This window comes from Neolamprologus brichardi, chromosome 18 (assembly GCF_056152115.1).
Source record: "Neolamprologus brichardi isolate AB-2024 chromosome 18, ASM5615211v1, whole genome shotgun sequence".
NCBI classification, from domain to species: domain Eukaryota; kingdom Metazoa; phylum Chordata; class Actinopteri; order Cichliformes; family Cichlidae; genus Neolamprologus; species Neolamprologus brichardi.
Window position 1 is genome coordinate 29,912,681 of NC_142121.1, and position 119,558 is coordinate 30,032,238.

The 119,558-nt window shown below is 40.6% G+C and overlaps 6 protein-coding genes and 1 long non-coding RNA gene across 8 annotated transcripts; 3 read left to right on the plus strand and 4 right to left on the minus strand.

The window, feature by feature from the left end:
* Positions 1-2,786: 2,786 nt before the first annotated feature.
* LOC148097784 (E3 SUMO-protein ligase ZBED1-like) lies at positions 2,787-3,545 on the minus strand. Its single transcript, XM_087831343.1, has one exon. It carries the CDS (start codon positions 3,543-3,545, stop codon positions 2,787-2,789), a length of 759 nt encoding a protein of 252 aa, XP_087687469.1.
* A 13,133-nt stretch (positions 3,546-16,678) lies between these two features.
* On the plus strand, positions 16,679-20,127 carry LOC118453926 (caspase-8-like). The gene is made up of 7 exons (XM_087831260.1): positions 16,679-17,333; positions 17,420-17,508; positions 17,673-17,807; positions 17,901-18,076; positions 18,216-18,321; positions 19,177-19,307; positions 20,078-20,127. Exons 1-7 carry the CDS (start codon positions 16,997-16,999, stop codon positions 20,082-20,084), a joined length of 981 nt encoding a protein of 326 aa, XP_087687386.1. The 5' UTR covers positions 16,679-16,996; the 3' UTR covers positions 20,085-20,127.
* A 30,560-nt stretch (positions 20,128-50,687) lies between these two features.
* LOC102778693 (caspase-8-like) lies at positions 50,688-56,294 on the plus strand. Its single transcript, XM_087831258.1, has 8 exons — positions 50,688-50,937; positions 51,399-51,443; positions 54,269-54,327; positions 54,414-54,452; positions 54,547-54,658; positions 54,818-54,945; positions 55,314-55,693; positions 56,159-56,294. Exons 1-8 carry the CDS (start codon positions 50,688-50,690, stop codon positions 56,292-56,294), a joined length of 1,149 nt encoding a protein of 382 aa, XP_087687384.1.
* A 3,503-nt stretch (positions 56,295-59,797) lies between these two features.
* On the minus strand, positions 59,798-67,809 carry LOC118453923 (caspase-8-like). Its single transcript, XM_087831255.1, has 12 exons — positions 67,567-67,809; positions 67,243-67,383; positions 66,897-67,072; positions 66,641-66,746; positions 65,385-65,514; positions 65,256-65,290; positions 65,104-65,164; positions 64,922-64,980; positions 64,698-64,812; positions 64,407-64,534; positions 60,283-60,677; positions 59,798-59,992 (listed from the first exon to the last, which is right to left on the minus strand). Exons 1-12 carry the CDS (start codon positions 67,807-67,809, stop codon positions 59,848-59,850), a joined length of 1,734 nt encoding a protein of 577 aa, XP_087687381.1. The 3' UTR covers positions 59,798-59,847.
* Positions 60,520-86,410, plus strand: LOC102778964 (caspase-8-like). 2 transcript variants are annotated; one of them, XM_087831257.1, is made up of 6 exons: positions 60,520-60,567; positions 84,640-84,983; positions 85,069-85,100; positions 85,226-85,328; positions 85,411-85,954; positions 86,043-86,410. In XM_087831257.1, the coding sequence occupies exons 2-6, from the start codon at positions 84,647-84,649 to the stop codon at positions 86,179-86,181; spliced, it is 1,155 nt and encodes a 384-aa protein (XP_087687383.1). In that variant the 5' UTR covers positions 60,520-60,567; positions 84,640-84,646; the 3' UTR covers positions 86,182-86,410. The 2 variants fall into 2 exon arrangements, with proteins under 2 accessions (XP_087687383.1, XP_087687382.1); XM_087831256.1 differs by lacking the exon at positions 60,520-60,567 and adding an exon at positions 84,396-84,514.
* Positions 81,660-83,024, minus strand: LOC148097785 (uncharacterized). Its single transcript, XR_015716793.1, has 2 exons — positions 82,853-83,024; positions 81,660-82,230 (listed from the first exon to the last, which is right to left on the minus strand). It is a non-coding gene; the product is annotated as an uncharacterized LOC148097785 (long non-coding RNA).
* A 16,286-nt stretch (positions 86,411-102,696) lies between the features above and the next one.
* LOC148097786 (caspase-8-like) lies at positions 102,697-110,938 on the minus strand. Its single transcript, XM_087831254.1, has 12 exons — positions 110,696-110,938; positions 110,372-110,512; positions 110,048-110,223; positions 109,791-109,896; positions 108,537-108,666; positions 108,408-108,442; positions 108,256-108,316; positions 108,074-108,132; positions 107,850-107,964; positions 107,559-107,686; positions 103,414-103,799; positions 102,697-102,976 (listed from the first exon to the last, which is right to left on the minus strand). The coding sequence occupies exons 1-12, from the start codon at positions 110,936-110,938 to the stop codon at positions 102,841-102,843; spliced, it is 1,716 nt and encodes a 571-aa protein (XP_087687380.1). The 3' UTR covers positions 102,697-102,840.
* Positions 110,939-119,558: the final 8,620 nt, after the last annotated feature.

A 119,558-nucleotide genomic window follows, 5' to 3' on the forward strand; every position in this document is an offset into this window, starting at 1 on the left:
AATTATTGCTAAGAAAGCCCTGGATTTTTTTATACCATTATATTATTTATATTAATATTTACATATTATTTATACCATGGTATACCATACCAACTGGAGTGTGCAGCGTTTCCGTGAGTTCAGCTTCTTCTTTCAGATGTGCAGCAGTTTTTCTGCATCTTGACTCATGTGTGTAGGGTGTTCATAGCATCAGCATCATGTTTTTGTTATTTGTTTTGTTGGGTTGAAAATAATTAAATAAACTTGTGCTCATACTTATGGATCACCATGGCATATGCCATTGGCCAAATGATTTATTTACGCAGATGAAAAAAGTGAGTGTGAATGTGTCTGACGTCACAGTGTTTTTGTGCGCTGTGTAAAAGTAATTGCCTCTGATTGTGAGAGCGGTGATTTTGCAGGTCACCAGTTATTATAAAAAAAAAGAGTAAAAAAGAGACAAAATTTACATTGTAGATGAAAAATAATCATAGGAAAAAGGTTTTGTGTTGATCAGCCAGGAGCAACTACAATCTCATTTTCTGCTTTTAAGAAAGGACAGTTCACAAAAACAGAGAGAGAGAGAGTTGTGTGTGTTGATTAAGCAGTGATAATAATAATGAACATGTTTTAGTTTGTCACTTTCAGGTGAAAAGCAGATCTGAATCAATTTTCCACATGCAGCGGTCGGAAGAAAGTTATAGTTTAACACATCATTGGAAACGTTCAGGCCAAGTTTCTGGCTAACTTATTTACAGCACCATGTGTCTCTCAGACTCACAAGCGAGCTCTCACTCCTCCCTGAAGACAAGGAATGCAGCTCCAAAGAGCAATAACATGGCAGATAAAGAGACAGCAGCAAAGTCCTGAGCAAAGACTCCCAGCAAGCAGCAGCAGTGTGGACAAACAGCATCAGAGAAGAAGAGCAAACCCATCATCCTGCCTGATTGGATGAATGGCACTGTGTTTCCAACAAGCTGCAAATTCACTGTGCATGTGAAAAGAACGTTTGAGGAGAACTGAGGAGACTGTTGGAGTTTGACATTTGCCACCTGTGGAGTAAAATGGCAAGAAGAGACAGTGAAACACAGGACAAAGCTGAAAGAGAACTGCCTGCTATTGGACTGTTGAAGTGGGAGAGGACAACAGAGTGAGAGTAAGTAGAACACAGAGGAGTGCTGGTGTTTAATCTGGGAAATCAAAATTTGGGTTGGCAAACCAGGGGAAAAGAAAACTGACTGCTTAAGTTGGAAAATTGTGAAGGAGTCTGAAACACTGCAAAAAAGAAACATACAAAATCACACACACAAGCAGAACATGCATTAACCCTACTAACACAAACACAACAGAGGAGATTGTGGACAACAGACGGGCACCTGAAGGATGAGGGGAGCGTGCCAAGCTCCATCGACAGCGCAGAGGGAGTCTAAGGATGGCATCATGATTCTGTGAAAAGCACATGAACCAGAAGCTATGGTGGTGATGACAGCAGTTTCCTATGAACATCACCTAATGCTGTGCCACTGTACTGTGCATTCGATGACACTCTGTCTGAAGGCTTCTGGGATCATAACAGCAGTAAGATAACTGGACCCAGCACCCTTTCCACAGAGGGGTTTTCTGCAGAGGATGGACAGTAGAAGAGTCATAAGTATCCCCCTCGCAGGACGAAGGCCTGAAGTGAGGTGATGGGGGTTGATAGAGGCCATAAAACTTGAGTGCTGACAAGGCCTGCAGCTTTCAAGATAATTGAGACCCATGTTGACAAACAACAAAACCAACTGGTATGTTTGAATTTCTATTCTACATACATTTGGACTCTGGTCCTATGGACAATGATGGAAACAACTGGAAGAGACATTTGTGACGCCCTGCAGAACTTAAACCACTCTGCAGAGAGACATGTGATTTGCACGCCTGGAGGAAGCACCACCAGGCTGGGATGTTTTTGGACATGTTAATTTCTCTTTTGACCATTAACAATTCATTTGTTTGCTCGTAGGATGCAGTTTACCATTGAATGAGAAATATGATAACTGCTACTACATTTGTCAAACTGTGTGTGTTTACAGTAATTTGGGGTGATTTGACATATGCTGAGTATGAAAATGTTTGCATTGACACTGTCAGACATGAGGTATTCATAACTGGGGACTTTTCTAGCATAAAGGTCAAAAAGGGGGGAATGTTAGGTTTTGTAATGTTGATTGTCATTTATGCTTAAAAATATCTACTTATATATGCTTAGAGTTTTATAATTAGTCTTAGATTGGTAGAGGTGTATAATCGATTGTGTAGTGATAGGATGTGTGATCCTTAATAGTCTGCAAAGGCTTTGTGCGCGTTCCAGAGTGTTCTGGCATCCACACCCACACTCTGGGAACACGGGAGAGGTCGTACCTTCTCTTATTGTTTTATGGTAGGATAAACGTATCTATATCTGTTTTAGTCTAAGTGCCTTTTGTTTAGATGAACTGCTGGACTTCCAGACCAGCAGGTTTAGGGAGGTCACACTCTGACCCCACACACACACACACACACACACACACACACACACTTACACAACGCACAGGCAAGGTACTCTTTGTTTGTATGTAGACGTCGTATGTTAATGAACCTATGCATATTCATGTAACCTCAATAAAAGAGCAGTGTTACGGGGGAGCAGACGAGAGCAACTGGGGTCAAGCGAAGGAACGGCGTTTGTCCGGTTCTCTCCCGTGCACGAGAAACATGAAGAACTTTGCCTACTTCGTGTCTTGCTTTGCTTTGTAATTATATTGTCTTCAACGTTCCAGCGAATAGGTTCAAGCTACAAACCTATCAGGTGCTATGATGGAAAGGGTCGGGGACTTTTCTTCAGACATAACCAGTGTGGCTGCTTTCAGTGGCTTCAAAGCTTTCACTATATCTTCTCCATCAGTTATGTCAGCCTCTGTAAGACTACAGAGATTACTGTCACTTCTCCTCACTTCAGGTGAGAGTAGAGCTGCAGAGATCGCTAGTTGTTGCTCCAGGAAGCGTTCCAGCATCTCCAACGTGCTGTTCCATCTGGTCACCCCATCAGTCACCAGCTTATGGGCAGGTAGATTCAGTATATTTTGCTTCTCTTTAAGCTTGCGACTTGCAACAGTGCTGCGATGAAAAAAGGATGCTATGCGTCTCATTCGGCCAAGCAGCTGAGCAACAGCTGGAACTTTCAGTCCTGCTTGTGAAGCTAAATTGAGTGTGTGGGCAAAACAACCAATGTGCAACCAGCCCGTTATTTCCACAGCTCGCACCATATTTGCAGCATTGTCAGTTACGATGACTGGATTTTTGTTTGTAAGCTCCCATTCTTCGATTGCTTTGAACATAATTTCAGATAAATTGACTGCTGTGTGGCTTGCTTCAGTGGTTCTTGTCTGTAAGACATGAGACACGAGTCTCCACTCCTGGTCAATATGGTGTGAGGTGATAGTCAGGTAGTTATCTGTTGCTCTGGATGTCCAGCTGTCACAGGTTATAGCGACTCTCTCTGCTGACTTGAGTGAGGCTGTAACATCGTGTTTCACTTTTTCATACATGTTTGGGATTACCACTTCACTCAAATGTTTGCGTGTTGGTAAAATATAGCGTGGTTCTAGCGTATTAATGAGGTTTTGGAAGCCATCATTTTCAACAACGCTGTACGGACGTATGTCTTTACATATGAAAGTTGCGACAGACTGGGTTATTTTTTGGGCACGTGGAGAAGTGGATGCCAACTTCACTGCAAATGCCTTTTCGAGTGAGGGTTGCTTGGTGTCGGCCATTTTTGCTAGCGGGATATCTGGATGATGCCTCGTTAAATGACTTCTGAGATTTGTGGTATTTCCACAGTGCTTTACCTCCATTTTGCACATCTTACATACGGCTTTGCTTTTGTCTGGCTCTTCACTGTCTTCACAGTTCTTAAATCCAAAGTGTTGCCAGACATCTGCCTTTAGGCTCGGTGGCACATTCCCGGGAGTAGCCATGATGGTTCATGCGTCCAGGTCACTTTACTCTCGCGTGACTTCCTCATGTTAACCGCTTGCAAGTTTCATACGCGGCAAACTACTTATGTATTAAAAAAATCAATTTCAGGATTTAATGAATCGATATCGTTTTATTCTAGTTAGAATCGATTTTAATCAATGAATCAATTTTTTAAAACCCACCCCTAACTGAAAACTTGGGATCTGGTACTAAGGAGGGACAAGAGCTGCCTAGAGCTTCACCGATTGGCTGACATGCGAGGAGTGGAGTAAAACAATAGGCTCTCATCAGAGCTCATCAACCCTCTGAGAAAACTTAACCCTTGTTTGACCAGAGCATATTATATATAATCTGCGTTTATGTTTAAATAAATATTTTGATCTCGTTTCACTTTTATTAACAGGGACAGTAAGAACAGAACATTAAATGTTTTACTTTTTCTTCTCTTTTGTTTGAGATGATTTTAGGAACTGGGTTATAAACATCTAAAAGCAACCAGGGGTTAGGGTTAAAAGGAGTAGGAGCCACATTTAGGAGATTCACTGTGTTAATATGTAAACCTTTACTTAGAGACGAGTAAAGACGAAAACTGTTGCGACTTTTTAAGATTAACAAAGCATCATGTATATTAAGTAAACATGTAGTACAGTCTTCAGCTCCCTGGCAAAATGAAGTAAGCACATGACTTGAAAGAGTGAATTTAGTTTTTCTTTAGATAACTATTTTCAAGTAGAGAAGGACATTCTACATTTCATATCATATTAGTGATTATCATATCATAGTATATTAACAATTACTTACCACAGACAAAAACAACAGTGCCCCTGTAGTGTGGCCACCCTCCTCGCTGTTTCTTCCCATGGCGCAATTCAATAACGGCCGAGTAAGTGGAAATGGGATTCCCATGCTGGTCCATCTTGGAGTCATCATATTAACAGTTTTTACTTCACTAAGCTTTCCATAGTCCTCCCCTTCACTCCACTGCACCACTTCAAACTTCCTCTCCTTATGTTCTGTAGTAAATTAAGGGGGGAGGAAAAAAAGAATTGTTATTTTCTAGCTTTTCCTAGCTAAAACATTTAGGCGACTTACCTCTGATATTAGTTTTATTCGTCTCCGTAGTCTCCATCTTTGCAAGACACACTTTATTAGTAGTGATGTGTCGGTCGCGAATGAAATGGCTCTTAGAGCTGGGTCTTTGAGGTGAACGACGCCGACTCCTTATCGCGAGCCGTGGGGGGTTTTTTTTCTTTCTCTCTCGCACTTTTTTTCCACTTCACTCTGCACGCAAGCCTTGTGCTTTGCGCTGGGCAGAGGGGGGAGGGGCGGTAGTTACACTCAGTGTTGCCAACTTAGCGACTTTGTCGCTATATTTAGCGAGTTTTCAGACCCCCTTAGCGACTTTTTTTCTAAAAAGCGACTAGCGACAAATCTGGCGACTTTTTCTGGTATTATTGGAGACTTATTTATGACGACTTTGTGACGTGAAAACGCGTATCATTCTTACTCTCAACAAGCAGCGGTGCTGCCGTGGCCGCCTCACCGTGCCAAAGCGCTCACAAGCAGAGGATAGTCCTCCCCCAGCTGCTATCAGGGCAGGTGATGTTCACACCTGTGCGTCCAAACGCTGCTCCCGCACTGACTGTAATGCAGTCAGTTCTTCCTTTACTGTTATGCTGTTTTGTGGATCACAAGGTTTAAAACTATTTATAAACAAACACTCTCACACACAAAGTAACTCCACCAGAGTGCCTATTTCGGGTCACTTTTGCCGGTCCAGGTCCAGATAAAGGAGCAGGGTTAGAATTGTGACATTACAAAAAAACAATAATTGCTAAAAGAAATTTAATTTGTAGTTCTAAATAAATTCTAACTGCATTTAGGACGTTTTTTTACTCACTTTATGTCTCTTCCACGATGTTATTTCTCTCTCCAACAACGTAGGTTACAATTACATTAGCATGACAAATTATGCAAATTAGGTGATGACGTCATTTAGCGACTTCTAGCGACTTTTAGGACAGCCAATGGCGATTTTCCTTACTAAGGAGTTGGCAACACTGGTTACACTCACAGTAGCACAGGAACTAGTGATGTGCGATACCACTGATTTCCTTTCCGATCCAATACCAAGTACTATTCAGGGTGGTATCGACGATACTGATCTGATATCGATACTTTGTACAAAAATTTATTTTATTTATTGTATCTCAAATTATAGCGTCATAATGATTACAGGAAATCAGATTACTTGTTCTTATCACTTAATGCAGAGTTCATCACATAGAAATAAAAAAAACTGAAGTTGTGCGCTATTTGAACACTTTGCCTGCCAGCAGCACTAAAGGACTCCATGACAGATGTCTATCTGAGCCGATCAAAACATCGTTTTCAAACCCCCGCGGTCTTTCGCTACTCGGGTTAAACATGATATATAAGTCACTTTGATAACTTAAAAATGTTATTGTTTGGCTTTTTCAGTGTTTTATTTGTTCGTGAGTAAATCGGTTTGGCTGAGATTAAAGTTATTAGATCAGATTAAATTTAATTTAACTTTATTAATCCCTCGGGAGGGTTCCTCCGGGGTTTTCACACAGCTGAATAAACGTCAAACAGACAACAAACTCACGTTTTTGCCACATGTATCGCAAACCACGTCTCAGCATTTGTGGAGGCAAAATACGTTCGCACATGAGTCCAATTACGCTCAGCCATTGTTGTGAGTGCGCACGCCAAAGGGCTGCAAGACAGACAGCCGTATTTCGCACATGACTATGAAAGGCAGAAGAGGAAGTAGTTCCTTTGAATGTAGACAATCCGAATGTTATAGTTTGTTTCCACTGTGTTCCTGTTAATAATAAACTACAAATTTACCCTAAATTACTAAAATATCGATATTTTAATGTGAAAATCGATTGTAGAACATAAATGATTGGTATCGGAGGATTATTTCAGGATCAGTTCGCACATCACTAACAGGAACAGTGCGGGAGGGAAAGAGAGAGAAAGAGAGCCAGGGATTAGAAAGGTATAGTAATCATAAACAACTATTTTCAGTTGCGGATGATAAAGGATTCATAAAGTTTATTCATGCAGGCCCATATGACAGAGAATGTGCATCTTCTTTTTGTTTTCATATTTTAATTTATATTTAATTGTGTTGTGGTTTGCAGTGTTTTGTGTTGTTTCATTTTAAATTTGTTTAAAAGGAAAAAGCTGAAAATTTAAATAGTTAAAAGTTGAACTGTGACTAGTTGGTTTTTGTATTATATGATTTATTTATTACATTTTATGTGGAGTGAATAAATAAAAGTATATTTACGGTGGCCCCTTGAGACAAAGCACGTACAAACTTCAAAACACGTACGAACTCTGAAGCACATACAAACCCTGAAGCATGTACAAATTCCAAAACACGTACAAACTCCAAAACACGTACAAAACACAACAGAAGTGCTCCAGAATGCTAGGCGCAGTGTTGAGCTTTTGTTACCTAGTGGCTACACAAGCCAGCAAGTACCAATGACCTGATTTGGTGTGTGGTAGTAATAGGTAAATGAACTTTTTTTTTTAATAATTTGAATATATATATATATATGTATAAATACACAAACCATACACATATGCTTTCAATTGTGTAATTTAACTGATCAAGGTAGCTCTGTTTTGGAAGTTCAGTTAACTCTAGGAATGTGTTTTGGAGTTTGTACGTGCTTTGTCTCCAGGGTACACCACATATATTTATATATAAACATATATAAATATAACCACTTTTTTTACATTAGTAATTCCTTTTGTGCATAATTTTATATCATTGTTAATAATAAATTAATTAAAGCAACAAAACAACCTGAAGAGCCGGAAATCCCATCGCTATTTATTAGACCGATTTCCCGCTTGTTGTTAAATTATGTAATGAGGCCGTTACCCGCTGAGGACCGTGTGAGGTCTCGCGCGTGATAGCTGGCCAACTGTACGCTGCAGCATGGCCCGCCCTACTTTGCCTTTGATTGGTGTATCAGTCACAGCTGCCACAGCTGAAAACTAAATTTTGCGTTCATGCTTTACGTCAGTATTTTTGCTATTTGGTGGTAGAATCAGTTTTTCACAGATTATAGAGTATACTTACATTCCAACTGAGTCTTGTAACTTAAGAGACAGCGGTGCCGAAAAGAAAACATTTTACATCTGACACAAGTGAAATAGACTGGATGCGGAAAAACGTTCCCTCATGTACTTTAACCAGATGGAAAAAACGATATATGCACCTTTGCCAATAAGTTAATAAAGTTGTCAGTTTCTGTCATTGTTATAAAAGCTACCAGAATTTACCGGCCATTGTTTTTTTGTTTTTTTTTGAAAAATCGACAGAGCTTTGTCAGTTCTAATTTGACACCCATAACGTGGCTTATATTTTTGTGTTGTGTGTACTAAGCAGGTTAACAAATGAATAATTCCATACACTTACATAGATATTTATTTTAAATGACAAATTATGCAACATAATTTATTATGTTTCCCAAATGACTGATGAATTCTGTTTAGGTTAGTTATGATAAGAAAATGCGAAGTATTTGAGAATCTAGAGTAGTTCATAATGTTTCTGCAGTGAAAGTAATCTGAAATGCCACTTAAGTAATTGTGAGATGTTAAATATATTAAGAAAATGTCATTTTTACTTAGAAGCCAACCTCTTTCATTGTGTTTATTTAAACGTCAATAAAAATATTAAGAATAATAATGATGATGATAATAACAAAACATGGAAATGGAAAATTGCATCCCGACTTTTTTCAGGGGAGCTGTGCAAAATGTATCTCAAACAAGTTGTTCAGTTCATTTGTATCATTTCAAGGACAATGGTGAAGATGAGAGCCAGAGACAAGGAACTTTCACAGTTCCACTGGTAAATAAAAATACATTATTATAGTCTCTCTCTCTCTCCTTTTAAAAGCAACATATAGAAAAAAGGCCACAATAAAGCATTACTTTCATTCTTATGTTATCCTTTGCACACCAAGTGCATCACATTGTAAAAGTGAAAAGTACAGCTCACCATTAAGCTGTTTAAATATGTCAGCCACAGACTCAATACTTGTTTTGGAATATTTCATTCGGATATTCAATTCATTTATCTATTCAATACTTGGTTTGTATTCCTCACAGGAAGGTGAAGATGCTACCTAAAGAGATGAGCAGATAGCAGAACCACAAACGGTTTCACTGGTAAGAAACAAATGCAAGATGTGCTCCCCTTCCATGGCTCTCTTTTCTTTAAAGAGTAGTTAATTTGTATACTTCTCAGGGAAACAATGAAGATGCCACCCAAAGACAGGAGGAAAGAACAGAAATGGTCACAATGGTACAGGTAAGACTTGCGGTTAATTACATTTTTAACATTGATTTATTTATCATTGGACAAACTATCACAAACTGTTGCTGTTTATGTTGCAAATGCAGTTTTACAAAAAAAAAAAACAAGGCTACATATGAAACAAGTGAAATCTGCTCAAATATAACACAATTATTTTTCAACCATTCAGGGGAACACCCCTGAAGCAGGAGTTGATGTGAACTGCTCCAGTGGACTAACAGAAAATCAAAGCATCATCTCAATCCTCTCCTTTGCTTTGAGACACAACACAGGTGTATTAATGGAGAACTTGCTGAAACTGTTCAAGTTACATTCTGCTGGGACTACTGTAGTTCCATCAAGCAGGTATTTTCTGGAGAAACCCTTAGCTGATATTACAAACCAGTTTAAACGACATCATTACTAGTGATGGGATTTCCGGCTCTTTTTAGAGAAACGGCTCTTTCGGCTCGGCTCATTAAAAACAGCCGGCAGCTCTTTCGGCTCCGAACCGGCTCTTCAGGTTGTTTTGTTGCTTTAATTAATTTATTAATTTACATATATTTCTAGTTAGAGAAATTTAAGATGCTTATCCCTAAAAACTGTAAATACAAAAAAGTTGCACAAAATAGTGTCTTCATAGTTTTATTTTTGAAATACAACAATTTTTATATACTGCAGGAAAAATGAAAATAAATATTATAATGCAAATTTGCAGAAAAACAGCATATGAATCAAAATAAACAATTTCCAGCACTGCAATTTGACTTCTAAGCATCCTAGAAATGTATACTGAACTGATAAACCACGCACACGACGCATTAGTGTACTTTGTTGGAGGTGTACAATCTCCGTATGGAAAACAGCACATGACATTCAATGTTCATTCATTGTTACATTTGAGTAAAAGTGTTGTGCAATGGGGTCCTTTATGGGCTCACTCAGCCTTTGAAAGTTTGAAAGTTTCAATGGGTACCTCTTGAAACAAATAAAAAGTAGTCAAGCTGTACCCCAACAAATATGCAAACGAGTGGCAGTTTTCCATGTTTTTCCTCATTTAGCTAAGCAGTTCTTAACAAATGCAGCTGCAGAAGTTAAACAGTTCTGCAATGAAATGAGACAAGCAACCCAACATGTCAAGAAGCATGAAAAGTTTACTCAGGTGACTGCCCTTGGTTCACCAAATGTAAGACGAATATCTGAGTGATCAAGCTGCTCTCCACTGGGGATGGGTACTGGTAATGGTTCTGACATAAACGGTAGTAACCAGACCGAAAAGCAGCTCACATTTCGGTGCTTTATGTCGGTGCTCTATGTCGGTGCTCTAACGTTAACCAGGCATATTTTTGAGCAAGATTTCCCAGAAAATCCTTCCCCACATACCTCAGTGCAACTTGAAACAACGGCAGTCTCTTGTACTTCTTGTTTCTCCCCGCCGTGACTTGCTGGGGGCTGAAGAGCTTTGGGAAAGCGAGGAACATCTGAATGCAGAGGTGCTGGATGCTTATCACTGTTACATTCAGAGCATTTGATTTCTGCTTGACAGTCGCAAGCTACATGTTTGTTAGAGGCGCAGCACTTGAAACAGATGTTGTGTTGCTTTAATATTGCCTTTCGTTCCTGAATTGGCTTTTCTCTGAAACCTCTGCACTGTTGTAAGGCGTGAGGTTTGTTGTGCACAAGACAACATTTGTCCGGTCCTTCCTCAGATATGGCCGTGACATTGGTTTTATGCACTGAAACTGACCTGCGGTTGTTGCTGTAACCATCTCCAAGCTTGTCCCTTTTAACTCCAGAGTTGCAGGTTGACAGCAGATTGAAGCTTGGATCGTTGCGTGCCTTTGCTTGTGTCTGTATGAACTGTAAGAAGAACGTGAATGGAGGGATGGTCACCTTGTGCCACTGCTTGTAGTGTGAGCCTTCCATCATCCACTTGTCTTGTATTCCATACGGCAGCTTATCCACAATGGGAGCGACACCTCGCGCCGTATCGAGATAGGAGAGTCCATGCAAGTACCCTTCTTGTTTTGCTGCATTTATCTCCTGCAACAGATCACTCAGCTCTCTTAGTTTTTGATTGTCTCTGGGCCCTATTTTAGGAAATTGATCAAGTTTGGTGAAAAGAGCATTTTCATTGGCTTCTGGCGACCCATAGATTTCTTCTAGCCTCTCCCAGATTAGCTCTAATGCCACAGCTGGGTTTGTTATGTTTACAGCTTTGATGCAATGTGCATGCTTGGTAGATTCTGGGCCAAGTGATTTTACAAGGAGGTCGATTTGTTCAGACGCCCGAAGCTCTAGAGCATAGGTGTCAAACTCTGGCCCGTGGGCCAAATTTGGCCCGCAGCCTAATTACATTTGGCCCGCGAAGCCATAACAAATTACTATTAGAGCTGGCCTACTGGTATTATACAGCTAATATATATATTGTTTAGTATTAAGCTTTGCTTGTTCCATATTCAGTTTTCCAGCAAAACTTATTTGAGTCCATAAGAAAAGATTCATTCTTATATCTGGAGGAAGATTTTTTTTTCAATAAATATTAATGTTAGCCCGCGACTTTGTTCCAGTTTAGAATTTTGGCCCACTGTGTATTTGAGTTTGACACCCCTGCTCAAGAGTGTCAATGGCGTTGATGAAAGATGACTTCCAAGATAAATAGTTCTCCGGCTTGTCATCAAACTTGGTGAGTTCAGAGGTTAACAACTGACTTCTCATTAAATATTTGGCAAGCTCATTAGAGTCCCTAGAGGAATTTGGATCTGGAGGGTAGTTCTGAAAACGTCCAACAGAGGGCGGTGTAAACCCTGGTGAGACATGGCTGAGGTGCTGCTGATAGTTAACAGAGTGTAACTGTTGTCCTTGCCTTTCAGGTGAGTAATGTCTTTGATCAGGGGATCTGAGGGAGCCATCATAGTCCTTTGGTGCTGAGGGCAGTTCATCCGGTGACATGTCCGGTGGCTTAGGTCGATTTGCATACTCGCCTTTTTCTATTTTGACGTCCTTTGATTTGACTGAATCACTGCGTGCCTGATGCATATTGACATAGTCTGTAGTTCGCTCATGAGAACTCTGTGTCTCCTTTGGTAAGCTCAGGTGCTCATCACTCATGTCAAAACTTGCAACAGCAGACTCCAAGACAGCTGCTTCAGCGGCTGCAGCCTCAGCTTCACTTTCTTTTGCTAGAACATCAAGCTTTGCATCAAATTTGGCTCTATCTACTTTAAATTCAACTTCCTTCTTTGCAAACTTGGCTCTTTTTTGGGCAGCTTCAGCTTTAGCACGGGCAGTAGCGGCGGCTAACATTACACTTGCGGTGGAAGAGCGGCTAGATTTCTTTGACGTCGTGGGTCTTACTTCATATCCTTCTCCATCTTTAAGCTGATTGAATGTGCATTTATGCTGACTTGGTGTTACTGCGTCTGTCGTGCTGGTCTGGATACAGCATGTAACAATGCAGTCTTCATCGTTGTTGTAGGGTGTCCCTTTTCACTGTACTGGCCTCGTAGAACCACTTTCTACTATCCAGGAGTTAAACGCCTCCACACAAAAGTCACTGACGCCAGAGTGGGTTTAGACTTTTCTTTATATGGCAGGTGTGAAACTGTAACAACAAAATACAGTGTATATGAGTGACAAACTGAAATAATTACTTGAGGAGCTGCGTGACCAAGTGCTAATGCTAACACCAAACAACTGTCTACAAACCATAAATTAGCACGCGTAATACAGCATCTAATTAACTGCTCTTAATCAACATAAAGTGCCAAACAATAATGCATACTCACAGGGAATGCCTTTTTATCAGCCTTTCACAGCATAAATCACAGCATAGATCACATTCAGTCGATTGTCTGATTCTTTCTCACGCTTCCCCTGTCCGCACACGGACCATGCCTTTCTCTTAAAGGGCCAGTGCACTAACCAAACAAAACAAACACGTACAAATTTGACAATAGTCAGAACATACGTACATTCTTTTAGAGCAGAGCTACAGATTAAAAATGCCCAAGGCGAAGCAGTCAAAAGTCTGGCTGTACTTCACAGCAAAATATGCAAACTCAGCAGCCTGCAACAAGTGCTTCAAGCTGATACTGCGATACTGTGCAAAGGAGGTAACTCCTCGAATCTGATGAAACACCTATAGCATTTTGTTAAAAGCTGAGAAATGCGCCGTATTTGATAGCTTGCTCCGAGACCTCACATCAAGCACATCTACTGCGGGTTGTTATTGGACCCGGAGTTAGCAACATCTCTCAAGAACCCGAAGAGTAAAGTCCTGGCCCCTAGCCCTGCCAGTGTAGCAGAAATGATGATGGATGATGATGGCAGCAGCAGCCGTTCTTCTCTGCGTGAGTAGCTTAATGTTGTTCGTGTGTAATTTACGTTGAGTAGGCTAACCACGTTATTAAATTTACGCACGTAAGGTGAACTAGCAAACACTGTCGTAGTTACATGCGGCTGTCTTCTTGTTTGATGGCAGGTACTCCCTTCACCCTGGCCAAAAAATGACCAAAGGAAAATTGGAAAACAGTTAAACATGAGAGGTTTTTGGACAAAGTTGGTGTTTTTTTCCATTGTTTAAGCACTGCTTCCAGCCAAGAGTGATACCATAAATCCCCTATAGCTACAGAAAAGGCTAACATTGTTATCTTTTTACAAAAAAACAGCTGAACATGAGAAGTTTTTGGACAAAGTGTGCCTTCTCCATTCTTTCGAGCACCGTTTAAGCACTGGCACCGTTTCAAAAGTACCGGTTTGGTACTGGTATCGGATAAAACCTAAACGATACCCAACCCTACTCTCCACTCAGTTAGAGAGGTTCCCACAAATTCTGTGGTGCTTTTAAAAAATTGAAGTATTTTTGCTGTCTCACACTTTGTTGAAATGGATAATCATTGTTTTTATGCTATAGGAAAATATGGTAATTGCACAGTGCAGACGTTAGCCAGAGGTTCTCTTATGAGAACTCAGCTGAGCTATATGTCAACTGTTCACTTTCCCACAGGCTTTTACAAAGCCATAAATGCTACTCAGATAGTTAGGCCATGTATGTACATACAGTGTTCACACTCTACCTGAATTGTATGTCAGCTACTGAATACATACTATTGTAAATGATTTAATCTAAATGTGAAGGTGGAGCTACTCATTATGGGGTTGATTGTGGGAGACATTCGAAGGCTTTCAATTGTGTCAAATGTCATTCTAATTAAGAGCTATCACGCTGTCATTTCTGAACAGCGTCTTTATTTGAATATTTGTTTCTGAGCTGAGTGGAGTATATTTCTGTCAAAACATTTCCAATGCATGTTCACAACATTTATGTATTTCAATGTAATTCCATTAGGCTAGTGGTGTGGTGTTTAAATGGTCCTTAAAGCACTGTCATAATGAATTTGGGTCGTGTAAAAAGACAAAAATATATTTGTATTTTATCGACATCTTTGTGTAATCTGCTGATTCTGTGCAAAATTAAAAATATTTCTACAACATGAATATACTTTTCCATCTTTTCTGTCTATATAGAATACATTCAAGATAGATTTTGAATATTTACTGTGTTGATTTAATCATTTGCCAAACTTGTTGGAAAATTTTGTTCTTTAAATGTCACAATGCAATAATGGGAAAAAACATTATTTGAAAGTCAGGAATAGGATGCCTAGTTTTGCAAAAATGCTAAACAAGGAAATAAACTTCACACAAATGAATGAAAAGCATTTTTATCAATCCCAGAAGGAAATTCTAATGTTGTAGTAGGATTTTATTTAATCACATGTTCAAAGCAAACTCCTCGAAAATTTGCCCGCAGAATTCAGACTGATGTACATCTGTGGCTGCATGACATATTGTAGTTCTGATGGCATCAGACACTGCATTAATAATTAGCTGTTCTGCAATATGAAATGTTTATTTACAGTAATTTACAGTAAAATACCATAAAACAAGGAACCAGTCAAGGCCAGCACATAAATTATTGTAAAACAACAAGACTACAGCAATAAAGCAGCAGTGTGTAGGCCTGTAACAAAAGAGGGAAAACAGTCATACAAGGTCCATCCTATTATATGCTATCTTACTTACCACCCTTTAACGGTTATACAGAGTAAGCAATTGCAAGGGGGAAGGAATCTGGTAGTGATGGCCCGCTTGAAGCTGACACTCCGGTGCGTGTGTCAAAAAAAATCAACACACTGCTTCAGAAGCACTGTGTCGAAGCTTGATTCGTTTGGCCGGAATCACGTGATCAGTGACGTCCGAAGCTTCATTTAGAACCTAACTGCTTCAGTGTCTGATTCAATGGTCTATAAGGAAGTGAATCATTTGCGGGATTTGTGGAGTGTTTTGATGGTGACAGATAGCAAACCACTGATATTTTTACTGAGAGATTTGGAGCCAGCGAGGAATAGAGGAGGTTCTGTTGTGTGGGAGTATTTTGAGTTGATTTTGGTCAATCGGGTGGGTTTTCCAGCTTTGTGTTCTGGCTGTTTGCTTTTGTTTTGTGCGTGTTTATTTTATCTGACATCGGGAAAAACTTAAAATGTCAAAAATCTGCTTTTCCTAATATAAATATCATTAAATATCTTTAGAAAGACTTCTATTTGACTCTTTACATTTAATGTTATAAAAATATACATTTTATGTTGTAAATAATCTTAAACTGTACTCCATAATGTGTTGTACATTATTATATATATATTATATGTAACGTGGTATTTTTCAACCGTTTTTCAATACAAGCTTCAATGCTTCAGAAAGCGTCATTTGGCCATCACTAGAATCTGGTCTGCAACATTTAACAGCCTGTGATCTTTGCCACCTTGAACAGGAAAGAGTGCAAGTTGCCAGAACACAAGAGTGGACCAAAGCTGTTCCTTATAACTAACCTCTGATTAACAGCTAAGGGAGGGGTGAATGTTCATGCTGCATTCACAGACACCGTATATGACCCAACATCCACCAAATCTAACCCACTACACTTAGAAATAAATATATTTAATGAAATTTGCTGATCAGAGTACTGCCTGTGTTCCTCAGCAGCATGAGCCTTTCTCTCCTACAGATGGGGCGTGTTCCAATACTCCATTTTTGACTTGTAGACATTAGTATGCTCATGAGGCTCTTTGAAAGTGAAACAAAACAAAAATCATATTTGAGATCATATTTGCGTTACACACAAATCCCATTTGTACATTTGAGTTTAGGCTTGTGGGTCATATCAATCATACACCTCATCATACACTCAACTGTCTGACAGATTGCTCTCTCCAGGCTGTTACCTCGTTGCTCCTGATGGGGCAGCAAAGAGCGCAGTGACGGCTGCTGCCACCAGAGAAACCACCAGCACTCTTCTCCCGCGTCACTTGTTGAAGTCTAAACCGACACAAAACTTGCGTGTGGGATGACATCATGATAACACCTGAGCAGAAGCAGTCTATGGACACTACACAGTGGCACCCACGTCTTCATGGGACTTAGTTTCTCTCTGAGTTTTAAAAGCGAAAGCGTCCTAAGTTCCGGGAGCGTCCGAGATAACAGGAAGAGGGAGCGCCGGTGTTCTGGGAATCCCAAACGGCGTTTGTGTGTAATAAACAATAAAACTAAATTATATTGTGCTGCTATAGAGTTACGATGTGTAAACGTCTGTAATGTAGACTCAGCATGTCTGCCAAAGCCACCGTGAGGAGAAACAAAACAGCCCTTCAAACGATTCTGTCCGGAGACTACAGGCTGATCCTCAACAAAGTTTATGAGAAGGAGCTGATCAATCAACGGGAATACAACAATCTTAAAAGTATCAACAGGGAAGATGCGGAGGGACACGTTATTGAGCTCGTGGATAAAATCATGAATAAAGGAGACGATACGTGCGGAGCTTTCCTGAACCTCCTGCAAACTGATGAAGACATTAAAAGTACTTTCTCTCAGCTGAAGGACTTACAACTGAATGAGGCCCTCTTTGTATCCAGGCCCGTCGAAATTTCTCCACCTCACAATGGTAATTACAAACATGTAAATCCTGTGTCTGAGAGCAGATGGTTGCTAACTGTGATCTGTAACTCTGTTTCACTGTGATTCCTTCAGGCGTCGAGTCAAAAGGTATACAACATAACTCCAGCCAAAGGGAAACGATGTTCGACGACGGGAAAGGAAAAGGAGCGCAACATGTGACGGTGCTTATTTCAGAAGAATAATAATAATTTAGTATATAATAATAATTTAGATAATTTAGTCACAGAATATTGAAAGACAAGATAATCTCAAAGCCTTTTGTTATGCTCTTTTAAGCTTTTATACATTATCTGTTGTAATTATGTGTATTCATCATTCCTTCCAGCCCTGTTCCAATAGGAGCAGGTCCACGATAAATATTCAGACTTTGTTGGACATAAACAACGAACTGGAATCTTCTGAGGTGGCTGCGCTTTGCTTCTTGTGTAGTGATGTTGTCAGTAGGAAACATCTGGAGGAGGTGAGCACCACATGTGTTATGCTATTTACTCTAGTTTCTTTGGCCTTTGTGGGAACCTTTTTAAAAAGAATAATAAAATACTTTATCCTACAGATCAGGCAGGCCAAAGAGCTGTTCTCAAGGTTAAGTGAAAAAGGTCTACTGGAGAACAATACATTCCTCAAGGAGCTGCTCCGCACTATCCATCGAGAAGACCTCATCATACGCTTAGAGGCAGGCAGTGGAAATCTAGAGGAAACAGATGCTAGACGTGTCCTGTCAAACTTCAGGTAAGGACAGTTTAATAGTACAGTTTATTAATACAGCAGTACTGAAATACTCATTCAAAATTTGATGTCTGTTTTTTTTTTTTTCTTTGTTTCTCATTCTCATTTTTTCCCTCTTTGACTCTTTTGCTATGACTCTTAGAATAATGCTGTACAAAATATATGATGACATGACTGTAGATGGTCTTGCAAGCATGAAGCTTCTACTGAAGTCCAAGCTGGGCAATCGACACCTTGATCACTGTAAAGTGAGAACACACCCACACACCTTTAAGTGTTTAAAATTCAACTCAACACAACCACAAATGACAAAATCCTAGCTTCACATCTTGTTTTTGCTCGTATCTAAAAAGTAAAGCTAGCTCTCACGCCTGTGAAATCAGTCCAGCAAATAGAAGTCGGGTTGTAATGACGGTCCAACTCTCTTGTGTCATCTGTGACTGAAGTAAACACTTTCCTGATGAGTTTATGGTCTCAATCACTATTTTCGAGTCGTACTAATGACAACACGAGGTCACCTTTTTAAATTATGACGCTTAAGGGCGAATCTGCACTCTGACTGATGGGGTTTTGATCTGTCAGAGCCCACTGGTTTCTGCGTCAGATCCGCCCCTCACTCATCACGCCTGGTTTTAAAACACCAACATCATGATGGCATGAAACCCTCTCCATGAAGCTTAAACCCTTTCATGCATGAATTATGACAATCTCAATCAGGATTTTTTTCTTAAGTATTTTATTCATCTTTAGGCATGAAAAAAACATGTACTTTACTTTATGTTCTTCAAAGAGTTTTTTTACATGTCCACTTAGGTGGACCAGTGGGTAGCAGGGTATGGAGTGACACATCAGTGTCCAATGTTGTGGTTTATGTTCAAGTATACCATCAACACTGACACAAATACAAGAAAACAACCTTTGAATAGCTGTCCACTGTAGTGACCACTATCCATGAAAGGGTTAATGAACATAGAATGAGCAGTCACCAGTCTAATGTCCAGTCTTTATCACACACACTATTACAGATGACTTTCTATTACACTTGAGTGATTACTAGTTTCAGAGCCTCTGTGAACTGAAAACATCTTCTCTGTTGATTCCAGACAGCGCTGGATGTGTTTGCTGAAATGGAAAAGAAAGAGTTGATATCAGACACACATGTTGATGGGCTGTATGATGTGCTGCTAAAGCTGGACGCAAAACTGGCAAAGACTGTGAAACACTACACCACGAGGTACGAGGGCCGCTTCCATACACAAGTAGATTTGAATTTAAAATTCAGGGTTTGTACTCTTTACAAGGGTCCATAGATAACAACGACTGTGTGTGTCTGCAGTGTGTCAGTTTAATGATGATCCCATGAGTCACCAAATGTTTGTGTCTAAACTGGTTGAGGAATGCATGGCTCATGTAAACTCAAAAGTGAGGGTGCGAACACAATCAGACATGTATACTAAAGTGTATAGGTTTGCAGGGCATATAAAATGGTTATCGATGCTCCTCTCCTCCAACCCTAAAACAAAACTAACCAAAAGTAATTCAAGTAGCCGATGCACTCAAGCAAAGCAGTGGCACTCAAACCACAAGGTAAGTTAGCTATCAGCAATTATTGAAGCTCTAACACTAGCGATGGTTTTGGAGATTCTGGATATGCTCCCAGGTTCATGAACTGGCTCAAGTTAAATGACAAGGAGGGAGTCCACACAAGACATGTAACTTGAATAAAAGATCATTATTTAAGATAAATCAACAAAACAAAACCACTAAACAGAACTGGTGCTCGGTGGAGTTTAGGGAAGAGCCCAGAAGGCCCAAAGTGAGCTAGATTAGCTTATGATTCTCTTATGGCAACCAAAAATAAGTAAGAGAAGATCAAGATTTCCTTGGGTATAGTAGAAGAGACATTAGTATATGTGTTTGTAATTCTTTTCTGAAATGTCCAACTTTTATTTTTACCATGCTCATATTAGAGGTGTAAGTTCACAACGTTCTTTCTGTTTCCAGGCGGTGAAGACTGTGATGGACAGCCAGACACAGAGCCCGCCTTTCTTCAGGTAGACTCTCATTGCTTCATGTATTCTGTTGTCAGTAACATTTATGCTGATGTACAATGAATTACTTGGTTGTTCCTTTCAATTACACCGTAGTTCATTTACCAAAGTGAACTTTATAGTTTTAATAAATGATGTCTGAGTTTACAAATATCTATCTAAGGTCTATAATTCAGGGAATCTTAAGAGTAGTTTGTGATGCATACTTTATTCATAACTGTCATGTTGTTACTGACAAAATTATAATGTCACAGCAAATCAATAAACACCTTATTTCTCTCCAGAAAAAAAGTCCCCCTTATAGGGAAAATGATGATAACATTATATCTCTGTGCAAATTTGTATGTTTGTTTTTTTTAAATGTGGTGTTGATGGAAAACTTTGTACTAAGAGTTTCCTACAGTTCATGATGTTGCATATGTTTGTGATGTTTCCCTGCAGCCAGGAGATGGATGATAACGTGACTGGCACGTGTGAACAGGGAGATCAACAGAAGAGAGTATTTAGATGCCAGGGCCCTGATACACTGTCACCAAGAGGCTCATCCTTAAATATGTGAGACCAAGTACAACACTGCAAGGGTCCCAGATTCACACGATCATAGACATTATCAGTCTGGTTTGCAGTGTGTCTGTAATTTTATTTATGGAAGCATTTGTGCTTCTTTATTTTGTCATAATACATATGCAGTATCTCAAAAAAAGTGAGTACACCCCTCAAATCTTTGTCAATATTTTGTTATATCTTTTCATGTGACAACATTAAAGATGTGACACAAAGTAGTCAGTGTACAGCTTGTATAACAGTGGAAATTTGCTGTCCCCTCTAAATAACTCAACAAACAGCCATTATTGCCTAAACAAATGGCAACAAAAGTGAGTACACCTCTATGTGAAAATGTCTAAATTGTGCCCAATTAGCCATTTCCCTTCCTGGTGTCATGTGACTCGTTAGTTTTGCAAGGTTTCAGATGCAAATAGGGAACAGGTGTGTTTAATTTGGTCTTACTGCTCTCACACTCTCTCATACTGGTCACTGAAAGTTTAATGTGGCACATCATGGCAAAGAATTCTCTGAGGATATGAAAAAAAGAATTTTTACTCTACATAAAGATGGCCTAGGCTATAAAAATATTGCCCATACCATGAAACTGAGCTGCAGCACGGTGGCCAAGACAATACAGTAGTTTAACAGAACAGGTTCCACTCAAAACAAGCCTCGCCATGGTCGACCAAAGAAGTTAAACGCACATGCTCAGCGTCATATCCAGAGGTTGTCTTTTGAAAATCGCTGAGTGCTGCCAGCATTGCTGCAGAGGCTGAAGGCGTGGAGGGTCAGTGCTTAGACCACACACTGCATCAAATATCGTCCCAGAAGTACGCCTCTTCTAAAGATAATGCACAAGAAAACACGCAAACAGTTTGCTGAACACGAGCAGACTAAGGATTACCTGTGGTCTGATGAGACCAAGATAAACATATTTCTTTCAGATGGTGTCAAGGGTGTGTCATTTCTTCAGTGTTGTCACATGAAAAGATAAAACAAAATATTTGAGGCATGGCTTAGTAATTATCTAATGGTTTAAAACAAAGTGAATTATAATCAAATTATATAATTTTGTCCGTTCAAGACCAATGAACTGTTGCCACTGGAAAAGTGGAACTAAACTCTGGATTTCTTTATAATTTGATTGTAGATTTTTGTTTTGTGTTCGAATACTTAAAATTCAGCTGTGTTTTTCAGAGCGACTGCCTTTTGTTGATGTCATTTTCCTCTGTCCTGAAACTTTAGGTTCTGTAAGTGTAAGTGTTAAATTATCTATTTGCTGAAAAGGATTTTATTTTCATTTTGCCTGCATTATTGTCTGTATTACAAGATTAAAAAACCCACTTTATACACTATCTTTAGGACTTGTTTTTTTTGGGGGGGAAAGGGGGGGGGGCTGCATATGGCATGGGAATGGGGTGCTGTGATGTCTGCCTGCTGCAACGAAGGGTGCCTACACCAAAGGCTGTAAACACGTTATTCCCGTTGTAGAGATGTAGAAGGCTAAGGAGAGGCTGGGTCAGCTCACCAAAGACAGGAGGCTGAGACGGCTGAACGGAATGAACCAACTTCAAAATGTCAGGGGGTCAGAGGTGGCTAAGGCCCCAGGCTCAGTCTGGGTAGGCCCCAGGGAGGGTTTTAGTCCCTAGGGGGCCCATCTTGGCCGCATAAAAAACAGTCTTAAAGAGAGTTTGCTTGAAGTCAGTTTGGTGGCTTAACTAGTTCATGACACATGCAGAATTTACATAGGTGACCTTTTTGCAGGCAACATTCCCATGGCTACCACATTTTGCCCCCCGTTAAGGCCTGCATGCAGTGGGAGCTTCTCGAACCCAAGAAATTTACGGCCCTGTTTCATCTACCAGAGTCAGGCTTAAAGTTCTGTATCATCTGGTGCCATCACCAGTCCAGGGAGACCATCACCCTCAAATTTCTCAAAGAAGGGAGTGTAGGAGCCATATATGAGCTTTTCCTTTTTTGGATTAAGAGGGCTGGTTAAAATGCATGCACTGTATTGCTGCACGTTGTGGGGCGTGACTCATGGGTGTGTATTAGATGAGGGGTGTCAAACTCCAGGCCTTGAGGGCAGGTGTCCTACAGGTTTTAGATGTGTCCTTGATCCAACACAGCTGATTCAAATGGCTAAATTGCTTCCTCAACATGTCTTGTACCACTCCAGAAGCCGGGTAATGAACTAATCTTTTGATTCAGTTGTGTTGACCCAGGGTGATATCTAAAATCTGCAGGACACCGGCCCTTGAGGCCTGGAGTTTGACACCCCTGTATTAGATGATAAATGCACTGTGATGCACCTGCTGTTTGATGAGCAGAAAGGTAGGGTGAGCATGAGGGGAAACTTTCCTTTGACCACAGCTTGATGTATAGTTTAATGCACTAGTTGATGCCGTAGTCTGATGTTGCAGTTTGGCATAACAATTGGTGTAGTATTTTGTGAGTTGCAGTCATGTTTGTTTGTGCAGTCTGTGCATTTATATTACTGGTTTGTGGGTCTTCAACAGTACAATGTGGAATAAAAGGAACAAACAGCTCAGACGTGCATTTCATGCGTTGATCGTTGTTCATCGTCAGTGTCCTCAGTTTAGCCTGCCGTGGTTGGAGGAGCTGCAACAATTTGTGAACAGAAAAGTTTGTTCGTTTTATTGGATTATTTATATATAGATCAAGTTTTATTGGTGATCATGGTTTTCTGTTGCCATTGTCCATGCAGCCTGTAGATTAAGCCTGTGGCTTCACACAACAGATTTCTTTCGGGAGTTATTTATTCCCCTGTTAGGTTTCAGCAGTATAGCTGCATTCGGTGGTTGTACTGATTTGCTTTCTAGTTTAGCATCAGGTGGCTGAAGCCATTGGCTTGGGAGTACCGCTGCAGTTCATGTTTAAGACATTATGGTCTTCCTCATGGCTGACGGTATGGAGGTACATAAATACCCACTGCTAGTATGCACAGAAGACTAGGTTGAGTTAGCTAGTTTAGTTATAATAGGCAGATTAGTGGGGTATACATTTCTTCTGTTAATAGTGTGTGTGAGTGTGTGTGGCCAAGGTTTATTGAAAGTCATTAAGTTGATGTTAGAATGAAGCTGTGTGGCATATTAGGTGCAGTTCAATGTTTGAATTTTTGTAATGTTTAAAAAAAATGGAGGCACACCAATTAATGCAATGTGTTGATGTTAATGGAAAGAAAGAAGGAGAAACTGACTGCTAAGGTGTTGGAAAATAAGATTGAAAGGCTTCAAACAACTGCACGTCACCTACCTCTGTAGCATTAAATGAAATGGACCTTGCAATGCAATTACCCTCCTTTGGCGTAAAGACAGGTGTGTGTGGTCATGTTGGATGCCATTGAAAACGAAGAACTCAGTTAGCATAAATAATCATACACACATTTTAATTCTGTAAACACCAGGTTTTCTCTTAGTAAGACTGCAATAGTAATTTCTGGTGATGTCCAGCATTAGTTTGGCAGTATCAGTTAGAAAGTCATGTAACTTTAGTGTGCAAAACCAGAGTTATGAATGATTGAGGTAAAAACAAATATGACAAAATCAAACTTAATAAATGGGCTTCTCTTTTCACTGTACCAAGGGTCATCTGTAATAAAATGCACAAATTAAAATCAGTATTCAGGAATTAAAATCCACTTCTTTTAAAATAAAATCAAAGATCTTTGGTTTCAAAAAGGAAAAGAAAAAAACAAATGAAAGAAAACAATTGAAAGTAGGATTTCAGTATTTCCTACCCTAATACGCACCACTTTAAGCGTAATCATTGTTTAATAAGGAGGATATAGCTTGAATTAGCGTCCTGGAATTTGACTCTCCGACATTTATTAATAATAATAATAATAATAATACATTTTATTTAAAAGCGCCTTTCAAAACAGGTAAAAAAAGGCATAAAAACGGGAATTAATAAAATAAAGTTTAAGACCATGGAGAAGTTATATAGAGTGGGCCATCTTGGACAGATGGGTTTTGAGGGTAGCATTTTATGTCCCCATTAAAGTGTTTTTGTTTTGTCTTGGGGGTTTTTTTCCACAGGGCCCCAAATCCCCAGGGAATCCCCTGCTTCTTAATGTGTAATGGTACTCTTTTTAAGGCCAGCGTAACAGATCTATTGATTTATATAATTCATATTTGTTTAAAGTGCAGTAAACTCTACCTCTCTTGGTTTATATATTCAGTTCCAAACCCATCTGCCCTTTAAATCTGACATCAATAGCTGTTTCTGGATCCAAACTCCTCTTCAGTTCTCAATGTCAAACTACCCTTGCGTCATCACTGAGAGTTACAAACTGTCTAAAATCTTTCATAAAATGATCGATGTAGCTGCTCTACCAGGTGTAACAATTAAGTTTAACACTGAAGTTCCTATGAAAACAGGAATTATGAAGTTTAACAGGGTTAGAAGTTAGAACAGAGTTAGTTTCCATTTAAATATAATATACCATGTTCTGACTGAGGGGATTTGAAAAATGAAAACATACAGCTCTGCTATCACTTCACACGTAAATGAAGACAGAAAACTAAACAGCAGTAACGTTTTTAGGGTTACTGAATGTCCTCTGGCCATTAATTAGAAAAATAACTATGTTCAATTAAAAGTAACCAGACACTAAACCTGAAAATGAAGTTAATCAAACATGAATCCAAAGGTTACAAAAATGAAAATGACTCAATGCAAGATGCACCTTCCACACCATACCAGCTTTTTATTTATAAAGTACTTTAACTTAAAACCAGGGTTTACAAATTGCTGTACATATTCAAATAGCATAAGCAAAGTAAAATAAGATAAAATAAGATTGAATAAAACACATAACCAAATAAATAAAATAGTACATGTTAAAACAAATTAGACCTTCAGGTCTTCTTCTCCTAGTGCGTACATTAACAAGATTTTACATTTAGTTTTATAGTAGTTTAATAAGAATAAAGCATGTAAATATAAATGAGTCAGCTTAAACCTTTTTGACTTAGAAATGACTCCATGTAAGATTAAAATTTAGGAAAATAAAATAAAAGATTAAGAATAATAAAGTGTGTGTGTGTGTGTGTGTGTGTACGTGCATACATATACTAGTTCTGCCTCTGTGTTGATCAGGAGCTTTGATCCCCAAACTGCACTTTTTCCCAGTAAAAGTTTTAATGGTGAGTACAGGAACAGGGTCTCTGTGCAGCCTTCCTTTTCTTAGCAGTGGCCCCTGCATACCATGCAAATCATGTCTACTGTGGGAGTAAACATCACAGTGATCAGCAAAGTGACACACAGAGTTACAAAAAAAACACACAGAGACCAATAAAGTTGTCAATACTGACATGAGGAGGTAACATCTGCTGCTGCTGGGGGACTCCTGTAACGAGTACAATCATTTGATGATGTTCACAGAAACAGACTGTTTACATCTAAATGTTTTTGTGTGGTAAAGTGAAAAATGTGTCCCATACCTTGAATGTAGTTCTCTACAATCAATGCCAGCTCTTGATCAAACTCTTGGAGTATTTCATGCAACACACTGACATTTGTGTCTGATATTAAATCTTTCTTTTCCATCTCAGCAAACACATCCAGCACTGTCTGGAATTAACAGCAAAGATGGTTTTAGTCCTGTTTTGACTTCTTTACTCAAGTAAAAGTGAAAAAGTACAGACTCATAAATGTACCCAAAGTAAAAAAGTAGCTCCTTGAAGAACATTTCTACCATCTATTTTTGTGCAACGCTAACTGAACCCTGTGCTATATTATTGTAATAATAAAATAATTTTAGTAGGTGGGAACAAATTGTATTTCAGTCTAAATTTAAATTCTAATAAAGGTACTCAGCTTGAATAATTTTAAGTAGGGCACAAGCAAGAAAAAAGGAAAATTGATCTCTATTTTCTATTGCTAATTGTAGGGGGTCAGGGGTTAAAGAGGGATTGAGCAGGTGGGAAACCGCAAAATCAGTTGTAGCAGCTCACCTTGGGGGGGGGGAATCCAACTAACTCCAAATAATTTTTGTGTTAAGAGCTCCAGTAGATTTTCTTAGTGTACAGGCTGTAATCAGCTGACCTGCTGCTCTTATTGGATGTTCGTAACAGTATACAACCAGATGTATTCACAGCTGTCTTGGCTGATTTTCATCCTCTACACAGACACTACACTGTTTATGCTGTCTTATAACACACTTACTTCAACCAAATAAATCTTTGCAAAATTACCAATATGCATACTCTCACAATTGGTATCAATTTCTCAACGTAATATAATTGTTTTATCAAAACAATTCTTTATAATAATACCAAAAAATACACATGACCCCATAGGTTGTAGTTTTACAGTGTATGTTAACTAGGGCTCCCACGATTGGTCCACTAGTCACGATTATGTTGACTATCAAAATCGTCGACAACAAATTTAATAGTCGATGCGTTGTTTGAAGCTTTGTAAAATCCCGAAAGACGCAGGAATAAGCAGTAGGATTTAAGAGTGCAATAACGGACTGAAACAGAAGATGGCAGCATTGCATGTACAAGTACGCCAGCTGCCATCCATCCATCCATCCATCTTCATCCGCTTTATCCGGGGCCGGGTCGCGGGGGCAGCAGCCTAAGCAAAGAGGCCCAGACCTCCCTCTCCCCAGCCACCTCCTCCAGCTCATCCGGGGGAACACCAAGGCGTTCCCAGGCCAGCCGAGAGATATAATCTCTCCAGCGTGTCCTGGGTCTGCCCCGGGGCCTCCTCCCGGTGGGACATGCCTGGAACACCTCACCCAGGAGGCGCCCAGGGGGCATCCTTACCAGATGCCCAAACCACCTCAGCTGGCTCCTTTCGATGTGGAGAAGCAGCGGCTCTACTCTGAGCCCCTCCCGGATGGCCGAACTTCTCACCCTATCTCTAAGGGAGATGCCAGCCACCCTTCGGAGGAAGCTCATTTCCGCCGCTTGTATCCGCGATCTCGTCCTTTCGGTCACTACCCACAGCTCGTGGCCATAGGTGAGGGTAGGGACGTAGATCGACCGGTAAATTGAGAGCTTCGCTTTTACACTCAGCTCCCTCTTCACCACGACGGACCGGTGCAGCGTCTGCATTACTGCAGCTGCAGCCCCAATCCGTCTGTCGATCTCCGGCTCCCTTCTCCCATCACTCGCGAACAAGACCCCGAGATACTTGAACTCCTCCACTTGGGGCAGGACCTCATCCCCGACCCGGAGTGGGCACTCCACCCTTTTCCGGCTGAGAACCATGGCCTCAGATTTGGAGGTGCTGATCCTCATTCCCGCTGCTTCACACTCGGCTGCGAACCGCTCCAGTGCGAGCTGGAGGCCCTCACCCGATGAAGCCAACAGAACCACATCATCCGCAAAAATCAGAGATGAGATCCTGAGGCCACCAAAGCGAAAGCCCTCCGCCACTTGGCTGCGCCTAGAAATCCTGTCCATAAAAATTATGAACAGAACCGGTGACAAAGGGCAGCCCTGGCGGAGCCCATCACCCACCGGGAACGAGTCCGACTTATTGCCGGCAATGCGAACCAAGCTCTTGCAACGGTTGTATAGGGATCGAATGGCCCGTAGCAATGGGCCAGATACCCCATACTCCCGCAACACCTCCCACAGGACACCCCGAGGGACACGGTCGAATGCCTTCTCCAAGTCCACAAAACACATGTAGACTGGTTGGGCAAACTCCCATGCACCCTCAAGTATCCTCGAGAGGATGAAGAGCTGGTCCAGTGTTCCGCGACCAGGACGAAAACCGCATTGTTCCTCCTGCATCAGAGGTTCGACTAGCGGACGAACTCTCCTTTCCAGCACCCTGGCATAGACTTTCCCGGGGAGGCTGAGGAGTGTGATCCCCCTGTAGTTGGAACACACCCTCCAGTCCCCCTTCTTAAAGATGGGGACCACCACCCCGGTCTGCCAATCCACGGGTACTGCCCCTGATCTCCACGCAACATTGCAGAGGCGTGTCAGCCAGGACAGCCCTACAACGTCCAGAGCCTTCAGGAACTCGGGGTGGACCTCATCAACACCAGGGGCTCTGCCACCAAGGAGTTGTTTAACTGCCTCAGTGACCTCGCCCCCAGAAATTGGCGGGTCATTCCCCTCATCCCCAGACTCTGCTTCCTCCTTGGAAGACGCGTCAGTGGGATTAAGGAGGTCCTCGAAGTATTCCTTCCACCGCCTGACAATTTTCTCAGTCGACGTCAGCAGCGCTCCGCCAGCACTATACACAGTGCAGGTAGAGCACCGCTTTCCCCTCCTGAGACGCCTGACGGTTTGCCAGAACCTCTTCGAGGCAGTCCGAAAGTCTTTTTCCATGGCCTCTCCGAACTCCTCCCACACCCGAGTTTTTGCTTCAGCCACTGCCCGAGCCGCATTCCGCTTGGCCTGTCGATACCTGTCGGCTGCCTCCGGAGTCCCACAGGCTAACCAAGCCCGATAGGACTCCTTCTTCAGCCTGGTGGCTCCCTTCACCTCTGGTGTCCACCATTTGGTTCGGGGATTACCACCACGGCAGGCACCAACCACCTTGCGGCCGCAGCTCAATGCAGCAGCTTCGGCAATGGAGGCGCTGAACATGGTCCATTCGGACTCAATGTCCCCCGCCTCCCTCGGAATGCTGTTGAAGCTCTGCCGGAGGTGTGCGTTGAAGATCTCGCGGACTGGGGCCTCTGCTAGTCGTTCCCAGCACACCCTCACTACGCGTTTAGGTGCACCAGGTCTGTCCAGCGTCCTCCCCCGCCACCTGATCCAACTCACCACCAGGTGGTGATCAGTTGACAGCTCAGCCCCTCTCTTTACCCGAGTGTCCAGAACATATGGTCGCAGGTCTGGTGATACGATTACAAAATCGATCATCGACCTACGGCCTAGAGCGTCCTGGTGCCACGTGCACTTATGGACACTCTTATGTTCGAACAAGGTGTTCGTTATGGCCAAACTGTGATTAGCACAGAAGTCCAATAACAAAGCACCGCTCGGGTTCAGATCAGGAAGGCCGTTCCTCCCAATCACGCCCCTCCAGGTCTCGCTGTCGTTACCCACGTGAGCATTGAAGTCTCCCAGCAGGACAACAGAGTCTCCAGGTGGAGCACCTTCCAGCACCCCCCCCCCCCAGGGACTCTAAGAAGGCTGGGTACTCCAAACTGCCACTCGGCGCATAAGTGCAGATGACAGTCAGGACCCGTTCCCCGACCCTAAGGCGCAGGGAACAAACCCTCTCGTCCACCGGGAAAAACCCCAACGTACCGGCAGCAAGCCGAGGGGATATTAGAATACCCACCCCAGCCCGCCGCCTCTCACCAGGGGCAACTCCAGACTGAGACAGAGTCCAGCCCCTCTCCAGGAGACTGGTTCCAGAGCCCAAGCCGTGCGTAGAGGTGAGCCCGACTATATCTAGCCGGTACCTCTCAACCTCACGCACTAACTCAGGCTCCTTCCCCACCAGAGAGGTGACATTCCATGTCCCTATTGCCAGTCTTGGCAGCCGGGGGTCAGTCCGCCAGGGCCTCCGCTCCTGGCCGCCACCCGGCACACAATGCACCCGACCCCTATGGCGCCTCCTGCGGGTGGTGGGCCTGCGGGAGGATGGGCCCATGTCTCCTCTTCGGGCTGTGCCCGGCCGGGCCCCATGGACTAAGGCCCGGCCACCAGACGCTCGCCCTCGGGCACCCTCCCCGGGCCTGGCTCCAGGGCGGGGCCCCGGTAACCCTATCCCGGCCAGGGTAAACTGTTCCCTCTGTGTTTTTTTCATAGGGGTCTTCTGAATCGCTCTTTGTCTGGTCCCTCACCCAGGACCAATTTGCCATGGGAGACCCTACCAGGGGGCAAAAGCCCCCAGACAACATAGCCCCTGGGATCCCTGGGACACACAAACCCCTCCACCACGATAAGGTTGCGATTCCATTAAACCCCAAATAAGAAGAAACAGTCTCCGGTATCGTAGCCGTGTCCAAATTCAGGGGCCAAATCCTTCGGAGGCATACTTGCCAACCTTGAGACCTCAGAATTAGGGAGACATTCAAAAGAGCTGTTGGGAGGGGGGGGGGACTGGTATATATCGGATAAAATAAGTTAAATGGCACCGTTATTATTGTCCCGCCGGAAATTCTTGACCATCTGACACGTCTGTTTAATCAGTTTTCTGTGTGACGTTTATTCAGCTGTGTGAAAACCCCGGAGGAACCCGCCCGATGGATTAAATAAAACTTGATTAATCTAAGCTAATAACTTTAATCTCAGCCAAACCGATTTACTCACAAACAAATAAAACACTGAAAAAGGCCAAACAATAACATGTTTAAGTTATTTAAGTATTTATGTTAAGTATTTATATTAAGTACTTGTATTTCATGTTTAACCTGAGTAGCGAAAGACCGTGGGGGTTTGAAAACGATGTGCCAGGAGTTTGCCGTTCTCTTCGGCTCAGATATTTGAAGTTTACACAGCTACATTCTCGCCTGAAAATATGTTAAGTTTATTTTGTGACCCAGAAAGAGAAATAAGAGTAATACTAAAACTAAGTAGCTGCAGTAGTAGTAATATATAGCACTTTTCAAGGCAATTCCTCTATTCATTCACTCTCGCATTCACACACTGGTGGAGGCAAGCTACAGTTGTAGCCACAGCTGCCCTGGGGCAGACTGACAGAAGCGAGGCTGCAGGTGTGGCAAGGCATACAGACCATTACCAACTACAAAGGATGTTCTGTGACACTTGGGGGCTCAGGCGCGGGGCTAGTGGAAGAGCTGAACAGCTTTTTTGCCCGTTTTGAGTCTCAAATACAGCACTCAGCCACACCACTCCAACGACCACAATAACCCACACCAGCCTCTAGCAATCCCCGACTCACGCTTGAGACACAGGATGTGAGACGTGTACTCTGTGCAGGGAACCCTAGGCAGGCCCCGATGGAGTACCCGGGAAGGTCCTCAAAGCATGTGCTGAGCAGCTAGCACAGGTCTTCACTGACATCTTCAACCTTGTCTCTGGAACAAGCAGTCATTCCACCCTGCCTGAAATCTGCCATAATCATCCCTATCTTCAAAAAGTCACCCATAACCAGTCTCAATGACTTCCGTCCAATTGCACTAACCCCTGTCATCACCAAGTGCTTTGAGAAACTGGTTTTGGGGCACATCAGAACCTGCCTCACCCCCACTCTGGACCCACACCAATTCGCATACCGGACTAACAGATCCACCTGAGGATGCCATAGCCATCGCACTCCACACAGCACTGAGCCACCTGGAACAACAGGGGAGCTATGTCAGAATGCTCTTCATTGACTTCAGCTCTGCCTTTAACACAATAATACCAGACATTTTGCTCACCAAGTTAGCCAACCTCCCGCCATCCACCTGCTCTTGGATAAAGGACTTCCTGGTCAACAGACCCCAGCGGGTGAAACTGGGTCCTCACCTCTCTTCCCCTCGCACTCTCAGCACCGGCTCTCCCCAGGGCTAAGCCCACTTATCTACACTGCGGTCAAGTGAGCCCTCACTTACGAAGTCACAGTCAAGCTAGCCGCACCACCAGCCGCACCGAAAATGTGGTTGCACTACTATTACGCATATTACGGTATAGGTGAAGCCCAGTTTAGAAACGCAGTCTTTTGTGTCCTGGCACTATTTTACTTCACAATCCACTCCCAGTTTTATTGTATCTCCACTTTCCCCCCTGTGATTCACAGCCCAAATTACTGTATGCTTCAGAGAAAATTAACAATAAAATTTACACAATTTACTCTACTGTACTTTTAATGTCCTCATTTTGAGCTCAGATTACAGGAAAACTGTAAGAGGTGACGCAGATATTTCACTGGATTCTGACTCTGGGTGACCCCCACTCTGCACCCTGTCATCCACAGCCAAAATTACTGTATGGTTTTCCTGAAAATTGATAGTAAACTTTGCACAATTTACTGTACTGTACTCTATATATTCTCATCTTTGACCTCAGATTACAGGAAAACTGTAAGAGGTGACGCAGATATCTCACTGGATTATGACTCTGGCTGACCCCCACTCTGCACCCTGTGATCCACAGCAAAAATTACTGTACGGTTTTCCAGAAAATTGATCGTAAACTTCACACAATTTACTCTGCTGTAATTTTAATATCCTCATCTTTGACCTCAGATTACAGGAAAACTGTAAGAGGTGACGCAGATATTTCACTGGATTCTGACTCTGGGTGACCCCCACTCTGCACCCTGTGATCCACAGCAAAAATTATTGTACGGTTTTCCTGAAAATTGATAGTAAACTTTGCACAATTTACTCTACTGTACTCTACATATTCTCATCTTTGACCTCAGATTACAGGAAAACTGTAAGAGGTGACGCAGATATTTCACTGGATTATGACTCTGGCTGACCCCCACTCTGCACCCTGTGATCCACAGCAAAAATTACTGTACGGTTTTCCAGAAAATTGATCGTAAACTTCACACAATTTACTCTGCTGTAATTTTAATATCCTCATCTTTGACCTCAGATTACAGGAAAACTGTAAGAGGTGACGCAGATATTTCACTGGATTCTGACTCTGGGTGACCCCCACTCTGCACCCTGTGATCCACAGCAAAAATTATTGTACGGTTTTCCTGAAAATTGATAGTAAACTTTGCACAATTTACTCTACTGTACTCTACATATTCTCATCTTTGACCTCAGATTACAGGAAAACTGTAAGAGGTGACGCAGATATCTCACTGGATTATGACTCTGGCTGACCCCCACTCTGCACCCTGTGATCCACAGCAAAAATTACTGTACGGTTTTCCAGAAAATTGATCGTAAACTTCACACAATTTACTCTGCTGTAATTTTAATATCCTCATCTTTGACCTCAGATTACAGGAAAACTGTAAGAGGTGACGCAGATATTTCACTGGATTCTGACTCTGGGTGACCCCCACTCTGCACCCTGTGATCCACAGCAAAAATTATTGTACGGTTTTCCTGAAAATTGATAGTAAACTTTGCACAATTTACTCTACTGTACTCTACATATTCTCATCTTTGACCTCAGATTACAGGAAAACTGTAAGAGGTGACGCAGATATCTCACTGGATTATGACTCTGGCTGACCCCCACTCTGCACCCTGTGATCCACAGCAAAAATTACTGTACGGTTTTCCAGAAAATTGATCGTAAACTTCACGCAATTCACTCTACTGTAATTTTAATATCCTCATCTTTGACCTCAGATTACAGGAAAACTGTAAGAGGTGACGCAGATATTTCACTGGATTCTGACTCTGGGTGACCCCCACTCTGCACCCTGTGATCCACAGCAAAAATTATTGTACGGTTTTCCTGAAAATTGATCGTAAACTTTGCACAATTTACTCTGCTGTAATTTTAATATCCTCATCTTTGACCTCAGATTACAGGAAAACTGTAAGAGGATATTTTCACTGGATTCTGAATCTAGGCCATCTCCACTGGCCTAGAGACCTGTGATACTTCTTGCAAGCCTTTCAGACTGATCTGGTAAGAGCATTTGGTAATCGGGCCTACAACATGCCTGTCATGTTCATGTGTGATGGATCCCTGGTACTCCTCCGATCCATTTCTATGACATTCTGCAGAACAAGTCTAGAGGATCTGCTGCAGAAGTACTATGTCTTACTGAGTGGCCAGCAATTCAACATTCCCATTCTTCATTGATGTTTGAGCCATGTCATGAAAAATGCCAAGGACCTTTGTAAAAAAACATTTATATCAATAATTAAAAAAGAATACAAGATTTGTAATGTAAAGGTCCTACTAACAGTGATTTCATTCATTCATTTTCCCAGCATCCCAGAGAACTACAGGCTTGGAATGCATGTGTTTGGGCTCCTTGCATGCTGTGATAACTTAAAAGACATGGATGATGTTGTCCATAGTGCAGCAATAGTGTTTTGCAGTCCTTGTAGTGGAAGGAACGTAACAAAACACTACAACAACTTGAAAATCCTTATGCAAAAACGGGGGACCCTGGATTTGGATGAAAAGACTGTGATTGCTGAAGATTACAAGGTTAGCTAAGATTTATTTTTTAAGTAACCATATTAATAACTTTTTTACTTGTGTCTGTTGCAAATGAATTAATGAATTCACATTATTTTAAAAATATATATTTTAAACCACAATAACATTTTACATAATTAATTTTTCTTTGGTTTGATAACTTGCTGAATATATATATATATATATATATATATATATATATATATATATATAAAATATGGCGCACTGACAGAGGCGAGGCTGCCGCCACCGGGCCTTCTGACCATATGGTGTGCCTCCACATGGGATGTGACAATAAAAGTGATTTGATTTGATTCATTCTCATAGACAGTAGTGTTTGGGATCAGCTTTCTTTCCTTTAGCGCAGATTCAGCATGTCGGCCCAAAATGCAATGAGGAGCAATCAAACAGCCATTCATGAGATTCTGTCCGGAGACTACGGGCTTATTCTAAACCAAGTTTATGAGAATAACCTGATCACTCAATGGGACTACGAGAATCATAAACGCATCAACAACGCAAATGTGGAGACACACGTCAGTGAGCTCGTGGATAAGATCATGAATAAAGGAGAAGATAAATGTAAAGACTTCCTGAACCTCCTGCAAACCGATGGTGCCATTAAAGAAACTTTCCCTCAGCTGACAAGTTTACAACTGAGTTGTACCCCCCTTTTATCCGAGCCAGTCCAAGTGTCTTCATGTCAGCACGGTAACACACACGTAACACTGTATAGAAACGCTGTGTCTCCTGTTGTGTTTGGTTGTTTACCCCAGTTTTATTGTTCTTCCCTCAGATGTTCTGCCACAATTTGGGAATATGTCAAAGGTGAGATGCTGATGCAGAAACAGCCTCCTACGTGACATCGCTTGAGACAGATATGTAGATGAAATTCTGTGGTTACGCAGCCTGTAGTAACACATGTAAAGTGTTGGTGTCCACTCTTTAGGACAGGGATGGGCAATTCCAGGCCTCGAGGGCCAGTATCCTGCAGATTTAAGATGTGTTTTTCATCCAACACAGCTGATTCAAATGGCTGAATGACCTCCACAACGTGTCTTGTAATTCTCTAGAGGCCTCGTAATGAACTAATAATTTCATTCAGGTGTGTTAACCCGGAGTGATATCTAAAACCTGCAGGAAACCGGCCCTCGAGGCCTGGAGTTGCCCACTCCTGCTTTTGGATGTTTATCAAACTTCTTGGATGGTAAAGCAAGAAGAGGAACAGATAAAGATGCCTGTACATTTTAGGGGCTGATTTTTTATTTATTTTTTTTTGTTAATATCTGGTGCTTAAATATTTTTCTCTAATTACATTTTCTGCAGAAAGCTTGGCAGAGGTGTTCAGCTGTCTGGGCTTCAGAGTGCTGATGTGTAAAGACCTGACCAAGGATCAGGTGGATCAGGCACTGACGTGTGTCGCTTTACTAGCAGACAAGTCTCAGCTGCAGAAGTTCAACTTTAAAGAGTGGGATGGCAGCAGCTTTGTTGATTCTCAGCAGGTTCTTGAGCACGGTGATGCTTTCATCTGCTCTATTCTGAGTCACGGGGGAAAAGGTGTCGTTTTGGGAACTGACAGGAACCCCCTCCCCATTATAGAAATTACCAGAAAGTTCAGGGGGTGTGACCAGTCAGTCCTCACCGACAAGCCCAAAGTGCCCAAGGTGTTCCTCTTGATTCCTTTATAATTTGATTGTACATTGTGGTTTTTTTTGCATGCGTTTGTGCATGAACCTCCAAATAACTGGCCCACAGTTACAGATCTCCATCCTGATAATAATCAGACTGAGTTAAAGAAATCCTACTTTTGTGGTATTGTCAATACCAGACACACCCTGCTTCAGAACCTATCAAGAGCTATTGGATTTCACGGCTCGTTCATTCCCCAATCAAAAATCAATTCCTTCTGCAGCTGATTATCTAACAGCAGAACAAGAAATCCTTCGTCAAGCACAAGTGGACAGTTTCCGTGAAGATTTAACCCGTTTACAGTCAGACAAACCCCTCTCATCCGACAGCCGTCTATTGTGTTTGTCACCAGTGTTGTGCAGGAATTCTGGACTTATCCATGTAGGAGGCCGACTACAGCAAAGCCCAGACTTGGAGTTGAATGTCATTCACCCAATAGTACTCAATCCTGCTCATCAGTGACCAAATTAATCATACAACATTATGATGACAAACTGCATCATGCTGGTTCAGAAAGACTTTTTGCTTAACTACGTCGGAAATTTTGGATTCTCAGAGGAAGGGAAGCAGTATGCAGTCATCAGTATAGCTGCGCTGCATGTAGAAATGCAGAAATGGAGATCATCGTTCCAAAAATGTCAGACTTGCCTGCTGCTCGTCTTAGGTTATTCAAACCACCTTTCTACTCCACAGGAATAGACTGCTTTGGACCATACATGGTCAAGACCGGCTGTCTATTGGAGAAAAGGTGGGGGATAATATTCAAATGTCTCACGACTTAGTGTATACATCTTGACCTCCTAAAGAAGCATGGATACCGACTCCTTCCTCATGGCCCTCCAACGATTCATTTCTCGACGGGGAACACCCTTGGAAATTATATGTGATCAAGGAACTAACTTCAAAGGAGGAGATAAGGAACTACGGGCCGCTTTTAACAACCTTGCTCCGACTCTACAGCAGGTCCTGATGACTAAGAGAATCCATTTCAAATTCAATCCCCCGCATGCACCCCATTTCGGTGGAGCCTGGGAGAGGGAAATACATTCTGTGAAGAATGCTCTGAAGAGAACCACTGGTGTACAAATGGTCTCTGAAGAGGTCTTAAGAACTTAACTCAAAATCCCCAGGCTATGTATCTTCAGACATTGCGGATATTGATCCCATAACCCCGAACCTTCTCATTATGGGCCGACATGATTCGTCACTTCCCTTGTTATCCTATTCTGATTCTGATCTCCTAGGTCGAAGACGATGGCGACATGCACAAATATTGGCAGATCCCTTCTGGCGGAACTTCATAAAAGACTATCTACCATCCCTCCAAAGAAGACACAAATGGCAGAAGGAAAACCCAGATCTCACACTGAACTCTGTCGCAGTGATCATGGATTCACGCCTTCTACGTGCCCTCTGGCCCGTAGGAAGAGTGACACGCCTCCTGAAAAGCCCAGATGACCGCGTCAGAACCATAGAAGTCTTAGCACAGGATAAAACCTATATCCGACCTGTCTCCTGTCTGATCTCCCTGCCCCCGCTTCCTGATGAAGACTGATTCTGATCATATCAACATAATGCTAATAGAAATATGGGGGCGGCTGTTGTAAAGACCCACCTTTTAGCACATCCCAGCACACCCACTCACTTCTGGTGAAGTGAGTGGGTGTGCTGGGATGTGCTAAAAGGTGGGTGAACTTGTTTAGTTCTCTCACCTTTGATTGGGTGTGGTGCTTGTCCTTAACTGCACTCACTCTTTTAAGGACTGCATTCACTTTTAGCTCACTCTTTCTTCACTCCCACACAGGGCGGCAGTGGAAGTTAGATTCTGTTTGGGTTTTTGATTTCATGTATTGTTTAAGGTAATGAGTAACTTAAATCTCTGTGTTCTTTCAGCATTGGCAGTCCATGTGTATCTTTCCTTTATTGATTCTGAGAATAAAAGGAGAACCCTGTGAATGATTGGTGACTGCTTATTCTCATTCTAATCGGATGAACCAATGATGATGACGACTTAAACTCTGAGCCTTCCTTCCTTCATAACGATCACCTTAAAGCACTTGTTGCAGGCTGCTGAGTTTGCATCATTTGTTGTGAAGTACAGCCAGACTTTTGACCGCTTCGCCTTGGGCATTTTTAATCTGTAGCTCTGCTCTAAAAGAACGTACGTACCTGGGCCCGCCTACTATCCTTGGAAAGGTAAAATGATTGGCTAGAGTCCAAAGTGTATGACATCTCAAGAAAAAAAAAAGCACCGAAATAAAGCACCGAAATGTGCGCTGCTTTTCGGTCTGGTTACTACCGTTTATGTCAGAACCGGTACCGGTACTCATCCCTACCCAGGAGTGATCAGCTGACCAAAATTACTCCAAGAATGCATCAATGACTCATCCAGACAGTCAAAGAAGAAGCCAAAACATTTTCTAAAGAACCGCAGGCCTCACCTGGCTCAGTTAAGGTCAGAGCTCATGATTCAACAAAAAGAAAGAGAATGAGCAAAAATGGCCTTCACAGGAGAGTTCAAGGAGAAAATCACTGCTGACTGAAGGCTCGTCTAACATTTACCAAAATCATCTGAATGATCCCCAAGACCTTTGTGAAAAACGTCTGTGGGCTAACGAGACAAAAGTTAAAATGCATGAACGTTTTAAAACCTGTTGCATGTGGCATGAACTTTAATAGAACTTAAATCAGACTGAGATACTTTAAACCTGCTGTTCATGCTGGAAAACCCTCAGAGGTGGCTGAATTAAAACAATTCTGCAAAGAAGAGTGGGACAAAATTCCTATGCAGACATGTGAAAAACTCATTCTCAGTCTTGCTGCCAAGGGTGGCACAGCCAGTTATTAGAGTTAGGGGACAATAACATTTTCAATTTTTCAATTTGTTTTTCTTTCCTAAGTCAACCAGCATTTATACTTTGTGGTCTGTGTTAAAATGCAGCCCTACAGTAAAAAAGTGTTAAAGTTTTGTTTCATTTTGTTTCATTTGTGTTTTTCAGTCACAGAAGCCGGTGGAGGAAATTAGATTCTCGTCTGGACAGAGTTGATCTTCCTGTCGTTTGTTCATATAAAGAACTATACGCTATGATTTATTTTATGTTTTGCAGGTGAAAGACTTCACGACAGCTGGAAATCTCAATGTGAAAGTTTTTCTGTAAACTGAGAGATCTAGTACTCACACACAAGCTCCAACTACAGATTTATTTCAAAACAAATAACTGTTGTCTCGTTAAAGTTTTAAACCCAAGGAATTTCATAAAATAAGACTCCACTGTTATGTAATTTTTGTTAGTGCCATTTTTGTTTCATTAGATGCATTTTGTCCTTTCAGATCTCATAGACTAAAAAGATTTCATTGACAAAAATGCCATTTCAAGTAAAACCAGTTCTCCTTTTCCTGTAAAGTTAGTCATGGCTCAGTGTTTTCAGTTTTTATTGTTGCCAAACTGGATCATCCATCTGTTCAGAACTAACCTGTTATAAAATTTTACACTCAAGCAAGCATGCAGACTGGAAGCTTTCCTTACCCTGCTTTGGATGAGTATATGCTACGTCCGATGTTTTAAGCTAAAGGTTTAACCATTTCTCTCACTCCCCTGAGCTAAACATTGTGGAAAATCTGTTCCAAAAAAAGCCACACCCAAGATGGACCAAGAATCAGAAACAGATGAACGTGGAAGGAAGAAATTTGCAAAACAAGAATTAAAAGAGATTCAACTGCTATAAAAACAGTTTACATGCTGTGGGGAACTGTGGGGTCCCTAAACATTTACTTTGGGCCCTTTTTATTATTTTAAAACTGTAAAAGATGGAAATAAACTAATCCTGCTCAGAACAGTCAAATGTGTCAAGTTTTATGCCTTTTAAAAACCACATTGTCTTTTACTCTCCTAGCTGTTCGCAGTAACTGAAACATGGAGCTCAAAGGGGTTTCAAACGTTAAAACATCAGTGTTTATAAGCTATTATGCTATTTAAATGTAGAATATTATTAATATTTGATGAAACTTTGTGTTCTTAATGAAGAACATGTTCTGTAATATTAAATTTACAGTCTAAGTTAAATAAATATAATAAATTTTAATTATATTGTATAAATTAATAAACTAATCTGCAAAGCTAGAAGCATCAGAATTTTGAGGCGTTTGAGTCAGTGAGGGTCAAAGGTCACTGAACAAACAAACAAACTGCTCTCCATCATGGACAAGCTTCACTCCCGCTCCACTCCACACTCTCCTTCTCCCACTGATGCCATAAAGAACGCTTCAGGAAATCATTCCATTCTTTAAATATATCTGTATAATAATCCTTCACTCTGTGAACACACCTGTCAGGCACAAGATCCCAAACATATTTTCTATTATAGTTTCATCCAGCTGTTTTTCTTACATTTATAGTGCACATATCATTTATTAATACAATTTGCACAGCTGTCTTACACAATCTCAAGGTTATTTTTACTGTTTTAACTAACTTTGATTTTACTTTCTTTGTTTTTCATCACTGTTGTAAATAGAAATTCCTGCAGTCTCTCATAGTATAAGGCCCTTACTGGGGACCTGTGGCACTTTTATTTTCACTGTGTTGTTATTGTTGTGTATTGTAAACTGCACTATTTTTTCATCCACTAAATTAAAACACGTCCATGAATTAAATGGATTCTTCATTTTGTTGCTTGGGAAGTAAGCAGAAAAACATTTCACTGTACCCTGTTCTCTGGAACACTGACATTATTTTTTCATGACATGGTTCTACTTTGTTGTTATGCAGTTTACATTTTCCTTGTGGATATAAGCTTTCACTTTCAATTTACAGTCATTACACAATCCACTGATTTTTCTGAAATGTTTTATATGCTGGGAAATACATTACTTATACATCTGGACCTTGCTCCCTCTCATTTGTACAAGAGTACGCAGTTCCTAGTTAGCTGGTGCAGCAGCAGTTTAAATTATTATGTTTAGCAAGAAAAGCAAACAAATGGTGCTCAAAAAAGGAAGGAGAACAGAGAGCATGGTGAGTTTATCGCCTTTGGATTTAAGCGGTGGTGTCACTGACTTGTGAGCCCCGAAATATGAAAGTTGTTTGTGTTTCTCTAAAAGACTGAAATGTTGTTGTTAGCACTCATATCTTGAAAATATGCTGTTATACTGTAATAAACGGATGTGATGTATGAGGTGGTTGTGTGGTGGATCATAAATTTGATTAGTTTTGAAGTTGTACATCTCTGTTCCTTACATTTCATGTGGTGCCTTTATTAATGTTTTATTTGTTGCTTTGACTGTTTTTGAATAGAATATGCAGTGGGAATATAGAGGGAGATATGTAGTGAAAGTTTTGCCTGGGTTGATTGTGCGTCGATCCATTGGTAATGCCTCAGGGCTCCAGTAGGTGGGTTCGCGCGCTTCCTCCTTCACTCAATACAGACCAGTGAGAGTGAGAGCTGCGTGTCTGTGCCGTTCTTTCACCTCTCCTCACTATTTCCCCTGTTTAAGGTAACTGTCATGGACAAATCTGTATAAATGTGTGTTACTGTTGATTATTACGTTGTTATCATTGTTCATTGTAGCGAAAGATGTGAATTGCGGACTGTTTTTGGCTGAGAAGTTTCAGTTAATCTCTGTTACTGTGTATGCTAGTTTTCGCTATTATTCCGCCATATTGTGTGAAGAGTTTTTTTTGTTACTATCTGTTTAGCTTCTGAAACTCAATACAGACGAGTGAGAGTGAGAGCTGCGTGTCTGTGCCGTTCTTTCACCTCTCCTCACTATTTCCCCTGTTTAAGGGCACAACATTTGGAGGCACCGCTGGGATGATTGATTCGAGGACCATCCCTGACCTGTAAGAGAAATCCTCTTGTTGATCATCCCCCCCCCAGACGACCCAGGTATCAGAAGGGAGCATAGTAAGGCAGCAGAGACATTGCTAGACCTAAGTTGGTGTCTGTATCCTGAAGTGAAAAGGTGGCCACTAGGGGGCAGTAAAAGCCAACTAAGTCTGATCATTTCTCAACTGACTGCTTGTGCTAACTCCTCTGACAACATGGAGTCTGAATTAGAAAAGCTACAGCTGGAGATTAAAGGAACACTGTATCAACTGACTTTAGAGCAGCTGACTAAATTATGTGATGTACTTCAAATCTCAGGACCAGGAAAAGAGTTTGTGATTAATAGAACGCGCAGTCAGCTAGTCTCGCATTTAGTTAAGCACCTTGAACGCACAGAGCTGGCTACCCGAGAGGACGAAGGTATGTCAGAACTTCTTAATGTCCAGGACATTATAAGTGACATACAAATGGATAAAAAACAAGGTGTGAATGAAACAGTGGATCCAGCTGTTCAGGACCAGGAAAGTAGCCAGGAGGAGATAGAGACATTAAGACTGCTCTTACAACAAAAAGAGGGTGAAATGCAGGACTTGATGAGGAATAGCACGAATCCTGCCTTAAGTCCTCGCACCCCAGTGAGAAACATTGTTCCAACAGCACCAAACAGTTCCATGTGGCGCAAAGAATTTAAGATATCAGGCCAAATAGGAGAGCCGGGGCAAAAAGACAGGCTGACATTCTCCAGTCTGGCCAGACAAATTGAAAGCGGGATCAATAGGGGCTACCCAGAATCAGAAATCACTGATGCTGTAATTCGTGCTATCACGCCAGGCTTGCAGCTAAGGAGTTATCTTGAAGGAAAAGAAAACCTCACATTACCTGCTCTTAGGAGAATCCTCAGGTCTCATTACCAGGAGAAAGGTGCCACAGAGTTATACAAACAACTTACCTCTGAGGTTCAGAGTAGTAAAGAGACACCCCAAAATTTCTTGATCAGGACAATGGACTTGAGACAGAAAATCCTGTTTGCTTCTCAGGAAGTTGAGTCCAGTCTAAAGTATGATCCAGCACTAGTCCAGAGCCTTTTCATGCATACTGTCCTGACTGGTCTTCAGAATGACAATATTAAAAGTGACCTGCAACCTTACCTCCTGCAAACAAATACTTCAGATGAGTTGTTGCTCGAGAAGGTAAATATTGCAGTCGCAAATGAAAAGGAAAGACAGGACAAAAAGAAACATGCCGCTCCATCACGAGTAACAGCTGTAAATATTGTCCAGTCTAATGATTCCCCAGTGGGAAAGAGAAGCACGGCTCAAGAGAAACCAGCCTCTCTACCCCCTGATCTTCTAACAGAAATAAAGGAAATGCGTGCTGACATGGTGCTGCTGAAAGACTTGAGGGCTGAAGTTTCCCAAATCAGAAAAACCATTCAAAAGACAACCCCAGCACCTTAGCAGCCTTTCCCCATTAAGGCTGAACAAAACTGCATGCCATTTTACCACCAGCACCCTCCTGCAGCAGCACAGGAATACCACCCAGCACATGGACCTGGGCAAGTGCATGGGACAGCACAGTTTCAACAAAGATTCGCACCACAGCGATATTATCCCTCACCGCGTTACCGTCCCAGATGTTTTGCATGTGTGCAGGCAGGTGAGGCATATTGCCAGCATTGTTTTAGGTGTGGGAGTAGTGAGCATTTCCGTGCAGGTTGTAAAGCACCTAGACTGACAAAATCAGATAGAGGGAGCCCTTTAAACTAAGGGAGGTTGCTCCCACGGGACATGGGGCAACCGACAGCATTGAAAAGTCCCAATATTGTGCTAACTGTGAGGGAAAGGAAGAGAGTATGAAGTTAAAATGTTGTTCTGTTTGTAAAATAACATTGTATTGCTCAAAAGACTGTCAAGAGACACACTGGTCTGTGCACAAAAGGTACTGTAAGCCATATACATGTTCATCTATTAAGAAACAGGAAATACAGTCAAGTTGCAAACCAAAGTGTAGGAAAAGAAGTAATCCAGTGAAGACGCCTACTGTAAAAGAGCTTGTAGGAGAGAAATGTCTCATTCAGTGCTTTCTGCACAACCAAAGAATCCAGGCACTTTGGGACACAGGTTCACAAATTTGTGCTGTAGATGCAACCTGGAAACAGACCCATTTGCCTGATGTCCAACTAAGAGATATAGCAGAACTAGTAGACCCACTTGAACCACTGCAACTTGAAGCAGCCAATGGGACGGAAATACCATATATTGGTTGGCTCGAGGTAAGCTTCAGACTTACTGCTAATGATGAAGATCTGCTAATACCCATGTTAGTGTTAAAAGGCAACCAACAGTCATGCCCCATAATTGGCTTCAATGTGATCTCACACCTAGTTGCAAACAGAGTACAGGATAAGACAAACAATAAGAATAAAGACAAACTCATGCAGACAGTAAAAGTAGCTTTTCCTCACCTCAGAAAGAGTAGGGCAAGAGCTTTTGTTAATGCAGTGACAGTGGGACAGCCATGTGAGCACAGTGTAAGAACAACAGATGAGAGAGTTGAAGTGCCTAAACAGAGCTCCATCCAAATCGAGTGTCGAGTGCAAGCCCCACCTTTCAAAGAAGATAGAACCCTGATCTTCGAGCCTCATGAGAACCCACAGTGGCCCGAAGGACTCGAGTTCTGTGATACCCTTGTTTTAGTAAAGACTGGTATGACACCAAAAATTGTCATTAGTGTACAAAATCCCACTAGCCATGACATCATACTGCCAAGTAGGACTGTTATTGGAACTGTGCAGTCTGTTGCATCAATATATCCTGCTAATGTATTCAAAACTGACTGCCTCCCTACTGCATCAGTCCGTCCCATCCAGACTAAGAGCTCAGGTGAGAACACACCTAAAAGTGAACAATGGGACCCACCTATCGACTTGACTCACCTGAATGACCACCAGAGACAAGCTGTTAGTCAGATGCTAAGAGAAGAATCAGAGTCATTCTCTAAATCTGATGATGACATAGGCTGTGTTGAAAACTTGCAAATGAACATTTCATTGAAAGATAATGAGCCAGTCACACGGACTTATCTCTCTGTACCAAAACCCTTGTATCAGGAAATGAAAAACTACCTACAGGACCTAATAGCTCAGGGGTGGGTGGAAAAATCAAACTCATCTTACTCCTCTCCGGTAGTCTGTGTGAGAAAAAAAGACGGTACACTGCGCTTGTGTATTGACTACCGAGAGCTGAATAGGAAGACTCACCCAGACCGCCACCCCATTCCCAGAGTACAAGACATCATGGACAACTTAGGTGGCAACACTCTCTTTTCTCTACTGGACCAGGGTAAAGCATACCACCAGGGGTTCATGGGCAAAGACAGTAAACACCTAACAGCTTTTGTGACCCCCTGGGGCCTGTATGAGTGGGTCAGAATCCCATTTGGACTGATGAATGCTCCAGCAGCATTTCAACGCTGCATGGAGGAGTGCTTAGAAGGGTTAAGAGATGAAATATGTGTGCCTTACCTCGATGATGTCCTTGTCTTTAGCAGAACGTTTGAGGATCATGTTGAGGATGTCAGGAAAGTGCTGCGCCGACTCAGGGAGTACAGAATCAAACTCAAACCAAGGAAGTGTGACCTGTTTAGGACAGAAGTGAGGTACCTTGGCAGGATTGTGTCAGCAGAGGGAAGCAGGATAGACCCCGCAGACACTGCTGCTGTAACAGCTTTGAAAAACAAACGGCCAGGTACTGTTGGTGAACTAAGAGCAATGTTGGGCCTACTAAGTTATTACAGACAATACATCAAGGATTTTGCCAGAATTGCAAATCCTCTGTATGACTTGCTCAAGGGACCTGCAGATGCTGAGACCCAGCGAAACGCAAGATTAAAGTGGCAAACAAAGCGAAACAGGTCTAGTGTTCCTTCGAGTACACCTATTGAGTGGACCGACATGCACCAGTTAGCACTAGAGCAGCTGATAGACTGTCTAACTCAGCCCCCTGTTCTAGGCTTTCCAGAATTTTCACAGCCATTCACCCTTCACACTGATGCGTCAAACCAGGGATTAGGTGCCGTGTTGTACCAAAAGCAGAATGGTAAGCTTCGTGTGATTGCTTATGGTTCCCGCACTTTAACTGCAGCTGAGAAGAATTACCATCTGCATTCAGGCAAGTTAGAGTTTCTTGCTCTCAAGTGGGCTATCACAGAAAAATTCCGTGATTACCTATATTATGCACCATTCTTCACCGTGTACACCGACAATAATCCACTTACCTATGTACTGTCCACTGCCAAACTGAATGCAACAGGGTGTCGATGGGTAGCAGAACTGGCAGATTTTCACTTCACAATTAAATATCGCCCTGGTAAAGAAAATGTGGACGCAGACATCCTCTCCAGGATGCCGGTAGACATGGAAACGTTTATGAATGAATGCACAGAGGAAATGGCATACGATGTAATTCAATTCAATTCAATTCAATTTTATTTATATAGCGCCAAATCACAACAAATGTCGCCTCAAGGCGCTTCATAGATACAGAGAAAAGCCCAACAATCATATGACCCCCTATGAGCAAGCACTTTGGCGACAGTGGGAAGGAAAAACTCCCTTTTAACAGGAAGAAACCTCCGGCAGAACCAGGCTCAGGGAGGGGCGGCCATCTGCTGCGACCGGTTGGGGTGAGAGAAGGAAGACAGGATAAAAGACATGCTGTGGAAGAGAGACAGAGATTAATAACAGATACGATTCAATACAGAGAGGTCTGTTAACACATAGTGAGTGAGAAAGGTGACTGGAAAGGAAAAACTCAATGCATCATGGGAATCCCCCGGCAGCCTACATCTATTGCAGCATAACTAAGGGAGGATTCAGGGTCACCTGGTCCAGCCCTAACTATATGCTTTAGCAAAAAGGAAAGTTTTAAGCCTAATCTTAAAAGTAGAGATAGTGTCTGTCTCCCGAATCCAAACTGGAAGCTGGTTCCACAGAAGAGGGGCCTGAAAACTGAAGGCTCTCCCTCCCATTCTACTTTTAAATACTCTAGGAACAACAAGTAGGCCTGCAGAGCGGGAGCGAAGTGCTCTAATAGGGTGATATGGTACTACAAGGTCATTAAGATAAGATGGGGCCTGATTATTTAAGACCTTGTATGTGAGGAGCAGGATTTTGAATTCAATTCTGGATTTAACAGGAAGCCAATGAAGGGAAGCCAAAACAGGAGAAATATGCTCTCTCTTTCTAGTCCCTGTCATGGCCTGTCAATTGGAGCAACCACACAGGCAGTGGAAAGGCAGGATGACTCCAATGTGTCATGGTCCATGGGTGTCTCAGTCAGGTGTTCAGCCATGGCCACAGATGTTTCCATCATCCCTCTGACAAAAGGCCAGATCAAACAGGACCAGAGAAGTGATCCTACTATTGGACCTGTAATTCAGTGTAAACTAACACAGGAAAAACCATCACGTTCCGAACTAAGACAACTCAGCCCACAGGTCATATGTCTCCTGAGGGAGTGGGACAAATTGGAGATGGATGAGAATGGGATCTTGCACAGAAAAACAGCAAACAGAAAACAGTTGGTCCTACCAGAAATACACAAAAGTACTGTACTAAAGGAGCTACATGATGAAATGGGCCATCAAGGTGTAGAGAGAACATTGTCACTGATACGGGACCGGTTTTACTGGCCCTATATGCAACGGGAAGTAGAGGATTATGTGACCAGAAGGTGTGTTTGCATAAAACAGAAGAAGCCGTGTCATGAGAGCAGAGCACCACTGACTAATATTGTCACCACTCAACCATTTGAACTTGTCTCAATTGATTTCCTGCACCTTGACAAGTGCAAAGGGGGTTATGAATACATCCTTGTAGTCATTGACCATTTCACACGCTTCGCCCAAGTGTATGCCACAACTTCCAAATCAGGTAAAACGGCTGCAGACAAAATCTTTAATGACTATGCTTTAAGATTTGGCTTTCCAGCACGAATACATCATGATCAAGGTGCTGAATTTGAAAATCATCTGTTTGCACAACTGAAAAACTACTGTGGAGTTGCTGGGTCCAGGACTACTCCCTACCATCCCCAAGGGAATGGACAAGTGGAGCGGTTTAATAGGACACTACTCCAGATGCTGAAAACACTCTCAGAGAGTCAGAAAACTAACTGGAAAGACTCGCTTAACAAACTGATTTATGCCTATAATTGTACCCGCAGCGAGGTAACTGGATTTTCCCCTTTTTACTTGTTATACGGACGCTCCCCACGATTGCCAATCGACATGCTGTTCAGCTTGACCTCAGAACAAGGAGATGGCAATCACCATGACTACATGGTAAAATGGAAACAAGGCATGGAAGAAGCATATGAGATCACGAGAGAAAACGCTCATAGCAAGGTGAAGAGATCAGTATTACAGCCAGGTGATCGTATTTTAATAAGGAACATGACACCTCGAGGAGGTCCAGGCAAGCTGAGGAACCACTGGGAGGATGTGGTTCACACAGTCGTTCGTCAGGCCAGCAGAGATATCCCAGTTTATGAACTCAGACCTGAGAAAGCAAAAGGGAGATCAAGGATATTGCATCGCAATCTTCTCCTGCCATGTGACCATCTGCCTGTTGAAACTAAAGTGCGACCACGAACAAGAAAAAGAGCTGTGGAGACAAGTGAGGAAGTGGAACAAGCTGAGGAAGAGGATGACGATGATGAGTACTATCCAGTGTCATCTCAGCAGCCATTTGAGGCACTTTACCCTCAGACATTGAATCCTATGAGCACTGATGAACCAGCCAAACACCTTCAAACAGTGGAAAACATGTCATCTGAGCCAGAGAATGAACATGAAGAACTGAACCAATGTGAACAACTACCTGACCAAGAGGAAAATTATGTCGAAGAGCCATCAGTGGAGGAACCTGTTCCTGCACCTGTTCAGGAACAGGTTCCTCCACTCCATACAGTTATCAGTGGCATACTGCCACTGATAACTGTATGGACTTGAGTGAAAAGAAACATTGTGATCACACACGAAACACATTACTGAACAGAGACAATGTACTTACACTCCACACCAACCACAAGTAAATGGACTGTTTAACACAGAATTCATATTCAAAGTGACTTTTGGACATTGAACTGATTCATATTGTGCTTGCAGCTTAACACACACATCCAAAGCACACCACATGGCTACGGCCACTTGTATCACTCTCATGGACATTGGTCAAAGGAGAGAGTGACTGCTTTGACAAGCTGCACTAAAAGGACTTTGTTCACAAGCCAGCAGCAGACTGTGTTAATGTAACTGCATGGACACTGTAATTCATACAGACTGTATGAGAACACTGAAAGACTTTGGGTAATAACCCACACTAAAGAATGTATGAAAAGAGTTCCAGCTTGTGAAACTATTCTTGTAGAGTACATATAAGGTACAAGAAACAGTTATAGTATGCAATGGTTTATTGTATGTGGTTTTGGTGATGTTAATGGTCATAACTCCACGCTTGTGCTAAATGTTAAACATTTGGATGTTGAGGACAACATCTATTCAGAGGGGGAGTATGTGGTGGATCATAAATTTGATTAGTTTTGAAGTTGTACATCTCTGTTCCTTACATTTCATGTGGTGCATTTATTAATGTTTTATTTGTTGCTTTGACTGTTTTTGAATAGAATATGCAGTGGGAATATAGAGGGAGATATGTAGTGAAAGTTTTGCCTGGGTTGATTGTGCGTCGATCCATTGGTAATGCCTCAGGGCTCCAGTAGGTGGGTTCGCGCTCTTCCTCCTTCACTCAATACAGACGAGTGAGAGTGAGAGCTGCGTGTCTGTGCCATTCTTTCACCTCTCCTCACTATTTCCCCTGTTTAAGGGCACAACAGTTGGCTGGAAATGAGTGATGAACGAGGAATTGTGTAACTGTAACTGTGCTTGTTACTTACTGCTTGTGACTCATCCAGTGAGCTTTTGAGGACCTGCAATTAATGGGCTTCTCTCATTTGTTCCATGCTGACAAACATCGCAGTGTCCTTATGTTACTTTAGAAAGGCTGAAATGTTTTGGGCTTGTGGTGGCACGGTTAAAGAAGACTGTGTAAGTTTAGAATAAAACTTTGATAAAGGTGTCCGAGAGAGAATTGGAGATGCTGTGTTTGCTCCGATGCAACATGACAATAACAAAATACATAAATAAATAAATAAATAAATAAATAAATAAATAAATGGGCTTGTGAAACCACTACACTGAAATAATCTGTAAAACTCGTGAAACAGACTGAGCTATTTTAATAAGTACTCGTGTCCATTTGCTTTCATTAGAGGTCTTCTGTTTCCGAAAGCATTTGAATGTATCTTTTTTTTCTCTTGACTATAGTTTCGAATTGCTCAGACAGGAATTAGTTAACTTCTCTGGCAACACACCAGAAAGCAACAGCAGAGGCTCAGTCTTGGATCTCGGTGAAGAATGGCCAAAACTATTACATCCACTTTGGCAGACACTCTGGAGAACCTGTCAAAGGGGGAGTTTGAGAGGTTCTGCCACAAGCTTCTGGACCGCAGAGAAGAGCCGCGGGTGAAACGCAGCCACGTGGAGGACAAAAGCCGTCTGCAGATCACAGACGTGCTGGTGTCTACTTTTACCGAGGAGGGGGCTCTGACGGTGGTTCTCGAGATCCTGGAAGCGATCGGCTGCAATCAGCCAGCGAAAGAACTCGGCAAATCAACTGCGATTCTGCATCGATAAAGTAAAACCCACACAGACAGAGGTCGGGATTTAATGAGGGCTGAGTGTTGGGCTACTGCATGCTACAGAGCGAAAACTTAACGACCGATCGACTAATAACGAGTTTTGACGGGGCTGATGGCAGATTCGCACATTTATACAATAAATTAAATTAACTCCAGTCCCACAATACAATCTGGACTTAGACTTTTTTTTGGTAATAATAATCTTATAAAATGTCCTGATCGCTCTGATGGAGTTGCTGGCTGCTTCATTCCTCTGTATAAATGTACAACTAAAGCAATAATACGTGATGGCTGTAAGGTCAGGTACTTTAATGAATGTAATATTACACCCATGTGTGATGTTTTAATATTGCTGTTTTTCTCTGTGTGATCGACTGAAACACCGTCACAGGGATCGGACTCTAACACTGTGTCTTCATTTTTGCAGAGGATGCTATAGATGGAAACTTCTCAAAACCTGGTCCCAGTGACAGTGAGTTTCTGCTCTCTTTTACCTTTCCTGCTATGAGACGTGGCTGATTTACTGTTTTCCTTTACTCTTTACCAACATTTCACAGTATAGACCAGCGCTACTTTTGACAGCAACATTTGAGTTAGTTTTAATCTAAAGTCTAAATTCTTTTAGCTTTAGTCTGCAAACACGTTTTTATGGGAGCACGGAAGCTTTCCTTGCCCTTCCCACCCTTATTACCTGCAGCAGATCAAATTGCGCATAAAAGGGGAGTGACTTATTGGATCGCTCCACCCATCTCTATACACAATTAATGAATTCTGGATGAGTTCTTGTCTCTCCAAAACATTCTGTTCTCAATTTTATTAGTTTAGTGTCAGTACATTTAATCATAGTTGTTGTCCTCGTGCATTAATTTTCATTTAGTTATTGTTTTGGATTTTTTTCCATTTTGTTTTTTTATGCAGAAAGAAACAACTAACCAGGTCTGCTGGTTGTTGCACCAGCTCAGTGTTGCTAGCTTTAATTGACGAATATTGGCGATTTGTGTTGAACTACGTAGTTATAATTGCTACTATTTAGTTATTAATGGTTACTGATCATCTGAACATTTAACCACAGTTCAGCTGGTGCACCCTGCTCCAAGTCAGGTTTAAAAGTCAGACACAAATCCACAAATAACTTCAGAAAAGTCTCAAAACAGAATCGTAAAAAAAAAAGAATTCAAGTCTGTTGCTAATTTACATCATATGAATTTTATTAGCAATACATATATCAGCTTTCCAATTAGCTGCTTCTTGGTGCCACATTAAATTACTGGTTTCGACCGCTGAACGTTCAGACACTCACAGGTCCAAACATCTTTGCCTCCATTTCTTCTTGTTATTTTTCAACAGACACAACATGGAGTTTTGTTCCAGCTGAGGAGCTAGTTATGCAACCTAACCTAACCATCACTGGTTACAGGTCAAAACCCATTGTTGTGCTTCACCAGTAGGGCTCCTGAAGTAAACTGATTAAACTTTATATTATCTCTCTGACACAAATGTTGTAACTTATTGAACTGCTCTGCCTTTCTAGAAGTAGGACCTCACCTCCATTTGACTGGAGCTGTCTTGTGATAGAAGGGAATCAGAGAGAAACAGAGTTGCACATCCAACCTGAACATGATCTCAGACACAACATTTCTGTGTGTGTAATCACTATGCTGAAGTAACGAAGCTTAATCAGGCTTAGGTAGAAACAGGGTGTCAATGATATGTAAGTTCTTCAGTTCAGGGAAAGTACTTTAAATGTCTTCATCAGTTTGCAGGAGGTTGAGGAAAGTTCTGCAGGTATCTTCTGCTTTTCTCATGATCTTATCCACAAGCTCAACGTGTCCCTCCACATCTTCGCAGTTGATACTTTCAGTATCTGGAGAAGTCTTTGTGTGCAAAGACACAAATCAGTGTTGTGGGCCTGTGACATTGATTCACAGGCCCACAATGAGCTTATTCACTGTTACAGAGTGAGACGTTATATGCTGGCCATGTTTATAGTCTTATTTCCCAAAGGCCCAGGTCACCAAGATGTCGGGAAAGGACACCAGCTACTCCAGGAAGAGGTACAAGCAGGTGAATAGGAGAAGCGAGTGAGCAGGGCCGTAGGACTCAGGCAGCAGGGAGTGTGGACAAGGTGGGAGAGTACCTTGCAGCGCCAAGTCATCATGCAGGCAGATTTCCACAAAGTCCAATTCCTTGTGCAGGCAGTATACAGCACCCTGCCAAGCCCAGTTAACCTCCATGTGTGGGGGAAGAGTAAGACATCAGACTGTCTGCTGTGCTCTAGAAGAGGCACCCTAGAACACCTCCTCAGGAGCTACCGAAAGGCCCTGGCTGACGGTCGGTATCTGTGGCGTCACAACCAGGTGCTCAGAGTAGTTCCTGAGCAAGCACCATCACACTCCAGAGAAGGCAATTTCTTTCATTAAGGCTGGAGAGAAACCCCAGGTGTGCCCACAGTTAACAGCTGGCCTCCTCAGCACAGTCTCGGATTGGCAGCTACAGGCTGACCGGGGTAAACAGCTAAAGTTCCCCCAGCACATCTTAAAAACATCCCTCTAGCCACACATGATCATCACTTCGGAGGCCTCAAAACAACTGAATATGCTGGAACTTACAGTGCCCTGGGAAGAGCGGATCAAGAAGGCCAACGAGAGGAAATGCGCTGAGGACGAGGAACTAGTGCAGGGAACGGGGCTGGAAGACATTCTATGAGCCCATCGAAGTGGGATGAAGGGGCTTTGCAGGTCAATCACTCTGCAAAGTCCTCGGCCGGCTAGGTGTGGGTGGGTCAGCCAAGAAGAGGGCCATCCAGACTGTGAGTGAAACTGCAGAGAGAGCCACAAGGTGGCTGTGGATAAAGAGAGCGGATCTGTGGATAGCTATTGGTACGCAAGTTGTGGCCTGATCACCCCTGACTTGGTCGCCAGGGTGAGGATGTATGATTTTGCGAGACCCGAAACACCTGATTACTCCAGGATACATCGCCGAAGATGCATACCAGTGCATCCAGGAGATGTTTCTTGCATAGTTAATGTTAAAAATATTAAAAAGTTCATATGAAGTTTTTCTAAAGTTTGGGTCACTGAGGGCACTTTTGTGCAGCCTCTTAGCATTATTTGAGGATCTGAGAGTCAGAGATAGATGTTACTTTGCTGCATGAAGCAGTGCAGAAACCGGATCAACAACTGGCAATTATTTTAGAGAACTACACACAAAGTACAGGATCCACTTCCATATACCAGAACATGTACGCATGAAATTGTATATGTTGGTAACACCATCGAATGATTGTGATCATTACAGGCGCCCGGCATCCACAGCAGCAGTTCAAGTTACCTCCTGATGTCAGTATGGATATTGAGGTATATGTGTGTCTGTAAATGTGTGTTTCTGAGCAGTTAATGTTGCAGTTTGTCAGTTTCCTGACCGCTGTGTTTTATTCCCACAGAATACCCATGAGCCACTGCCCACTCCTCCTCCTAATGAGGTAATCCATTCACAGGTTCTCATGCTTTCATTCATTCTTTTGTCACATCAGTAACATTTATCATCAGTCTGTTTTCTGTGTTTGTGTCCTGTAGTCAGACAACTACAAACTGACTCATAACCCACGTGGTTGGTGCGTGGTCTTCAACAATGAGATCTTCACAGGAACACATCTGAAGGATCGAAGAGGAACTCAGGAGGATGCAGGTACAGTTCTTGACTTCAAACAGTCACATGACCTGATTTATGTATGACTGTTTTATCTGGAAGCTCCTGAGCCCTGTAACAATTAATGCATATATACGTATGCCATGACCATGTAATGTACTTATAATCCTTCTTTTGCTTCTTTTCTGTCTGATACAGATGCTCTGAATGCAGTGTTCACTCGCTTAGGTTTTCAAGTGAAGATACACAACAACTGTACTGCAGAGCAGATGAAGAAGAAAATAAATGATCTTGGCAGGATTAATTTTACAAGTGATGATGCCTTGGTGCGTAGACACATCTTCGGAGTTGTAGTACTTCATACATATGCACTTATTTTGAAATTTAGTTTGAAAAAAGAGTTATCTGAGAAGATAATACAAGCAGCAGGCTCTGAGGCTCTTACCATAAACGTAACCTACAGACACTTTACCATAAAACCATAACTTATCAGTATTACATTTACATTTTTTCAGCTATTGTTTATCATTTACTGTGCAGATATGCAGTATCAGGCTTCTCAAAAAGGTCTTAGATCAGCACATTTCTAAAAAATGTTACCATGTAGTGCATGTCTCTGTGATTGTAACAGCAGCAACATGTCAGCAGTAGTGTTAGTATAATTAATAAAACATATATCTACCTCTGATTTAAGGTGGTGTTCGTGCTTTCACATGGAGAAAAGGAGTGTGTCTTTGGCACTGATGGGGAAAGGGTGCTCCTGAAAGAGCTGACGGACCCCTTTACAAGTAAAAGAGCCTCAACCTTGACAGGGAAGCCCAAACTCTTCTTCATTCAAGCCTGTCAAGGTGATGGATACCAGAAAGGATACCGTCCCTGCAGCAGAGAGGACGAGAACCGAAAAAAAGAAGCATGGCAAGCTGACGACTCAAGCCCTGATGAGACAGTGCCTGAGCTAGCAGACTTTCTGATCGGCATGGCCACAGTAGAGGAGTGCAAGTCCTTTCGAAACACACTCACAGGATCTATCTACATCCAGGAGCTGTGCAAACAGCTGAAAATAGCAGCGGAAAGGTGAGTTAAAATGATTAGTTTCTTTATAGCAGACCACACCACTGTCATATGGGAAGGTTGTAGTGCAGTAGTTTCCTACAGAGTAGATTTTTTAAAATGTCACATACAGTTCGGTCCATAGAATTTTGGACAAAAACAAAAATGTAGTAGTTTTCCCTTTTTAGAACACCTCAATAAATTTTCACACAATCATGATGTGACTGAAGTGAAGACTTTGAGCTTTGCGTTTTACAAAAAGCACAGGTTTAACAGTTCCAAAAGTACTCATCTTCACACAAACTCCACCATTTTCTGAGACTCAAAAGTAATGAGGGAAGGCAAATCAAATACATCAAATCTCTGTACATTTCTGTCTGCCTGCTTTTGGTGTTTTCAAACATGGTGTTGGCATGAGTTGGGTCTTTTGTTAAAATTTTGAAACTATCCTAAATGTGTCTTTTTTTTATTCTCATGTTGTCCTTGCAGACAGGAGATGGACGATATCCTCACTGTCCTGACACGTGTGAACAGGGAGATCAGCAAAGGAGAGTATTCAACCCACAAACCAATGCCGGAGCCCAAATACACTCTCACCAAGAAGCTTGTCCTCAAATATATATGACCTGACTGTGACCAAATACAACATTGCAAGTCTACACAATTCCTGCATAGAAAAATGTTTTTCACCTCAGAATCATGCATTCTTTCTTTGGCCTATAGTTCTATTTACCTAAATTACATTTTTAATAGGGAAGACATGTTTGTTTGGTTTTTTGTCATGAAATAAAAAAAAAACATTTAAGTGGTTTGTATTATTTAATACGAACCACTGAACATTATTTAATGTTCACAGAGAACGATTGACTCTTACACCACCTCTTACCTTTGAGCAGCTGCCAAAAAGAAACATTACAGGTAAAGGAGGTGCAGAGGTGCACCTCTGCACCTCTGCCATGTCCACACTAATTCGTTTTCGTTTGAAAACACATCTTTTTCTCTCTGTTTTGGCCTTCCGTCCACACTCAGATGATGTTGTTGGTGAAGGTAAACAGAGCTTTTTGAAAACGCTCTCCAAAGCAGATACATTTGAAAACGTTTTTGTGTCGCAGTGTGGACAGCAAACCCGGAGCCTTTACAAAAACAATGACACATTTTAGTCACATGATGCAGTCATGTGACCAATTAAATTAAGATAGCGGAGGGCCTTATACAGCAGTTGTTTAGTTTGCTCTCAATTTTGACAGCCCTATTAAAGTTTAATATCAGTCTGTACATGCTCCAGATGGCTTTTCTTTCATTCTCACTCGCTTTTGCAACTTTGTACTTCTGTGTTAATCGCAGCAACAACGCCACCTCATTGTCAGTCCATTAAAAAAACTCTTTTTCCTCAACATTTTGCCGTGATGTTTCAAAGAGCCTAAACGGCAGACCGATATGATGCAGGTCGAATCGTCTTATGTTTCACAGATGCGCAATACAGGAACGTAAGCAGTTTTAGCAAATAATAGCAGCTCATATTATATCAGGTGAAAGGAGTCAAAACTCTGCAAAGTGTATAAGACTCGTGCGACAGCAGCAGAGGGCACTTTAGGAGAGCGCGTGCATTCAGTAACGTGACACGCGAATGATGAAAATGAGTCCGCGCCTTTCAGACCTCGCTGTGTGGGTGTGCCTTCAGAGAGATTCGTCCAGAGCCCAGCCTGCTTCCACAGTTCCAGTAAGAAAAACTTTTCACATCTGCCCACTTCTGCCGGTGCTTCTCTGAATAACAACATCGCAACATAACCCCCTTGAAAATATTCTGCAGTAGAACAAAAACTGAAGAAAACCATGAATTAACATATGAACATTACCTGATGCTGAACTGAAGTGAGCAAAGTTACACAGGTTTTATTAGATACATAGCTAAGGGTTTTGCAATTTTTTTATGTTTATTCATAAGACTTTAAGGGCAAGATTACATAAAATCACACCAGACAAAAAACTATAACATCCAAGCACAGCAAGAAAGACAAAAATGAAAAAAAAACAAAAAAGCAAAAAAAAAAACAGGGAAACAAGGGGGAAAAACACCAGTTAGCCAGTTCAAATCAAATGTTCAAGAAAGATGCTAGTGTCCAAAGAAAATGAACTCCTGTGTGAAGTTAAACAGGGCAACAGAGAATTCACCGAGTCCAAAAGAGGTGGGGAACAAGTCCAGGAAGGAATCAGGGTCCGGTAGAAGTGTGGTTTCACATAAACACAAAGTACAGTCAAATGAGTTAAAGATTTTGTTGAATCCCTGACCCTCCCTCCACCCTTTTCCGGCTGCGGACCATGGCCTCAGATTTGGAGGTGCTTATTCTCATTCCCATCACTTCACACTCGGCTGCGAACCGTTCCAAGGCGAGCTGGAGGCCATGAACTGACGAAGCCAACAGGACCACATCATCTGCGAAAAGCAGAGGTGAGATCCTGAGACCACCAAAATGAAAGCCTTCCGCCACTTGGCTACACCTAGAAATTCTGTCCATTCTAATGGAGCGATTCTGTTCATCATAAAAATTAAGAACAGAATCGTTGACAAAGTGCAGACCTGGCGGAGCCCATCACATACCAGGAACGAGTCCGACTTATTGCCGGCTATGCGGACCAAGCTCTTGCAACAATCGTATAAGGACTGAATGGCCCGTAGCAATGGGCCAGACACCCCACACTCCCGGAGCACCCCCCACAGGACCCCCGAGGGACACGGTCAAATGCCTTCTCCAAGTCCACAAAACACATGTAGACTTGTTGGGCAAATTCCCATGCGCCATTGAGTATCCTCGAGAGGGTAAGGAGCTGGTCCAGTGTTCCACGGCCAGGACGAAAACCACATTGTTCCTCCTGTATCCGAGGTTCGACTAACAGACGAACTCTCCTCTCCGGCACCCTGGCATAGACTTTCCCAGGGAGGCTGAGGAGTGTGATCCCCCTGTAGTTGGAACACACCCTCCGGTCCCTCTTCTTAAAGATGGGGACCACCACCCCGGTCTGCCAGTCCAGGGGTACTGCCCCTGATCCCCACGCAACATTGCAGAGACGTGTCAACCAAGACAGCCCTACAACATTCAGACTGCTACATCCAACTGTCCATAGAATTCAATTCTATTCTATTCTATTCTATTCTATTCTATTCTATTCTATTCTATGCTATTCTATTCTATAAGAATAAACATGTTTACAGCTTTAGGGATTTATAGCCAGTTTAATTTCCCATTACAAGGCCAGTTGTGAGACAGTCACTGTATACTTGAATAAAAAAGGGCTGAGGAATTTGGAATAATTAAACACCAAAACCAAAATTTAGAATTAAACTATAAAGAAAAACAACAGCACTCATTCCTTTAAAAAAAATCATTTATAATTGTCTATAATTATATTTCTTTTTGTTTTGAGTCATTAAGTATAGAAGTTCATTTGTTGTGTATCATACACAGGACCTAACAAAATATCCCATGTTTCTACAAATAAAGGGTTGAAAACGATACATATGACAGTGAAACTTTCCTTTTTATTTATTTATTGAACTCATGTCCCAAAAGAAAGTCATTTGTTTATAATAATTGTCACCATATTTTTACTACTCTTATGTAATTTCCTTTGAAATTGTACTTAACATATATCTGTAATTAGTCATAACAAGTTATGGGTTGGATGCGTGAAAGTCTGAAACCAGAGCATATAGAAGGTGAAGAAGTCTGAAAAGTTATTGCTGATTTTATTAGACCAGCAGCACATAAAGTATGATGTCTCGCCAACTTTAAATATAGGACACAGGCACTTCTGCCTATATGTAAACACCAATAAAAACACAATAATATACATTTTAGTAATCACCTCAGTGCCCAATTCAATGACATGTACACATTAAATGGCATTATTAATCCGTTTTTAAATGTGGAGGAACGGTTTGTAAAACAAATGACCACCACTTAATCATAATTCAGTAGCGTATAATTATGTGGCAGAAGAAAAGAGAAATAGCGTGTTAACAATTTCAGAAGCTAAATTTCATAACCACATTTTATATACTATGATGTTTTCTTTGATTCTTGAGATTCTTGAGATGAGATTAAAATAGAAATTCATTCATACATACACGCTGTAAATCAGGCTCATCAAGTCTATGTGAATCTGGGACTTATTTTTGGTCACAGGCGGGTGACAGGTTTGAGGACGAGCTTCTTGGTGAGAGTGAATCTGGGCTCTGGCATTTGTTTGTGGTTGAAAAACTCTCCTTTGCTGACCTCCCTGTTCACACGTGTCAGGACAGTGAGGATATCATCCATCTCATGACTCCAAGGAAAACGTCAGAAATACACTAAAAATAACAACTTGAATTTTTTGAATATTTGAAACACTCTGCTTTCTGATGTTTCGCATAAGCACATCTTACATCACCAAAAGCAGACCTACAGATATTTGTCTCAAGAATCAAAGAAAACATCATAGTATATAAAATGTTTAAATAAAATTAGGCTTACTTAAAATATTTTCTGTATATCAACAAATAAATTGTGAAATATGTCATATATTACTGTTTTCTTCCAAAGTAGCATTGTATCCTATTAAACTATTTCTCTCACCTTTCTCCTGATCTTGTCAGCTGCTTGCACAGCTCCTGGGTGTAGATACATCCTGTGACTCTGTTTCGAAACGTCACGAAATCCTCCACGGTGGCCATGCCTATCAGAAAGTCTGCTTCTGAAGGCACTGTCTCAAACTGTCTCCCCGGGTCTGCATTTCCTTCCAAGAAGAATTGTGTCTCCCTCCCATCCTCTTCAGGCCCCAAGCTGCAGGGATAGTATCCTTTCTGTAATCCTTCACCCTGACTTGCTTCAATGAAGAAGAGTTTGGGCTTCCCTGACAAGGTAGGGACTCTTCCACTTGTAAAGGGGAGCATCAGATCTTTCAGGAACACCTTTTCCCCGTCTGTGCCAAAGACACACCCCTTTTCTCCATGCGAAAGCACGCATACCACCTTAAATCAGAGGCATATTGAATAGATGTGGTGTTAAGAACAAAAAATGCAAAAGGACACATGGTAGTGGATTTTGTGAAAAGGATAAAAATAGCTGTGGTGACCACATACTTTAAGAAGAAGGTAGAAGTGAATTATAAGAGTGGAGAAAGGTTCACAAAGGTGAACTACATCAAACTACATCTTATGCAGAATCGTAAAGAGAGAGGATACTGCAAGGTGGTGTCAGGGGGGGAATGTAGCTAGGTAGATTTAAATGGTACTCTGAAGGTTGACTTTAGAAATGAAGAAGGGGAAGTGAACGAAGCCAAAAGCAAGGATTAAGTGAAGAAGAAGGACATTGTGCAGTATATAGGCAGATGTTACATGAACTATCAGGGCTGCTTATCAACCTCTCATATGAATGTTGGTAAATGATACTAAATTAACTAATTCACAACTGACAGTTGCCCTGGACCCAACCCTAGCCTGACGTATGCAATGAGTTAGGGATGCAGCTATCAATTATTTTTGTAATCAACTAATCTATCGATTATTTCATTGATTACTCGAGTAATCTGTTAACCAAATAAATCATGAAAAATTAGGTTTAAATTTTTTGGTGAAAAATTTGTTCATGACAGTCAGTGTTGGGGAGTACTGCATACATGTACCGGCATTACGTATTTAAAATACAAAAGAAGTGTAACTGTTTTCCGTTAAAGTTACCATTTAAAAAGGTAATAATCAGAATACAGTTACTTTGTAAAAACAGATGGATAACACGGTGGTCTTCTCCTTTTTCATATTGTAAGCTATCCCCTCTTTATTTTTTTTCCATGCCGGTGGAAACCCAATGTGCAATAAGAGGCTCTAATGCCTGGGTCTCAATCTTGCGGCCCGCATAATGACATGAAGAAATATTTTTTAAAGATTAATATGCAAAAAAAATTTTAATATGAAGGCAATATGACCAGAGTGTTACAGGCATAGCCCTAAAGAATTTAGCCTAATGGGCAGTGTAGTTTGTGTTGCAGGGAGAATGTGTGGGACTGCCCCTGGTGTTATGTGTGTTTGTGAGCACGAGGAAGAGAGAAAAAGGAAAGTCAAAAAGTATGAGTTGCTATCGACTAGAAACGGGAGATGTAAGCATGTAAATATAATAATAACCACTGCAGCCAGTGCAGAGTGCCTGACGAGTCCAGTTGTAAGGGGTCATGACTCGACTGCACACTGTGTTTGCCGCCTCCAAAACAATCATTTCCATTGGATCAGCCTTTCAATGCCTCTCTCTGTCTCTCGCTAGCAAATTTGACCCAGACAGTAAAGCTAGTTCCCAGCTATGAGCCCGACACGGAACCCAACATATTAGCCAGAGGTCCCTTTACTATGGTTCGGAGCCGCGGACCTGGCCGAGGTATAAGAGAGTACAAAATAAATAAATAAAACAATTTTCACTAGCAGCCAAAAACTAATGTGTACACTTGTGTCTGCATTTTTATTTTGTTAAATACGAGCAAAATGACAGCAGAAGTGCTGCCACATGTTTGGCCAAAAGAGAGTACCAATTTGTTTATTTGGTAGTTCAATAAAAAGCTTCAGTTAAGACTGTGAAAAAATTGGGTTCACGTTTGCAGTTTTGTCTTATTATGCAATATTTGAAATAAAAACAAACAAACAAACAAAACACTACATTTTCAGAAGTATTTTGGGTTTTTTTGTTTATTTGTGTATTTTTTACTACTTGAACACTGAAGTGGCCCTCCAATGAGATGACAGTGCCAGCAGTGGCCCACAGCTCATTTAAGTTTGAGACCTCTGGTCTAATGTAAGCGTCCTGTTAATGCTGATGGTGTCATTTACACAGTGGAGCCAGAGCCAGCAGTGCACGGACAGGAATGCATTTCTTACTTGGAAATTCGGACACCACTTCACATTTAAAGAACAAAGGGATGAGCAAAATCTGACCATGCAATGCAAACTGTTTGCCAGCAAACAAGCTGCTCTCAGCTGGAAGTAAATCTTTTTTTCAAAACTAACATTAGCCTACTGCAACTGCCTTGTTTAAGTTGTGGTAGCTACCTGGGTTATATCCAATTCAGTATCTTTGATGTACTACTGATGTGTGATTTATTACTATTAATGAAGGCTGCATTAACAACCTGCTAGCTGCAAATAATCATGTGCAGTTCAGAAAGGAGACAAAAAGAAAATGTATTACTGATACAGGAGTAGCTTTCTATATGAGATCACTGCAAAAGGTGCAACATTACCTAATGTCCACCCTACTGTTACTCATTTTATATTAAGATTTAAAAAATCTAGTTGGTATTGGTATGGTGAGTAACCTTCAGTAATAGTAATAAATCACACAGCAATAGTACATTCATGAAGTTGTAAAAAGCATGACAGTATATTAAGTAATCCAAAGTGTTCAGAATACATTACTCTCACTGAGTATTAAAATACATTGCAAAATAGATTTTGGGGCATGTATTCTGTAATCTGTAGTGGAACACATTTTAAAAGTAACCTTCCCAACACTGATGACAGTGCAGATTTCTGAAATTTTGTGTAAATTTAAACATGTAAAAATGTGATTATTTAAAATGAAAAAACTGTGTGAAACTTTCTAACCATATATAAAATGCATATTACCAGTGATGGGAATAACTGCGTTACTAACAGCGTTACTTTTTTCAGTAATAAGTAATCTGACTAATTACTATTTCTATCGTTACAACGCCGTTACCATTACTAACAAAAAAATGCGGTGCGGTTGCGTTACTATTTTTCAGCAAACAGACGGTTGAAGCTGTCTTCAGCTTACCGCATCTTATATCAGTTGCACCGAAGTAGCTGTAAGTAATCTGGGCGCTACAGCCCAGATTACTTACCTATAGTGTCTTAACATCTGGTTCAGGTGTTACCACCACAAAAGGCCCTAACCACCTTTAAGCTACAGCTCAGTGCAGCAGCTTCAGCAATGGAGGTGGTCCATTCGGACTTAATGTCCCCAGTCTCCCTTGGGATGGGTCGAAGCTCAGCCAGACCGTGGCCTCTGCCAGGTGTTCCCAGTGCACCCTCACTATATGTTTAGGCTTGCCAGGTCTATCCAGCCTCCTCTCCCACCACCTGGTCAGAATCACCACCAGGTGGTGATCGGTTTACACCAACACCAGACTGAGACAGAGTGCAGCAACTCTCCAGGAGACTGGTTCCAGAGCCTGATCTAGCCGGTACATCTCGACTTCACGCAATATATTCCATATCCTATTCGCTAGTCTCGGTAGCCAAGGGTCTGTCCACCAGGGTTTCCGCCCCTGGCTGCCAACCAGCACACAATGCACCTGACCCCTATGGCACCTCCTGTGGGTGTTGGGCCTACAGGAGGGTGGGCCCATGTCCCTTTTTCGGGCTGTCCCAGCCAGCCCACATAGACTAAGGCCTGCCCACCAGACACTCACTGTTGGGCACCCTCCCCAGGCCTGGCTCCTGGGTAGATCCCGGTAACCCTATGCTGGGAAACTGTGCCCTGGATATTCTGCTTATAGGGGTTTTTGAATTGCTCTGTCTGGTCCCTCACCCAGGGCCAATTTGCCATGCAAAACCTTACCAGGTTACAAAAAGTCCTTGGCAACATAGCCTCTGGGATCACTGGGACATGCAAATCCAGGGATTTATAAAATAAATTAAGAATATAGAATGGTGGTTGAGGATACAATTCCAAAGATGTATGAATCTACTTACCAAGGCATTATCATTCACAAAATTCTTCTTGCTGTACATTCTTAATTCATTTCGTATTTGTGCTGCAGTCAGGTTGTTGTGTATCAGCACTTTAAAGCATAAGCTTGTGAACACTGTGTTCAGAGCATCTGTGCCACATAGAAAAGAAACAAATGAAGGTATAGCAGTAGATTACAAAACCAAAGAATATCTGATCTGTATGTGCAGTAACTGGTGCAGGTCTCAGTGCTTCTAGTTAAAACAGTCATACATAAATCGGATCATGATATGGTTTGAAGGTAAGAACTCTACCTGCATCCTTCTGAGTTCCCCTTCGATGACATAGATATGTTTCAGTAGTGAAGATCTCATTATTGATGATCACACATACACCATGAGACTTATGAGTCAAAGTGTAGTATTCTGACTACAGGACACAAACAAAGCAAATGTGAATTATTATGTTTTTACATTAATATAAATTTTAGTGTTCCGACAAAAGAATGAATGAAAGCATAAAAGTCTGAACGAACTACCTGATCAGGAAGAGAGGTGGGCTGTGATCGTGCATCAGTGTAAATAATCTCTCCTCTGCCTTAGAGACAAAAGAACAACATATTTACATGCCCAGTATTATTATGACAAAATAATAAAAACCAGAGTGACTGTAGGAATTCCTAAAAAATTATTACAAATTTTTCTGAACAGAGATACTTACAACTGCACTGAGTTTCAGTTACAGACAGAGGAAGATGGGATTCATTTGTGTCAAAAAACCTCTGTGGGAATAAACATCACAGTGATCAGCAAACTGATGCACAGAATTAAATGTTCAGAAACACACAGACAGATACACTTGTCAATACTGACATGAGGAGGTAACATCTGCTGCTGCTGGGGGACTCCTGTAACGAGTACAATCATTTGATGATGTTCACAGAAACACACTGTTTACATCTAAATGTTTTTCTGTGGTAAAGTGAAAAATGTCTCTCATACCTTGAACGTAGTTCTCTACAATCATTGCCAGCTCAGGATCAATCTCTTGGAGTATTTCATGCAACACACTGACATTTGTGTCTGATATTAAATCTTTCTTTTCCATCTCAGCAATCACATCCAGCGCTGTCTGGAATTAACAGCAAAGATGGTTTTAGTTCACAGAGGCTCTGCAGCTACACTATAAATCTATCAACTGCTTCACAGCAAAATGCTGCTCAAATGCCAGTTTAAAGACACAAATCTTCAGCTCTGTAATGAACAAGTCAGCTGGGTGCACAGATCATAGACTGAAATTCTCTGTGACCTTCAGTTTTTAGTTTAGATTTAGGGATGGATGCACTTAGAATAATATGTTTAAAGCACTTCTTAAATGCTTTCACATTTCAGATCCAGAAGTTAGCTTTATATATGTTTTGTTTATTTTTTTACATCCAGTCTATGATCAAGAGAAACATAGAAATGAACCACTGTTCATTATGTTAACACATGTCTTTGAAAAATGTGGAGAGGCTTTGTCTTCATTGGCATTTCTGTTTGGCGCCAGCTATACAAAAAAGAGGCTGGTAAGATGGAAGCTGTTAAATTTTGTGGTGGGTCAAGCAAAACTTTCTATATATAAAAGAAGAAAAATTAAGATTAATAATATTGCAGGGAAAAGGGTTGATACAACTTTCATTTAGCTGGTTAAATATAGATGTCGACAAGTTCTACGAGGGCCTGATATCCACACGAGGACATTATACTGCCACTGTTCTTTTAAATTTAAAATGTCCCAATATGTGGATCTCACTTTTCTCAGAAACAAAAATCAGGAAAAAAAGAAAAATAAAAATCTGTAAATTCTTTGTTTTTACATTCATCCGCTCCCAATCAGCTCAAATAGCAAAGAGAAATTAAAAATTCATGCCATGAAAGATTTCGGGTCTTAGGAGGTTAAAACTGAATTTCCATTGTATCCATTGACAAATAATTTAACTGATTTTTCTTCTCAGTGGTGCTTTAAGAAAAGAGTGTGTTTTGTTATATATGGTCAAATATATTTCAGCCCTGTGTTTCTGTGACAATTTTTTTTCTTCTTGTGATGTACTGATGTTCATTTATTGAGAAATAAATGTTTTGTTAAAAAGAAAATCACCACAGGATTTAAAATCTGAAGCCCAGATGCAGTTGTTTCTTAATGACTACATCCTGTAGATGTAGATATGGTGAGTTGATTTTTAAATAGCTGGAAAGGTGTGCAAATGTTATCTCACTTTGCATTGATCCAGTGTGCTTTTCAGCAGCTTTGATCTCAGTAGAAACTTCATGATTGCGATATTGTCGTTATTCATAGCATCACATATTTTGTACAGCATCACCCTAACAGTGGAGAAAAAAGAAGAAAAAATAAAAATGTGGAGAGAAAGCCAAACAGGCAAAAGATTTTGTAATTCAAACTGATAGCATTTAAGTACTAATTATTACTATATGCATGCTGTCATATTAAAGTCAATGTGGGACTGCGTTCACCTGTACTGTGACAGAACAGGACTCCCATCTGTGTCCTTTGATCGTTTGCTATCTATGCCCAGGGACCTGACGAGGTCTACTCGATCAATAGTTGAGAGAAGCTGAGAAAGGAAACAATTGTTCTGCAGGAGACCTTTTTCCTCTAAGCTTGAGAACAGGTCTTTGATATTAGTGATCTGTGGGGTGGGGTGGGGGTGGGGGGGGGGGGGGGGTCATTAGAAAGTCTATCAGTGAATATGAACATATCTAAGCAATCTATCATACTGTCAGTCCTACAAGTGACGCATCCATAAACATGTCAGTAAAACAAGTGGAAGGATAACAGTATAGAACATGCAGCACTGACCCCTTTCAGATGACTTCTACTAACAACATCACGACACAGGAAGCAAAGTGCTGCCACCTCAGTAGAGTCCAGCTCGTCTTCTAGAGTTGAGTACAAGCTTTGTATCACAGACCTGCTCCCACCAGCACAGGCCTGGATGGACTGATAGATACAAACACTAAGTACCATAGGCTATATGAATGTAGCAACAGTCTTTGAGATGACCCTATGTCATACAGCTTGCAATATTATGTGAAGGAAATTGATTAAACAGCACATTATCTCTCTGACACAAATGTTGTAACTTATTTGAGCTGCTCTGCCTTTCCAGAAGTAGGACCTCACCTCCATTTGACTGGAGCAGTCTTGTGACAGAACATAGAGAGAAACAGAGTTACACATCCAACTAGAATATGATCTCAGACACAACATTTCTCTGTGTGTGTAATTACCTTGCTGAAGTAAAGAAGCTTGGTCAGGCTTAGGTACAAACAGGGTGTCATTCAGTTGAGGGAAAGTACTTTTAATGTTTTCATCAGTTTGCAGGAGGTTCAGAAAAGCTCCGCAGGTATCGTCTCCTTTACTCATGATCTTATCCACGAGCTCAACAACATGTCCCTCTACATCTTTTCCGCCGATACTTTTAAGGTTGTTGTACTCCTGTTCAGCGATCAGCTCCTTCTCATAAACTTTGTTGAGGATCAGCCTGTAGTCTCCAGACAGAATCGTTTGGATGGCTGTTTTATTTCTCCTCATAATGTCTTTGGCAGACATGCTGAGTCTGCATTACAGACATTTACACAGTTTAAATATCACAACTGTAACTAACAGCAGCACACAGGTTTTATTAACTTACAAAGTCTTCATTTTAAAGGTAATAGTTATTGCATGTTACCTCTTTTGGTGTCCTTGAGAGTGTGCGCACAGATGATTCAGCGGCCCTGCTTCATTGCATTATGTTCTGCAAAAGAATATGCAACTCCTCAAAGCAAATACTTTCATTCTTCTGTAAGCTACTGTACTTGCTGCAGTAATTAATAATGGCTGGAAACAAAGCAATCATTTTGCAAGAAATGTGATTGTGCCTGAATGATAATTTCATGTGTGCCCTGTGGAAGACTACTTAGCCTAAAATGTGTATTACAACAACTTGTTGGGAAAAATTTGTTTAGACATAAATGTTGATGCCGTAATAATGAAAACTCAGACATGGTTGTAATTTCCATTCAAAATGTAGCTGTATGAAATGTATAACAGTCCGTTAACCAAATAATTCAGATCTTCTCTGTCTAAAATGTTAAGTGACAGACAAAATAATAATACTACTGATAACAAATATATTTTGCTTATATAGCTGTTTTGTGCACCATCAGTACCTATCAAAGAGGAAGCAGGCTGGACCTGTAGTGTATAACTACTCTGTCCTACAATCAAGTTTATGAGGATTTTTTTGTTTGTTTTTGTTGTTTTTTTCCTTTTTCAAAGATAATATTTGAGAGAATAACTAATAACCTCTCAGAAGTCACCCTGGTTTTCTCCATCCTACCCAAATGTAAAAGGGGATATATTTCCTCAGGCTGCATGTCCCCATCTGCACGTTTGTCCCCATTCTATAAAGCACACATCCAGACCTACCACGAAGTAGATCATTTCCCTAGCAGGCACCTGCATGAGTCAAGCTGTAACTATCACCAGTTAATACAGGCTTGTTTCCTAAATGATCTTAACAGGCTGGAACAAAAGGCACTTATTCAAGTGGATGAGCAGAAGGTGACTCTGTGTGACAGCAGAAAAGTGTGATCAGAGGATTTCATTGAAGATATTTGTTTATTTTTGTTTTTGAACAAAACATTGTTTTGCCATTTTGGCTGGTAATTGCAAATGTAACTCAGTCCTCACAGACAGAATGTTAAAATGTCAAACACTATAGTAGGAATAAACGTGTTTACAGCCTTGGTATTTATAACCAGTTTCATTTCCCATAACTAGGCCAGTTGTGAATGGGTTAGAGCAGGGGTCTCAAACTTAAATGTTCTGGCCACACACATGGCGGCTCATTAAATAATTTAATTATTTTTTGCTTTTTAAAGAACTTGTTTTAACATTGCACACAACAACAAACAAATCCTCTCTAACAAAAAAAACTTCAAGGGCCAAACTCCATCATATTTTTTTTCACGTCAATATACGGGTGGCTAGTTTGAGACCCCTGGGTTAGAGGAAAATATCATCAACTAAATAACTCACGTCACTTTTGGCACAACACGTATACATGAAATTACACGTAATCACAGGGTACTTGGGATCTAACAGTGTAATTATTTTATAGAATCCTGCAAAAAACTGACTTATTACGGAAATTACACATAATTACAGGCTACTTGTGCCTTAGCTGCGGGTGCTACCGTGTAATTGCCTGCAAAATGCACATAAGGGGTACTTGCACCTTAGTCCTAGGGCTGGGTATCGTCACTGATTTCTAGAATCGATTCGATTTGAATCGGGGAAATTTTGCCTCAGAAAGTCATAAATATTATAATTCTGATCATTTATCAGTACATATCCATATTTTCATATCTATAAAAAGAAAGCTGACAGTTGTGAGACTTCATCAGAGGTTTAAGCATCACAGCAGATGCCTTTGTGTGAAAGTAACTGAGGATAAAACACAGAAAAACATGAAGGAGATTTTCCTGGCCTGTGATTTTATAGCAGATAACAAACTTAAAAATATTCTGCAGTAGAACGAAAACTAAAGAAAACCATGAATCAACATATAAACAACACCTGACGCTGCTGAAGTGAAGCAGAGCAAAGTTACACAGGTTTAGAGACACAGCTAAGCTTTTTGCAATTTCACATTAAAACAGTTTAAATTTCTTCTGTCTTGAACAGCTGAAATGAGACTTTCTTGTCGGAAGTCAGTTAAATTAAAAACAAAAATCAACAACGGCCTGTACATGACGGTGTGTAATAAGCAAACGAATAATGCAGAAAACAGAGATTTTTAGATGGGAAAGTGTTCTTAAAGTACAGAGGGAGAGTGAGAGAGAGAGATGTACTTGAAGTGTAATTTTATCGTGGTGGTAGCAAAACAGCAAAAGTAAGAGAGGACGATGTTTATGTGAAGCAAAATGTGGATCTTCTTTTGCTGCTGGTTCAGTCAGTTTTGGTTGGAGAGAGACAAAACCCGCTTCTTTAAAATCTAGAGCCAAAAGGGCGTAAACACAAAGCGCGGAAGCGCCGACGCGTCAGAATCTGTGAGCTCTCGGTCTTCATCCCCGACGGCGTCGCCGACATGCTGTCGAGTGAGAAAGCCGACATCTCACTGATCTCACGTTTTTGTGCAGAATTCGTGTGCCTGCTCTCATTTACTGTTTTAGCTGTTTGGTGTTTATTGAAATTTTGTGAGGTTTAACCTGAAATTCTGGCGTTTTGGGCAAAATAAAGTTATATTTAAAAATCAGGATTCAGGATTTGAATGAATCGATATTGTGTTACTCAATCTAGAATCGATTTTAATTGGAAAATCAATAATCAAAACCTACCCCTACTTAGTCCCTCCATAACACGTACCCTAGAAAGTAAACGGTACTTGTTTCATTTGAAAACTGGTCTCTCCTTCTTCTCAGCTGGGCCTTTAGCTAGCAACACTGAAAAGAAACTGCACACAGACAGTTTGTGTGTTTGCTGATGTTTGTTGAGCTGATAGAAATGTTGCATTTGAAATTACCTGACACTCCAAAAAAAAAACCTCACTCCCTTTATGCTCGCTGGTCGTCAGTGGGGTTAGCTAGATGATGAAGTACCGCAAACATAACTTATGGACACCCGAAGTCGTTCCAGCCACAAGTAATACTAATAATTGTTGCCTCCTGTAATGTTATATATCAAACTGCACCAGTAGAGGGTGGTGTCATTAAAAAGTAGAAGTATAATCCTGTCCATAAAGTTTATGAGCTGCGTTCATTAAAAGTCACTTGTTCCTTGCTAATGATAAATAAATAAAAAGGCCCATTTAAACCCCTAACTATGGCACATGTGTTTGCCTCTTTAATCTCTTTTTATATCACATCTGGTGATTAATACACGAGCAGGACTGCCTTTCATGTGTTTCTCGCAGCGACGAAGTAATGACTCCATTCAAAAACGTCAAACCGAAAGTAACGAGCCTGTTTTGAAAATGAAAAGGAAAAAAACTACTCAAGTGAAGTAGATGTAAATTTAAAACTGTACTTAGCACAGTAACAAATTATCTGTCTTTACTGCCCACCTCTGCTGTTGTCCACGTCCAGGTTAATGCATGCACTGTTGATACTTCCGCTGAAGTGTAATCACAAGTGAAACACAGGCGCTGTGTCCCAATTCAGGGTCTGGATGCTTGAAGTACGTGCACTACCCGTACTACGTACGGCGTGTACTATGAGTACCAGAAGTGCGGAAGTGAGAGGCTTGTGAAATGGGACGGTCTAGCCCTTCGTTGCGCTGTTCAGGTTGCCTAGCAACCATGATACTAACCGCGAGAAACGTTACATACAGCATTGTTTGACAGAAATGAAGGAGAAAAATGTTTTGTCATGACATCACTTTGATTAGTTGAGTATCTGAGGCTGAGGCCACGGGACTGTAAAACATGATTGTTGGGCTTCATCTCTGTACTGAACAGTCATTTGAAGAGTAGTTAGTAAATAACAATTAGCTAATGTTGTTCATGAGACTAAAATCATCTCACTGTGGTAATGTAAATATAATATGGCCAATATTATATTATTGTCAGATTATTATGATATATATATATATGTATATGTATGTATATATATATATATATATATGTATATGTATGTATATGTATGTATATATATATATATATATATATATATATATATATATATATAGTACACTTCGAATTGGGACAGCCGTCGTCGCGTGGCGGTGACATAATCGCACTTGAAATGCGTACTTCAAGCGTGAAGACCCTGAATTGGGACACAGCAAAGGCCGAGGATTATTACAGCCGGCGAGAACAGCGGACTCCCGGCACATCGTTTTCACCCCCCCCCCCCCCCCCCCGCGGTCTTTTCGCTACTCAGGTTAAATGTCTGTGAAGGTTCTCAGTCATTCAGGTCATCGTGGTCAAAGGAGCTTGCAAAGAAAAGCGTCTGGACTTCTTTAAGTTACTTGAAGACGTTTCACCTCTCATCCGAGAAGCTTCTTCAGGGAAGGGATCTCAAAACTGGATTATAGATGGCAGAGAGTTGGTGTCGTAAACCACCGCCTCTGTTCAAAGATGGTCGCTCACAGTGGACATAGATGGCTTCTTTCACTCCTCTTTCAAACCATCTGTCCTCTCTGTCCAAAATGTGAACATTGGCATCCTCAAAAGAGTGTCCTTTATCCTTAAGATGCAGATGGACAGCTGAGTCTTGTCCTGTGGAGGTGGCTCTTCTGTGTTGTGCCATGCGCTTGGGAAGTGCCTTCCCAGACGCCTTAACACCCACTCACATCCTGGGCCATCTGACCTCAGGAATTCGCATGATAAGGTGGGGCCAGGTTTCACAATGAACTCACCCGAAACTCTGGCTGATTGGGACCCACACCCAGTTCCACACCTTGGCTCAGGCGATTAGAGGATCATCAGGGGGTCCTTTTGTCCCTGTGTGGGGGGATACTCCCACTAGGTTTATATCTGGGACTCTCCACCATTTGACCTTAGAACTGAAGAAGCTTCTCGGATGAGAGGTGAAACGTCTTCAAGTAACTTAAAGAAGTCCAGACGCTTTTCTTTGCAAGCTCCTTTGACTACTCAGGTTAAACAAACCCCAGTAGCTGTCTATTGTATTGAGTTTCCACTAAAATAAAAATAAAAGCGTTCTAACATCTCACCTGCTTGTTTTTATTAAGGTATGTACACGTATGTACATGTACACTATTTTTATTAATAGAGATTTCACTACTGAGGTTAAACATGATATATAAGTCACTTAGATCACTTCTAAATGTTAATGTTTGGTTTATTTCAGTGTTTTATTTGTTCCTGAGTAAACCGGTTTGGCTGTGATTAAAGTTAAGCTTCATAACATATTACTCACAGTTAAATTATGAGGGGACGGCAGTAAAAACTCCGGACCTGTGACGTCATCAAGTACGCTGGTGTTCCAATTGTACAAATCGCGAGTCCGTACTCCCGTGCGTTCTCGGCGGCGTACTTGAGAATTGAGAAAGGGCCTCACATTTCTTCTAGAGCCAAACCACACCTACATATATACATTGCAACACGTTCTCACTCCTCATCAAATATGCGACGCAGGGTCAGAGTCTGCTTCGCTTATCAACGACTATGGAAAGTCAGCGAGTGTCAGTAATGTTAATATAGCATCCAGTCGAACTGAGAAGGCCAGAACTGATGGTTGTTGAATGACCTTTATTATACCTTGCCGTGTATCAGACAACGAACCAACGTAAGAGCTAGACAAACAAATAAAACAATTACCATGTTATTTATGTAACACCATTTTAACCGCTCATTATGCTGGTCTAACCGTTAACCGTTAACCATTAAACTATATAACAGACATTTGAAACACCCGGGGCTTAGCCCTAAAGGGTAGTATGCATGTGGTTTTTTTTTTTTTTTTTTGGGGGGGGGGCAGAAATGACTGAAAGATTAATAGGCTCTGTTTTGAGTTTCCCATATGGAAAAGAAATAGTAAAAACATATATGATTTACTCATGAAAGTGGCCACTTTCTCATTACTTTCATATATTTTTTTAGTATGTATCCAAAACATACAAGTTTCATTATATAATTTTTCAAGGGATCTTATATGTGTTTTCACTCTTGTATGCTTTTCATACAAGTTTCATACAAGACACATACAAACTTTATAAGATTTATATATATCTTTTCCATATGGGTTTGTTCAAAAAAGAATGACTTCATATAGGAAAAAAATATATCACATATGCAGGACACCTTAAACTAGTTTTTTAATTAAGCAGCGAGGCAGAACAAAATCAGGGCTGTATCAAGACACAGGGACTAAACCCCAATTCAACCAGACCCAGAACTGATCCGGAATTAAAACTGGACTACAAGAGTTCAAAATCAGGACTACTGAGGACTTAACCAAGACAGAACAAGAATCAGAACTAGATGACAGTAGCACTAAAAATCATCATAGACCTGCACTACACTAATTTTTTAATTCTACCAAAGTCCACTATTTAGATTGAGAAAAGTTTCTATAATTATTTAGCCTTGTTGTGCAAACAAGCCTGCAGAACTTAATAAATATAGAATTTGAAAAATAACAAACCTAAAAAGAAACACTAGGTACGACCCATATGGAAAAGATATATATAAATCTTATAAAGTTTGTATCTGTTTTGTGTGAAACTTGTATGAAAAGCATACAAGAGTGAAAACAGATATAAGATCCCTTGAAGAATTATATAATGAAACTTGTATGTTTTGGATTCTTACTAAAACAATATATGAAAGTAATGAGAAAGTGGCCACTTTCATGAGTAAATCATATAAGTTTTTACTATTTCTTTTCCATATGGGGAGATACATGAGTACCTATGATACGGTGATACTTTTGGTAAACAACCATTTGACTAACATGTGTGTCTCACCTGCTCTTGTTCCATCTCTGTTCTGTCCTCATTCTCCTCTCTCTCCCTCTCTGTTCCTCTCTCTCTCCCTCTTTGTGCTGACAATCATCAAATATACAGTTGAAACCAGATATTTACAAACTCTTCAGATAAAAACACTTTTTTAATTGTAACATCAAATCAGACTAAATGTTTATTTTTTTTAGATTGATAAATATAAAAAACATATTTGTTACTTTAAGAGTAAAGAGAGAAACTGTCTGTATTTCTTAATTGCAAATGGCACCAAATTGTATTCAAAACTGAGCCACACTTATGGAGCTCCACAATTCTTTTCCAGGTGTTTTGGTTGACATCTCTTGATTTTCCCATTTTAAAGAAACAGGCTCTGTGTTTTGCCTTATATGCATCCACAGGTGTGTCACCAATTTACTCACATGGACTCTGCTAACCTATCAGAAGCTTCTTCAGCTCAGAATGGAATCGTCTGCAGTTTTCTTATCAATTAACAATAAACTTAGTGTACATGTACTCCTAAATTTGATGAAAGTGATAAAAAAAAAGACAGCTCTGTCTCTCTTTATTCTGACATTTAACTCATTCAAAAGATATTTCAATATTTATTTATCCAAAACAAAACAAGTTTACTCTAACTTGATGTTGTACAGTGAAAAAAATGTTCTTGTGTTTTCCGTAAAGTGTATATAAATATCTGGTTTAAACTGTGAATATACTGCTGTGTATTGAAGTTCCTCTTGTTTTGCATAGAAATATACTGAACAACATACAAAGCACAATATATAAAATACTACCAGAGTTTTTTCTTTGAAAGAAGCCCCTTATGTCCATTCTTGTATATCAGTGCATTACTGAAACCGATTTATTTAGCCGTGGAGGGAAACAACTGAAAATATGAAATAAACACACGTAAGCTAAGACTCTCTAAAGAAACAGCATTGTTGTTGTTCGGCTTTTCATTTCGCCATTTGTTGATTCACTTGAAGAGCAAGTAACGTAATATGGGTCAAGTGATCAGTTTGTTATCAATCTTTCGTGATACACCGTCATATTTACATTATTTGTACAGTACGAATGATTTGCTTTGGTACCTGGTCGAACTTCAGTTCTTCTCTGTCTGCCTCGCTCAGTGTTGCCAACTCCTCAGTAAGGAAAATCGCTATTGGTTGTCCTAAAAGTCGCTAGAAGTCGCTAAATGACGTCATCACCTAATTTGCATAATTGGTCATGCTAATGTAATTGTAATCTATGTTGTTTGAGAGAGAAATAACATCGTGGAAGAGACATAAAGTGAGTAAAAAACATCCTAAATGCATTTAGAATTTATTTAGAACTACAAATTAAATTTATTTTAGAAATTATTGTTTTTTTAATGTCACAATTCCAACCCTGCTCCTTTACCCGGCTTGGACCGGCAAAAGTGACCCGAAATAGGCGCTCTGGTGGAGTTACTTTGTGTGTGTGTGTTTATAAGTAGTTTTAAACCTGATCCACAAAACAGCATAAGAGTAAAAGAAGAACTGACTGCGTTACAGCACCCGCTGCTTGTTGAGAGTAAAAGCGATATGCGCTTTCACGTCTTTTTTTAGGGGGTCTGAAAACTCGCTAAATATAGCGACAAAGTCGCTAAGTTGGCAACACTGGCCTCGCTCCGTTTCTCCAACAGGCAGCAGCTGTCCCCGCCCCGCTTAGTGCCTGAGCTCGGATCATACCAATATTAGGGGGGATTTATGCACAGTCGTAAATTCCCACAGTGTGCACTATGTGCTTCGAGTATTGTGTGTAGTTTTTGTTTTATACAGTTGTCAGCAAGGCATCTAACTATGAAAAAATTACACTCCAAAAGACCCCGGGCTTCAGAAAAAACAACCCGGGCTTAAGCCCAGTAAGCCACCCCCCCGCTCCGCCACTGACAACGAGTGCTAATATAACAGCTTTAAGATGCATTTGTAGATATTATTACGTGTTTTACTGTCTTTATGGTGCTAGTTTAACGTTACGTGTAAAGGTTAGCTTATATTACAATAAGGCTGTTACTATTTAAACGATTTTAGGACAGAAATATTAGCCTCTGTGATGAAGTAATGAGTTACTACTTAAAAAAGTTTCCAGTAAAGTGATTAATCGCAGCCACAGATTGACAGTAAATATCCCGATTAGCTTCAATGCATCTATAAAAATATGTGCAAGTTTCAGTGCTTCGTTTACATTGTATGATACTTATACTGATCTAGGTCAGTGTAAAATACAATCCTAGCTGTCTGAACAAGCAGGGGAAGGCGGGGCTTGTTCTTTCTTAACCAATTGGGTTTCGAATTTATTCTTTGGGGTTTCTTATATGTATAATATTTATATTTTATTACCGATTTAAATGAGGTCAACTCAAGTGATTGACAGCTAATTGATGAATCACACTTAACAATAACAACGTTGCACTGCATTACTGAGTCCTAAAACTCACTGCGCTACATACCAAACTGCACCACTGTGGAATACTGTCGAAGAATAATGCTGTCCAGGAATATAGTTAAGATGGCTAACTGATAAACACACATGTAAGCTGTACTACATTCAACGATCTTTATGTGCTACGTTCGTTAAAAGTCACTTGTTCTTTGCTGACGACTTCATTATCAGCCACCATTGCAATAATAAATAAATAAAAAACACGGGCGCACTTTAACCCCTGGCTATGGCACACGATTTTGCCTTTCATGTCTGTAATATCTCCTGGTGATGAATACACGAGCAGGACTGCCTTTCACGTGTTTCTGTTTAGGCTCAAGTTTTTATGTTTGGAGGCTCCCAGTGACGAAATACAACAAATAATGCCAGTTTCTCGATTCTCTCGCCAGTCCGAACTTTGTCGATTCACACGGGAGTCCTCCCGAGGACGGCAGTGTACGTGATGACATCTCCGTTCCGGAGTTTTTACTGCGTTGCCTTCTTAATGTAACTGTGATTAATATTTGCAATGGAAATTACACATGAAATGAAAAAAAATGCACATGATGTAGTAGATTTTTTTTAAGAAAAAAATAATTAAAAAGTATCTTAAGCACTTTGGCAAAATTCGCTTTTACATATCATCTGTTTCATAATGTCTAATAAGCTTCATACGGTTAAGCAAAACCACTACATGACAGAAACACAAGCTTAATCTCTCTATTAATAAACATAGTACACATGTATGCCTGAATAAAGACAAACAGGTGAGATGTTAGAATGCTTTTATTTTCATTTTAATAGACACTCAAAACTTACAGCACACAGCTGCTGGGGTTTGGAAGAGAACTGAACAATATTTAAAATACAATCTTCAGGATGTCCACTTATTAACATAATATTTTTGCTCCCGGTGAAAATGTTTCCTCTTGTATTAAAATATTTTTAATGTTAAATTCAATTCATAGTCAGCCGTTTAAATAAGAACAGAAGATTTTACATCGGGGGGATATGACGGGTGAAATTCAAAATTGACAGCTCTCAGAGTAAGGCTTCAATATTAAATTAAACGGTCCAATTATGAAGCCAAACCGATTTAGTCAGGAACCAATGAAACACCGAAATAAACCAAACATTAACATTTAGAAGTGACTTATAGATCATTTTTAACCTATGACGTTATTTTTGTGCCTCTATTCTAAGCGCACGTAAATAATTTTTGCAAGTACAAATGTTGCATTTTGAGGAGAAGATTATTCTCAAGAGAGTACAAACAAAAAGAAAACCCTTTTCACTAGCATTCAAAAACTAATGTGTACACTTATGTCTGCATTTTTATTTTAAATGTGAACAAAATGATAGCAGAAGAGCTGTCACGTGTCTGGCCAAAAGAGAGTGCCAATTTGTTTATTTGATTTTTCGATTAAAGGCTTCAGTTGAGAAAAAAGAATTGCGTTCACGTTTGCAGCTTCGTCTTGTTGTACAATATTTTAAATTTAAAAAAAAAAAAAAACCACTACATTTTAGAAAATATTTGCAGGTGTTTTCTTGTTTTCTTTAGTTTAGTGAAACTAAACCTTTATGGAGTTAGTTCAGTTACAACGGCATTTGTTTTATTTTTATTTTGTTACTATATACTATATACTATATATACTGATTTTGTTTTTGGTGTGTGTGTGTGTGTGTGTGTGTGCGTGTGTGTGTCTGTGTGTGTGTGTGTGTCTGTGTGTGTGTGTCTGTGTGTGTGTGTGTGTGTGTGTGTGTATATGTGTGTGTGTGTGTGTTTTGTTTTTGTTTTTTCCTGCGCTCAATTTCTGTTATTTTTAGGTTTTTCTTTGACCCTTAGTCTGTTGTAATTATGCAATTTTTATTTTTATAGTATGGCTGGTTTCATTATGTCTACATCATCAGGCCTTTTTACCTGTAGTCTGTGTTCTGTTCATAATTCTAGTTTGATTGTATTCTGTTCCTTGGTTAAGTTTATTTTACGTTCCCCGTGTTTCATCCATATCTTATTTAGTCGCCATAATGTTTTATTTTTCTAGTCTGTCTCTTGTGCGTTTTTGCTTCCCCTGTTTAGTTATCTGATTATTTTCACCTGTTTCTTATTTTTCCCCAGATGTGACTCATTCTCTATTAATGCTCCGTCTGTCTGTATATAAAGTCTGGGTTTGTCCTAACTTTCTGTTGTGTTGTACTTTTTGTCTGCCCATGTGTTTCCTTCCATTTTGGCTCAATGGACTTTGTGTTTCTGCTGGCTAAATGAAGCTTTCTGAAGCATTTAAGCTTGTACTGAAAAACGGTTCATTACTGAAAGCTTTTCAACACAGTCTTCTTTGGTGGCATCAAAACAAAATGAAGAGCAACCTAAATCTAAAACTTGAAACAAACTTCTTCAATTGTCCACTCAAGAGAGCTGTGTTCATAGCTTCTGTTTAATGACAGCTCTGTCTGAAATCGGGCTGCTGTTTGTTCTATTCAATTCAATTTTATTCATATAGCACCAAATCACAACATTAGTCGCCTCAAGGCGCTTTCTATTGTAAAGTTGACCCTACAATGATACATTCAGAGAAAAACCCAACAATCTATGACCCCCTATGAGCAAGCACTTTGGCCACAGTTTGAAGCGAAAAACTCCCTTTTAACAGGAAGAAACCTCTGGCAGAACCAGGCTCAGGGAGGGGCGGCCATCTGCTGCGACCAGTTGGGGTGAGGGAAGGAAGACAGGATAAAAGACATGCTGTGGAAGAGAGACAGAGGTTAATAACAAGTAGGATTCAATGCAGAGGTCTATTAACACACAGTGAGTGAGAAATGTAACTGAGGAAGAAATACTCAATGCATCATGGGAATCCTATATGCCTTAGCAAAAAGGAAAGTTTTTTTTTTCCTTACACAATTCCACTTGTTTTGTGACATAAAATAACTAACCTCCATCCTCAGATATCAGTGTGTGGGAATGGGGCAATGGGAGTGGAACACCTGAGCCTGAGACAGGAGGTTGGCAGATATGTGGTTTATTTTACACATATACAAAAGGTCTGCCTTCACCAAATAAATTATCATGGTAAATACAATGCGCTCCTTAAATTTCTTTCTTAAAATGCAGCTTTTATGTCTTTTAATCATGATTTACAATGTACAATTGTACATGGGTGTGCACACACACGCACACACGCACGCACACACACACACACGGATAAATTCAGTGTGAAATTCACAGTGAGATCTTTACAAAATATGTTATGTTTGTATAATAATACTGTGCGTTTTTGCAGCAGGGTGGGGGATTTGTGGGGAATACTCTCTGCTGCGACCGGGGGTGCTGGAGCACAGCTTCTTCTCAGTGCGACACCAAAGGCTGTAAACCTGTTATTCCTGCTGTCCAGAAGTAGAGGGCGCTATTGTATAGCGTGTAGTCGCTTTGGAGCGTGATGTCACGGGGGTGGGCGTGGAAAGGATTTTGGCTCGATCCGCCATTTTCGGGGTCTAGCGCAAGTGAAAAGGGAGCGAAGGCACACACAACAGCCACGGTTCATATTTGCTGTGTGGTCGGCTGCAATGTTCGATCGCACGACCGGCAAGAGAATAAGCTTGAAAATGGTTTATCTTTTCATTCTTTCCCAACCTGGAAGCAACACGAGGCAGCTCATGTATCAATGTTAGCAAACGAAGGCGTGTAGCCTGGATAGCAGCTGTGAGATGAGCTGATATCCAGTTCTCTTCCATCTCCAAATATCTGTTGGTGCTCCAGACAGTTTCATTCCGGTAAGTTCTAAATATGTTCATATCACTCTTTATAGCCTATTAGTTTTATTTTCGATGCACTCTGAGCTCATAGCAAATTAGAACAAACATCCTACTGAGTGATTTTGTAGAACCACCTTCTATTTATAGAGTTGCTAATTATTTGGCATTATTGCAGCAAACCAGCCTATGAAATGGATGAAACACATCGTGACTGGGTTCCAGCGCTACACAAGGGACCTGCTTCAAACATACCACCCTGCCAATCAGATTACTTCTTCCATGTGAGGGTGAAGAGGTGACCCTTCTGGATAAGATGGTGAAGGTTTGCTGCATTTTGGTGAACAGTGTGATAATAAAACCAGGGAAATATGAAACCTGCTCCTGTTAAATATTCTTAAGTATTGTGCTGTTAAAATTGCTGTATTTTTTCCAAAAGATACAGTAAATAAAGTAATGTTAGTAGTGGTTGATATCACGTAAACACTGTCATGATTTTGTGTAAACATTTTGTCATTTGTAAACTATAAATGACTGGATTCTACATTGTAACGGATGTGATGTTCTATAAAGTGGTTTTCATAATAATAAAAAAAAAGATGCAGAAATTAGTTTGTTTCTTTATTCAATTTTTGAACAGTGGTACTCAGTGAGTACATATTCAGTAAATGCAAATTATTTACATGGCAGTGCACTACAGGCATAAATCTAGACCCCTAGATAAAACATTATGGGTCATTCCCACAACCCACAGCTTTACTGTGCTCCAGCAAAGTATCCAAGTATCCTCCAGCAGTGACAACTCCTCCACAGTAGCAGGTGGGATTTTTCTTTTTTGAGGACGGCTCCTTTTCCCTGTCACTACGGATGGTCTGTTTATGTTTTGATCAAGAGCCTTTTTTTGGGCAGCTGAAGAGGAGAAGTCTATCTTACGGCCAACCTCTGACTGTATCTTGGTCACATTACCCAGCAAAACCCAGCATGCAGGTTCATCTGTAACAGTCCTGTGCCACAGATCAACACTGTTGCTTCTACATTAAACAGAAGAGCAGTGACGTGGGTGCAGGTCTCCACGACTCCGGCCTTACAGGTGCAGTGGGCGGCTTCAACCTTCCCTGTGATGCTCACAGTGACCCATGGCTGTAATGCTCGTTCATTCAGTCTTTGAGAGTGCAGGACCTGAAACACACACAAAGTTCATTTAAAGACAAGAACTATGAGCCAAGGCTGACATAAATGTGTTTAATCTACTTTATCATAAATGTAACAAAGTTTTTAGAAAGTTAGCACATACATGTTTCATTTCTTTATGTGTCCATCTATAGAAGGCTGCATGTTATAGTGTTAATCTGCCTGTTCTCTGTCAGAAACCTGCCTGCAGAAAATGAACCTAAAGTATGTAATGCAAGGATGTCATCACTTTAGAGATGGAGAAAGCATAAAGTGACAATTATGAATCCCTTAATATGATAAGGAGATTCTGCAGGTCAATAATCAATGTATAAAACTAAAATAAAATGTATTTTTAGTGACACAAGATACAAATATGGAAGCAAGATGTATAATTAGAATTATTTATAATAAATATGAATAAATTAGTGCAATTTCTTTAACCATAAAGAATAACTAAATCCTTCAGGACAATGTCACATCAGTGCACTGAACTCACTATGTTATCCCTCTAACAGCCTCCACATGTTCTCACTGTAATTTCCCCTCATGAATGAATTTATGCTGCACTAATCTGAATGTTTGCAGGGAAATCAAACGCATTTCACACGCAGTACTCGAGCTGACTTACCTTTGTTTGAATGACGACTTGTACGCGCTGACTCCACAGACAAGGTACGAAAATATGTCAGGCTACGTCAATAGCGGTTGGTCTTCAGGGTTTCTACTCCACAGCCGTGTTTCATACGGGTCCACATTTCCAATGCACACTATTTTCTGCAAGTACCGCCGCTTCGCCTCTGGACGCAATCGGTCTCTATACAGTCCATTCTCTTTTGAGCTGCTTTTAAGCATCTTTCTTGTAGTCGTCGTTCCAACAGTGTACGCCCCCCAACCTGGGGGGCGACTTTGGCTCAGGGGGTTGGGAAGCGTATCTGTAACCGGAAGGTCGCCGGTTCGATCCCCGGGCTCTCTGTCCTGGTCGTTGTGTCCTTGGGCAAGACACTTTACCCTACCGCCTACTGGTGTTGGCCAGAGGGGCCGATGGCGCGATATGGCAGCCTCGCTTCTGTCAGTCTGCCCCAGGGCAGCTGTGGCTACAACCGTAGCTTGCCTCCACCAGTGTGTGAATGTGAGAGTGAATGAATAGTGGCATTGTAAAGCGCTTTGGGTGCCTTGAAAAGCGCTATAGAAATCCAATCCATTATAACAGTGTGTTTGTTTTAATTCGTAGACCCCGAAAATGGCGCTGCGCTCCCATAATGCATTGCGGCGTGACGTCAACTCCAAAGCCCTATTGGAGGATCTGAGAGTCACTTCCGAGTTTGTTCTCAGAACGCGGTGTCACTACCCGATCCGTACCGGAAACCCGATCGGTACCCCGCATGCGCAAATCTTACGTCACTTCCTCTCTTTGCCAACATTGCGACATTCAATATATTTGAATGATACGGTTAGCGCCCAGTTAGCTCCTAGCATTTCTCAACAGCTCTGCCTCCTTTTCGACTCCCCGGGACATTTAAACAATGGATAATCCGTATACAAACAAATTCATGCTTTTCTCCTCAACAGAGAGCGTCCCCGATTGAACAACAGCGCCGTAAAATAAGAAGAATGGCGCCTAATTACAGAGTTAATAATACAGACTTAGCAATGTGTCACGTGAAGATTCATCAGCCAGATGAAGTGTTTACTGACAATTGACAGTGATAGCGGACATCATCATCACTATTCCAGTCAATCCTCTCCACACAGACAAGCATAAACACACTCGACTATCACTGAATCAAATTTAACACACGTTTGTAATGACGCCAATTCAGTTTACAATAGGGTTCATCCGCTCGGTCAGAAGGTGGCAGTATCCTCGTACACTGGGGAGTACACTGCCATTAAACGAACAGAAGAAGAAGAAAACATCTGCACATGCGCGGTACGGATCGGGTAGACCCGATTTGTACGGTCCGACTTTGCACATGCGCAGTAAGGATCGGGGAGTCCCGATCCGTAACTATCTTTTTATTTTTCGTTTTTGTCTACATTGTACTGAAATGCTTCATTATTGCAAACATTTTAAGATATACTTATTATTCTTAACATCTTAACCGATACTCTGACCCGTAACTATCGTAAAACGCTACGACCGGAAGTAGACACCTTTCGCGCATGCGCGGTACCGATCGGGTTTCCGGTACGGATCGGGTAGCGACACGCGGGATAGTTTCGTGCTGGATGTTATTTGAGAGAAGGAACGAGGTTTCGTTTTCAAGGACAGCAGAAGTTCCAACTGACCGTAAGAGAATTACGTTTTATGTAATATAATGTGCAGCTATTGTTACGATAGTAAGCTGTAGTAAACTACTTCCTTCTCATAGACAGTAGTGTTTAGGATCACCTCTGACTCTTTCCTTTGCGCAGATTCAGCATGTCGGCCCAAAATGCAATGAGGAGCAATAAAAAAGCCATTCATGGGATTCTGTCCGGAGACCGCGGGCTAATTCTCAACAAAGTTTATGAGAATAAGCTGATCACTCAGCGGGAGTACAACAATCTTAAAAGCATCAACAACGCAAACGTGGAGACACACGTCAGTGAGCTCGTGGATACGATCATGAATAAAGGAGAAGATAAATGCAAAGACTTCCTGAACCTCCTGCAAACCGATGGCGCCATTAAAGAAACTTTCCCTCAGCTGGCGAGTTTACAACTGACTTACACCCCCCTTTTATCCAAGCCTGTCCAAGTGTCTTCATGTCAGCACGGTAACACACACGTAACACTGTATAGAAACGCTGTGTCTCCTGTTGTGTTTGGTTGTTTAACTCAGTTTTATTGTTCTTCCCTCAGATGTTCTGCCACAAGATGGGAATATGTCAAAGGTGAGATGCTGATGCAGAAACAGCCTCCTACACTTGTGACATCGCTTGAGACAGATATGTAGATGAAATTCTGTGGTTACGCAGCCTGTAGTAACACATATAAAATCTTGGTGTCCACTCTTTAGGATGTTTATCAAATCATTAGCCGGCCCGTCGGCCTCTGCGTGATCATAAACAATAAGAACTTCTTGGATGGTTCACCAAGAAGAGGATCAGATAAAGACGCCCGTAAGTTTCAGGGGCAGATTTTTTATTCTTTCTTGTTAGTATCTGGTGCTTAAATATTTTTCTCTAATTACATTTTTTGCAGAAAGCTTGGCAGAGGTGTTCAGCTGGCTGGGCTTCAGAGTGCTGATGTGTAAAGACCTGACCAAGGATCAGATGGATCAGGCACTGACGTTTGTTGCTTCCCTGGCAGACATGTCTCAGCTGCAGAAGTTCAACTTTAAAGAGTGGGATGGCAGCAGCTTTGTTGATCCTCAGCAGGTTCTTGAGCACGGTGATGCTTTCATCTGCTCTATTCTGAGTCACAGAAAAAAGGGTGTTGTTTTGGGAACTGACAGGGACCCCTTCCCCATTAAAGAAATTACCCGAAAGTTCAGGGGGTGTGACCAGTCTGTCCTCACTGGTAAGCCCAAAGTGTTCCTGATCCAGGCCTGCCAAGGAAGTAACAAACAGCGTGGAGTGCAGTTGATGGAGACTGATGATGATACTTCACCATTGACCATCCCTGAGGAAGCTGATGTTCTGGTTGCCATGGCCACTGTTGAAGATCATGTTTCATTTAGACATATAGTCAATGGAAGCTGGTTCGTTCAGTCTCTTTGTGAGCAGCTGAAGGAGCGCTGTCCCAGGTAATTGTTTTAAAATCACCAAACACATGTGTACACTGACCCTGACAGTGATATCAACATGTTTTTGTATCTCTATAAATGCTCTTAGGGGCGAGGACATCGTCTCCATCCTCCACTACGTGAACGATGATGTAGCACATAGCGAGACCTCCTCGTTGGACAAGCAGATGCCTGAAGTGAGATTCACCCTGAGAAAGAAACTTGTGCTGCCACCTCAGCGCACCTGAAGTCATCATGGAAATACAGCACATCTTACTGTGCAACTAGGGATGCATGATTAACTCAGAGTTACTTATTATGTTTCTTAAAATGTTTCCTTTATATTTTCCATCTTTCTCTCATCATTTTAAATCTTTTATTTTTCTAAATCTGAATCTCGCATTGAGGTGTTGCATTTTATTCATGTAGCAGTTTAATATCAAAGAATAAATCTCAGACTGGGAACACAACTGGTGTTATTTGTGTTGGGAGGTTTTTACATGTGCTGCAGTGAAGCTTCACGGGTGCTTTTCCTAAACTGAGCCTTTACATTCTTAAACCTAGTAACATTACCTAATCAATCAAAAAGGTTACTTTTTTTCTTCAAACAACAAATCTCACAACACTCTCCTGATAGTAACAATAAAAATGTTACATTTAACTTGTTATAATGTCTTTTAATTCTCTCAGAATACATCAGTTTGCTTCAGAACTGTTTGACTTGATTTCTCCCTCCACAAATCCTGAAAGATTACCATGGCTACTATATGTGGTTGAAAGAAACATGTTCCAGCAAAACCTTTTTTCAAAAATGTTGTTTATTTTCTTCTGTCCCTCATTTTGTTTTGTTTTTTTTTTCATGTGGATCTCTGAACTGTTAGATGAAGATAAATACTTGATTTAAAAAAGGAAGGTGAAGTTCAGAGAAGGACATCCCAGTGTTTGAGTGGTCTGTGCTGGAGCAAAGAGACCACAGCTGAAGCCTATTATGGTTAATAGGTATTGCGTAAGTGCTGTAGGAAACATCTGCACTGGCCTTCTATCGTCTGATCACACATTGAAGTCATCTGGGCAGTGCTGGAAAGTAACAGTCTTAAACAATCTGTCTATACGCATTGAAATCGCTATAAATAGTACTGAATATATCCAGATTCAAGTCATGTCATAGATATTAATGTATGATATGCAGCTTATAAATGTTTGGGCTGCCTGCAGAGATGAGCATCTCCCTGTGGTTTGTGTGCTTTGACACTTTCAAGAACCTGGCTTTCTGATCACTGATTACATCAGTGATCTGATTACATCAGTGATTACATCACTGATTACATCAGTTGATCAATGTTTATTGTTAGTCTTTCAACCCAGTGTTAATAGGGTTGAAATTGAATCCATAAAGAAACAACGGGTAGAGCCAAAAAACACCTTTGGTTACACGCTTGTCCATAAGTGACAGTGGCTTCCTTCTCAGGCTCCTCAGAAGCTGGTGTGCCCTCTGACTCTCACCTCCCTGCACTCCTCCATCTCATCCTATATGCAAGTCTGACTGAGTGAAATCCAGAATTTAAAAAACTCTACATCACTCAGCCCTCTGCTTCCTGAAGTGTGGACACAGGTTGAAAATGTGGGAGTCTTGCTGTCCACTACAAAGGACACTGAATCAAACATTTGTTTAAGGTTTAGTGGGATAGGTTTACTGTACATTTCTGAAATCCTACTAAGTTTAAAATAAGAATTGCCAAGAATATTGAATGAAAAAAAATTGACTTTTAGCAACAGAAACATAATATCTACAAATGTATCTATTTAGATTGTAAGGCCAACAAGGGACAATTGTTGAAAATTAGCAGTAGCTATAAACCTATGTGCGGTACATCAGTTTCATGTCTTGCACTTGAACTATGTTAAACTGCACTGTCCCTTTTAAATAAATAAATTCAAATGATCAAATTAAAAAAAAAATCACTTAAGCTCCCTTGTTGCTATAACATGTGAAATGGCCATCATTTTGAAAAGCAAGCATGTTGCCTGTGTTACGGATTCAAATATTGGGAATGGATACAAGAGGAAAACCAAAAATAACCACACTGGTCCGGCCGGGTCAAGTCAAACGATGATTTAATGAACACACGCGTGGGAGATGGACACCATACAGCAGACAGCATCAGATCTCAAAATGGTGGAGCCTTGATCAAACTCTTATAGCCTCTAATGGCCCCCACCTAATCATAAAAGCCTAAACATTCACATTCTTTCTCACACAGCGCCTAAGCTACGACCTTGGCTCCCTGTTTATCTGCTCCTGGTGAGGTGGGGCAGTATGCTCTGTTCTCTTCTAATCAGACAAATAAGGCGATGACTTTCTGTGAACAATATTTCTTATAACTCAGCAGTATAATGCATCATAAAACAATATCATTCATTCACAATAAATCAACAGTCTAATGTAATGCAAATCAGTTTACCAAATGTAATAATTATCACCTTCTTCTAGTTCAGGAGCATAATGCAAACTGAAACTACATAATAATTCACAATCTTTAATTAGGGGTCTAACATGGCATAAAATAATATCATAATCCCACAATTCCCCCTGATGAGCTCTTTAGACTTAAAGAGCTCACTTACACCCTGCAATCCAATGTTGCCGGGTTCATTTCTCCTTACTCCTGAGGCCCTTTGTCCCCCTGTTGGGTGAACCATATGTGAGATGACCTCTGTGTTTACGCAGTTCAGATGCAAGAAAAACTTTTATTACAACAACAACAGTAGGTACAGATGATACTCCCATCACTCCCCAGTTCTCCCACAGCTTTATTTCGGTGCTACCTTATACCCTCCAAACGTACTCAGACTAGAACCTCTGTCCGAGGAGCTTTTAACCTTTATTTTATTGCTGTAGGCACCAGTGTCTTCCAGTCGGGTGATCCTCTGCTCTTGTTTCCTTCAACCTCAGGGGTTAGACAACCCTTCAGTCGTTGCACAGATCAGGGGATTATTCTGCCCCGATTTCAAACAATGATCTGTGTATTCTGGGATCACAGCTGTGTTCCCCAGAAAAAGGAACAGAAAGGTGTTCTCCTTATGACCAACAGCCTCTCGAACGTCGTTGGTGTGGTGTTCCTGGATTTCCGTCAACCCCTTCGTGGTTATCGCTGTGTTTATTTGATCCATCCTTTTTAGGTGACTAACTGGAGCCCAAAATGCCATGACACTTGAACCCAGTTGATGTTTCCGCAGTCACCGTAACTGTCTCTGCTGCCAAGGATCCTCGTATATCTGTGACCTCGTCTGGTGTCTGTTCCTTTCTCTGTAAGAGACAGAAAACCAAAACACCTCTCTTCCTAGCTCTAACAATCTAATGTTGCTGTCTACTGATCTTTTGGTGATTCAGAATTTGTTTAAAATATTCAGAATGTCCCAAGGACTTATCCTAATTTAGTGTATGTGTGTGTAAGCGTGTTTGCATTTAGCCCGCTTCACTCAAGGCATTTCCTACACTTTATCAGTCCGGACTATCGCCGAACGAAGCTTATGACCTTCAAAAGACCGAGTGCCAACTCATTATAAGCACATTTGCAAGATATATATAAAAATGATTAAAACCACTCATTCTAATAAAAGACATAAAAAACAAATTAGCCATTTCTAATTCTAACATGTGTCCATTCAATTAAGCTAGAAAATTAAAAAAAAAGGTTAGTGAGCTCATATCTTAGAAAGTATCAGACTTTCTCCTATCCAATGTCGTTGCTCCAGTCTTGTTATCCTGTGTTAGGGAATGAAATCAATTTAATTGTCATGTTAGATCTGTTCAACTCCTGGCTCCGCCCAGAGCCTGCGTCTTCACAATTGTCTACAAACAAAACCTGTATTATTATGAACTTCACTTCAACATGAACTTGTTGACTACTTTTGACACCTGTAGATAGAAGATTAACATGGGGTTATAACAGTCACTGTAATACAAATGTTAATATGTCAATAGCTTCAATAAATGTTCAATGCAATGTTTGTTATATGATTCTAATGTAACAATAATGCTGATGCTAAAATAACAGTAAAACACACCCTTTTTATCCCTTACTGACCACAGCAGGGGCATCTATGTTTTAATTCAGCCATGAAGCTCACCTGATTCATCACTGAGCCCCACCGGCACTGGCATCTGACAGGGTGGTGCTGCATATTCTTCCTTTAATGTCACTATTTTCAATCTGTTAATTAGAGTGCTTAAACATGAAGTAGACTACATCCACTACAAGTCAATACAACTGTGAATGTGGCCAATTATCAATCTATTACCAATCAATAACAAAAAATAGCTTTTATTTTATGCATGCTTTTAGTCAACCACTCACCCACAGGATCTCCAATCCCAGAAAATTCCTTCTCCTCATTTAATAAGTCTGTCCTCCTTCCATGCCCTGGTAACTGGTCCATCCAGAGCTGTATCATTATGAAATATACATACAACAAGCCAAACCACACCTTGGTCACACCAACCCTTTTCCGCCCTGAAGATGTCCAACGCCATCTTAGTCTGGACTGTCAAAGGTGATTTTAACGCTGATTGTTCCGACAATCCATTTATAACATTTCCTGGTCAGATTAGCCAATCTCTGCACACTGGAATAAACATACTCAACATGATCAACATTTTTCCTGCGTGTTTTTCATCATCTTATTGATTCCAGCGCTCCATCCTTATGTGATTTGCTACATTATGTTTATCTAGAACTCCACTCTGTCTCTAAATGTTTGAAGAATTTTTCATGTTTGGGGTCAAATCTTAAGAATTTGACCATACGTGAAATTAATGGTGTTATTGTAACATGGTAGACCAGTGTGCCTGTGTTAATTCAGCTCCATATTATTGTGTGAAGTTGCACTGGGTTGGGAGTGGTTTTTTGTGTGTATGTCACATTTTTGGTGAGCCAATGGCTGGAATGGGGTTGGACTAATTAGAGGCAGGTGTACTTGATTGCACTGATACACTGGTCTACTTATAGCCCACACTACAAACACTGCTGTGTCATTTTGTCTCTCTGTGCATGTATGTAATGTGATAATCTGATATGTTTGGGATGGATGGGTTTTGCGCTATGAATTTTATACTGAAGGTGTCATTTTGTCTCTCTGTGCAGGCCAGGGCCTATTATATGCCACAGCCTAAAGGCAGCATAGTTGCACAGGTTGGAGTGATCACTGGCTATATGCTTGCAGGGTGGTGGGTCTCCAAGGACAACTTCTACCCCTGTTAAAGGCAACATGTGGAGTGCAACTGGCCGTGTGGCATAGCTGGCTCTGGCCTTGGGACTGTGTGTTTTTATTTGATTCATGAATGGGACACTGGACTGTTTTATCTTTTATCTCTTGATATTTTTTGTCACTAAATTATCTTTTAGAATTTTATTGACTGTCATCGTTTTGCCCACGACTGAGACGGTTGGTCAGACCTAAAATCTTTCTTTGGGTGTGTTACATTATCACCCCCATCGGGGCTTACCTTTCCCACTTCTGATGATATTCCTCCCTATTCTTTGCAAGTACCCCGTTTTGGTGGCGAGAAACTGTTGGTGTGGTCAAGTGGGCGCTGTAAAAACAAAAGCTCAGGACAGAACAGCTATCAGTCATGTACTTCATACAAAATTAGCATATATTCAATTTCATATTGATCCTCTGAGTGTAATGGTACATTTTAATTTGAATTTATCAAAGCTAAACACAATAATTTTTCTTTATTTTGCTCTTGTTCTTGTGCAGCACCACATGCCCCTGTCGGTTCTATCTTACTTTTCTAAATTATTGACTATTTCAATGGAGAACCTAAATGACTTTGACCAACGTTTGTCATTACATATCTCTATTTTGAAAGTGACAAGTCTATCATTCCCCTGTTATTCCTATAGGTATCAATAGAGTTTTTTCTTGCTTTTTCTATCAAAATTGATTGACTTTTTACAGTGGCCCGCTATGGTTAATAATAACATGTTCAGTCATGAGTGAAATCAAAGCTTCTCTTCACTTTAGCATTTAACATTCCCAACAATATAATGTGCTGCATTAATCGAAACACAGCTAATAAAACCCAATTTTCTTGATGGAAACATCAGTAGCTCAAAATTAGCAACCAAAGGGTTAAGTCTGCAGTTCACACTCATGTGAAGCTACAGCCTCCCCCCCTAGTCTCTGTCCTCCTACTCCTGCAAAAACAAAACAAAGCGAGACAAAACATCCACCCTTCTTTTACAGGCTGGGTGAATTGTTTGTAGACATGTACTAATCCTAAAGTCGGTATCGTTTTTGTCTCAGTGTCAAGTCAGTTTAAACATTTAGTCGTCAGTCCATCACAGTCCAGTCACATGCATACATTCACACACATTCATACCAGATATTGCTGATAATGGAGTCTCACGCGCAACCTAATCAAGCCTCCATCACCAGCAAGATGATGTCATCATTTTAAAGGAAAACAGTTCCTTGTTTTTTTTTTTTGGACTGGATTGACTCGCTGCAATCCTTTTAGGTTCAGGACTTCTCATGTGATCAATGTCCCATATAAGTGAATTTCTCCAGAGCCCATTATAATCATGGAGAAAAATACTTTGCAACTGTTTCTAGTAATCATGTTTTATAGCGCTTTAAAGTTCAATCTCTCAGGCCTGGATTAAAGAGCTGATTTGTTAAATCAGGAACTCACAAAATACCAAAATATCACCACCGGTGGATCACTCCTCTCAGATGTTCTTATTTCAGTGCACTGTAACAAAAGCAAAGACAAACGTAACCAATAAAATACTCATATAATAACAAATACTGGGGCCCGTTGGAAACATGTCCAAGCATAAAACCATCTTTCTCTCTCTTAGAGAAAGAAAACAATCCAAACCTCACTTATAAAATCAACCTAGTGTTAAGCAAAACCCAAAATCAACCAAAACTTCACCAGAAAGTTTTTCTCCGTCCCGGGACAATATTGTGTAGGCATACAGGTACCGTAACTTCTTTTTGCACTGACAAAAAACATGTTGGACTTATTTGATTCAATAGTGGACACTAGTTGCACACAAATGTTTTGCTTTGGTAAAAACTTAAACAACTGAGTTAAATCAACACAACCTTTTCATATTCAGTAAACCTGTGCATTTTGAGTTCATATTACACGATTAAGACATGTTCAGATGGAGTAAGTTGAGCTCCTGGAATATTTTAATCCTTCACAATTCTGTCATTTTATTTCAACACTATTCAATAACTTTTATCCAAATTCTACTTGGTCCCTTAAATACTACATGTTGTCTTCATATTGCCTACGGTTCAACAAAGTCTAAATTCTGATTACCATAAAAATTGAATGGGTCTACAACAACTACCATCCTCCTATCTTTATCCTAATTGCACGAGGGCTGGGAAATAACCCTAAAGTGATAGGTTACGAGGCAGGGTGCACCCCGAACCGGTCACCAGTCTATCACCTAGAAACAAACAACCATTTACACTTACATTCACGGATAATTTAGAATCATCAATTAACCTAGCTCTAATAGCTGCATGACTTTTCACTGTGGCAGGAAACCAGAATACCCAGAGAGAAACCACTGCAAACTAGCCAGACTGTGGACTTGCACCCCAGAACCTTCTTACTGTGGAGCAACAGCACTCACCAGCATGCCAACAATGTAGGAAATACAGGGAAGCTATGATTTCCTGTTGAATTTTGTACAGATCTTTAAAGTCTGAGGCAATTGTGTTAAATACACGTGGGATGCTTACGTAAATCCAAGGGCTGGCCCCCTTTTCTTTTTTTCTTTTCTTTTATTTATTTATTTATTTTTTCAGTGTGTTCCTCCTTCAATTAAATCTCAATCACAAAAATGTGGCGCTCCGAAATAAGGCTCACACCGTTAATTCATAATTTTCACTCTGTACCACTGCTCCTTATCAGGCTGTGCGAAGCACAGTAAACAATTCAGTCGAGGCCTTGAGCCATAAACAGACATCACTCACAGACATTGTTTTCATAACCAAACTGCTCTAGACCCTGTCCCCTAAATCTACACAAATGCCCTCTGGGTGACATGAAATGCATTTAACCAATTAACAATCAATGGCTTCTTGTTGTTGTAACAGATTCTGTATTTGGACATTTGTGTGCAGCATTTTGCGTATCAGCATAGCATTTGTTAGTAAAGCATTCTTCATTGCAGCAGCGTGTGTGTATCAGTCTTCATTGCACAAACATGTGTATGTGTGTATGTGTGTGTGTGTGGAACACTTCTCAGTGAATTGAATCAGCATTTCAATTTGTGTGCGTGTGTGTGTGTCATTTCTCAGTCAATCAACGAGTGCATATGTGTTCATATGTGTGTGAGTCAGTGTATGTAAATGTGTGTGTTTGTGTGTGTGTGTTTGTGTTCATCACTTTCCTGTTCTGGTGTTCTGGGTAAACCATGGCCTGAAGCGTGCTCTGGGGTCCTGCCCTCCCCCTTTTCAGTCCGTTTGGGTCCATTGGTGCTGCTGCCCAAAGTTCTCTCCATACTGGTTCTGGCCCCAATTGAGGCAGTCCTTTTCTCCAGTGTCCTGCATCTTCTCCTTGTCCAGCTCCTCCTTAACTTGACCCTTTTTGCTTCTGTAGGTCCTTCAGGGTTTGCTCCTGGTGTTGGAGCTTCTCGTCAGGTTTGACAACCTCCTGCTCCAGCAAGCTCCGGGCTGATTTCCAGTCCTGTATCTGGGACTCCAAGCCTGACTGATGGGTTCGATTAGCAGCCAGCTCCTCCTGAGGCATGCTCAGTTTCTGCTCTGATGTCTTGAGCTCTCACTGAGGGCAGAAACCTCAGAGTCTTTTCCGTACACGTCAGATTGAAGTTTATTGATGTTTTCCTTGCTTTGCTCCACGGCCTTCTGCAGCTCTGCTGTCCGGCTCTTCTCAGAGGTCAGCTCCTGACCGAGCCCCGACACCTGTGCCTTCAGCTTATGTTCTTCTGCTGCTTTTGTCCAATCTGAGGTGCCTCCTGACCTCAGTCACTCCTCGTATCTCTGGCACGCCCTTTTCGCTGCCCGATCCTCCGTGTTGGTCCGTCACTGTCCTGCACAGTTTTAATGCAGTGTTGTTAAGGTCAGCATTCTTTTGCTCGGCCTCACTTTTCATCCGGGCTTAATAGGCGTCTCGTCACAGCTCTGTCAGCTGAAGCTGTCTGGAAATCTCCCCCGTGTAGTGAAACGGGCCTTGGATTTAACGTTCTCCGTCTCCGCTGCATGAGATCTCTTTCCTGCAGCACTGTTGACATTCTCAGGCTGTTGTTGTGGGTCCAGCTGCTGTAGCATTTGGTCAGGGTCACATCAAAGATGGTAGAAGGGAGAGCAAAGATGGTAGAGGGGAGAGCAGGAGTCCAGGTCAGCCTCGGCTTTCCGGGCCGACAAAGCAGCCTGTAATTAAGCATAAAGAGAAAAAACAAAAACAAAAACAAAAACAGACGAACAGGAAAATGATGTTGTTTTGGCTGTGTTATTCAGAGAGGGGCCAGGCCCTGTGTCAGCCTTCTCCCCCCCTTTTTTTTGTTTTTTTCTCACTATATAATCAACTCCTAACCCACCAAGTTGACAGGACAACACAAGTACACGTTAAAATTCTTAAGATCATGTTTAACAATTCAAAAAAGGAATTTTATTTCATTCAATAATCTCTTGTATTAATCAATCAGAGGAAAACATGTCACAGTTTGACTCTTTTAACCACTAAATTTATTATTTCATCACTGGTTTTGTCATACCAGTGTCTGTCTTTTTGAAGTCAAGTTGTTGTCCTGCAACCCAGAGAGTTTAATTGTTAGTAGTGGATAGACTTTATCATTTAACATCAGGTGTATGTTAAGTTTTGCTGCTTTAAACTTGCTGGAAAATCTTCACGTGTTCATGAATGTAAGCTGTTTCTTCATTGCGTGTGTGTGCGTTTGTGGGTTATTTTAACTTTTTCTCCAACAAGGCATTTCTCTAGCACTTGCCTTTCTCATACATTTCTCTGGTTGTGTGTGTATTTTTATTTTGTTTCCCAAATTTTGATTTCCCACCTTAAATAACAGCATTCCATGTCTTCAGCCAGGAATTAGAGCTTGCTTGTGAGATTCAGGGACACATGGTGCCAAAAACAATTCAGTGAAAAACTTGCCTGAACATTTCCAGTGATGGTAACCGATAACTGGAGGAGAAGATGTCCTTTTAGCTTCTTTTTCGGGTGGGGACAAAGTGAGAGGTCAAGCTGTAAAATTTTGAGCCAGAGCTTGGCATGTGTGTCGTCCCAATTTTATTAATCTATCCTTTTGCTGCTGTACTCAGGTTTCCAGGTTGAGAGAAATCCACCTGTATTAAGAGACTAAAACATTCATTGACTATTTTTTCTTAAAACATCCATTTGGTTCATCTGCCTAGATTTTACTCTCTCTCTTGGTGCATAGTTCACACAGTCAGGCAGTTGCCTTTTATGGGCATGCAAGTTTCCGGTCACTTACCCCCAGCAGCTGCGAAGCCGTCTCTCCCATATCAAAACTCAGCCAAACATTAAACATTCACCGTAGTCATTCAAAACTTTATTTGTAATATTATAATCAGCAAAATCAGCGTTTTAATTACAGGCATGTTTCATTGTTTGCAAATCATAATTATAAAACTCAATAACACGCTAAACAGGAAGTCCTCTGTGGGCTTCACAGCAGCCACCTCATTTGCATGTTCACACAAAATAGCTCGCAGCGCTGCAGCGCGCTATCGTCACACACAGCCTCGTTTCACACTCAACTCTCTATTATATTACAAAGACGTCTTATATTTACAATCACTCTCAGGCCTGAAAGTTTTAGCGCCTACACAATTTTGACAAATTTAAGATAACGGGTCCAACCGAAGAAAGTCCAACTTTTTTGTAATCAATTAACCAGTATCAGCCTCTAACTGTATCTGGCCTCATCTCTAAAGTCCCTAACTCAATTTAAAGTGTCCAAAAAAGCGCAGATAAGGAGCCTCTAACTCCTAGCTTGTTCCAGGATGCCCTGTACCCCACAGTCAAGCCAACTGAACTAACCCTGTTCGCCGACAGGTCAAGGTCGCGCGTCCGCGGCCAGGAGGGAGCGTAACCTCCGGGCTATGCGCCTCTTAGTGGCCTCTAACCACCGTTCTAACAAAATTTATAATACTTTTAAACAACAGACAACACCCAAAAAACAAGAGTATGACTGAGGCAGATGCAACGTTATGGACAATGGAGCCTCTAACTCTCAACATGGCCAACACAGATGCAATCTTTTAAACCAATGGAGCCTCTAACTCACAAACTGACCAATTCCCTATCAAACTACCTGAGCCTCTAACTCAGTATTATTTTCTTTACCTGAGCCTCTAACTCAGTATTATTTTACTTTATCTTGAGCCTCTAACTCAGTATTGTAACTTATAAGCTTATTTCAAGTTTCAAAACTCATGAGATTTTTCATCAAAATCAAAACAGGCCTTCACCAGTAATTTCAGTGAGTAGACTTTTAATTTATACAGACCAATTTGGCACAGTTTGGATTTACATTCAACAGGTTGTGCCTCACCTTTAAATGTGCCGGCTTGCCCACTCACGTCAGACCACTGGCTCGTGCCTGCCCGTTCAACCACCTCGGACCGTCCAAACCTCCAAAACTTCCATCCCAATACCACAGGACGAGCCCCCAAAACTGTTACGGATTCAAATATTGGGAATGGATACAAGAGGAAAACCAAAATAACAACACTGGTCCGGCCGGGTCAAGTCAAACGATGATTTAATGAACACACGCGTGGGAGATGGACACCATACACAGACAGCATCAGATCTCAAAATGGTGGAGCCTTGATCAAACTCTTATAGCCTCTAGTGGCCCCCACCTAATCATCAGGGCCTAAACATTCTTTCTCACACAGCGCCTAAGCTACGACCTTGGCTCCCTGTTTATCTGCTCCTGATGAAATGGGGCAGTATGCTCTGTTCTCTTCTAATCAGACAAATGAGACGATGACTTTCTGCAAACAGTATTTCTTATAACTCAGCAGTATAATGCATCATAAAACAATATCATTCATTCACAATAAATCAGCAGTCTAATATAATGCAAATCAGTTTACCAAATGTAATAGTTCTCACCTTCTTCTAATTCAAGAGCATAATACAAACTAAAACTACATAATAATTCACAATCTTTAATTAGGGGTCTAACATGGCATAAAATAATATTATAATCCAACACGTCCTACCCGGACACCGGCCGTCGAAGGATCCTACCGATCCTTCTGAGCATTCTTCCCCTGAATTTGGACACAGCCATTGTCAGGTCATCTGTTAATCTCTCCACAGTAGTCATAGTCTTCCATAGTTGTCATAGGTTTCACAGTTTGGTTATAGTTTTTTCACAGTTTATTCATAGTTTTATGTTGCTAATGTTATCGGCCGCAATGAAGGCTTGCTTTTTGTTAAAACCTGCAACTCCTCTGTCAGCATCTGCTTTTGGGTCCTGTTCCAAAAACACACGGCACACCCGGCCGTGACATAGCGGCTTCTGGGTCCAAACTCCTCTTCAGTTCTCAAAGTCAAACTAACCCTGCAGCGTCACTGAGAGTTACAAACTGTCTAAATTGTTTCATCTTTCATAAAATGATCGATGTAGCTGCTCTACCAGGTGTAACAATTAAGTTTAACACTAAGGCATCCATGAAAACAGGAATTATGACGTTTAACAGGCTTAAGTTAGCACAGTATTAGTTTCCATTTAAACATAATATACCATGTTCTGACTGAGGGATTTCTGAAAAATGAAAATGTAAAGCTCTGCTATCACTTCAGACATAAATGAAAACAGAAAACTAAACAGTAGTGACGTTTGTAGGATTACTGAATGTCCTTTGGCCATTAATTCAAAAAAACAGAACTTCTAAACACACGAAAATATTCCCGCTACATTTATGTTCCATTTAAAGTAATCAGACACTAAACCTGAAAATGAAGTCAATCACACATGAATCCAAAGGTTACAAAAATTAAAATGACTCAAAGCAAGATGCACCTTCGGGTCTTATTCTCCTCATGTGGGAATATTAACATAATTTTACATTTAGTTTTAAAGTAGTTTAATAAGAATAAAGCATGTATAAGTCAGCTTAAACTGTTTTGACTGACTTAGAATTGACTCCATGTAACTTTAAAATTTAGAAAAATAAAAGATTTAGAATGATAAAAACGGACAGAAAATATTGCAAGAAATATGGTATGAAACCCTGAATTAATCATCTATTCTTAATTATGGAGTAAGGTGTGCTGCGGTGATTTAGATGGTGATTTGTGGTGATTCTGTTGCACCCAGGTGGCAGCACAAATTTCTTCCTCAGGGTAAAGCTCATTTCAGGCCTCACAGACTCATGTTAAAATGCCCAACACTACAAAAACACTATACTGCAAACTATATATAGTTTTCATAGTTTTAACAATATTAATATCCTGTTCATATCCTGTACATAGCTTGTACACTCACTACAGCCTGTACATACTTATAGTTATATCATATTCATAATATACCTTCACACCGTGTACATTGTAAAATACCTATAATAGATCAATATTCTGTAATATATCTATATTATTGCTAAAGCACTTTCTGGATGGATGCACACTGCATTTCGTTGCCTTGTACTTGTGACATGTGCAATGATAATAAAGTTGAATTCTATTCTATTCTATTCTATTCTATTCTAAAAGAATAAACATGTTTACAGCTTTAGGGATTTATAGCCAGTTTAATTTCCCATTAAAAGGCCAGCTGTGAGACAGTCACTGTATACTTGAATAAAAAAGGGCTGAGGAATTTGGAATAATTAAACACCAAAACCAAAATTTAGAATTAAACTATAAAGAAAAACAACACCAGTCATTCCTTTTAAAAAATATATAATTTTTTATAATTGTCTATTATTATATTTCTTTTTGTTTTGAGTCATTAAGTATACAAGTTCATTTGTTGTATATCATACACAGGACCTAACAAAATATCACACGTTTCTACAAATAAAGGGTTGAAAACAATATATACGACAGTGAAATTTTCCTTTTTATTTATTGAATTCATGTCCCAAAAGAAAGTAATTTGCTTATAATAATTGTCACCATATTTCTACTACTCTTATGTAATTTCTTTTGAAATTGTACTTAACATATATCTGTAATTAGTCATAACAAGTTGTGGGTTGGATGCTTGAAAGTCTGAAACCAGAGCATATAGAAGGTGAAGGAGTCTGGTTCCCGCTCAGGTGATGTAGACTACTCTGAAAAGTACTACTACTCTGATTTTATTAGACCAGCAGCACCAAAAGTATGATGTCTCCCCAACTTTAAATATAGGACACAGGCACTTCTGCCTATATGTAAACACCAATAAAAACACAATAATATACATTTTAGTAATCACCTCAGTGCCCAAATTCAATGACATGTACACATTAAATGGCATTATTAATCAGTTTTTAAATGTGGAGGAACGGTTTGTAAAACAAATGACCACCACTTAATCATAATTCAGTAGCATATAATTATGTGGCAGAAAAAAAGACGACCCAGGGTCCCTGACCAGTTATGAATTATATTATTATTGTATGTATATTTGGTATTGCTGTCCTTCTCCCTGTTTGCGGGTGTGTGTGTGTGTGTATATGTGTTTTGGCGAGCGCCGGTTTGCGGGCGCCTTAGGGCCTAGTGGGTGTGGCCCTGCTGGCGGACTGGCCACACCCGAAGCCACACACCTGCTGATCAGGCCTCGTCGGGGGAGCTACTTAGGAGAGTCTTGGAGCTCCCCCACGACGCGGGATCATTGCGTGAGACTCCACGTTAGTCACCCAGTTGAGCTTGGTTAGTGTGTGTGTGTGTGTGTGTGTGTGTGTGTGTGTGTGTGTGTGTGTGTGTGTGTGTGTGTGTGTGTGTGTGTGCGCGCGCACCCGCGGTTGTATGTGTCCTGACGGCTGCTTCTATTGTGTTCCCAGGAGAGGTGTGGAGTGCCAGACAGCAGCAGCACGGGGAGTGCTGAGACACTGGAGCGGAGAGCACAAACACTGGGAGAAGACACGACACGGGAGTCTGGGGAAAGCACGGGGATTTATTGTTGTTTAGTTCCATACACTGTAAATAAATGCACTGTTTACACACAGAGCACCGCGCCTGGGTCCTCCTTCCCTACACCTCCACGGTCTGCCAGCCAGACTGTGACAAACAATTTCAGAAGCTAGATTTTATAACCACATTTTATATACTATGATATTTTATTTGATTCTTGAGATGAGATCAAAATAGAAATTCATTCATACATACACACTGTAAACCAGGCTCATCAAGTCTATGTGAATCTGGGACTTATTTTTGGTCACAGGCGGGTGACAGGTTTGAGGACGAGCTTCTTGGTGAGAGTGAATCTGGGCTCTGGCATTTGTTTGTATTTGTGGATGAAAAACTCTCTTTTGCTGACCTCCCTGTTCACACGTGTCAGGACAGTGAGGATATCATCCATCTTCTGACTGCAAGGAAAACATCAGAAACACACTAAAAAAAGACAACTTGAATTTTTGGAATATTTGAAACATTGACCTTTCTGATGTTTTACATAAGCACATCTTACATCACCAAAAGCAGACCTACATATTACTGTTTTCTTCCAAAGTAGCATTGTATCCTATTTCTCTCACCTTTCTGCTGATCTTGTCAGCTGCTTGCACAGCTCCTGGGTGTAGATACATCCTGTGACTCTGTTTTGAAACGTCACGAAATCCTCCACGGTGGCCATGCCTATCAGAAAGTCTGCTTCTGAAGGCACTGTCTCAAACTCTCTCCCCGGGTCTGCATTTCCTTCCAAGAAGAATTGTGTCTCCCTCCCATCCTCTTCAGGCCCCAAGCTGAAGGGACAGTATCCAGAATTTGCTTCTTCTTTTTTCAAAGCGGTCTTAAACAATAATCATTGGCTGCTTCTTCAATCATTTTTAGTTCAATTCTTTTATCTGATCTGAGGATGTTTTTCCTTTATCTTTAGGCACTTTCTAAAAACACATTTCTTCAAATTTATCGGATGCAAACTGTCAGTCCCTATAAAGATAGTGGACAGAAAACTATCTACAGCAGGTGAACAGTACATGAAATCCATGTCCCTAATAAATATGAAGAAAATCTAGCACCTGAGAGATCTGGCCCTTCAGTTTATCCAGCTACTGTTCACTTAAGTCTCATCAGACAAGGTCTTCGTGGAAGGGTGGCTGTCAACAAGCCATTCTTAAAAGGAAACGGGAAGAATGGGTTGAGGCATCAATGAAATCAGTCCAGCTCTTATGCAGTGACGGATCCAAATGTAAAACTTTTGGTGTGTGATTCTTATATAATGTTTTTTTCTTCTTTGAGGGCTCAAAGTGCTTTATGCAACCTGTCTCATTCACCTGTGGTTGTCACTGTATACAGAGGTCAAGAGAGAGGTACAACACTGGTCTATATGATGTAATGCTGTCTGGTTTGAAGCAGCATTTTAACCAGTACCTTATATAACCTATTACACTTCGGTAGCTCCATTACCTGTAATGTTTATTTTTGGCAGTTGCTCAAATATTAAGAAGTGGTGTAAGAGTGTAAGATTTGATTTCATGATTCTTAGGTGAAAAACACTTTTCTAGAGTTTGGAAAACACCAAATAAAAAATTCCTATTTATATTTAAGAAATGACAAAAATGTACCATTTCATTTGCCACTGTGGATAATTTTTATTCAGTTCATAATTACAAAAATCACATTTATCAAACCAAACACACACACAGTGTAAACTGTAATGTGAATCCGGGAATTGTGTAGACATGCAGTGTTGTATTTGGTCACAGTCGGGTCATACAAATTTGAGGACGAGCTTCTTGGTGAGAGTGTAGTTGGGCTGTGGCATTTGTTTGTGGGATAAATACTCTCCTTTGCTGACCTCCCTGTTCACACGTGTCAGGACAGTGAGGATATCATCCATCTCCTGTCTGGAAGGAACACACGTGAAACAAAAAGGATACATCTTGGATCATTTTAACAAAACACGCAGCTCATGCCAACACCATGTTTGAAAGCACCAAAAGCAGGAAGACAGAAATGTACAGAGATTTGATGCATTTGATTTGTCTTCCCTGATGACTTTTCAGCCTCAAAAAATGGGTGTAATTTTAAAACAGTTAAGACTGTGCTTTTTGTAAAACCCCTTGAATGAAAGCACAAGGTCTGATTGTGTGAAAATGTATTGAGGCGCTCTACAGAGGAAAAACTACTACATTTGTGTCTTTGTCCATAATTCTATGGACCGAACTGTATGTAACAGAAATTACATTAAAAAAAATCTACTTTGTTGGAAACTACTGCACTATGACCTTCCCATATGAGAGTAGTATGGTCTGCCATAAAGAAACTAATCACTTCAACTCACCTTCTTGCTGCTATTGTCAGCTGCTTGCACAGCTCCTGGATGTAGATAGATCCCGTGACTGTGTTTCGAAATGATCTGAAGTCCTCCAATGTGGCCATGCCGATCAGAAAGTCTGCTAGTTCAGGCACTCGCACTGCCTTATCAGGGACTGAGGCGTCTGATTGCAGTGCTCCTTTGTTTTGGTTCTCGTCCTCTCTGCTGCAGGGATAGTATCCTTTCTGGTATTCATCACCCTGACTTGCTTCAATGAAGAAGAGTTTGGGCTTCCCTGACAAGGTAGGGACTCTTCCACTTGTAAAGGGGAGCATCAGATCTTTCAGAAACACCTTTTCCCCGTCTGTGCCAAAGACACACCCCTTTTCTCCATGCGAAAGCACGCATACCACCTTAAATCAGAGGCATATTGAATAGATGTGGTGTTAAGAACAAAAAATGCAAAAGGACACATGGTAGTGGATTTTGTGAAAAGGATAAAAATAGCTGTGGTGACCACATACTTTAAGAAGAAGGTAGAAGTGAATTATAAGAGTGGAGAAAGGTTCACAAAGGTGAACTACATCAAACTACATCTTATGCAGAATCGTAAAGAGAGAGGATACTGCAAGGTGGTGTCAGGGGGGGAATGTAGCTAGGTAGATTTAAATGGTACTCTGAAGGTTGACTTTAGAAATGAAGAAGGGGAAGTGAACGAAGCCAAAAGCAAGGATTAAGTGAAGAAGAAGGACATTGTGCAGTATATAGGCAGATGTTACATGAACTATCTGGGCTGCTTATCAACCTCTGATCAGTATAAAGGTAGTATGAATGTTGGTAAATGATACTAAATTAACTAATTCACAACTGACAGTTGCCCTGGACCCAACCCTAGCCTGACTTATGCAATGAGTTAGGGATGCAGCTATCAATTATTTTTGTAATCAACTAATCTATCGATTATTTCATTGATTACTCGAGTAATCTGTTAACCAAATAAATCATGAAAAATTAGGTTTAAATTTTTTGGTGAAAAATTTGTTCATGACAGTCAGTGTTGGGGAGTACTGCATACATGTACCGGCATTACATATTTAAAATACAAAAGAAGTGTAACTGTTTTCCGTTAAAGTTACCATTTAAAAAGGTAATAATCAGAATACAGTTACTTTGTAAAAACAGATGGATAACACGGTGGTCTTTTCCTGTTTCATATTGTAAGCTATCCCCTCTTTATTTTTTGGTAATTCCACGCCGGTGGAAATCCAATGTGCAATAAGAGGCTCTAATGCCTGGGTCTCAATCTTGCGGCCCGCATAATGACATGAAGAAATATTTTTTAAAGATTAATATGCAAAAAATTATTTAATATGAAGGCAATATGAGCAGAGTGTTACAGGCATAGCCCTAAAGAATGTAGCCTAATGGGCAGTGTAGTTCGTGTTGCAGGGAGAATGTGTGGGACTGCCCCTGGTGTTATGTGTGTTTGTGAGCACGAGGAAGAGAGAAAAAGGAAAGTCAAAAAGTATGAGTTGCTATCGACTAGAAACGGGAGATGTAAGCATGTAAATATAATAATAACCACTGCAGCCAGTGCAGAGTGCCTGACGAGTCCAGTTGTAAGAGGTCATGACTCGACTGCACACTGTGTTTGCCGCCTCCAAAACAATCATTTCCATTGGAGCAACATTTCAATGCCTCTCTCTGTCTCTCGCTAGCAAATTTGACCCAGACAGTAAAGCTAGTTCCCAGCTATGAGCCCGACACGGAACCCAACATATTAGCCAGAGGTCCCTTTACTATGGTTCGGAGCCGCGGACCTGGCCGAGGTATAAGAGAGTACAAAATAAATAAATAAAACAATTTTCACTAGCAACCAAAAACTAATGTGTACACTTGTGTCTGCATTTTTATTTTGTTAAATATGAGCAAAATGACAGCAGAAGTGCTGCCACATGTTTGGCCAAAAGAGAGTACCAATTTGTTTATTTGGTAGTTCAATAAAAAGCTTCAGTTAAGACTGTGAAAAAATTGGGTTCACGTTTGCAGTTTTGTCTTATTATGCAATATTTGAAATAAAAACAAACAAACAAACAAAACACTACATTTTCAGAAGTATTTTGTGTTTTTTTGTTTATTTGTGTATTTTTTACTACTTGAACACTGAAGTGGCCCTCCAATGAGATGACAGTGCCAGCAGTGGCCCACAGCTCATTTAAGTTTGAGACCTCTGGTCTAATGTAAGCGTCCTGTTAATGCCGATGGTGTCATTTACACAGTGGAGCCAGAGCCAGCAGTGCACGGACAGGAATGCATTTCTTACTTGGAAATTCGGACACCACTTCACATTTAAAGAACAAAGAGATGAGCAAAATCTGACCATGCAATGCAAACTGTTTGCCAGCAAACAAGCTGCTCTCAGCTAGAAGTAAATCTGTTTTTCAAAACTAACATTAGCCTACTGCAACTGCTTTGTTTAAGTTGTGGTAGCTACCTGGGTTATATCCAATTCAGTATCTTTGATGTACTACTGCTGTGTGATTTATTACTATTAATGAAGGCTGCATTAACAACCTGCTAGCTGCAAATAATCATGTGCAGTTCAGAAAGGAGACAAAAAGAAAATGTATTACTGATACAGGAGTAGCTTTCTATATGAGATCACTGCAAAAGGTGCAACATTACCTAATGTCCACCCTACTGTTACTCATTTTATATTAAGATTTAAAAAATCTAGTTGGTATTGGTATGGTGAGTAACCTTCAGTAATAGTAATAAATCACACAGCAATAGTACATTCATGAAGTTGTAAAAAGCATGACAGTATATTAAGTAATCCAAAGTGTTCAGAATACATTACTCTCACTGAGTAATAAAATACATTGCAAAATAGATTTTGGGGCATGTATTCTGTAATCTGTAGTGGAACACATTTTAAAAGTAACCTTCCCAACACTGATGACAGTGCAGATTTCTGAAATTTTGTGTAAATTTAAACATGTAAAAATGTGATTATTTAAAATGAAAAAACTGTGTGAAAGTTTCTAACCATATATAAAATGCATATTACCAGTGATGGGAATAACTGCGTTACTAACAGCGTTACTTTTTTCAGTAATAAGTAATCTGACTAATTACTATTTCTATCGTTACAACGCCGTTACCATTACTAACAAAAAAATGCGGTGCGGTTGCGTTACTATTTTTCAGCAAACAGACGGTTGAAGCTGTCTTCAGCTTACCGCATCTTATATCAGTTGCACCGAAGTAGCTGTAAGTAATCTGGGCGCTACAGCTTTAAGAGAACCATCAGTCTTGGACTGATGGTTCTCTTAACCTCTAGTGTCTTAACATCTGGTTCAGGCCCTAACTACCTTTAAGCTACAGCTCAGTGCAGCAGCTTCAGCAATGGAGGTGGTCCATTCGGACTTAATGTCCCCAGTCTCCCTTGGGATGGGTCGAAGCTCAGCCGGACCGTGGCCTCTGCCAGGTGTTCCCAGTGCACCCTCACTATATGTTTAGGCTTGCCAGGTCTATCCAGCCTCCTCTCCCACCACCTGGTCAGAATCACCACCAGGTGGTGATCGGTTTACACCAACACCAGACTGAGACAGAGTCCAGCAACTCTCCAGGAGACTGGTTCCAGAGCCTGATCTAGCCGGTACATCTCGACTTCACGCAATATATTCCATATCCTATTCGCTAGTCTCGGTAGCCAAGGGTCTGTCCACCAGGGTTTCCGCCCCTGGCTGCCAACCAGCACACAATACACCTGACCCCTATGGCACCTCCTGTGGGTGTTGGGCCTACAGGAGGGTGGGCCCATGTCCCTTTTTCGGGCTGTCCCAGCCAGCCCACATAGACTAAGGCCTGCCCACCAGACACTCACTGTTGGGCACCCTCCCCAGGCCTGGCTCCTGGGTAGATCCCGGTAACCCTATGCTGGGAAACTGTGCCCTGGATATTCTGCTTACAGGGGTTTTTGAATTGCTCTGTCTGGTCCCTCACCCAGGGCCAATTTGCCATGCAAAACCTTACCAGGTTACAAAAAGTCCTTGGCAACATAGCCTCTGGGATCACTGGGACATGCAAATCCAGGGATTTATAAAATAAATTAAGAATATAGAATGGTGGTTGAGGATACAATTCCAAAGATGTATGAATCTACTTACCAAGGCATTATCATTCACAAAATTCTTCTTGCTGTACATTCTTAATTCATTTCGTATTTGTGCTGCAGTCAGGTTGTTGTGTATCAGCACTTTAAAGCCTAAGCTTGTGAACACTGTGTTCAGAGCATCTGTGCCACATAGAAAAGAAACAAATGAAGGTATAGCAGTAGATTACAAAACCAAAGAATATCTGATCTGTATGTGCAGTAACTGGTGCAGGTCTCAGTGCTTCTAGTTAAAACAGTCATACATAAATCGGATCATGATATGGTTTGAAGGTAATAACTCTACCTGCATCCTTCTGAGTTCCCCTTCGATCACGTAGATATGTTTCAGTAGTGAAGATCTCATTATTGATGATCACACATAAACCATGAGACTTATGAGTCAAAGTGTAGTATTCTGACTACAGGACACAAACAAAGCAAATGTGAATTATTATGTTTTTACATTAATATAAATTTTAGTGTTCCGACAAAAGAATGAATGAAAGCATAAAAGTCTGAACGAACTACCTGATCAGGAAGAGAGGTGGGCTGTGATCGTGCATCAGTGTAAATAATCTCTCCTCTGCCTTAGAGACAAAAGAACAACACATTTACATGCCCAGTATTATTATGACAGAATAATAAAAACCAGAGTGACTGTAGGAATTCCTAAAAAATAATTACAAATTTTTCTGAACAGAGATACTTACAACTGCACTGAGTTTCAGTTACAGACAGAGGAAGATGGGATTCATTTGTGTCAAAAAACCTCTGTGGGAATAAACATCACAGTGATCAGCAAACTGACGCACAGAATTAAATGTTCAGAAACACACAGACAGATACACTTGTCAATACTGACATGAGGAGGTAACATCTGCTGCTGCTGGGGGACTCCTGTAACGAATACAATCATTTGATGATGTTCACAAAAACACACTGTTTACATCTAAATGTTTTTCTTTGGTAACATGAAAAATGTCTCTCATACCTTGAACGTAGTTCTCTACAATCATTGCCAGCTCAGGATCAATCTCTTGGAGTATTTCATGCAACACACTGACATTTGTGTCTGATATTAAATCTTTCTTTTCCATCTGAGCAATCACCTCCAGCACTGTCTGGAATTAACAGCAAAGATGGTTTTAGTTCACAGAGGCTCTGCAGCTACACTATAAATCTATCAACTGCTTCACAGCAAAATGCTGCTCAAATGCCAGTTTAAAAACACAAATCTTCAGCTCTGTAATGAACAAGTCAGCTGGGTGCACAGATCATAGACTGAAATTCTCTGTGACCTTCAGTTTTTAGTTTAGATTTAGGGATGGATGCACTTAGAATAATATGTTTAAAGCACTTCTTAAATGCTTTCACATTTCAGATCCAGAAGTTAGCTTTATATATGTTTTTATATATGTTATTTTTTACATCCAGTCTATGATCAAGAGAAACATAGAAATGAACCACTGTTCATTATGTTAACACGTCTTTGAAAAATGTGGAGAGGCTTTGTCTTCATTGGCATTTCTGTTTGGCGCCAGCTATACAAAAAAGAGGCTGGTAAGATGGAAGCTGTTAAATTTTGTGGTGGGTCAAGCAAAACTTTCTATATATAAAAGAAGAAAAAATAAGATTAACAATATTGCAGGGAAAAGGGTTGATACAACTTTCATTTAGCTGGTTAAATATAGATGTCGACAAGTTCTACGAGGGCCTGATATCCACACGAGGACATTATACTGCCACTGTTCTTTTAAATTTAAAATGTCCCAATATGTGGATCTCACTTTTCTCAGAAACAAAAATCAGGAAAAAAATAAAAATCTGTAAATTCTTTGTTTTTACATTCATCTGTTCCCAATCAGCTCAAATAGCAAAGAGAAATTAAAAATTTCATGCCATGAAAGATTTCGGGTCTTAGGAGGTTAAAACTGAATTTCCATTGTATCCATTGACAAATAATTTAACTGATTTTTCTTCTCAGTGGTGCTTTAAGAAAAGAGTGTGTTTTGTTATATATGGTCAATTATATTTCAGCCCTGTGTTTCTGTGACAATTTTTTTTCTTCTTGTGATGTACTGATGTTCATTTATTGAGAAATAAATGTTTTGTTAAAAAGAAAATCACCACAGGATTTAAAATCTGAAGCCCAGATGCAGTTGTTTCTTAATGACTACATCCTGTAGATGTAGATATGGTGAGTTGATTTTTAAATAGCTGGAAAGGTGTGCAAATGTTATCTCACTTTGCATTGATCCAGTGTGCTTTTCAGCAGCTTTGATCTCAGTAGAAACTTCATGATTGTGATATTGTCGTTATTCATAGCATCACATATTTTGTACAGCATCACCCTAACAGTGGAGAAAAAACGAAGAAAAAATAAAAATGTGGAGAGAAAGCCAAACAGGCAAAAGATTTTGTAATTCAAACTGATAGCATTTAAGTACTAATTATTACTATATGCATGCTGTCATATTAAAGTCAATGTGGGACTGCGTTCACCTGTACTGTGACAGAACAGGACTCCCATCTGTGTCCTTTGATCGTTTGCTATCTATGCCCAGGGACCTGACGAGGTCTACTAGATCAATAGTTGAGAGAAGCTGAGAAAGCAAACAATTGTTCTGCAGGAGACCTTTTTCCTCTAAGCTTGAGAACAGGTCTTTGATATTAGTGATCTGTGGGGGGGGGTTCATTAGAAAGTCTATCAGTGAATATGAACATATCTAAGCAATCTATCATACTGTCAGTCCTACAAGTGACGCATCCATAAACATGTCAGTAAAACAAGTGGAAGGATAACAGTATAGAACATGCAGCACTGACCCCTTTCAGATGACTTCTACTAACAACATCACGACACAGGAAGCAAAGTGCTGCCACCTCAGTAGAGTCCAGCTCGTCTTCTAGAGTTGAGTACAAGCTTTGTATCACAGACCTGCTCCCACCAGCACAGGCCTGGATGGACTGATAGATACAAACACTAAGTACCATAGGCTATATGAATGTAGCAACAGTCTTTGAGATGACCCTATGTCATACAGCTTGCAATATTATGTGAAGGAAATTGATTAAACAGCACATTATCTCTCTGACACAAATGTTGTAACTTATTTGAGCTGCTCTGCCTTTCCAGAAGTAGGACCTCACCTCCATTTGACTGGAGCCGTCTTGTGACAGAACATAGAGAGAAACAGAGTTACACAACCAACTAGAATATGATCTCAGACACAACATTTCTCTGTGTGTGTAATTACCTTGCTGAAGTAAAGAAGCTTGGTCAGGCTTAGGTACAAACAGGGTGTCATTCAGTTGAGGGAAAGTACTTTTAATGTTTTCATCAGTTTGCAGGAGGTTCAGAAAAGCTCCGCAGGTATCGTCTCCTTTACTCATGATCTTATCCACGAGCTCAACAACATGTCCCTCTACATCTTTTCCGCTGATACTTTTGAGGTTGTTGTACTCCTGTTCAGCGATCAGCTCCTTCTCATAAACTTTGTTGAGGATCAGCCTGTAGTCTCCAGACAGAATCGTTTGGATGGCTGTTTTATTTCTCCTCACAATGTCTTTGGCAGACATGCTGAGTCTGCATTACAGACATTTACACAGTTTAAATATCACAACTGTAACTAACAGCAGCACACAGGTTTTATTAACTTACAAAGTCTTCATTTTAAATGTAATAGTTATTGCATGTTACCTCTTTTGGTGTCCTTGAGAGTGTGCGCACAGATGATTCAGCGGCCCTGCTTCATTGCATTATGTTCTGCAAAAGAATATACAACTCCTCAAAGCAAATACTTTCATTCTTCTGTAAGCTACTGTACTTGCTGCAGTAATTAATAATGGCTGGAAACAAAGCGATCATTTTGCAAGAAACGTGATTGTGCCTGAATGATAATTTCATGTGTGCCCTGTGGAAGACTACTTAGCCTAAAATGTGTATTACAACAACTTGTTGGGAAAAATTTGTTTAGACATAAATGTTGATGCCGTAATAATGAAAACTCAGACATGGTTGTAATTTCCATTCAAAATGTAGCTGTATGAAATGTATAACAGTCCGTTAACCAAATAATTCAGATCTTCTCTGTCTAAAATGTTAAGTGACAGACAAAATAATAATACTACTGATAACAAATATATTTTGCTTATATAGCTGTTTTGTGCACCATCAGTACCTATCAAAGAGGAAGCAGGCTGGACCTGTAGTGTATAACTACTCTGTCCTACAATCAAGTTTATGAGGATTTTTTTGTTTGTTTTTGTTGTTTTTTTCCTTTTTCAAAGATAATATTTGAGAGAATAACTAATAACCTCTCAGAAGTCACCCTGGTTTTCTCCATCCTACCCAAATGTAAAAGGGGATATATTTCCTCAGGCTGCATGTCCCCATCTGCACGTTTGTCCCCATTCTATAAAGCACACATCCAGACCTACCACGAAGTAGATCATTTCCCTAGCAGGCACCTGCATGAGTCAAGCTGTAACTATCACCAGTTAATACAGGCTTGTTTCCTAAATGACCTTAACAGGCTGGAACAAAAGGCACTTATTCAAGTGGATGAGCAGAAGGTGACTCTGTGTGACAGCAGAAAAGTGTGATCAGAGGATTTCATTGAAGATATTTGTTTATTTTTGTTTTTGAACAAAACATTGTTTTGCCATTTTGGCTGGTAATTGCAAATGTAACTCAGTCCTCACAGACAGAATGGTAAAATGTCAAACACTATAGTAGGAATAAACGTGTTTACAGCCTTGGTATTTATAACCAGTTTTATTTCCCATAACTAGGCCAGTTGTGAATGGGTTAGAGCAGGGGTCTCAAACTTAAATGTTCTGGCCACACACATGGCGGCTCATTAAATAATTTAATTATTTTTTGCTTTTTAAAGAACTTGCTTTAACATTGCACACAACAACAAACAAATCCTCTCTAACAAAAAAAAGTAACTTCAAGGGCCAAACTCCATCATATTTTTTTTCACGTCAATATACGGGTGGCTAGTTTGAGACCCCTGGGTTAGAGGAAAATATCATCAACTAAATAACTCAAGTCACCTTTGGCACAACACGTATACATGAAATTACACGTAATCACAGGGTACTTGGGATCTAACAGTGTAATTATTTTATAGAATCCTGCAAAAAACTGACTTATTACAGAAATTACACATAATTACAGGTTACTTGTGCCTTAGCTGCGGGTGCTACTGTGTAATTGCCTGCAAAATGCATGTAAGGGGTACTTGCACCTTAGTCCTAGGGCTAGGTATTGTCACTGATTTCCAGAATCGATTCGATTTGAATCGGGGAAATTTTGCCTCAGAAAGTCATAAATATTATAATTCTGATCATTTATCAGTACATATCCATATTTTCATATCTATAAAAAGAAAGCTGACAGTTGTGAGACTTCATCAGAGGTTTAAGCATCACAGCAGATGCCTTTGTGTAAAAGTAACTGAAGATAAAACAGAACAACATGAAGGAGATTTTCCTGGCCTGGGATTTTATAGCAGATAACAAACAAATATTCTGCAGTAGAACGAAAACTAAAGAAAACCATGAATTAACATATAAACAACAGCTACATGAAGTGTAATTTAATCGTGGCGGAAGCAAAACAGCAAAAGTAAGAGGGGACGATGTTTATGTGAAGCAAAATGTGGATCTTCTTTTGCTGCTGGTTCGGTCAGTTTTGGTTGGAGAGAGACAAAACCCGCTTCTTTAAAATCTAGAGCCAAAAGGGCGTAAACACAACGCGCGGAAGCGCCGACGCGTCAGAAACGGCGTGTCCGTGCTGTCGAGTGAGAAAGCCGACATCTCACTGATCTCACGTCTTTGTGCAGAATCCGTGTACCTGCTCTCATTTACTGTTTTAGCTGTTTGGTGGTTATCGAAATTTTGTGAATGAATCGATATTGTGTTATTCAATCTAGACTCGATTTTATTTGGAAAATCAATAATCAAAACCTACCCCTACTTAGTCCCTTCATAACACGACCCGTGCCCTGTAGAAAGTAAACGGTATTTGTTTCATTGTTTCATTTGAAAACTGTTCTCTCTCTGTAAAATACAGCAGCTGGGCCTTTAGCTAGCAACACTGAAAAGAAACTGCACACAGACAGTTTGTGTGTTCGCTGATGTTTGTTGAGCTGATAGAAATGTTGCATTTGAAATTACCTGACACTTCAAAAAAAAAAACCTCAGTGCCTTTATGCTCGCTGGTCGTCGGTAGGGCTAGCTAGATGCTGAAGTACCGCAAACATAACTTATGGACACCCGAAGTCATTCCAGCCACAAGTAATACTAATAATTGTTGTGTCCTGTAATGTTATATATCAAACTGCACCAGTAGAGGGTGGTGTCATTAAAAAGTAGAAGTATGATCCTGTCCATAAAGTTTATGAGCTGCGTTCATTAAAAGTCACTTGTTCCTTGCTGATGATAAATAAATAAAAAGGCCCACTTAAGGTTGTATGATACACTGATCTAGGGTCAGTGTAAAATACAATCCTTGCTGTCTGTACAAAGTCTGCCTCATTTAATCCCACATGACAAACCTCAGGATGCAAATTTATTGAGCCTCTTTCCTGCTGGCACACCTGAGAGTCAGCTGGAAACTTACAGTAACGTGGATATCATGCAAAGACTGACAGACTCTGTAATACTGTAAATCATAGGTGTCAAACTCTGGCCCGCAGCCTAAATTTGGCCCGCAGCCTAATTACATTTGGCCCGCGAAGCCATACCAAATTACTATTAGAGCCGGCCTACTGGTATTATACAGCTAATATATATATTGTTTAGTATTAAGCTTTGCTTGTTCCATATTCAGTTTTCCAGCAAAACTTATTTGAGTCCATAAGAAAAGATTCATTCTTATATCTGGAGGAAGTTTTTTTTTTCAATAAATATTAATGTTAGCCCGCGACTTTGTTCCAGTTTTGAATTTTGGCCCACTGTGTATTTGAGTTTGACACCCCTGCTGTAAATGATCAGTGACTCAGGTTAACACTAAACTTTAAACAGTACCTCTCTCTGTGTGTGTCTGTGTGTGTGTTTGTGTGTGTGTGTGTGTGTGTATGTGTGTGCTGAACATCAAGAATCAGTCAGGATGGAGTCAGGCTGCATCGGAGCACGTAAATAGCAGGGGAAGGCGGGGCTTGTTCTTTCTTAACCAATTGGGTTTCGAATTTATTCTTTGGGGATTCTTATATGTATAATATTTATATTTTATTATCGATTTAAATGAGGTCAATTCAAGTGATTGACAGCTAATTGATGAATCACACTTAACAATAACAACGTTGCACTGCATTACTGAGTCCTAAAACTCACTGCGCTACATACCAAACTGCACCACTGTGGACTACTGTCGAAGAATAATGCTGTCCAGGAATATAGTTAAGATGGCTAACTGATAAACACACATGTAAGCTGTACTACATTCAACGATCTTTATGTGCTACGTTCGTTAAAAGTCACTTGTTCTTTGCTGACGACTTCATTATCAGCCACCATTGCAATAATAAATAAATAAAAAAACACGGGCGCACTTTAACCCCTGGCTATGGCACACGATTTTGCCTTTCATGTCTTTAATATCTCCTGGTGATGAATACACGAGCAGGACTGCCTTTCACGTGTTTCTGTTTAGGCTCAAGTTTTTATGTTTGGAGGCTCCCAGTGACGAAATACAACAAATAATGCCAGTTTCTCGATTCTCTCGCCAGACACGGGAGTCCTGACTTCCCGAGGACCGCAGTGTACGTGATGACATCACGAGTTTTAACTGCGTTGCCTTCTTAATGTAACTGTGATTAATATTTGCAATTGAAATTACACATGAAATGAAAAAAATGCACATGATGCAGTAGATTTTTTTTAAGAAAAAAATAATTAAAAAGTATCTTAAGCACTTTGGCAAAATTCGCTTTTACATATCATCTGTTTCATAATGTCTAATAAGCTTCATACGGTTAAGCAAAACCACTACATGACAGAAACACAAGCTTAATCTCTCTATTAATAAACATAGTACACATGTATGCCTGAATAAAGACAAACAGGTGAGATGTTAGAATGCTTTTATTTTCATTTTAATAGACACTCAAAACTTACAGCACACAGCTGCTGGGGTTTGGAAGAGAACTGAACAATATTTAAAATACAATCTTCAGGATGTCCACTTATTAACATAATATTTTTGCTCCCGGTGAAAATGTTTCCTCTTGTATTAAAATATTTTAATGTTAAATTCAATTCATGGTCAGCCGTTTAAATAAGAACAGAAGATTTTACATCGGGGGGATATGACGGGTGAAATTCAAAATTGACAGCTCTCAGAGTAAGGCTTCAATATTAAATTAAACGGTCCAATTATGAAGCCAAACCGATTTAGTCAGGAACCAATGAAACACCGAAATAAACCAAACATTAACATTTAGAAGTGACTTATACATCATTTTTAACCTATGACGTTATTTTTGTGCCTCTATTCTAAGCGCACGTAAATAATTTTTGCAAGTACAAATGTTGCATTTTGAGGAGAAGATTATTCTCAAGAGAGTACAAACAAAAAGAAAACCCTTTTCACTAGCATTCAAAAACTAATGTGTACACTTATGTCTGCATTTTTATTTTAAATGTGAACAAAATGATAGCAGAAGAGCTGTCACGTGTCTGGCCAAAAGAGAGTGCCAATTTGTTTATTTGATTTTTCGATTAAAGGCTTCAGTTGAGAAAAAAGAATTGCGTTCACGTTTGCAGCTTCGTCTTGTTGTACAATATTTTAAATTAAAAACAAAAAAAAAAACCACTACATTTTAGAAAATATTTGCAGGTGTTTTCTTGTTTTCTTTAGTTTAGTGAAACTAAACCTTTATGGAGTTAGTTCAGTTACAACGGCATTTGTTTTATTTTTATTTTGTTACTACAGTGGGGCAAAAAAGTATTTAGTCAGCCACCGATTGTGCAAGTTCCCCCACTTAAAATGATGACAGAGGTCAGTAATTTGCACCAGAGGTACACTTCAACTGTGAGAGACAGAATGTGAAAAAAAAAATCCATGAATTCACATGGTAGGATTTGTAAAGAATTTATTCGTAAATCAGGGTGGAAAATAAGTATTTGGTCACCTCAAACAAGGAAAATCCCTGGCTCTCACAGACCTGTAACATCTTCTGTAAGAAGCTTTTCTGTCCCCCACTCGTTACCTGTATGAATGGCACCTGTTTGACCTCATCATCTGTATAAAAGACACCTGTCCACAGCCTCAACCAGTCAGACTCCAAACTCCGCCATGGCCAAGACCAAAGAGCTTTCGAAGGACACCAGGAAAAGAATTGTAGACCTGCACCAGACTGGGAAGAGTGAATCTACAATAGGCAAGCAGCTTGGTGTGAAAAAATCAACTGTGGGAGCAATCATCAGAAAATGGAAGACATACAAGACCACTGATAATCTCGTTCGATCTGGGGCTCCACGCAAGATCTCATCCCGTGGGGTCAAAATGATCATGAGAACGGTGAGCAAAGATCCCAGAACCACACGGGGGGACCTGGTGAATGACCTGCAGAGAGCTGGGACCAAAGTAACAAAGGTCACCATCAGTAACACACTACAACGGCAGGGAATCAAATCCCGCAGTGCCAGACATGTTCCGCTGCTGAAGCCAGTGCATGTCCAGGCCCGTCTGAAGTTTGCCAGAGAGCACATGGATGATACAGCAGAGGATTGGGAGAATGTCATGTGGTCAGATGAAACCAAAGTAGAACTTTTTGGTATAAACTCAACTCGTCGTGTTTGGAGGAAGAAGAATACTGAGTTGCATCCCAAGAACACCATACCTACTGTGAAGCATGGGGGTGGAAACATCATGCTATGGGGCTGTTTTTCTGCCAAGGGGACAGGACGACTGATCCGTGTTAAGGACAGAATGAATGGGGCCAAGTATCGTGAGATTTTGAGCCAAAACCTCCTTCCATCAGTGAGAACTTTGAAGATGAAACGAGGCTGGGTCTTCCAACATGACAATGATCCAAAACACACCGCCCGGGCAACAAAGGAGTGGCTCCGTAAGAAGCATTTGAAAGTCCTGGAGTGGCCTAGCCAGTCTCCAGACCTCAACCCCATAGAAAATCTGTGGCGGGAGTTGAAAGTCTGTGTTGCTCAGCGACAGCCCCAAAACATCACTGCTCTTGAGAAGATCTGCATGGAGGAATGGGCCAAAATACCAGCTACTGTGTGTGCAAACCTGGTAAAGACCTATAGTAAACGTTTGACCTCTGTTATTGCCAACAAAGGTTATGTTACAAAGTGTTGAGTTGTATTTTTGTTATTGACCAAATACTTATTTTCCACCCTGATTTACGAATAAATTCTTTACAAATCCTACCATGTGAATTCATGGATTTTTTTTTTTTTTCACATTCTGTCTCTCACAGTTGAAGTGTACCTCTGGTGCAAATTACTGACCTCTGTCATCATTTTAAGTGGGGGAACTTGCACAATCGGTGGCTGACTAAATACTTTTTTGCCCCACTGTATATACTATATATACTGATTGTGTGTGTGTGTGTGTGTGTGTGTGTGTGTTTGTTTTTTCCTGCGCTCAATTTCTGTTATTTTTAGGTTTTTCTTTGACCCTTTAGTCTGTTGTAATTATGCAATTTTTATTTTTATAGTATGGCTGGTTTCATTATGTCTACATCATCAGGCCTTTTTACCTGTAGTCTGTGTTCTGTTCATAATTCTAGTTTGATTGTATTCTGTTCCTTGGTTAAGTTTATTTTACGTTCCCCGTGTTTCATCCATATCTTATTTAGTCGCCATAATGTTTTATTTTTCTAGTCTGTCTCTTGTGCGTTTTTGCTTCCCCTGTTTAGTTATCTGATTATTTTCACCTGTTTCTTATTTTTCCCCAGATGTGACTCATTCTCTATTAATGCTCCATCTGTCTGTATATAAAGTCTGGGTTTGTCCTAGCTTTCTGTTGTGTTGTACTTTTTGTCTGCCCATGTGTTTCCTTCCATTTTGGCTCAATGGACTTTGTGTTTCTGCTGGCTAAATGAAGCTTTCTGAAGCATTTAAGCTTGTACTGAAAAACGGTTCATTACTGAAAGCTTTTCAACACAGTCTTCTTTGGTGGCATCAAAACAAAATGAAGAGCAACCTAAATCTAAAACTTGAAACAAACTTCTTCAATTGTCCACTCAAGAGAGCTGTGTTCATAGCTTCTGTTTAATGACAGCTCTGTCTGAAATCGGGCTGCTGTTTGTTCTATTCAATTCAATTTTATTCATATAGCACCAAATCACAACATTAGTCGGCTCAAGGCGCTTTATATTGTAAAGTTGACCCTACAATGATACATTCAGAGAAAAACCCAACAATCTATGACCCCCTATGAGCAAGCACTTTGGCCACAGTTTGAAGCGAAAAACTCCCTTTTAACAGGAAGAAACCTCTGGCAGAACCAGGCTCAGGGAGGGGCGGCCATCTGCTGCGACCGGTTGGGGTGAGGGAAGGAAGACAGGATAAAAGACATGCTGTGGAAGAGAGACAGAGGTTAATAACAAGTAGGATTCAATGCAGAGGTCTATTAACACACAGTGAGTGAGAAATGTAACTGAGGAAGAAATACTCAATGCATCATGGGAATCCTATATGCCTTAGCAAAAAGGAAAGTTTTTTTTTTCCTTACACAATTCCACTTGTTTTGTGACATAAAATAACTAACCTCCATCCTCAGATATCAGTGTGTGGGAATGGGGCAATGGGAGTGGAACACCTGAGCCTGAGACAGGAGGTTGGCAGATATGTGGTTTATTTTACACATATACAAAAGGTCTGCCTTCACCAAATAAATTATCATGGTAAATACAATGCGCTCCTTAAATTTCTTTCTTAAAATGCAGCTTTTATGTCTTTTAATCATGATTTACAATGTACAATTGTACATGGGTGTGCACACACACGCACACACGCACGCACACACACACACACG

What these genes read in the sequence shown, in the direction of transcription:
- LOC148097784 (XM_087831343.1), bottom strand. Translation starts at nt 3,545, where the DNA reads ATGTATGAAAAAGTGAAACACGATGTTACAGCCTCACTCAAGTCAGCA.
- LOC118453926 (XM_087831260.1), top strand. Translation starts at nt 16,997, where the DNA reads ATGTCTGCCAAAGCCACCGTGAGGAGAAACAAAACAGCCCTTCAAACG. An exon ending in AATTTCTCCACCTCACAATG is followed by an intron (nt 17,334 to 17,419) that starts GTAATTACAAAC and finishes TGATTCCTTCAG; the next exon opens with GCGTCGAGTCAAAAGGTATA. An exon ending in AAGGAGCGCAACATGTGACG is followed by an intron (nt 17,509 to 17,672) that starts GTGCTTATTTCA and finishes CATTCCTTCCAG; the next exon opens with CCCTGTTCCAATAGGAGCAG.
- LOC102778693 (XM_087831258.1), top strand. Translation starts at nt 50,688, where the DNA reads ATGGCCAAAACTATTACATCCACTTTGGCAGACACTCTGGAGAACCTG. An exon ending in TCAGCCAGCGAAAGAACTCG is followed by an intron (nt 50,938 to 51,398) that starts GCAAATCAACTG and finishes TCATTTTTGCAG; the next exon opens with AGGATGCTATAGATGGAAAC. An exon ending in AGGAACTCAGGAGGATGCAG is followed by an intron (nt 54,659 to 54,817) that starts GTACAGTTCTTG and finishes TGTCTGATACAG; the next exon opens with ATGCTCTGAATGCAGTGTTC.
- LOC118453923 (XM_087831255.1), bottom strand. Translation starts at nt 67,809, where the DNA reads ATGAGTAAAGGAGACGATACCTGCGGAGCTTTTCTGAACCTCCTGCAA. An exon ending in ACTGCTCCAGTCAAATGGAG is followed by an intron (nt 67,384 to 67,566) that starts GTGAGGTCCTAC and finishes TGTATCTATCAG; the next exon opens with TCCATCCAGGCCTGTGCTGG. An exon ending in GTAGAAGTCATCTGAAAGGG is followed by an intron (nt 67,073 to 67,242) that starts GTCAGTGCTGCA and finishes CCCACCCCACAG; the next exon opens with ATCACTAATATCAAAGACCT.
- LOC102778964 (XM_087831257.1), top strand. Translation starts at nt 84,647, where the DNA reads ATGTCGGCCCAAAATGCAATGAGGAGCAATAAAAAAGCCATTCATGGG. An exon ending in AGTGTCTTCATGTCAGCACG is followed by an intron (nt 84,984 to 85,068) that starts GTAACACACACG and finishes TTCTTCCCTCAG; the next exon opens with ATGTTCTGCCACAAGATGGG. An exon ending in CTGAAGGAGCGCTGTCCCAG is followed by an intron (nt 85,955 to 86,042) that starts GTAATTGTTTTA and finishes AAATGCTCTTAG; the next exon opens with GGGCGAGGACATCGTCTCCA.
- LOC148097786 (XM_087831254.1), bottom strand. Translation starts at nt 110,938, where the DNA reads ATGAGTAAAGGAGACGATACCTGCGGAGCTTTTCTGAACCTCCTGCAA. An exon ending in GTAGAAGTCATCTGAAAGGG is followed by an intron (nt 110,224 to 110,371) that starts GTCAGTGCTGCA and finishes CCCCCCCCACAG; the next exon opens with ATCACTAATATCAAAGACCT. An exon ending in GCACACTGGATCAATGCAAA is followed by an intron (nt 108,667 to 109,790) that starts GTGAGATAACAT and finishes TGTTAATTCCAG; the next exon opens with ACAGTGCTGGAGGTGATTGC.